We start from the raw sequence: 137,005 nt of genomic DNA, 5'->3' as shown, positions 1-137,005 counted from the left end.
CAGCCTGGTTTTACAAGAGCTAGTTCTGGGACAGGCACCAAAGCTACAGAGAAACCCTGTCTCGAAAAAAAACAAAAAAAATTATAAATTCTAGGGAGGTGACAAGAATGTTTTCTCACTCAAACATACCACACTATCATTATCTTAAAAAATGAACTGGACTTGGTGGCAAGTGCCTTTAATACCAGCACGAAGGAGGCAGAGACAGGCATGTAAGTGGGGTGAAGAGACAGCTCAGAAGTTAAGAGGACCAGAGTTCAATTCTTAAATTTCTAGCAGGAGGCCTCAACAATCACTTATAACTTCAGGAAACCCAACACTTTTTTCTGGCCTCCAATGGCACCTGCACATTCGAACACACAACCACACACAAACACATAATTAAAAGTAAATCCAAGCAGTGGTGGTGCACGCCTTTAATGCCAGTACTCAGAGGCCAGCCTGGTCGACAGAACTTAGTTCTAGGATAGCCAAGACTACTCAAAGAAACCCTGTCTGCAGCATGATTAATTTAAAAGAGAGAGAGAGAGTGCTAATAGGGTTCACCCTGAAGATTAGAAAAGCAAAACAGAGCCAGGTGGTGGTGGCACACGCCTTTAATCCCAGCATTTGGAGGCAGAGGCAGGCATATTTCTGTGAGTTCAAGGCTAGCCTGGCCTACAAGAGCTAGTTCCAAGGCAGGCTCTAAAACTACAGCAAAACCCTGTCTCCAAAACCATTAAAAAAAAAAAAAGCTAAACAGCCAGCCACTGGCATTCATCTCTACCTCAGTCTGAAAATGGCAATCCTGCCTCCAGGAATCTCAGAATGAGATTGTGTGTGAGAGCTGTCTCCTCCCATTTTAAATTCCTCTCTGGAGCTGGGATTAAAGACAGGACTATACATATACCTGAACTCACAGAGATGATTGCCTCTGCCTTCTGAATGCTTGGACTAAAGTCATGTGGCACCTGGATAATTTTTTTAAATGCTTACAAAAAAGAAAACATAGGGAGATAGGTCAATGGTTAAGGATGCTTGTTGGTCTTTCAGAGAACTGAGTTTGGTTCCCATGACCCATGTCAGGTGGCACACAAGAGCTTATTAACTCCAGCCAGGGGATCCCACACCCTCGTCTAGCCTCCATGAGTTATCTGCACACATGTGCAGGCAAGTACACAAATACATCGCCAAATGAATCTTTTTGTAGGCCGGACAGTGGGGGGGGGGGCGCACGCCTTTAATCCCAGCACTCAGGAGGCAGAGGCAAGGCGGATCTCTGTGAGTTCAAGACCAGCCTGGTCTACAAGAGCTAGTTCCAGGACAGGCCAAAACCACAGAGAAACCCTGCCTCGGGGGAAAAAAAAAAAAAAAACACCAAAATTTTGTCGGGCAGTGGTGGCGCACACCTCTAATCCCAATACTAGGGAGGCAGAGGCAGGCGGATCTCTGTGAGTTCAAGGCCAGCCTGATCTACAAGAGCTAGTTCCAGGACAGGCTCCAAAAGCTGCAGAAAAACCCTGTCTCGAAAAAAAAAATTGTAAAAACAAAAAAGCAGCCAGCTGCGTGGTTGGTAGCACAGGTCTTTGATCCCAGTACTTGGGAGGCTGAGACAGGTGGATCTCTGTGAGTTCAAGGCCAGCCTGGTCTACAAAGCAAGTTCCAGGGACAGGCTGCAAAGCTACAGAGAAACCCTTGTCTCAAAAGAAACAAAAAAAGAATAAAAGCAACTTTATTTAGAATAATGTAACAAGAGCAGTAGGCAATGTACTAAAAGAAGTACCTATCTCTTTCAATCATCCAGATTTAATTTACATCTTTTAGTCCTGCACCTTGCTGAAAAGAAAACTCAGATCAGTGTCCTATCAGCTCATAGTTGACATTTTTGCTGATGAAACCCCTCAGCTATCTTTTAACATGTCTATCTGCTCCATACATATCCTAGAAACTTTTTTTGGTTAGTTGGTTCGTTTCTTGTTTTTGTTTTATAGAGACAGGGTCTCACTATGTGACTCTGGTTGTCCTGGAACTCACTATGTAGACTAGGGTAGATTCGAACTCATAGAAATCTGCCTGCCTCTGCAGGATTAAAGGCATGTGCCACTAAGACCAGCTCAACTTTTTTTTTTTTTTAATATGTATGGGTGTTTTGTCTGCATGTATCTCTTCTACTTACATGTGTGCTTGGTACCCTCAGAAGACAGAGAGGGCTTCAGATCCCCTGAAACTGGAGTTACAAGAGGTCATATACTACCATGTGGGTGTTGATAATCGAACCTGGACCCTCTGGAACAACAGCTAATGCTCTTAAACCCCTTAGCTATTAAGTTAGCTTCTCAAAGACTATAGTTCCAAGGGCAGGTTCCAAAGCTACAGAGAAATCCTGTCTCGAAACACCCCCCCCAAAAAAAAACCAACCCTGTTTCAGCTCACAGCACCCACATGGTGGATCACAATCTGTAACTCCAGCTCTAGTGCCTCTGCAGTGCACACACACATGGTGACAGACATACTTCCACTCACACACATAAAAGTAAATGAGTCTTTAAAGAGTTAAACTGAAAGCCTTACTTAGCTATTGGGCCCTTTTTAAAAAAAAAATAAATAAATAAAGATAGCCAGGTAGTGGTGGCACACATCTTTAATCCCAGCACTTGGGAAGCAGAGATAGGTAGATCTCTGTGAGTTGGAGGCCAGCTTGGTCTACAGAGCGAGTTCTAGGACAGGCTCCAAAGCTACATGGAGAAACCCTGTCTCGGAAAAAAAGAGAAAGTCAAGTGTATGAATAAGTGAATAGATACTTCCTTGCCTTCTGGTATGACAAGTTATTCCAGACAATGCTGCAGTGTGTCCTATTCTAGACTTGGAAACAGCTTTTTCAGCAGGATACTCTGAACCCTCCAGTATTCTCCCTCATGTGGCAAACATCCCTCTATAAGCCGTACTATCGCTTCACTCTGAGGAAAAACAGAGTCATTTTAAAGCCAGATGTGGTAGTTCACTTGTGCACTCAGGAGGCTTAAGGACTGCCACTAGGTTGAAGGCCAACCTGAGACACAAAGTAAATTCCAAGCCATTCTATACAGAGTGAAACCCACTCTCAAAAGAAAAAAAATTATAATAAATAAAAAAGCATTTTCAATATAAATCTCAAAAACCTGTCATATTATATGCCACCTGCAAATGCTGCAATACTATCAAGGAAACAATATTACACAGCTGCTTAAGCAAATGCCTACTGTTTTATTCTAGTAAGAACATTCTGTACACATAAACATTTTATAAATATCAATTATTAATGACTAACCTTTTCAAAGTGATGAATTGCTAGCCAAATCTCCCCTTGTGCATTGAAAACACAGCCGAGATTACTCCAAGCTACTGCAAAGTTTGGTTGCGTCTCAATTGCTTTCAAATAACATGCCTTAGGAGGGTTTAATGAAAGAAGACGAGAAGGGAAGGAGATAAGGGGAAAGGGGGAAATTTGTAAAGGGGAAAAAAAAAGATTGGGGAGGGGGAAGAAGGTGATATCATTATTTCTTCCCTGACCAGCCAAAAGTGACCCTGCAGCATAGGCTCGCTTGCGCCAAAACTAATGCGCTGCCACAGCTGGCTGCTCCTGCGCCTGCGCCACCAGAACCCAAGTGCAAACCACCATGTTCAGTTCTGCCAACCAAAGAGTAATCCTCATAATAGGACTCATCTGGGAGGTTGGGTGCTGCTAAACACTAACGCTATACTCCTCTTATCTGAACACCTATGGGCTCTAGAGACTGATGATACTTGACAGGGCACCATGAAATCTAGGCTTCCCCAACCCACATTTCCCAAAATGTGTTCTGTGAAATGCTAAGACATATCACAGAAAAAAGCAACACCAAAAAAGGCACCCAATTTTATAATCAAATAACAGGAAAATAGAAAACAGGTTTCTTAAACTGGATATGGGGGGCACAGGCCTGTAATCTGAGCACTCGGAAGATGGAGGCAGGAGATCATAAACTTGAGATCATCCTCAGCTACAAAGTGAGTTGGAGGGTGGGGGAGGAGACAAAGCAAACAACAAAAAGTTTCCTAGATAACTTCCCAAAGCCTTCAACCTCTAATCAAGCATTAGGAAACCAAAAGAGTTGACGGAAATGCTTCTCACAACATAATGTTCTCCTTCCTTAAGATTAAAATTAAGCTACTGAGCCATACAAAAATGTTTCTGCCAAGTCAGTCATCATTCAGACTTCAAGTTTCAGAATCTGCAGACTCACAGCACATGCCTCTCTTCTGAGGAGGAAGAAAATAAAACCTCACATGACAGGAATGCACCTAGGTTGAGGTCCCTGTAATGCAAGCGCAAACATCGCTGGCGCCACCTAACAGCATCGCACTGCGCAAACGCTGCGAACTGCTGCGCTCCATGGAACACCCCTAGACGCAGCAAACGGCCAACCAGATCCATTAATCTACTAGACAGGCCCGTAGAGAATATTTGCTTAATGAGATTAGTTGGACTCGAGGTATGTTAAAACCCAATTTTATCCAAAAAGGCTACAGAATAGGACTGAGAGAGCCAGTCAATCAGATTACTCATCTAGTCAACCGTTCACAGGGGCTCATTCGCACGCAATGCGCATTAACGCTGCGCAGCCTTTGCGCTACTGCAGGGTCACAGCGCATCATCAGAAGAGCAGAATGCTGCAATCCAAACAAAGAAGAAAAAGGAAAAAAAATGAACAACAAGAAGAGTTAGAAGCTTTTACTAGTAAATTATCTAATAATTTTATTATCTTAATTAAGTTTTACTTATTTTTGACAGAATTGTGGCTATAGTATAAAACATTCTTTTACATAACTTGTAAATAAAATTATTTTAAGCTGTTTCTGAAGCCACAAGACAGAAGATTCAGGCATGGAGGCAAATTGTTTTGCTGTGGCAGTTACAAACCCGTTACCATATTTCTCATCATGTGACTTTTCGGTGCGTTCCTTGCTGGAAGAGGAGGAGGAGGAGGTTGTGTGTCTGCCCTAGATCCAGGCCTCGAGCTCCCTTCAGCGAGGCACCTTACGCATGGAATAGGAGGTTTCACCCACCTGAAACCTTCTAAATACAATATCAATGGTGAAAAACCAAAAACAAGAGAGAAAATAAAAACAAGATCATTAGTAAAAGTTCAACAAAGCAATTGAAATTCTTTGGATGTCTATTACATATGGGAATGAGGACAGTCTCAAGTCTGTAACATGGGAAACATGCAGAAGGGAGAGGGTTAATCAGGGCTATTGCATACAGCAGGGATTTTTGCTGGAAGAAAGGCTCTTCATTTTCTACAAAGACAACTTAATTTTGCTGCCATCTACTAGGAATGTATGCTGGCTTGAATTTTCAAATGCACTGATTACAAAAGAAACACATTGCATTTCACTCAAGAGTATTTTCTGGTTTACTAAGTTCTCACAAAAAAAAAAAACAAAAAACAAAAACAAAAATAAAAACCAAAAAAAAAAAAAAACCAGAATGACATTTTTCAAACTAGGTGTCTCCAGAGCTCTGAAATAAAGAAGTCAGCAACCTAAGGCAGGCGCAACGTCTCAGCCTAAATCGATGTCTAAAGCTGCAGTGAAGTGCAATTCATGTTAGCTGTCCGCTTGGTGGAGTGACAATTGATAGGAGCATATCAGATATTTGTTCTAGAAATTACCAATTGCTTTATCAGCTAAGATTGAAATCAACATAGTTAATCAGCTGGAAACCTACATAAGGTTAATCCATAGTGTTGGTAGAATTTTTGCACTTAAAACTAGTGCTTTTAACATTAAGTGGTGCTGCAAAGCCTTCTCCCTCCCTGGATGAACAAACAGACAGCTACGCTGCGCATACACTCCACGCATTAGCATGCGCGTGGGGCTCAGAGCAACAGGTGGGAGTTTCAGAAGCATTCTGGTTTCTCCCCACTCCTCACCCCTGCAGCGCGATTGCGTAAGGTGGCTTGTAACAAGACAACTGCATTTATAAATTTAATTGTAAATTATACCAAAAGCTTTAATTAACCCAACCTAGAGTTCAAATTCATTATTTGGAAACACAGAATGCTAAAAGCCACCTTTCCACTTTGGCAAGTTTTCTTTCGATCAGTCCATTTCCAAACAAACCAGCTTTGTCCTCATTTTTTTTTAAGGAGGTGGGTGGGGAGGGATAAAAGAAGGAAGTGAGGAAGAAAAAGAAGGTAGACAACTAGGATTGGGGAAAAAGGAGGAATTTGGGGAGGAAGTGGAGACAAGAGGAGCAGGAGTTCCAATTATTAATTTGCAATATTTTAACAGCCTTTCTTCCACTGTAAAAAGGGTGAGGAAGATGAAGGGAGGAAGGTTAAATAAGAATTTTAAATGCCAGTATTACAGGGTAACATTGGATGAAATTCTTCTCCACTTACAAGCCACAAAGGACTTAGAAGAGCAGCGTTTTCAATGGCACCTGCATTATATAGGCGTCTTGAGCCAAAAATCACTAGCAGGCAAGCCTCAGATTTGAAGGAATGTTATTGATTCCCACATAGGTCATGATGGAGCCCATTGTTATAAAGATGATCTAGCTCAGCAGAAGGCTCCACAATGCTCATGTTCTTGCTTTACCCCCAGATTTAGAACAGATATGCCAAAGCCTGGTCCTGCTCTAGTCTGAGGCAAGTCATGCTGACGTTTTCCTCAGTTTCATAGGACTATTTTATGAAGATAGCTTAATGAAGAGTTGAAGACTTGGCAAAAGGTACAGGTTTTCAAAACTAATGCTTAAGTATGTTCTAGCAAACACCTACCTTGGCTTCTTCCAAGCGACCCAGGGCTTTGAGCAGGTTCCCCAGGTCACTACGAACACAGTACAAATCCTATAAACCCAGAGATAGTAGTATTAATTATATTGTTTTCTCAAAAAAAAAAAAAACAAAATCCCAACATCACTTCTACACATCTAGCGCTGCCATTTTCTTGTCAGTTTAATGCAGCACTTAAACTTAAGCACAGGCTCCCAACTCCTCCTATTCTAATTCCCAGAAAATACAAAAGGAGCCCGAGGGGGACAAATCCAACCAGAACTTATAAGATATTTACATAATTTATTGCTCTTCCTAAGTCTGAATACTATCTTTGACTGCAAAAATATGTGTTTTGCTATCAGCTGCTGCTCCAGTTCTGGCTGGGAGATCTGTGACACTATTGTCTAACATTCTTTCAAATGCATTTGGCCTCATCAGTTTCAAACACAAGACTACAAGACCTTTCTAGAGCCTCTCTCCTCTCCAAATGTCACCCGTAGGAAAAAATGATTGAATATTTATTCAACTGTTTTATTCAAGGTTATGATGAATCATTCCTGTATCAAGGACCAGAAATTTTCCACAGCAGGAAAAACAGCACTGCACTTAGCAAGTGATTACATGTCAACAAACCTACCCTTTGGCTCTCAGGCTTATTTAGAAACCTTGATTTCATTTCATGCCTAGGCAGAAGGATTACCATCCAACCATAGCCTCAGTCCTGCACCTGCCACTACATTACTCATTAGTATTAAGTACCATCAGAGCTGAGTGGGCGAGTAATGAAAAGCGGCTGACTCTGCGTTTTATTAGCAGCTCAACTGTGCTGCTAGTCCGACTCACCAGTCCATTCAGCAGGAGGACATGCTCAACAGACAGTAAGAATCTATCAGTCGCCGGGCAGTGGTGGCGCACGCCTTTAATCCCAGCACTTGGGAGGCAGAGGCAGGCGGATCTTTGTGAGTTCGAGACCAGCCTGGTCTACAAGAGCTAGTTCCAGGACAGGCTCCAAAACCACAGAGAAACCCTGTCTCGAAAAAAAAAACTTAAAAAAAAAAATCTATCAGTCCTCTTTTCCATCTTCCTCTCGGAGAGGCAGCTTTGCTTCTGCCTCTCTCCCCACTTCTCTGCTTCTCCCCTTCTGTCTCTTTCTCCTCTTCTCTCTCTCTCTCTCTCTCTCCCTCTCTCCCTCCCTCTCCCTTTCTGTCCCCCCCCTTCACCCTTCCTCCTCCATAACCCCCTGAATAAACATTCAACCTCACCCTGCAAAAAAAAAAAAGAATCTATCAGTCAATAACAAGCAGAGATAATGGCAATATGAGTCACGTTTATCATCCCAAACTGTTATGTGGGTGAAAGAACCTTAAATTAAATCCTACAAAGTAAAATTTTATTAAATATTCCAAAGAATTACCATGTATATTGGTTTCCAGAATTAGTAGTTAGTTTTACTGATAAACTGACTCTGTATTGTTTACTGGCATTCACTGGATGAACTGAAAGGTCTGCCAATAAGGTAATGACTGGCTAAACTGGGACAATTCCACGATCTACTTGAGTTAGTGCTGTCCCTCAATCAGTGACTGATGCTTTGGAAAAGTATGGTTATCTTCTAGTGGCCTTAAGCACAGGCTGATAGTAATCCTCAAAGCCTCTCATGTAGCAGGCACAGTAACACACACCTGTAATCCTAGCACCTGGGAAACTGAGGCAGGAAGATGGTCCTAAATTCAGGTGCCCAACCCCACCCCAGTTATATCATAGGGAGTTCTAGACCAACCTTTACTACAGAATCAAGACTCTGATGATGAATGAATGAATGAATGAATGAATGAATGGATAAATAGTGCATGAATAAATAAAAAAGCAAAACAGAAAAACAATTCACAGGTACCAATAATCTTATTACCGACTAATCGCCTTCTGTAATTAGTCTAAGTACTTTGGAATACTATTTGTATTTTGAGAAATAATGAATTCTATAATCTTGCTATCTACTTTGTATAGGTTTCCTCCTCTGAACCTTAACAAGGTAGCCCTCTGTCTGATGGGCTATGTCTGAAAAACCTAATCTGCTTACCCAAGCTCCCTCTACCATTTTTTAGTGGGTGGTATGTATCTTTAGACCTTCACCAATTTCAATGGCTGTTCTAAGCCACAAATCAGAAACACAATAACTGACTAAAAGCTGCATTTTTAAAGATATGTTTTTATTATTTTTAATTTCAAATATGGGGTGTGCACATCAGTGCAGGTACCTTCAGAGCCTAGAGGCTTATTGCATTCTCCTGGAGCTGGAGTTACAGGTGGCTGTGAACTGCCTGACATTGGTACTGGAATTTGAAATTGGGTCCTCTGGAAGACCTGAGCCATCTCTCCTGCCCCACCTATATATTTTTACCCACCATTACATAATTTTACCAGCTAGTTTCCATGAACTCTTAGATGCATGACTATATTTAGTTATATCATCTAGATTCATCATTATCTTATAGACTGGCAATGTAGGTCAGTTGGTAGAAAAAAATTAGCCAGTATGTCAAAAGCCCTAGGTTTGATCTCCAGAAAATGATAATATAAATACCTTCAAGATTACAGTGAAATAATTAGTCCACTTTAGCAAAAGGCAAAACATATCCTATTAAGTGGACTAGTAGAGTGGCTGAAAGTAGAGCTCCACTTGCCCGGGATACAACAAGGCCTTGCGTACCTAGTACCACAAACACAAACGCAACAACTTTCAGCTGGCATGGTGGCACATGTCAAGTGGCATGGTGGCAAGTGCTCCCACTTGGGAGGTGGGAGCAAGATAATCAAGAATTCAAGGTCATTCTCAGCTACTCAGTCAGTTCAAGGTCAGCCTAGACTAAGTGAGACTCAGTCTCAAAAATGCCAAAATAGGGCTGGAGAAATGGTTAAGAGCTACTTAACCATTAACATGCTACTCTTCTAGAGGACTTGAGTTCAATTCCTAGTACTGTAAGCTGTCTATAACTTCAGCTCCAGGGGATCTGACACCTCCTCCGGGCCTCCATGTGCACAGATACAACAACACAGATACATAACAACAACATTTAAAACACCAAAATAATAAAATAAACAAAATCATGAGATCCAAATCTACACACACATGAATACACATAAGATTACTTAAATGTCGCCGGGCGATGGTGGCGCACGCCTTTAATCCCAGCACTCGGGAGGCAGAGGCAGGTGGATCTCTGTGAGTTCGAGACCAGCCTGGTCTACAAGAGCTAGTTCCAGGACAGGCTCCAAAGCCACAGAGAAACCCTGTCTTGAAAAACCAAAAAAAAAAAAATTACTTAAATGTCTACAAAGTATAAGAACACTACAATTCTACAAAAGTCCATTCAAAACCTTGTGTCAAATTCTGCTTCATGTCAAATCAAAATGGTATCTAAGAGAATTACTTTGTTTAAACCTTACTCCTCTGTTCATCCCTAATTAATACTTATGGAAACATTAACTTAATAATAGACCTAAAACCAAGAAAAATAAATTAGACATACACACTCAAAGGACAGATTTTAAGCTGGGCCTTCATAGATGAATAGAGACTTAATAAAGGAATAGGGCATCAAAAACAAGGAAAACACAGTACGATTAAAGGAACAAAAAGGTGTTCCTATGTAACCATCCCTCCTCTCCTAGTCTAACAACTGCTTCCTGACTTTCCTCTTAATGTTCCACCTCTGGACCCCCTTGACATCACTCTACATATGCACACATTGAGGAAAATCAGGCCAAGAAAAACCTACAGTGGTTCTCAACTGCCTCTCAAACTAACTTCAAACTCCACAGCCTCTATTCTTCTGAAATCTTCCAATTGACTCTGCCCTGCTCCACTCACTCCTCACTACTACTTGACTCACCACTTCAGTCTGGGAAGTCTACTTGCTGTTTACCTTCCTACAGAATGCTGAGGACCTAAGCACCCTCTCAAGAGAGTCTTCTGATTAATACTCTCCAACAATAATCACCCGAGGAGCTTACATCTTTTTCCTTTATGGATCAGGTCTGTCTCATGATAACCCCTCCAGAACACATTCCCCATCTCCTCACCCAGCACTGGACACAACAATAAGCACTTGAATATTTAAATGTGACCCTTGCCAGACAACCTTAACAAAAAGCAGAGTGGAGAGAAGTAGATAGAAACGGAAGGTTTTCTCATACTTCAGCTATCTGGGACTCTCAAAACAACAAAATCAACATGACAGTAACACATGATGGGATGTCAGCCACTCTCAGCACTGTGTTATCATCTACCATTCAAGCAGAAAACAACTTCTCAACAATTTCGCACTCAGGCTCACAGCTATCACACAAAGGAGTACTGTATGCATAATTTGTAAAGGGATTGCCAAGTATGGGTAATTCTAACAAGCAACATGAGAAAGAACACCAGAAGAAATAGCACCTTAAAATATGACAAGCTAAGCCGGGCGGTGGTGGCGCACGCCTTTAATCCCAGCACTCGGGAGGCAGAGGCAGGCGGATCTCTGTGAGTTCGAGACCAGCCTGGTCTACAAGAGCTAGTTCCAGGACAGGCTCCAAAACCACAGAGAAACCCTGTCTCGAAAAACCAAAAAAAAAAAAATGACAAGCTAAAGTTTCAGCAAATGTATTAAGCCATATAACATTACAGAAGGCAGCTCCAAATAGAAAAATATAAAGCAGCTCTATCTCAAAGCTCCTGGCAGGGCAGTGGTGATGCACGCCTTTTATCCCAGCACTCAGGAGGTAGAGGCAGGTGGATCTCTGAGTTTGAAGCCAGCCTGGTCTACAAGAGCGAGTTCCAGGACAGAGAAACCCTATCTTGAAAAACCAAAAGAAGAAAAAGAGAAAGTAGCACCTCCTCCTACAAAAAAGAGAGCCAGGTGGGAACACACCAATGTCATTAAGAAGTAAATTCATTGTTTTAGTGCTATCTTGCTTTGAAAGTACATGATGCTAAGTTTCCTGTTAATAGGTTAGACATTTAACAATACAAACTATGCACAGTATATATTTAGATAGTAGCACAGCTTTGTCTATCATTTTAATTTTCCTTTCACAATATAATGCTGTGATATACTGTCTGCAGAGGTAACGCCCTACTACACATACAAACAACTAAAAACCTGAGCCAGGGCTGGGGATCTAGCTTAGGTGAAGAGTGCTTATCTACCATGCACAATGTCTGGTTTCTATCTACAGTACTACATAAACTGGGCATAGTGGGACATCCTATAATATAATCTCAGCACTGGGAAAGTGGGGCAGGAAAATCAGAAGTTGAAGGTCATCCTCAGCTACTTAATGAGTTAGAGGCCAGCCTAGGCTACACAAGACCCAATGTCAAAATAAATTAACAAAATTAACCAAGATTACAAGTATGCTAGAGAGACAAACTAAATTTACAAGTCAGCAAGTAAAGGATAAACCTAGCCCTAATTACTGAAGGAAAAGAATGTACTATCCTGGCCCTTAGAAGAATCAAGTTCAAGCCTTGCAGGTAGACCTTTCAAGGTTAGCCGCCTAAAACTGTTAGTAACTAGATAGGACTGCAATAAAAATTACAAATGCACTCTAATTTCTTTTTTTCTTCTTTTTTTTTTTTGGTTTTTTAGACAGGGTTTCTCTGTGTAACAGCCCTAGCGTGGAACTCACTCTGCAGACCAGGCTGGCCTCGAATTTGAACTCACAAAGATCCACCTGCCTCTACCTCCTGAGTGCAGAGATTAAAGCCATGCACTACCACCGCCTGGCTTCACTTTAATTTCAAATATGCATTGAGTACCTCTGAAAGAATATGTAAGAAATTACTTTCATGGGGCTAGAGAGATGGCTCAGTGGTTAAGAGCAATGACTGCTCTTCCAGAGGACCCGGGTTCAATCCCCAGCACCCACATGGCAGGTCACAACTATCTAAAGATCCAGTTGCAGGGGATCTGACACCTTCACACCAATGCACATAAAATAAAAGTTAAATAAACCCTAAGAAATTACTTTCATTATCTGCAAGCCTATGTAATTTCTCGCTAGATTAAAAATAGAATGAATAAAAATCATTTATTATAATGAACTCACAAATTAAAAGCAACATGTAGCTAAGCTAAGGTAGTCATTCCAATGAGCAACTGGCCCAGATCCAAACTCTATACATCGAAATGAACAGTTAAAACAGCCATTACATATAGTGGGTTTTTTAATCTTTTTTAAAAACTAAAAGAAAAATTTAAACTTTCAAAATTAACTTTAAAATTGTTTAAACCGGGGGCTGGAGAGATGGCTCAGCGGTTAAGAGCATTGCATGCTCTTCCAAAGGACCCGAGTTCGATTCCCAGCAACCACATGGTGGCTCACAACCATCTGTAATGAGGTCTGGTGTCCTCTTCTAGCAGGCATATATGCAAACAGAATATTGTATCCATAATAAATAAATAAATATAAAAAAAAAATTGTTTAAACCGGGTGGTGTTAGCACACGCCTTTAATCCGAGCACAGAGGCTATGGATCTCTGTGAGTTCAAGGCCAGCCTGGTCCACAGGAATTCCAGGACAGCCAGGACTGTTACATAGAAAAACCCTGTCTCTGGGGGGAAAAAACTGTTTAAAAGATATTATGATGGAAAATAGTTAGAAAGCTTTGGCAAACTACTAAAATAAGCTTCAATTTGCTTATTTTATAAAACTGGAGTTAAGAGCCAGGCAGATAATGCAAAATGATTTCCAGGCTGTGCACAAGGGCAGCCTTTGGCCACAGAAGGTCCTTTTCAGATTTCATTTCTTGTTCATGTCAACATTTGCTTCAATAATTCAACTTTAAGCCGGGCGGTGGTGGCACACGTCTTGAATCCCAGCACTTAGGAGGCAGAGGCAGGCGGATCTCTGTGAGTTCGAGGCCAGCCTGGTCTACAAGAGCTAGTTCCAGGACAGGCTCCAAAGCTACAGAGAAACCCTGTCTCGAAAAAAAAAAAAAATTCAACTTTAAGTTTCAACATCCAGTTCGCCATTGCTAGCTACGTGATCTCAAGAAAATTACATAACCCTGAGTCTGTTGGGGTTTTTATATTGGTAAAACTGGAAACACTGTCCTCTTCGTGAAAAGGATCATGGTAAAGATTCAGAAAGACTTATCTGAAGCAGCAGTGTCTGAGCCTATAGAAGACTTTCGATAATGGCAACAGTAGGAGTTAATCATTAAGCGCTTCCCCAGGGTGGTTGCAAAGTCAATGTTGATGGAGCTCAAGTATATGCTGATGCTGCCAAGACCCACCCCATCCCTAACACTTATCTCTTAAAAGTTTATAGCCACTTTCCCTTAATTACATTAACAGTTTCCAGGGCATGTGTTACATCCCTGTATTTTACTTAAAATTTTTTTGTTCTGCATTTTGAAAGTTCCCAGACTGTAATACAGTATAAACTTAATGTCTGTCAACCAGGATACACTTGCTCCCTGAAAACATATGCAACTCAAATCAACAAAGAATTAAAGAACTAATGCAAAGTCTAGTCTGAACATGCAATTGCCTTAATTCTACTACTTCTAACTTGATCGAGGGAGGGGCTATATTGAGATCATTCTGTACTCTAGTTTTCATGTCACTAATATACTAGCAACAACTTTTAAAAACCATTTTATACTACAAATTAAGATCTTTAACCCATCATTCCTTGAAAATCAAGAATTGTTATAAATACCCATCAGAATTTTCCCAAAGTTCACTAAAATAGCACAAAAAAAAACATGTGTCTTGTGCTTTATTAGTATTACCAAAAGAATTGATGGGAGTTTTTTGGTAAGGATAATTTTATGCTATTTAAATAACTTTTTAAATAGGGCAGACCTTTATGCAGACCAAGTAAAACCAATTTCATCATTTCAAGTGCATAAACATATTAAACATCTCAACTATTGATTTTCTTTCATAAAAAAAACCTATTGTCTAAAGTATCAAACGATGTTTGCTTGTTTGCTGGATTGCTGTAAAAGGAAAACAACTGATAAACTTTTACTTACAGGATTGTACTGAAGAGCAGAGACGTAAGCTTGTACTGCTCCTTCCATGTCACCTGCTGCTACCAATGCTGCTGCCAGGTTAATATAACCATCAATGAAATCAGGCTTGAGCCGCAAGGCATGTCGATAATGCTCAATTGCTTCCTGCAACTGCCCTCTTTCCTTGTACACATTCCCCAAATTCGAATAGGCTTCTGCTAGGAGGGGATTCTGTTTAATTGCCAAGGTGCTAAAGTGAGCAGATCTGGAAAAGTAGAAAGCGTTGACACATGAGGATATGCACGTTAGAAAAAAAGGAGGCATGGCTCATATGCAACCGTTAACAGTTCCTGAAACCCTGTGCTATGGAACATTAGCTTTTAACCAGCAAAGTTTGAAAACTAAAACTTTGCTAAGATGAGAATATCCAGATTTCAAAAAGGAAAGTTGGTTCTTATATAAGAAAATTCTTATTAGACTCTTATTACCAAACTGCCACATTGTATAATGTGATCATTAAGATCAAGAATAAAATCTATGTACATGAATCTCATTTTCCATTTGTTGTTAATATGACACACATCTTCAATGCCTAAGTGTGCCAAAATGACAATTTACTAAAAGATCTAAAGCACAAATTCTTCTTTTCATTAATTCAACTGATTAGCTAAAAGCAACAATTTAGTGAGGGTATTTCTAACTTGAACTACATATGCCCCTCCTTACCAGTATATCAAGCTGACAGGTCTAGATGCCCAAATTTATACCAAGACTAATTATCTGAAAAGAATTAATAAAGCAGCAGCCCCAAATAATGATAAAATCTAGAAGAAAAATCTAGCCATACTGATAATGTGCTCACCCCCACAAAACGGGGGAGAAAAACTAGGAGCTAGGCAAGTCAAAAGGGAGCAAAAGAGCACCTGTGTGTTGGTGGCTCAGATGAAACCCAGCAATGGAAAGCTCTGAAATGCAAATATTTAGTAATCACTTTTTAAGTTCAGCACCCAGAGGCAGGTTACCCCGACATCTCCTACCTGTCCAGCCTTCGACACTGGAAGTGTATAGATGAAAGTAATAAAAGGACACCAGTATTGTCAGGCTCTTGTCTCCAGAGCTGCATGCAGTGTCTCTCAGCTGCCTCAAAATCTCCTGCCTGATATTCTCGATGTGCCAACTCAGCTAACCCTTGGAAGGAAAGCATACGTTTCGTTGGTTCTGGAGAATCATCAAAACATTTGAGGGAGGGAGGGGGGAAAACAAAAAGTTAGAAATGCAAACCAAAAAAAAAATGTAAAACTATGGTAAATTAAACTTAAAGATGAAAATGCTTGAAACTATGTAAAGCACTAGAGTGTTCTGCATATTATTAAAGCCCCATCTACAGAATCCATCTCTTCAAATTCACCCATTCCTAAAGCTTCCTTTTCTAAACCACAGTAAGTTACAGCCAAATGAGGCCCTTAATTTTGTAGTTTTAAACTATAAATCATAGGCATAGTCACTAAACTAAGTTAACACAAAACATTAAACATGAAACCTGCAAAAGTTACAAAGATTTGTGAGAATAACCTAGTGCTAACAATACTTCATTAAACTACATTTCACACTGGGTTTGTAAGGGCTGGGGTATTCTTAACACTTTCTCAGTGGATGGGACACCAGGTGTCTCCAGAACTCTTTATATTTACGTTTTTGAGTTTTACAGCTTTATCTTTTTAGGAGCACCGATAAAAACAAGCCTAAGGAAAACAACTCAAAGTGCTGCTTTCACTTTTAAAGCAGCTGATATACAAGAGTATCTGTCCAGGGCTAAAGCATAGAACAGGTTCACCACACATTTTAACTAAACAAAGACCCAAAGGTTGCTCCTCTACTGAGGACCACTCTGGAGAAGACCAAATTAGCTAAACCCCACCTCCCACCCCACCCCACCCCACCCCCGCTGCCTTAGCGCTAACATTTTGTGCTCTTTTCCTTGCTCTCACGGAAGGACTGGGACATTGAAAACAACCCTGTACAATATCCAGGCAACCAACCATTTCAATAGTTTAAAAATGCTATAATATAAAATACTGAGTAAAATATAATAAATGACAAAATTATTTTGTTCTATGAAACTTGGTTTGGATACATAATGAAACGCTGAAGCCCAGGGACAGTTCTAGGGCTCAGCTGTAAGCAGTTCTCTTCTTCGTGACACAGTAGGAATTCAACCAGAACGAACACCCTACCCTCTAGTCTAGATGGTTAGAATGGGAAACCACAGACCGAGTACATCATCTTACCAAGGTCATGGGGACAGGCTCAAATTTAAGGCAGGCTCCCCATATCAGAGCTGACGAGTGCTCTGGATACTCTAGAAAGTAATTTCCTGACAGAAGGCAGCTGACCACAAAAACAAAGACCGGGAAGATTTGTGTCCAAATCCGAGGTCGGAGTTTTAAGATAAACTAGAAAATTAGATTTGAGACAAGAATGCTGCACTTGCTAGCTCCTAAATTTAGCACAGTATTTGTCGGCACTTTTCCAAGCCGCTTATCTGCTCTTTTAAAACTGGAAATGGCCATTTCCTCAAAAATAGTTAACAGTCAGAAAAGGGCAAGCTCTTACAAAAAATCTAACACGGAATCTTCAATCTTTGAAAACCACTGTGAGAAAATGGGAAGGCGGGGATCGGACTAATTATTAATCCTACTCCCGTCAATTATGGATGAGATATTACTGAAGATTCATCTATTTATTGCAGTGCCCAAAGCCAGCAACTAAAACCTTGACATACCGCAACTACGAAACAACAACAGTATATATACTCTCGGAAACCTTAGAACCGCAGCCCAGTTCCTCACTCCATCCCTCCCCAAATAGCCTCAATCTGGAAAGGCAGTTGAAGGACACTCCTACAATTTGGTTGTTTTCTTATTTTTCAGTAGCGAAGGCTCGGGAATGAATTGTCGGAAAAAAGGGGGGGGGGGGGGGCAACCTCTTTTCACTTGTGCAGCTACACTCCAGGTGCTTTACAAACTCTTCAAGCAAGGATGGAAACTTTAAAAAAAAAAAAAACAAAACACCCTATGAATAAAGAGATAACTGGGCCAAAGAATGGGGATGAAAACCCAGAGGTGGCGGCGGAAGAATACATTCAGAAAGTAACACAAAGAGAGAATTGGGCGGGCAGGGTGGTCAACGCCAAGCAAGGCACCGAGGTGGTTTCTTCTCCAAGGATAGGAAACGACCGTGGGGCTGGCACACTTGCGGAGGAAGGGTGTGGTTGCCACCAGCGGGGAGGGCCGACGGGGTGGGAAACTCGGGACGGGGGCAGCTGGTGCAACTGGGCGATGGCTAAGAGAACCCCTGGAATTTTCCAACCTAAACCGGGACCGCTCAACCCAAGAACACCAGAAGGCGCTGGCCCGCAGGCGTGCGGGCTCAAGGTCCCCTCTTCTTGAGGTTACTTGGAAGCCCGTCGATGAGCTTTCGCTAGTCTTTGCCTACGCCTGATGCAAAGTGAGGTTAGAATTACATCAAAATAGCACCACGCCCCGACTAGCAGAGGGCGACTAAAAGTGGCCAAGGGAAAAAGGCTGGCGGGGGAAGAGGTGGGAGTGCGTGCGTGCACGAGGGGTTTACAACGAGCTGCAATTGAGGGAGAAAGGAGTTGCGATGGAGACAGAAAGAGTAGGGATTCCAATGCAGCCCATTCCAAGACAGTCTAGGCGCGCACGTGGACTGGAAGCGTCCCGAGAGAGAAGGCTAGAACACTGGTGGGAAAAAACAAGGAAAAAGCCCAAAAGCAAGCAAAATGCAAGCAAGCAACGAGGAAATGTTTACGGAACGGACGACAGCACCAAACCCGATCAGATGGCAGTAGAACTCAAGAGAGTTCAGCAGTGCCACTGATGGGGATGGTTAGTGGGAAGGGAGTGATGAGCAATACAAGACGGCGCCAGACCCCAAAGGGACGTCTGCCAAAGTAGAATGGGACACTGGTACCTGTGCTGTCGGCCACGTTGCCCACGGAAGACGCCATCTGGAGCTTCTTGAAATAGAGCAAGGGGGTAATTGACTTCTACTGCCGCCACTACTGGCAAAAATGTTTCTAGAGGTAGCAGGAAAAGGGCAGCAGCCGTATCAGTGTTTTGGAAGGCTTAAGGGGCGGCAGCAGATACTGGACTCGAATCTTAGCAACTCTTGCTAGACATCTACCTCTCACTGTCTTGAAATGGCGGCGACTGCTCCTCGACCGAAACAACACGGGCCGGAACTACTTTCCGCTATAATCAAGTGCCCCGCGGAGGTAGCGCGTAACAAGACTACCGACGAAATGACTGTAATCAAAATCACTTGCTCTTACGTAACCTTCCGCCCAAGGTCCATTGCGACAAACACGACTATAGAGAGCGCATGCGACAACCCTGTCAAGGCAACTCCGGGTTAAGGGCACCCTGTGGGACAAGAGGCTGCAAGTTTTTAAGAGTGAGGCGGAAAGGCAAAAAAATGCACGTCGATTACATTTTTTCTTTTGCAAGCGCTAAACTAGGAGTCTAGTGTACCTGGTCATTGATGGCAGGAATGCCAGAGACGTCTAGAAAAGTTTAATCAACTCCATTCGTAAGAAAATGGGTAGTTTACGTGGCCAGTTTGTCAGTTCTAGACAAATAAACAAATAAATGCGAAAAATTGTATTTCCGAGTCGGAACTGTTGAAAACGATGGGGGAGCCGGTTCCGATTTGAATGCTTCTTGATTCGGACTCCACCCATGAATTTAAGTACTTTGATGAGAAGGAATGATACTTTCCCTGGACTGAGTGAATCCAAAGGTGTCCGATATGAACCATATAGCCCGAAAATTCAAAATCGTTGTGGTATTCGGGAGAGTAATAGTCTACAGTAACAGGGTAAATGCTCACTTACTCAGGGACCTGCTGCGAGTTTGCATGCCAAAAGCAACCATAGAGATGTTAAAGATGATTCGTTTTCGTCAAAATTCCTGATTCTGAGTTGTGACTTTGTTTAGCCAAACAGCTCTGCCAATCATTACGGTCCGCGAATACCTTTGAGTTTAAGGCAATTCAACAATGCTAAATGCGTTCATTTGCCGTCTGCCTAAACTACACATCTACATTGACTCGCGAATTGCCTTCCTTTGACAAAAGAGCTCTTAGGAGCCTCCTGCGGTTCCAAGTGCCGCATACGGACATTTTGTCATATTGTTATTAATTTATGTTTCGTGCCTTGTTCCTAGAAAATTTTAAGATAACTTGTCACATCAGCAAGCAATTATTACAAGCCATTAGCGGCTATAGATAGATCTTTTAGTCTTTAAAAAAAAAAAAACTCTGATCTAAAAAAAAAGCAGTGAGCTTGTGTAAAAATGTTTGCTGGCTAGTCCCTTGGCGACTTAAATTAATAAATAAATAAATAAATAAATCCTCAAATGCTGCTTCAATTTCTTGAAATCACTGACCAAACTGTGAACTTTGGATATGAGTGCACAGAAAGTTGATAATATTATTAATTTCTTTCGTCCCAAAGAATCATAGCATGTAATGCTAAAGTTCACCACACAAACTCTCCTGGGCACCGGCCTTATCTTTTCATTTGATTTACCTGGCAAGCCTCTCCCCCGGCAAGTGCGCCGCCTTCGGTGAAAGCGCTCAGCTTTTCTGCTTTAAGAACAGGCGGCTCAGAGGCATTCTAGCAGCAGATGTTTAGGCCTTCCTGATTAGTGCAAGTTAGTTCAGTAAGTAAAGCTCGCTAAATGCCCCAGTTGGACAGCTATTTGACTCATAGAAAGCTGGTCCCTGTTTCCCTCATCTGAGAGAGAGGTCTCAGGCTGTTATTAGACACTTTGCTGCTATGGGGAAAAAATGTTTTGTGCGGCTCATGTGGCTCAGCAAGGAAAACCCTTTCAAAGACTCTGCCCAGGAGCCGGCCCAGAATAGCGCCTGGGTGGCTTGGTTCCGAAAATTTAGCAGTCAAGCATACCTTCTCCAGCCAATAAAGTAACATTTACTAAAATCTCTATATTCGATGCACTGTTTGAAACAAAATGGAAAAGACAAAAATCTTTGCCCTCAAGGAACTTCAAGTCTGGTTAGCTAAACCCCAAAAGTCACTTAACAGTAATACTGAGGATTGTTTTAATGACGTACATTTGACTCTGCTGTCGGGAAAAGGGAACCTACACCTCAGACTAGAGGGCATTGCGGTGAAGGTGGTGTTTTTGTACTCTGACTTTCCCTTTTTTTTCTTTTCTTCCTTTTATATGCAGAAATTCTAAATTTGGAATCATTTTGTAAATATACCAGCTGCTTCAATTCTAATTCCAGGCACCGCCACACCAACACCAATGATGGTGAATTACTTTCCTAGCCCTTGTAACAGCCCCAGAAATCTACTGGCTTAAAATCCACTTTTTGCAGGAGGAGGGAGCCGAGAGAAGCACTGCCATTTGCAATCACTGGAAGAGTGTTCCAAAGGTTAATGAAGCTGAATAAAATACATTGATGAAACACCCCAGGCTCTCCGGATGTCTGGGGGATACTATTCTAGAGCCCCTTGAATTCTGCAACCAGTCACAGTGAAGAAAACTGGTCTTGAAACCTTCCAGAAAGAAAAAAAAAACTCCCAAAATCTTCTTTGTTGTTTTGTTCTGTTTGTTTTTCGAGACAGGGTTTCTCTGTAGCTATGAAGCCTGTCCTGGAACTAGCTCTTGTAGACCAGGCTGGCCTCGAACTCACAGAGATCTGCCTGCCTCTGCCTCCCAAGTGCTGGGATTAAAGGTGCGCCACCACCGTCCGGCTATTTTTGGTTTTTTTTTGTATTTTTAATGTATTATTGTTTTTTTAATGTATTATTGTTGTTGCATGTATGGTGTGTGAGGGCGTGTATGCCACAGTGTGCGGCAATGGTATTGAACTCAGGCCATCGGGCTTGCATCTTCACCATCTTCACCAGCTGAACCGTTTCCCTGGTCTCCCCTAGTTTTTTTAAACTGGAATAAAATTAAAGAAAAACAAACTGGTTTTATGGTAGTGTGGCCTTCATTAGTGAGTGAACTTGGGAAGGGAGGATTTCTGATTTGGTACCTGCTGTGTTGAAAACTGTGACCAGCTGGAAAAACAACAGGAATGGAGGGAAAACAGCACAACTGTTAACAATGAATGCCTAAGAGACACATTATGAAAGGCAACAATCTGCAAAACAAAAGCTGAAAGGCCTGGGAAGGCACCCTCCTGAGCCCCACCTAGGGAAGGAGTTTTCCTTGGGGCCAGGAGTCTTTAGAGTCTTGAGAGAAATAAGAACACCGGGGCTCAGAAGGCCAGTTAGGTTCACGTACTTCTTCAAGGATCACTTGGTTTCCTTCTTAACCTAAAAATTCTATGGAAATGCACATCAAAATGAAGGCAAAGCCGAGCCTGATCTTGGTCGTTCAGGCCTGGAATCCCAGCACTTGAGAAGGGCTCCGTGCAGGGCTATATGAATGTGTTCCAAGTTAGGCAGAACTACAGTGTGGAACGCCTTCTCAATGAAAAGCAACAACAACAAAAAAGAACAAAACAAAAGCCGTGGCGCACGCCTTTAATCCCAGCACTCGGGAGGCAGAGGCAGGTGGATCTCTGTGAGTTCGAGACCAGCCTGGTCTACAGAGCTAGTTCCAGGACAGGCTCCAAAGCCACAGGGAAACCCTGTCTCGAAAAACCAAAAAAAAAAAAAAAAAGAACAAAACAAAAATAAAGTGGGAGGCCAAAACCTTGGTTTATCCTTCCAAACCAAGTCTACCATGTAGTGTGGTCTGAAAAGAGGTTTGCAGTCTACAGCCTAAAACCATTTGCAAAGGGTGGGAGCGAGAAACTAAATAAATCAATCCACAGAAGAGCTCGGGATTTCAGAATAGAGACTTGCTTCTTCTCCTTTGACTATGTGCCTGTAGCACTATTTTCTGTGCTTGTTTTTCTGTGCTTGTAGATAAGAGGCTATTGTCTGCTCAGTTCTCTTCCTATTCTTCTCAAGTGGGAGCAAACTCTTCCCCAGAGAAGAGAATCGTGCTTTACTTATTGGCACCAACAAGACTCACTGCAGAGCCCTGGAATGAGTCACGCTGTCCCACTAGTTTGCCCATTGCTACCTCCAACGCAGAATAAAAAAAAAAAAACTCCCAAGGAGCTCTGAGGGCTCTCCAGCCCTGTCTGTGTCTGAGAGGACAAGCTGTCCTCTTCCTGTGACATTCGGTGCCTAGCAGTCATGTGGCACTGAGAAGCCCTCCAGAGGAGCCAAACAACACTTGTAGAGAACAAGGGTGGTAGTGGGGACAAATCAATCTAGAAGACAGAGGAGACAATAGCACAGGTGCTAGATGGTGCTTTTGTTGCTGTTCTTTCTGGGTGGCTCTGATGACCACTATTTTTTAAGCGTGAGCTTTTGTGTCCGTGCTAAGCACTTCACAGTAGAATTGAAGACTCAAATGGCGGATTTGGCTTTTATGAATAACCAGATGTCGAAGGACAATGGTTGGTCTAATTGAACATTCAACAAGGGGCTCTGGAAATAGAGCTTTTTGTTATTCAAGGTGTCCTTTGTCTGAAGATGCGATTTCCTCTGTTAGATTGACCAATCCAGTATCATCGGTCCTGTGCCATTCACATTCTGTCAGTACATCCTAATGGACATATTTCCAAGGCTGTCTTACCAAACAAAGTGGAGAATTTTTTGGCATTACTGAGAGATTATGAAAAGTGCACCTTGGGGGCTGGAGAGATGGCTCAGTGGTTAAGAGCATTGCCTGCTCTTCCAAAGGTCCTGAGGTCAATTCCCAGCAACCACATGGTGGCTCACAACCATCTGTAATGAGATCTGGTGCCCTCTTCTGGCCTGCAGGCATACACACAGATAGACTATTGTATACATAACAAATCAATAAATATTTAAAAAAAAAGAAAAGTGCACCTTGCCCTTTGTAATCAAGAAAAAGAGGTTAAAGCACAAGTTAACAGACTACTTTTTTTTTCTTTCTTTTTTTCTTGGTTTTTGAGACAGGGTTTCTCTGTGGCTTTGGAGCCTGTCCTGGAACTAGCCCTTGTAGACCAGGCTGGCCTCGAACTCACAGAGATCTGCCTGCCTCTGCCTCCTGACTGCTGGGATTAAAGGCGTGCATCACCACCGCCCAGCAAGTTAACAGACTTTCAGTGCTATAGAAATCTTTTGCTGAGCTCTGTGAGTTCGAGACTAGCCTGGTCTACAAGAGCTAGTTCCAGGACAGGCTCCAAAGCAACAGAGAAACCCTGTCTTGAAAAACCAAAAAAAAAAAAAAAAGAAAGAAAGCTTTTGCTAGCTGGGCAGTGGTGGTGCACATCTTTAATCACAGCCCTTGGGAGGCAGAGGCAGGCATATCTGAGTCCAGCCTGGTTTACAGAGGTCCAGGATAGTCAGGGCTACACAGAGAACCTCTATCTTGCAAAACCAAAAAAGAGGGCTGGGGAGATGGCTCAGAGGTTAAGAGCACTGGCTGCTCTTCCAGAGGTCCTGGGTTCAATTCCTAACAGGCACACCGTGGCTCACAATCATCATATAATGAGATATGGTCTCCTCTTCTGGCCTGCATGGATAAATTTAGGCAGAAAACTATCTATGTAATAAATAAGTCTTTTTTTTTTTTAAAAAAAAAAGAGCCGGGTGGCAGTGGCGCATGCCTTTAATCCCAGCAGAGGCAGGTGGATCTCTGTGAGTTCCACAAGGCTGCATAGAGAAACCCTGTCTCAAAAAAAAACAATCCTGGAACTTGTCTTAAACTCACAGAGCTCTTCCACAGTACTGAGATTAAAGGTATCTGCCACCACACCCAGGCCACAGCCTGTTTTGTTTTTTTCCTTTTTTTTTTTTTTTTTTTTTTTTTTTGAGATGGGGTTTCTCTGTGTAATAGTCCTGGCTGGGAATAAAGGCGTATGCCACCACTGCCCAGTTGAGCCTTCTTTTTTTTGTTTGTTTGTTTGTTTGTTTGCTTTTTCGAGACAGGGTTTCTCTGTAGCTTTTGGTTCCTGTCCTGGAACTAGATCTTTTAGACCAGGCTGGCCTCGAACTCACAGAGATCCGCCTGCCTCTGCCTCCCGAGTGCTGGGATTAAAGCCGTGCGCCACCATCGCCCGGCTTTGAGCCTTCTTCTTATACTGGCCAGATTTTAAAATGTAAAGCTACTTTTAAAAATACACAAAACAGTTGAGCAGTGGTGGTGCACACCTTTAATCCCAGCACTCAGGAGGCAGAGGTAGATGGATCTCTGTGAGTTCGAGGCCAGCCTGGTTAACAAGAGCAGGTAGGCCTGGGTTACACAAGGAGACAGGTTCAAAAACGATGGGGGCGGGGAGGGACTGGACTGAAAAGATGGCTCAGTGATTAAGAGCATGTGCTGCTTTTCCAGAGGCCCAGAATTCAATTGCCAGCACCCATACCAAGTGGCTCTGTGTAGCGCCTGCTCCAGGGCAGTCAACTCCTCTGGCCTTCATGGATAACTGCACACACATGCAGATGCAGGCTCACACACACACACATACACACACACACACATACACACACACACACACACACACACACACACAGAGAGAGAGAAGTTTACATAGATTAAAAAGTGAAAAACTTGTTTTTGATTCTTTTTAAACTAGTAATTTGGGATCTTTTCTTCCTGTGACTCAATCATCAGGAGGACAGTCCCCCCACCCCCACCTCCCACCCCCACCCCCACCCCCACAGTTATTTTCAAAAGCGCAGCCTTGCAATTTAGCGCTTTGGGAGGCCTGGCTCAGAAATTGTTCTAGTTCCCCCAGCTTTAAAAGCAAATGTTTCCTTTTCAGATGAATAAGTAACTCTGACAACTTCTCCCTCCTCCCTGTCCAATCACTCCCACCCCCTCACTCCCAAATCCCAACAAAAAAGACTGTGAAGAGGCTGGCTTCCATGAAATGGGATTTAAAAAAAAATTACAAAGAAAAAAAAAAGCAGCCCAGCACTCTGAGTTCTGCCTTATTCTCCAGCAAGCCTCAGGACGGGAACAAACAGCTGCTGCAGCTGCACAGCCATTGCTGATTTCCCCAAAAGCTGTTTAGTATTCCTAGCAATTAATTTGGATAGCCCTTAAGTGAAGAGTCTGAACCACACTCAGGTGGTCCTATTTATTGGCAACAAAAGGAATTTTCTACCAGAAGCCTACTTCTCCTTTCATTGTTGTCTGTTATAATACTTTAATTGTATATCTGACAATACGGCCTCTTTTATGTTATGCTTGGAAATTAGCCCACTTACAAAATTAAGATTGAATAGCCAAATGTGAATTCTAGCTTTAAAAGCGACTGTGGGTTTTAGTTTTCAGATATTTATGATTTCCGCACCTTAGCTAGGAGAAAAAGGTTTGGATTGTATATCACTCGCAGTTAGTCTCTGGTTATTTAAACGGAAAGGTACGGGTCAATCTTTGGTGTATTTGTAACTTCTAATTTTTAGAACGGCTCAGGAATTCCGACGCTTTTTCTTTTGGTTTGTTTGCCTAAAAAAAAAACAGCCCACAAGCTGCTAGGGTCTCTTGGGAAAGGACCTTGCCATCTTTCAAAAAAAAAAAAAAGTAAAAAGTAAAAAAACTGAAAAAATATTATCCTAACCATTTTTTAAGGTTTAGTTTTATCTTATTTTTGATTTTTCAAGACAGGGATTCTCTGTGTAACAGATCTGGTTGTCCTGGAACTAGATCTGTAGACCAGGCTGGCCTCGAACTCAGAGCTCCAAGTGCTGGGATTAAAGGTGTGTGCCGCCACCACCAGCTTTAGTTTTATTTTTAATTGTGTGTATCTGTGTGCATGTGACTGTGTCAGCTCCCCTTAGAGCCGAGGATACAGGTGCTTATGAGCCACTATGTGGATGCTAAGAATCAAACCCAGGTGTAACTCCTGATCTCCTAGCGGGGCCTCCAACTGCAACTCCTGATATCCCAGCTGTGTCTCCAACTGTAATGCCTGCGCCTGCATTACTCTCAGTACAGTTCGCAAACCACTGTACTGTAGCCGCCACTGTATCATACACGAGCCGGGCAAGGCCTGGAGATTGAAAGAACACACAAGAGACCTGGGTCATTGGAAAGGAGATCAGCGGAATGCCGTTAATTTAAACTTACGGAAAAAAAAAAAACCTTAAATACCTAGCTGCTGCACAATGGAATCCCCCCCCCCAGGCAGGTGGAAAATTACCAGCCCAAGGTGGAGTCAACAATGCACTATAGATAATCACCAGGCAGGGCAGAGGGAGCACAGGAACAAACAGGAAATGCTGGCTGGCCAGAAACTGTCCTCAAAATGAACCCTGGGGAGCAGGGGTAGATCCATGGGCCCTACACCCAGGTCCTCCAAACTCCAGTCCTCTCTAGAGCAGTTTGTACTCTTTCCACTGCTGAGGCATCTTTCTCTGCACCCAAAACAAAACTTTTTTTTAAGACAGATTCCTGGAACTCACTTTGTAGACCAGGCTGTCCTTGAACTCAGAAACACCCAGCCAGCTTCTGCCTCTCTAGTGCTGGGATTAAAGGGGTGTACCACCACTCCTGGTTTAACCATTTTTAATACATGGACTCACAAATTACCCCTGACATTTGCAAGCACTGTGGTACAGGCTCTTGTCCCGTCTCTCCATCCCTATCCCCAAACACACAGACACACACACACACACACACACACACACACACACACACACACACACACTGGAGGTCTGGTCTGGGCCCCTTTTCAGGTTGTTGGTCTCTTTATCCAAAGAACTGAAAATAAGGGTTCACCCAGACTTACAGAAAAAACAAAATAGCTTCATTCAGAGCAAACCTATAGTGTAGATTCTAGAGGGCCACTAGGTTCCAGCACCCTCTCCACTACTGCTTAGGTTCTTAGCTGGGGTCATCCTTGTGGATTCCTGGGAATTTCTCTATGACAGGTTTCTTTCTTTTTTTGTTTTTTTTGTTTTGTTTTTTTTTTTTTGTTTTTTTTTTTTTTTTTGGTTTTTCGAGACAGGGTTTCTCTGCAGCTTTGGAGCCTGTCCTGGAACTAGCTCTGTAGACCAGGCTGGTCTTGAACTCACAGAGATCCGCCTGCCTCTGCCTCCCGAGTGCCGGGATTAAAGGCGTGCGCCACCAACGCCCGGCTTTGTTTTTTGTTTTTCGAGACAGGGTTTCTCTGTGGTTTTGGAGCCTGTCCTGGTATGACAGGTTTCTTGCCAGCCTCAAAATGGCTCCGTCAATCAAGATATCTCTTTCCCTGCTCTCTGTCTCTGTCCTTCCCCATCTTGGTTAAACTGCATTGCCACATTTCCCAAATACTCTTTCAGTCCAGTTATGAGTAACGTTTTTGGGAAGTAACTTCTGTGGTAAACCAAAGGTGTTATGAACACACAGAGTTTAAGCATAAATTCCTACATTTTATTAATAAATAGTAACTAGAATTTAAAAAGACAGCAACAAATCCTCTCCAAGACAGGTGGGGTGCCAACCAATAATCTCAGTAGTCAAGAGGTGGAAACAAGAAGATCTCCAAAATGTTAAGGCCAGCCTATATAGTGACACTCTGTCAAATAATAACCGCATCTCTCTTCATAGCCCTTTGGAATGACCCTTCTACTTTCTGGGTTCTTATTATTATTTTGATTTATTAGATACCATGTGTGTGCACACGTGCTTGTATGTGTGGGTGAGAGAGACAGAAAAAGAGAGAGCTTCTAGTCCTTCTGCCTCCTGAGTTAATAGGCATGTCACTACGTTAGACTTTCTGGTTTTATGTGGTGCTGGGATTGAAGAGGACTCCATGCATGTTGGACATACACTCTTTTATTTTTCAAGACAGGGTTTCTCTATGCCTTTGGAGCCTGTCCTGGCACTAGCTCTTGTAGACCAGGCTGGCCTCAAACTCACAGAGATCCGCCTGCCTCTGCCTCCCAAGTGCTGGGATTAAAGGTGTGTGCCACCATGCCAGCCTAGATATATACTCTTAACAACTGAGCTATCCTCAGCCCCAGTATTTATATATTTATATCTTTACAGCCTCATCCTATGAATTACCCAAGTTGGGGCTGGGAAGATGGCTAACAGTTAAGAGTTTTGATTGCTCTTCCAGAGGACCTGGGGTTTGATCCCCAGCACCCACAAATGCAGCACACAACCATCTATAATTCCAGTTCCAGGGAATCTGATACCTTCTTCTGACCTCAGCAGGTACCAGGCGTGAAAGCAGTGCACAAACACACATGCAGGCAAGATACCCCATATCAGATCCCTTGAAATTCAAGTTACAGGTGGTTGTGAGCCACCATGTGGGTACTGGGAATTGAACTTGGGCCTTCTGGAAAAGCAGCCCCCACATATGGAACTTTAGGTGATATAGCACTGAAAAAGACAAAAATAGCTTGACTCGACAATATTCAGGGCATTGAGGTCTTAACTCAAGAATTTAAAAGAGAGAAACAGAAAGCAAGTTCAGAAAATGCAATTACCTGACACCTGAAGGCCTTTGATTATTTGTAGACCGGCGATATTAGTGATAGAGACCCCATTCCCAAAGATACTAACAGCTACTTCGGGGTGAAGAGCTGGACCATAAAATAGCATCTATGGGAAAAAAAACAGGCCAGGCCTGTTTGCATGCTGAAAATAGGTGAAAGGGTGTGGAGCCAGAAGAACACATGCAGTGTATCAAAATAGCTCTGGAATCCAGCCTGCGCCTCCATCAGCCTTGCTCCCTGTAGTCTTAACCAACTACAACTGTTCTCTCTCTCTCTCTCTGGGCACTACCTGACTGCTCTTCCACACTTGATCTTAGGCTACCTAAAAGGCAAGCCAGGATGAAGTCAATACCCTGCATAAAAGCCGTTGGTGGTCATATATCATCCAGTTTCCCCGCACAGGGCCCTCCATATGCCAGTGCTGCCTACTAATCCAGCCTCATCTGCTGCCACAGCTCCTTGTGCTCACACTTGGCATCGCTCATGCAGATTGCACTTCCCCAAAAAGATCTTGCTACTTCACATATCTAGCCGTGCCTTTTCCCTAGCTTCTCCTCAAGTCAGAATGCCCATCCCCTCCATCCTAGACTGCTTAACATTTTTTTTTTGATCTTTCAAGATAGGGGTTTTCTGGAGCTTTGAAGCCTGCCCCGGAACTTGCTCTTATAGGCTAGACTGGCCTTGAACTCACAGGTGTGAGCCACTATACTTTCTCTCTCTCTCTCTTGGTTTTCTTTTAAGTTTTATTATTTTGTGTGTGTGGGTGATTTATTTATTTATTTATTTATTTATTTAGGTTTTTCAAGACAGGATTTCTCTGTGTAGCCCTGGTTGTCCTGGAACTCACTCTGTACACCAGGCTGGCCTCAGATTCACAGAGATCTGCCTGCCTCTGCCTCCCAAGTGCTGGGATTAAAGGCATGTGCCACCACTGTCCGGCAATTTATTTTTATTTTATGTGTATTGGTGTTTTGTCTGCATGTATGTCTGTGTGAGGGTGTCAAATCTGGGAGTTATAGAGAGTTGTGAGCTGCCATGTGGGTGCTAGGAATTGAACCCTGGATACAAATAGCAGTGAGTGCTCTTAACCACTGAGCCATCTCTCCAGCCCCGTGTATGGGTGCTTTGCTTGCATGTATCCATGTGCATGTGATGCCCCGGAATGCAAGAAAAAGGGCATCAGATCCCATGGAGCCAGAGTTGCAGACAGTTGTGAGCCACCACGTGGGTGCTAGGAACTGAACCTGGGTCCTCTGCAAGAGAATAAGTGTTCTTTTTTGTTTGGTTGGGTTTTGTATTGTATTTTTTTTTCAAGACAAAGTTTCTCTGTGCAACCCTGGCCATTCTGGAACTCACTCTGTAGATCAGGCTAGGCTTGGACTCAGAGATTCACCTGTTTCTGCCTCCTGAGTGCTGGGATTAAAGGTGTGAGCCACCACTGCCTGGCTAAGATGCAAACTTTCTGAGTGGCTAAGCCCATATGAGAGATAGAGGGCAATTTTCTCCATTCTATCAAAAAGACAGTCATCCTGTTCCCTTAGGAAAAAAGAGAGAAAATCTTTTCGTACCTGGAGATGGGACTGAAAAAATCATTGTTCTTTATTGATTTTTAAAAAAAAAAAACAAACACACCTTTCCAAAGACTTTTGAGTTTCATGCACACTTTTAGAGCCTGGAGAAGTCCCCATGGTGTGGGTGCAGTCCTTCTAGAGTGAACACCTAAGGAAACAGTGCTGAGCGTGTCTGGCATCTAAGAATCTAGTACTCACTACAGTCATTCAGAGAGTTTTACTCTTTTTTTCTTAATTACCTGTTTTACTTATTTATTTGGTTTTTGTTTTGTTTTTCGAGACAGGGTTTCTCTGTGGGTTTGGAGCCTGTCTTGGAACTAGCTCTTGTAGACCAGGCTGGCCTCGAACTCACAGAGATCTGCCTGCCTCTGCCTCTTGAGAGCTGGGATTAAAGGTGTGCACCACCACAGACCGGTTTATTACCTGTCTTATAGAGGTTTTTTTTTTATCTGTTTTGTTTCGAGACAGGATCTCAATGTGTATCCCTGGGTAGCCTAGAACTAGCTATGTCAACCAGGCTGGCCTGGAATTTAGAGATCTACCTGCTTCTGCCTCCTAGGTGTTGGGACTAATGATGATTGCCACCACATATGGCCAGTTTTTATGGTCGTGTTAATCATTTTTCTTGTTGCTTGGGGGAAAAATTGCTGACAAAAGCAACAGTTTGAACTTAAGGAAGGAAGAGTCTAGTTGGCTCGTGGTTTGAAGATACAGTCCATAGTGCTACGCAGGATATGCTGGTGAGAACATGCTAGGGCTGCAGCAGCAGCAGGAGCAGCTGTCACACTTCATAGTCAGGAAGCCGAGACAGACTAGTGCAGGTGCTTTGGCTTCTGGTTTCCTCTCCTTTCGTTCATTGTGTGCATTTTTCTGCATGTTTGTTGAAAAGTTTTTGTAGCCAGGCGGTGGTGGCGCACGCCTTTAATCCCAGCACTGGGGAGGCTGAGGCAGGCGGATCTCTGTGAGTTCGAGGCCAGCCAGCCTGGTCTACAAGAGCTAGTTCCAAGACAGGCTCTAAAACTACAGCGAAACCCTGTCAAAAAAGTTTTTGTGGCCCAATAAAACTAACCACTGATGCAATAATCCAAAACGAACCAAATAAAACCAAATTAGAAAAAAAAAACCAGATTTAATGAATGTCAGTGCTCCCAGGTGGCCTTCCAGGCTCACGGAGAAGAGATGGGGGGAGAAGACATGGGGAGGAAAGACTGGAAAATCTCGTGCTCTGTCTCTGGGGAGTCATTTAAATAGCCTGTGGGAGTGGTCTTCAGCATCTCTGGGGAGGGGGTCATCATTTGGCAGGCTTCCTCAGAGGTGGAGTCTGACTGAGGCAACTCCCAGGGGAGGGGCCTGGGATGGAACTTTCCACCCAGACATTTTAGACTCTGGATATAGGGATACCAGGGGCTGGGGTGGAGCTTTAACCCAAACATTTGTGTGGGGCATGCATGTGGAGGGGGGTGAATGTGGCAGGCTGGAGGCCCATGTCAGATGCCCTTTTCAATTGCTCTCCCCTTATTTATTTATCCATTTATTTGTTTTGTGAACCTGGGGCCTACTAATTCAGATAGACTGAATGGACAGCAAGCCCTGGGAATCCTCCTGTTTCCCTCGCCCCAGGCCTGAGATTATAGGAGCTCAAGATGGAGCTGAGTCATGCCCTCGTGCCTAGTAAGCATTTTGTTGACAGCTTCCCGGCACTCTTATATTTATGGGCTGTTCTAGTTTGCTTTCTATTGCTGTGCTAACCCTGAGTTGGTGAGGAAAGACTTTATTTTAGCCTATGATTACAGTTCATCATCAAGGAAAAACAGGGCAAGAACTCAAAGCAGGAAGCTGGGGGCAGGAACCGAAGCAGACACCATGGAGGAGTGCTGGCAACTGGCTTGCTCTCCATGTTCAGCCTGCTTTCTTACACACCTGAGGACCACTTGCCTCAGGGTGGTACCATCCACAGTAGGTTGGGCCCCGCCATACCAATCATTAGGCAAGAAAATGCCCCACAGACACACCCACAGGCCAATCTGATGGGGGCAATTCCTCAATTGAATGTATCTCTTCTCATGTATCTCGACTTTGTGTCAAATTGACAAGGAAATGAACCAGATATGTAAGAATGTATTTAGCATATCCCTCTTCATATACGTGTGCATATATGTGCACGTGTGTGTGGGGGTGCATGTGCTGATATGTGCATATGTGTATGGAGGCCTGAGATGGACAGCAGGTATCTTCTTCCTCCACTACTCTCCACCTCACGCTTTAAGGCAGGGTCTCTCACTTGAATCCAGGGTGCCCTAATTTAGCACGTCAAGCTAGGCACCTTGCATCCCACCAGGCCATCTCTCCATACCTTCCACCCTGTTTTTGAGACAAGGTCTCAAGGTACAGTAGACTGGCCTTGAATTCCTATCCCCCTACCTTCATCTCCCCAGTGCAGGGATTACAGGTGTGCATCCCACACCCCATTTATGTGCTATTGGGGATCGAGCCTAGGCCTTTGTGTATGTTAGGTTAACTGAGTTTCATCACCAGCTCTTTTTTTTTGTTTTGTTTTGTTTTTGAGACAGGGTTTCTCCGTGTAACAGTCCTAGCTGTCCTGGAACTAGCTCTGTAGACCAGGCTGCCTCGAACTCACAGAGGTTCGCCTGCCTCTGCCTCCCAAGTGTTGGCATTAAAGGCGTGAGCCACCACCGCCCAGCCACCAGCTCTTTTTATCCTTTCTTCTTTTCTGTTTTGTTTTTCAAGATAGGGTTTCTCTGTGTAGCCCTGGCTGTCCTGGAACTTATTCTGTAAGACCAAGCTGGCCTTGAACTCAGAACTAGAGACCCACCTGACTGCCACCCTAGTGCTTGTATTAAAGGTGTGCACCACCACCACCCGGCTCCTTTTGTCCTTTCCACTATTCGGTCTGGGACCTGAGCCCATCGGATGGGTGCTACCCACATTCACAAGGCGTCCTTTTTCTCAGTTAAATCTCTCTGGAGACAAATTCAAGGCAGGTCAAGAGATGTGTCTCCAAGGTGATTCTATTTTTAAAAGATTTTTTTCTTTCTTTCTTTTTTTTATAAATATTTATTTATTTATTTATTTATTATGTATACAATATTCTGTCTGTGTGTATGCCTGCAGGCCAGAAGAGGGCACCAGACCTCATTACAGATGGTTGTGAGCCACCATGTGGTTGCTGGGAATTGAACTCAGGACCTTTGGAAGAGCAGGCAATGCTCTTAACCGCTGAGCCATCTCTCCAGCCCTAAAAGATTTTTTTCTATTAATTGTGCGTGTCTGCGCGCACACAGATGCGTGTGTCTGTGGGTATGTGCATGTGTGAATGCAGTTGCCCAGGAGTCCAGCAGAGGAACTTGGCTCTCCTGGAGCTGGAGTAACAGGAGGTTGTAAGGTGCCTGATATGGGTACTGGGAACCCAAATTGGGTCCTCTGTAAGAGCAGTCTGTGCTCTTAGCTGCTAAGCTACCTCTCCACCCACTCCTTGAGGGATCTAAAAACAGTCATTGACAATAAAGGTCCTTTACAGGCTGTCCCTTTAGATCTGGACAAATCATTTGAAACAGGACTAGAGATGCTGTTCCTATGGTCTATGAAAATGAAACAGTGAGCCGGGCGGTGGTGGCACACACCTTTAATCCCAGCACTTGAGAGGCAGAGGCAGGCGGATTTCTGTGAGTTTGAGGCCAGCCTGGTCTACAGAGCTAGTTCCAGGACAGTCTCCAAAGCTACACAGAAACCCTGTCTCAAAAAACCAAAAAAAAAAAAAAGAAAAGAAAAGAAAAAAAAGAAAGAAAGAAAAGAAAAAGAAAAAAGAAAAAAATGAAAGTCATTGAAAAAATGAAATATACCTATGGAAAGTGAAAGATAACATTCTCTAGTTTATGCATGTAGGCAACTAGGTCTTCTTCCAGGGGCACAGAGAATGGCAGGCAAGTTTTCTTCCCAAACACAGGACTCTTTTTTTTCTGTCTTCCCATCTCATGTGTTGTGTTAGCCTTGCCCTACCCTATATTCTTAACCACTCTCTCGCTCTCTGAAATGCTAACATTCAGATATCCTGCCACCTACTAGACATCTGCATTCTTTCTCCAGACACTGGAAAGGGTACATGCCTCAAATGGAACTCTCTCCACACACACACACACACACACACACACACACACACACACACCTATTCTGTGTGGAACTTTTTCCCATCCTCCTCATCCTCCTTTCTCTGTCTGTCTGTCTGTCTGTCTGTCTCTCTTTCTCTCTTTTTGGTTTTTCTTTTTTTTTTTTTTGGTTTTTCAAGACAGGGTTTCTCTGTGGTTTTGGAGCCTGTCCTGGAACTAGCTCTTGTAGACCAGGCTGGCCTCGAACTCACAGAGATCCATCTACCTCTGCCTCCTGAGTGCTGGGATTAAAGGCGTGCATCTCCACCGCCCAGCTTCTTTTTGGTTTTTCGAGACAGGGTTTCTCTGTAGCCCTAGCTGTTCTGGAACTAGCTCTTGCAGACCAGGCTGGCCTCGAACTCACAGAGATTTGCCTGCCTCTGCCTCCCGAGTGTTGGGATTAAAGGTGTGTGCCACCATCGCTCGGCTTCCCCTCTCTCATCTTCTTTCAGACAGGGAATTTCCAATGTTTTCAAGGCTGCCTTCTTGAAGCAACAGAAGCAGTTTCTTTCCTGCTATCCTCTGTGTGGGTGAAGGTGTACCGTTCATTCTGCCACTTCTGTGATGCTGGGGGAGCAATCTTCCTGGAAGCTGAGCCTACAATATGGTTCTTCTCCACATTCTGCATTCTGGGAGCCCACTGAACACTTTTTTAAAAATGTCTTTTCTACTTAGTTAGCCTTATTTTTGCTGCTGTCCACAAGCAGCTGTGGCGAATGTAGATCTCATTACGAACCAGGAATGTGGACTCATTGTCTCCTGTCCAGAGACACAAGGGACCAGTCGGTCCTGGGGCCCTGTTACTTTTGTCTTCCAGGCATTTGATTCTTATCCTCCCTCTTTATGCCAGTTACCATTTCCCTGACATTTTTTTTTCAGTACTAGGAATTCAATGTAGGTCTTTGGACATGCTAAGAAAGATCTGTAACACTAAGCTACATATAGAGATCTTTCGTTATTTTATTTGTGCTGTGTGTATGCATGTGCTTGAATGTGCGTATGTGTGAGAGTGCATCTGCTACGGTGCACATGTGTAAGCACTTCTCATCAGGCAGTGGTGGCACACCCCTTGAATCCCAGTACTTCAGAGGCAGAGGTAGAGGCAGGCAGATCTCAGATCAAGACCAGCTTGGTCTAGAGAGCAAGTTCCAAGACAGCCAGAGCTTCTTTTTTTGTTGCTTTTTTTTCAAGACCAGGTTTCTCTGTAGCTTTGGTGTCTGTCCTGGAACTAGCTCTTGTAGATCAGGCTGGCCTCGAACTCACAGAGATCCATCTGCCTCTGCCTCCTGAGTGCTAGGATTAAAGACTTGCCACCACTAACTCCAGGCTGAGAAACCCTTTATTGAAAAACCAAAAAAAAAAACCAGAGGCAGAGGCAGGCAGATCTCTGTGAGTTGAAAGCCAGCCTGGTCTACAGAGCGAATTCCAAGACAGGCTCCAAAGCTACAGAGAAACCTTGTCTCGAAAATTGAAAACAAAAGAGTTGGTTCTCTTCATCCTCCACGTGAGCATCCCAGGGGATGAACTCAAATCATCAGGTAGATCAGCAACACTTCTATTGCTGTGACAAAGCAGCATGACCAAGGCAATTTACAGAAGGAAGGCTTTATTTGGGGTTTACGATTTCAGAAGGCTAGGAGCCTGACCACCGTGACCAGTGACCACCGTGGCAGGGAGCACACAGCAGGGAGGCTGGCATGGCCCTGAGCGGCAGCTGAGAGCTCACCTCCTCATTCACAAACAGGAAGCAGAGAGCACACTGGAAATAACTCATTTCTTTTGAAACTTCAAAGCCCCTACTCCCAGAACTGGAATTATAGATGGTTGTGAGCCATCATGTGGGTGCTAGGAATCAAAACCAGTTCCTCTGGAAAAACAGCCTGTGCTCTTAATCTCTGAGCCATCTCACCTGGCCTCTAGGATTACAGATTCCTTTGCTAAGGTCTGTGTCTGGCTTTTACCTGCATTCTTTGGATCCTAGTTCAGGTCATCAGACTCATGTGCCACTTACTCACTGACTCATCTCCCCAGCTCAGGGACTTACAGTCTTTCTTACAGGCCGCCCCCCCCCCCCCGCCCCGGGACTTCCATACTGCTTTCTCCAGAGGCCAGGTCTTCTGCAGTGAAGTATGAGGGCATCCATTGCTCCACACCCTCACCCACACTCTAGTTTTCTCTCCTCCCGTTTGCTTTTTGCTTTGTTTGCTATGTAACTCTGGCCTGATTTGAACTCGTGGCGATTCTACTGTCTCAGCCTCCTCTTTCTTCCTTCCTTCTTTTCTTTTCTTTTTTAAGATTTACTTGTTAATTATGTATACAGGGTTCTGTCTGCATGTGTCCCTGCAGGCCAGAGAGGACATTAAATCTCTTTATAGATTGTTGTGAGCCACCATGTGGTTGCTGGGAATTGAACTTAGGACCTCTGGAAGAGCAGCCAGTGCCCTTAACCTCTGAGCCATCTCTCAGCCCCTGAATGTTTCTTTTTTAAATTACGTTTTAAAATTTACTTTGTGGCCCGGCAGTGGTGGCACACGTCTTTAATTCTGGCACTGGGGAGGCAGAGGCAGACAGATCTCTGTGAGTTTGAGGTCAGCCTGGTCTACAAGAACGAGTTCCAGGGCAGACAAGGCTACACAGAGAAACCCTGTCTCCAAAACAAAAAAGCAAATTCTGTCTGTCTGTCTGTCTGTCTGTCACACACACACACACACACACACACACACACACACGCATATGTAGGTCAGAGGACAGGGTCTGTTCTCTCCTTCCTTCTGGGTCCTCTGCAAGAATAACAAGGGCTCTTAACTCCTAAACCATATATCTCCAGCCCCTCTGGATTTTTGTGAGTTTTTGTTTGTTTTACAGTTTTGGGGCCTAAATCTTGATCCTTGTGCTTGCTAGGCATCTGCTCTACTACTGAGCTACACCCCAACCCTTGTTTCTGATTTTTTTTGTTATTTGTTTATTTTGAGATCGGCATCTTAACTGTGGTGCTCAATTTGGCCTCAAACGCCAAGGCTCAAGTGATGATCCTACTGTAGTTGCACTCTCTCTCTCTCTTTTGTTTTTCGAGACAGGGTTTTTCTGTGTAACAGTCCTAGCTGTCCTGGAGCTAGCTCTTGTAGACCAGGCTGGCCTCGAACTCACAGTTTGTCTGTCTCTGCCTCCTGAGTGCTGGGATTAAAGGCATGTGCCACCACTGTCCGGCTCTGCCTTAGTCTCTCGAACAGCTGGACTTCAGGCATATGCCACACACCCAGCTCAGTGATGTTAAGCGTCTTTTCATGTGCTTGTTGATTGTCTGTCTTCTTTGGAGAAATGTCTAATTAGTCCTTTACATATTTTTTTTGTTTGTTTGTTTTTTTTTTTTGGTTTTTCGAGACAGGGTTTCTCTGTAGCTTTGGAGACTGTCCTGGAACTAGCTCTGTAGACCAGGCTGGCCTCGAACTCACAGAGATCCGCCTGCCTCTGCCTCCCGAGTGCTGGGATTAAAGGCGTGCGCCACCACCGCCCGGCCTTTTTTGGTTTTTTCGAGACAAGGTTTCTCTGTGGTTTTGGAGCCTGTCCTGGAACTAGCTCTGTAGACCAGGCTGGTCTCGAACTCACAGAGATCCGCCTGTCTCTGCCTCCCGAGTGCTGGGATTTTAATACATATATTTTTAGTACAGCTTTAGATTTACAAAAATAACAAAAGCAGATGTTATACAGACTTCAGTATACCCAAATAGTACAGTATGGGGCAAAGGAAGACTTTATAGAAGAGAAACTTTCCTCCATTAAAAAAGCAAACATTTATTTATTGAAGCTGGAGCTATGACTTGGAACCCACATGTTGGCTCACAACCATCTGTAACTCCAGTTCCAGGGGATCTGACACCCTCTTCTGGTATCTGTGAGCACTGCATGCACATAGTACATAGACATGTAGACAGAACAACCATACACATAAAAATAAATCTTTTTTTAAGTTACACACACACACACACACACAGAAGCATGTCAGCTATTGTGGCTCACACTCATAACCCCAGCACTTAAGAGGCTTAGAATGGAGAACTGTTTCAAATTCAAGATCTATCTGGGTTAAATAGTGAGTTCCAGGCCAACCTTGGATATGGAATAAGACCCTAGATCAAAAACAAAACAAAACAAAAGAAACAAGACCACTGTCCCTGGGGACAGGCATATTGCTGCACTCTTTTAATCCTAACACTTAGGAAGCATAGACAGGTGAATCTCTGTGAGTTTGAGGCCAGCGTAGAGTATATAGACGGTTCCAGGCCAGATAGGCCTATAAAGTGAGAACCTGGCTCAAAACAAAGAAAAAGAGCCTATTGTGGTGCTCTTAAATGCTGAGTCATCTCTCCAGCCTCAATAAATATGGTATGTTTCTTGTTTTGTTTTGGTTTTGGTTTTTTGAGACAGGGTTTCTCTGTGTAGCTTTGGAGCCTGTCCTGGAACTTGCTCTGTAGACCAGGCTGGCCTCGAACTCACAGAGATCCAACTGCCTCTGCCTCCAGTGCTGGGATTAAAGGCGTGCACCACCATCGCCCGGCGCAGAGCACTGTTCTAAGGGGAGTCATGGTGCACAGCCCATACCCAAGGATTAGAGAGTAATGTCCAGCTCTCTGAGGTCAGTGTCCAGTCTCCACAGTTACTTGGAATGCCTCAGAGCTGGAGACTGCTTCTCTCATTTTTTAAAAAATATTTATTTATGGGGGCTGGAGAGATGGCTCAGTGGTTAAGAGCATTGCCTGCTCTTCCAAAGGTCCTGAGTTCAATTCCCGGCAACCACATGGTGGCTCACAACCATCTGTAATGAGGTCTGGTGCCCTCTTCTGGCCTGCAGGCATACGTACAGACAAAATATTGTATACATAATAAATAAATATTTTGATGGCAGTTGGTTACTAGGAGTGTTCATGTGAGTATGTCTTACGTACATACTTGTGTCTCATATGAGATGTAGGAAACTGGCAGCGGGTTTTTTTTTCTAAATTTATTTATTATGTATACATATTCTGTCTGTGTGTATGTCTGCAGGCCAGAAGAGGGCACCAGACCCCATTGCAGATGGTTTGAGCCACCATGTGGTTGCTGGGAATTGAACTCAGGACCTTTGGAAGAGCAGGCAATGCTCTTAACCTCTGAGCCATTTCTCCGGCCCTCTCATTTGTTTATCTATTTCTTCAATCGCTATTTCTATTAATTAGGACTCAGGTGTATATTTTCTATCCATTGTTTACTCTCATCAAGCAACCAGTAATCCCTGACCCTGGGAAATCCTTCGCCGGACCTCCATTGAGCTTTCCTCCTTGTCGAGGCCCTGACAGCTCAAGTATCCCTAAGTACTCACTGGAACTGAGAGCAGATAAACTGAGCAGGTGACACACACTGCCTCCGGTGCTTATCAGGAGAATGAAGTCCTGGCTTGGATGGAGCAAAGACTTTGAAAGATGTGTCAGGGGTCATTCAGAGAAACAGAAATAGCAGAAGACACATAACACACATGATCTATTCCAAGAAATGAGTTCACACAGCTGTAGGGGCTAGCAGGACAAGTTCACACAGGGCAGGGCGTGAGAAGGGCAAGCTAGAGTTCACAGGAGCAGGGTAATGAGGCCATTTATAGGGAAAATTTCTGTCTCTGTCTGTCTGTCTGTCTCTCTCTTTTTGTTAGTAGGAGCAAAGGGTTTATTTGGCTTATATTTCCAGATCATAGTCTGGGAGAATATCTCTTATAAGGGAAACCTCAGCTGGGGATAGTGGCTCAAATTTGTAATCCTAGTATTTAGGAGGCTTGCTATTAGTTTGAGGCTAACCTGAGCTACCATGTTGATACCCTGTCTCAAGAAAGGAAGGGAAGGAGGGAGAAAGGCCTCTACTTTTCAGATTGAATCAGACACACCCATGGTCCCAGATAATCTTCTTTACTTAAAATGAACTAGGTTAGGGACTTCAAAAAACACCTGAAAGCTACCTTCATGTTTGGAGGTATAGCTCAGTGACAGAGGGCAGTACTGCAATGTTAACAACCAGCAACTTCAGTGATGGATAGTGAGACCTTGTATTAAAAAACCTAAACAAGCAAAGGAACTTCATAGCAATGCCTAGATTCAATTGAGTGACCAGCCTCAACAAGCTGAAACCAAAAAGTATAATGAAGGGAGAAGGGAGTGGGGGATGTAAAGAAAGTGTGTAGGCAGAAGAGAAAAAGAAAAAAGGAAGAAAGGAAGGAGGAAGGAAGGGAAGATGAGGGACCTAGGTTGGGCGAGCAGCAGGGTGAGGACTAGTAAGTACAAGAATAGCTGAGCCTGAACATTGCACAGCACACACAAAGCATTCTGTTCAAGGATTTGGATAGCCCCACTAGACAAGATGCTGATCACACTACAGAGAGAGAGAGAGAGAGAGAGAGAGAGAGAGAGAGAGAGAGAGAGAGAGGGCGTGTTCTCCAAGTGGAGACACTTGCCTTCTGCTGCCGGGAAGTGCAAGTTAAAAGTGAATGGCTTGTGACAATGCCTAAGAGGTTACTGGAGGGGCTGAAGAGATGGTTCATCCGTTGAGAGCACTTGCTGCTTTTGTAGAGGAAACAGGGCTCGGTTTCTAGCACCCATGTATTCGCTCACATCTATCCATAGCTGCATTTCCAGAAGATCTGATGCCTTCTTTTGACCCCTGCCAGCACCCAGCTCCAAAATGCATGATACATAGACATACATACAAGCAGGCAAAACTACTCATCCATACAAAATTAAAATTTAAAACTTTTAAGGACCCTGGACAGTGGTGGCGCATGCCTTTAATCCCAGCACTCGAAGAGAGTTCCAGGACAGGCTCCAAAGCTACACAGAAAAACCCTGTCTCGGAAAACCAAAGGAAAATAAATTGAGAGGAGTCCAAAGGGCAATGAAAAGTGAATTCATGTCAGTGCTGGGAAAATGGGTCCACAGGAACTTTTACTTTTACTTTTTTTTTCTCTTGCAAAGGACCCAAGTTTGGAGTCCAGCATCCACATTAGGCAATTTTTCACTAGCTGTAACTCTGGCTCCAGAGGATCCAACACCCTCTTCTGGATTCCGCAGGCATCTGTACTCATACGGCCCCCCAAATGGACACAGTTAAAAGTAAAGTAATGGTGCTAAATTCTACATTAAATGGATTTTAGCTGGGGGTGGTGGTGTACGTCTTTAATCCCAGCACTCAGGAGGCAGAGGCAGGAGGATCTCTGTGAGTTTGAGGCTGGCCAGCCTGGTCTACAGAGCAACTTTCAGGACTGTCAAGGCTACACAGACAAACCCTGTCTCAAAATAAACAAATAAAAAGTGAAAAATAAAATTAAAAAAGAAAGAAGGTGGTTTGTTAGTATGACCTCTAGGTTCCCCTAGGGCATATGACCTCCTCAGTCATGGTAAGCCTGGAATTTTAAAAAATGATTTACATGTTTATGTGTGTCCTCCTGAATTTACGTGCACCATATGCATGTAGGTGCTCTTGGATGACAGAGAGGGTATCAGATCTCCTGAGATGGAACCAGAAGCAATTGTAAGCTACCTGATGTGGGTGTTGAAGATGTGTAAGCCACATCCTCTGTGGGGCGGTATACAAGTGCTCTTAACTGCTGAGACATCATTCCAGCCCCTAAGCCCCAGATTTGTAACATTTTTCTTCTCTATTGGAGAGTTGGAGGGAGGACAGGGAAGGGAGATATACTGTGACTGAATTATAATCTCAAAAATAAAATTTGAAAAATTTTAATATATTTATTGTGTGTGTGCTGGTCTTGAACTTGGTTTATAAGAGTAAAATATTAGCCAAAAGATGGTGGCACACACCTTTAATCCCAGCACTCAGGAGGCAGAGGCAGGTGCATCTCTAAGTTTGAGGACAGCCTGCTCTACAGAGTGAGTTCCAGGACATCTCAGATTACACTAAAAAAAAGCCTCTCTTGCCGGGTGGTGGTGGCGCACACCTTTAATCCCAGCACTTGGGAGGCAGAGGCAGGCGGATCTCTGTGAGTTCGAGACCAGCCTGGTCTACAAGAGCTAGTTCCAGGACAGGCTCCAAAACCACAGAGAAACCCTGTCTCAAAAAACCAAAAAAAAAAAATTTTTCAATTTGCTTTATTTTCACATTGCATGGCTGTTTTTTGTGTACATATGTGTATGCACTGTGTGGATGCTTGGTGTCCTCGGTGGTCAGAAGAGGGTAATGGATCCTCTGGAACTGAAGTTATAAATGTTTGTGAAACACCATGTGGGTGCTGGGAATTGAACATGAGTCATTTGCAAAAGCAACAAGTGTTCTTAACCACTGAGCAATCTCTCTAGCACCACCTCATTATTTCTTGCCTCTCGATAACATTAGTCATTAAATGTGTGCAAATCTACCTCCTCAAATCTCCCAAATGCATCCCATCCTCTCGAACTCCACTGCCAGCACTTCAGTGATGTCCTTGTCAGTTTTCATCTGGACTCACCCTAGGGGCACGTTTTTCTTTCCTCAAGCCTGATTTCTTTGCTGCATCACCAATTCAATATATACTCTAAAGCCAGAGTTAATCTCTCTAAGCCTAATGGCAGCCTACATCTGTTTACAATTCTGGATAATCCAGCAAGACAAGACAAATTCCAGACTCCTTACCATGGCCTCTGGGGACTTGTGGCGTGCTGTGCTTGCTCTGAATTCCTTCCCACCCCTCTTTGCCCTTGCTCATTCAAACATTCAACACTTTAGCTACAATGGGCCACTTGCACTATGCGTACATTCCATACTGGGTCCTGGCTCTGAGTTTTGTACATGTATTATCTGTCTGGCTTTATGTGTGCTGAGGTTAAACCAATTGCTTCTGACTTGATGAACAAGCTTAACCAGTAAAACTACATGCCCATCCCTGGAAAGTCAACTTGACAGAAGCAAAACCTATGGGAAAAAAAGCTATATTCTTGGAAGTCATTACTGTATTATCTAAAATTGGAAGCTCAGCATGATGGCTCATACCTGTAATGCTAAGCACTTTCAAAGGAGGATGAGGCAGGGCTCCCATGATTTTGAGGCTAGCTAGAGTTACAGTGAGTTTCATATATATATAGTTTTTTTTGAAACAAGGTTTCTCTGTAGCTTTGGTGCCTATCCTGGAACTAGCGCTTGTAGACCAGGTTGGCCTCAAACTCACAGAGATCCGCCTGCCTCTGCCTCCCAAGTGCTGGGGAGTTTCTTATATTTATTATCATGTGTGCATGACGTGAACATGTGGAGGTTAGCGGACAAGTTTATGGAGTTAGTTATAGGGATTGAATTAAGGTCATCAAGCTTGCAAGGCAAGTGCCTTTACCCACTGAGATGCTCACTAGCCTTTAAGTAACTAGTAATAGTGACCACTGGGAGACAGGAGAGATGGCTTAGCAGTCAAGAGCACTAGCTTCTTGTGCAGAGGACCGGTGTTCACCTCCCAACACCAACATGGCGGCTCACAAAGCATCAGTAACTCCAGTTCCAGAGATCAGAAGCCCTCTTCTGACTTCCATGGGTACTGCACTCATGCAGTATATTCAGGAACAACATCCATGTGTAACTTTTGAAGGGGGGCGGATGACTGTATAGCCTTGGTTAGCCTGAAGCTTGCAATAAAGATCAGGCTGAACTTGAACTCACAGATCACAGAGATCTACCTGCCTCTGCCCCACAAGTAAGTACCTGGTGGAGGGTTTTTTTTTAGAACAGGTATGTGGCACAGGCTATCTTTAAACTCAAAGTAGTCCTCCTGACTTAGCCTTAAGAGTGTTGGGATTAGACAGGTGGTGGTGGCAGTGCTCACCTTTAAAATCCCAGCATTCTGGAGGCAGAGGCAGACAGATTTCTGTGAGTTCAAGGCCAGCCTGGTCTACAAAGTAAGTTCCAGGATAGGCTCCAAAGCTACAGAGACCCCTATCTCAAAAAAAAGTGTGTTGGGATTACACATGTGCACTACAACAACATCTGGGTCACTTGGGAAGCTTTTAGTATTAGTTTCTGGGCAGATGAGATGTCTCACCAGGTAAAGGTGCTTGCTGCCAAAGCCTGATGACCTGAGTCTAACCCCCACAACTTACTTTGTGGAGGGAGGGAACCAACTCTCAAATTCCTTCCTTTGACCTCCACAAGTGTGCCACTGAATGCATGTACACCCACACACAAGATCAGTAACTGAAAAGTTTCCAAGATCACATGCCAGACACACTAAATAACCATAGCGGGTTTTTTTTTGTTTTTTTTCTTTTAAGATTTACCTTTATGTGTACTGATGTTTTACCTACATGTATGTCTGTGTACAATATGCACACAGTACCAGCAGAGAGCATAAGAGGACATTAGATCTCGTGGAACTTGAGTTATAGATGGTTTTGAGCTGCCATGTGGGTGCTTGGAACCAAACCTGCACCCTCTCAGCCACTGGTCTTAACTATTGAGCCATTTCTCCAGTCCTACTATGTTTGGTTTAACATATGTCTAACACCTTCTTTTAGGAGGCTGACATTAATTTTGCTTCCTAAATGTGACCTGTACTTAGTCACATGCTTCTAAAGAACTGAGTATTCTAGGCTGGGGTTATAGCTTAGTCAGTGACAGAGCATTAAGCTAGCACATGCAAGGTCCTAGGTTCAATTCTTAGTAAGTACTCTGTGTGTGTGTGTGTTTGTGTGTGTGTGTGTGAAGCAATGAGATACATACTTCAGCTCTGATAGTCACTAAAATGTATAACTCCAGTGTAATAATATGGACAGCATCAGACAAATCTACAAAATACTTGGTATGTACTCTTCCAAAATAAACTAGTCATGAAAGACACAATATTAGGCTGGGCAGTGGTGGCGTATACCTTTAATCCCAGCACTCAGTGTAATGGTCTGCTCTGTCCCTTTAAGAGACAAGCCATGCTCACTCCCTCCCCCATCAGCCAAGGCAAACTGATCTTCAGCTTCCAGACTGAGTCCTTCCTTTTCAGTCTCCCTCTCAAAGAGGCAGCTTCTGTCTTTCCCTTCTCCTCACTTCTCTCCTTCCCCCCTTCAGTTTCCCCCTCTCTCTGTCCCTCTCTCTGCTCTTCTCCCTTTTTTCCCTTTCCCCTCCATAACCCACTAAATAAATATCCAACCTCACTCTGCATGGCATGCCTATCCATGTCTCTGTCTCTCGCCAGCCATGTAGCTCCCTGCCTGAGACGAGCTGCCTTTGGAGACCTGCGGTGTGGTCTCATGGCATGCTCATCTGTTTGTCTCTCCTCGTGGGACTGGTTGCCCCATTGAGGTCTCTCACCCACCATGTAGCTCCCTGCCTGGGACTCATGAACCACTGCAGCCACTCCGGGAACTGGGGAAACTGTGCTATCCCTGCCTGGAATTGGCTGCTCTCGGGATCTGCTACCCACTGCCTGCAGCCACTTCGGGGATCTGCAGCATTTTTACCTAATCTATTACACTCGGAAGGCAGAGGCAGATGGATCTCTGTGAATTCAAGGCCAGCCTGGTCTACAAGAGGTAGTTCCAAGACAGGCACCAAGACTATACAGAAAAACCCTGTCTCAAAAAAATGTTTCCCCCACCCAACCCCAGACAAAGTTTCACCAAAATGTGTGTAGCCCAGGCTGTCCTCCTGCCTCCACCTCCTTCAGCAAATTCTGCTGGCATGCACCACCACAACCATAAATCTTTACTGTGAACCAAACATTATCCTAAGCACTGAACAATGCATTTTTATTTTTTCTTTCTTCCTTTTCTTTCCTTCTTTTTCTCTCTTCCTTCTTTTTCTTTCCTTCCTCCCTCTCTCTTTCAACCCCCTCCCTCCTTTCTTTTCTTTTGAGACAGGGTCTCCCTTGCTGCCTGAGCTGACTTCAATGCCTAGACTCAATCACTTATGACTCAGCCTTCCAAGAAGCTAGAACTACAGACACTAGTCAAAGTGCCTTGGGTGTTCATGTTTACAATGATCTTATCATCTTACACTTACAGATGATAAACTAAAGCCCAGGGGATTTGCCAGAAGGGCAGAGTGTGAACAGAGGATCTTCCCTCCAGGGTTGTGGCCTCCAGCACGGAAAGCTCCAGGGCTTTTAAAACTTGTTCACTTTTTTTTAAAGACAGGCTTACTCCTGCCTGTCCTGGAACTCCATTTTAGATTAGGCTGTCCTGTAACTCACAGAGATCTGCTAGCCTCTGCCTCCCCCAAAACTCCTACTAAAATAAAGGATGCAAGGAGTACTAAGAGAAAAGGTGCACACCATTACACCAGGATCTATTCTCTATGTTTCAGTGTTTTGCTTGCATGTATATGTGTGCACTGTTTATTTGAAAGATTTATGGCAATACAACTCTGGCAGGTCCCCTGATGGGTGGGAGACCTGGGGGGGGCAGACAGTATGCCATGCAGAGAGAGCTTGGGTATAATATATTTAGTGGGTATCAGGAAGGGCATAATGGTAAGGGGTTATGGGGGGGGAGAGAGAAGAGGGAAAGAAAGAAAGGAAAGAGAAAGGGGAAAGGGAGAGGCAGAGACTGTCTCTTCAGAAGAAAGACAAAGGAAAGAAGAGAAGGCAGGAGATCGGCTTGGTTCAGGGGGAATGGGGGGATTGGGAGTGGGTGAAGCTTGTCTCTTAAAGGGACAGGGTACCCAAGTGACAGGGAAGGTCAGTAGAATTACAACACTGTTCATATATGATGCCCGTGGAGGCAAGAGGGTGTCACTGGAACTAGAATTAGACAGCTGGAAGCTGCCCTATGGGTGCTGGGAACCAAACTTAAGTACTCTAACAGGAAACAGGAACAGCAAGTGCTTCCTTCCTTCCCTTCCTTTTTCTTTCTTTCTGTTTTTGTTTTTGTTTTTGAAGGCAGGGTTTCTCTGTAGCTTTGGAGCCGGTCCTGGAACTAGCTCTGTAGACCAGGCTGGCCTCGAACTCACAGAAATCCACCTGCCTTTGCCTTCCAAGTGATGGGATTAAAGGTGTGTGCTACACTTAACCAGTAATTTTTTTTTTTTTATTTTCGAGACAGGGTTTCTCCGTAGATTTTTGGTTCCTGTCCTGGAACTAGCTCTTCTAGACCAGGCTGGCCTCGAACTCACAGAGATCCACCTGCCTCTGCCTTCCAAGTGCTGGGATTAAAGGTGTGCGCCACCACCACCAGGCTAACCAGTATTTTTTTTAAGACAGGGTTTCTCTGTAGCTTTGGAACATGTACTGGAACTAGTTCTTGTAGACCAGACTGGCCTCGAACTCAGATCCAACTGCCTCTGCCTCCTGAGTGCTGGGATCGAAGGCATATGCCACCACTGTGTAATGGTAAAAATAAAATGCCACAGGTCCCTGAGTGGCGGCAATGAGCAGTGGGCACAAGATCACAGTGGGCCACAAAGGCAACCATCCCAGGCAGGGAGTACCCGAGTGGTGCGTGGGCCATGAGGGCCAGTGGGCCCTAGACAGGGAGCCATGTGGCAGGTGATAGACCAAGATAGAGGAGCCAGTCCCATGAGGAGCTGGAGCTGCAGCTGCGGCAGGTGAGAGACAGGCATGCCATGCAGAGTGAGGTTGGATATTTATTTAATGGATATGGAAGGGAAAGAGGAGAAGGGGAGAAGGGGAAAGAGCAGAGAGAGGCAGAGAGAGAGAATGGGGGGAGCCACGGCAGCAGCTGCCTCTTTGGGAAAGATACAGAAAGGAAGAGACTCACAGGCTGGAAGCAGAAGGAAGTCTGCTTGCCTCAGTGGATGGGGGAGTGAGCAGGGCTTGCCTCTTAAAGGAACAGGATAGACCAATACATTCCCATCTCTTTTTTTTATAATAAAAGGCAGGAGATTAGGCTCAACAGGTTAAAGGAATTGGGACAGCGGATTCTCAAGACTGCTTCCTGCTTATTTGTGGATGTCGTCTTGGGGGGGGGGGGCTGAGAAAGCTGGGTGTTGGCTACATCCTGGGGTAGCTGGTCTCTTTGCTCCTGTTCAGTGTTTGTGGTATGGAATTGTCTGGTGTCTCTTACACCGTTTATGGCATTGACAGAATAAAGTTAAGTTTAGGAAAAAAAATTCAGGGAATTGAGAGGGGTGTATCTGACCTGTTTAAGGTGGATCCTTCAATTAGGCTTCCTGGAACTTACAAGAATTTTTTGGGTTTGTGAAAACGTAAGTTTTAAAAAGTAGCACAGTGATTGTGACAGATGTTTTTGCACAATGAAAAGTATTTTTAAGACTATGGAAGGCAGCGTAAAAGAGATTTGATAACTTGTACTTGTTGAAATTTGTTTGGTGAGGTTGTCCTTTTAAACTGACAAAACCTCTCAGCTGTGAAAATACATCAGAGATCTTTGAGAAGGATAAAATTTTACTTAGTTATTGATTAAAAAACAATAGAGCACTTACTTGTTGGCACCTAGAGCTACTCCTCAGGGTCCTCCATGGTCGCTGAAGGTCGTATTTGACTTTTGCTATTTAGGGCAGGGTCTGCTAGGCTCCAGAAGATCCTGTGGGTTAGAAATCTGTAGGAAGACAAGCTTACCTTGACCCGAGCAGCTAGGCCGTGATTCCAGTGATTCTGTCCACTGCCTGGTGATCTTCAGTTTAGATGAAAGGCAGTTTGTCCCAGTGATCAGTGCTTGGCAGTTGAAGCAAATTGTGGATGGATGTTGTTTTGTGCCCATCTGTCTTCTGTATTCTTTGGAGGAAATAGAGTGCTGCTGCTAGGAGCCAACCTGTCTCTTTTTGTTATGAAAAGTTTTTAATAATTAAGCATTTAAATGCCATAGCAGTTGAGGGCTGTTTACTGGGTATAGATGAGTTATAACTACAGTACAGAATCTGCCTGGAGAGTTGGGGACCAAATAGGGAATACCTCAGCAAAGATGGTGGGACTTGGTCACCTGACCTGGCTCTCAGTTAAGATGGCAGTGAAGTCATCTGACCTCAGTGAAGATGTAGTAAGGCCACCTGACCTCAGTCAAAATAGCAGTATGGAGAAGCCACGTTTTTTTGAGCCGTGGGAGATTTAAACACAATAACAAGAGAGACCTAGAGGCATGATTTGCCCTGTTGCCGAGCTGCTATGCCACGAGCTGCTGTGGGGAGCAAAGAATGGAAAACAGCTGTCTCATGGATCCAACCAATCTGGTTGGCAGGGGTGGCAGGGGCAGTTTGAGGAGAAGTGGAGCTGGCGGGACACCAGTGGAGCATAATTTGAGGGTTTATAGCATAGCTGAAAATGTGAAAACCCATAGAAAACACCACAGGGCCTATAGAAGAGTGTCCTCTCTCTATAGGCGGGGTGTGAAATAATGGCGAACACCACAGAGCCTGTAGGAGAGTGTCCTTTCTCTACAGGCAGGGTGTTAAAGCAGGACCAGCTCTGGTCAGGGCAACTCAGAAGCCAGAGAGGCTAGAGGCAGCTCCGAGTGGTTTCTCATGGTAGGGACCACTTACGAGTGGTCCAAAAGAAAATAAAAGAAAAAAAAGAAAGAAAAATCCAAGGAACCCTGAGCCCCCAAATCGAATGCACTGCATTTTTGTGCAGTGCTAGTGTGATAGGACCAACCCTGGGTTGTCTGGTCATGTTTTTAGCTATGGAAAGCAACCAGAGATAAATGTCAACGAAGGGCTCAACCATAGCTGTGAAGGCTGTGGTTGGGAACTGCAAAGGGAAAACTTACCATTGAAGTTGCTGGTGTGCATAGAGGTCGGCATTGAGGCAGATAGGATGCAGACCTGTTGTAAAGAAACCTAGTTCCAAAGTCCAGTGTTTCACTTGTCCTCAGCCAGCCTGCCCATGGGCAGGAGGGAACATGGAGAGCCTGGCTGAGTCACAAGTACCAATGTAATAGTAAAAATAAAATGTTGCAGGTCCTTTTGAGTGGCGGTAATGGGCAGTGGGCATGAGACCACAGTGGGCCACAAAGACAACCGTCCCAGGCAGGGAGCCCCTGAGTGGTGCATAGACCATGAGGGCCAGTGGGTCCTAGGCAGGGAGTCAGCCGTGTGGCGGGTGAGAGACGGAGACAGCAGCCAGTCTCACAAGGAGCTGGAACCCCAACTGCAGAGGATAAGAGATAGACAGATAGGTATGCCATGCAGAGTGAGGTTGGATATTTATTTAGTGGGTTATAGAAGGGAAATGGGAGAAGGGGAAAGAGCAGAGAGAGACAGAAAGAGGTGGGGGATGGGGAGAAGAGGAGTCACGGCAGCAGCTACCCCTTTTGAAGAGAGACAGACTATTACACACTGCCTGGCATAACTTGTAATTTTTAAAGACTTATTTATTTATGTATTTTATGCATATGAGTGCTATATTTACATCTAATCATTTGTATGCCAGAAGAAGGCATCAGATACCATTTTAGATGGTTGTAAGCTACCATATGGGTGCTGGGAATGAACTGATGACCTCTGGAAGAACAGTCAGTGCTCTTAAGCACTGAGCCACATCTCTAGCTCTTCCTTCCTTTTTTGTATTTTGCTTTTTGACACAAGGTCTCTACATAGTCCCGGCTGACCTGAAACTCACTATGGAGACCAGGCTGGCCTTGAACTCAGAGTCCTCTGGCCTCTGCCTCCCCAGTGCTGAGTATGCCATCACCCTTGACTTAAAATAAACCTTAAAAAAGATTTCATGTTAGCTGGACGGTAGTGGCACATGCCTTTAATCCCAGCACTCAGGAGCAGAGGCAGGCAGTTCTATGTGAGTTCGAGGCTCTACAAGAGCTAGTTCCAGGATGGGCTCTAAAGCTACAGAGCAATCCTCTCTCGGAAAAAAAAAAGATTTCATGTTGAGAATAGAATAACTCTAAGTCAGACATTATGGTATTCACCTGTCATCACAACACTTGGAAGGTGAAAGCAGGAAGAAGGAATTCAAGGCTTGAGCTACATGACCTCATGTCTCAAAGAAAACAAAATATGGAAAAACAAGAGCAGAGTAACTTCAAGCACAAAAGTGTATGAACTTCTGCTTATCCTGAAGAGCTGTAATAGTTGACATTTACTTGCTATCATGCTAACAAAATATACAAAGCTACATAGTTTTCAAAGAAAACAAGTTTATTTAGTTCCTAATTTTGGAAGAAAGCTCAAGCTTGGGTAACTCTATGAACTCAGCCTCTGGTAAGGATCTCCTTGGCTGTGTCAGATTAGAGAAGATGGCATCATGGTGACAGCTCATGTGAGGGGTAGAGATAATGTCATAAGGTAAGAAATCTAAGAGTGGGGAGGAGTTAGTCTCACTCTTTTATAATAATTCACCTTCTCAAGAACTGCCTGGTGGCTGAAGAGATGGCTTAGAGGTTAAGAGCACTGACTGTGGGGGCTGGAGAGGTGGCTCAGCAGTTAAGAGCACTGACTCTTGGCATAAGAACAGACAGGAGGACCAATGGAACCAAACAGAAGACCCGAATATCAATCCATACATCTTCGAACACCTGATCTTTGATAAAGAAGCAAAAATATCAAATGGAAAAAAGAAAGCATATTTAACAAGTGGTGCTGGCATAACTGGATATCAACATGTAGAAGAATGAAAATAGACCCATATCTATCACCATGCACAAAACTCAAGTCCAAATGGATCAAAGACCTCAACATAAAGCCAGCCATGCTGAACCTCTCAGAAGAGAAAGTGGGAAGTACACTTGAATGCATTGGCACAGGAGACCGCTTCCTAAATTTAACCCCAGTAGCACAGACACTGAGACAATTAAAAAATGGGACTCCTGAAACTGAAAAGCTTCTGTAAAGAAAAGGACACAGTCAACAAGACAAAACGACAGCCTACAGAATGGGAAAAGATCTTCATCAACCTCACATCAGACAGAGGTCTGATTTCCAAAACATACAAAGAACTCAAGAAATGGGAAACCAAAAGATCACATAATCCAATAAAAAAAATGGAGTACAGACCTAAACAGAAAACTCTCAACAGAGGAATCTAAAATGACTGAAAGACACTTAAGGAAATGTTCAACATCCTTAGTCATCAGAGAAATGCAAATCAAATCAATTCTGAGATTCCATCTTATACCTGTAAAAATGACAAAGATAAAAAACACTGACGACAACTTATGCTGGAGAGGTTGTAGGGAAAAGGGAACACTTCTGCATTGCTGGTGGGAATGCAAGCTGGTACCAGCCTCTTTGGATGTCAGTGTGGCAACTTCTCAGAAAATTAGGAAACAACTTTCCTCAAGACCCAGTAATACCATTTTGGGGTATACATCCAAAGGATGCTCAATCATGCCACAAGGACATGTGCTCAACTATGTTCATAGCAGCTTTGTTTGTCATAGCCAGAACCTGGAAACAACCCAAATGCCCCTCGACTGAAGAATGGATAAGGAAAATGTGGTACATTTCTACAATGGAGTACTACACAGCAGAAAAAAAAATGACAGCTTGAATTTTTTTTTTTTTTTGGTTTTTCGAGACAGGGTTTCTCTGTAGCTTTGGTGCCCGTCCCGGAACTAGCTCTTGTAGACCAGGCTGGCCTCAAACTCCCAGAGATCTGCCTGCCTCTGCCTCCCAAGTGCTGGGATTAAAGGTGTGCGCCACCACCGCCCGGCCTGACACGTTTTGCAGAAACGTGGATAAAGCTAGAAAACATCATTTTGAGTGAGGTCACCCAGACACAGAAAGACAACTATCACATGTAATCACTCATAGGTGGTTTTTAAACATAAAGCAAAGAAAGCCAGCCTACAAACCACAATCCCAGAGAACTTAGACAACAATGAGGACACTAAGAGAGACATACACAGATCTAATCTACATGGGAAGTAGAAAGTATAAAAAGACAAGATCTCCTGAGTAAATTGGGAGCATGGGGACCTTGGGAGGAGGATTGAAGGAGGGAGGAGAGAGGCAGGGAGGGGAGCAGAGAAAAATGTAGAGCTTAATAAATATCAATTAAAAAAAAAGAGCACTGACTCTTCTTCTAGAGGTCCTGAGTTCAATTCCCAGCAACCATATGGTGGCTCACAGCCATCTATAATTAAATCTGGTGCCCTCTTCTGGGATGCAGGTACACATGCATGCAGAATATTGTATACGTAATAAATGAATAATCTTTTAAAAAAAGAGCACTGAGTGCTCTTCCAGAGGTCCTGAGTTCAATTCCCATGAACCACATGGTGGCTCACAACCATTTGTAATAAGATCTGGTGCCCTCTTCTGGTGTGCAGGCAGACATGCAGTCAGAACACTATATATAAAATAAATAACTAAATCATTAAAAAATAAATAAATAAAAGAGCCGGGTGGTGGCGGTGCGCATACCTTTAATCCTAGTACTTGGGAGGCAGAGGCTGGCAGAACTCTGTGAGTTTAAGGCCAGCCTGGTCTACAGAGTTAGTTCCAGGATAGGAGTGTTACACAGAAGAAACCCTGTCTCAAAACAAAAAAACCCAAACTGCGTGGAGTTTCAGGGCAGGGCCCCTAATGAACTAGTAAGTCTTGTCACAATACCCATGCCACACTGAGATTCAAGCTTACAAGTGAGCTCTTTGGGAGCACATTCAACTCACATCCAATCCCAGCAGCCGTATACTTTTTTTTTTTTTTTTTTTGGTTTTCGAGATTGTTTTTTTTTTTTTTTTTTTTTTTTTTTTGTAGCTTTGGAGCCTGTCTATGACTGTCCTGGAACTAGTTCTTGTATACCAGGCTGGCCTTGAACTCACAGAGATCCACCCACTTCTGCCTCCTGAGTGCTGGGATTAAAGGCATGAGGCACCTTTGCGTGGAAACAGCCATATACTTTACTGACAAAATCACCTATGAAACTCTAACTCAGCCAGAAAACTGAAGAAAGGGAACCCGAGGGAACTGCTCAAGGTCCCCACCAGTAAAGCTATTCAGTACAAGACTGCAACATCCTAAACCCCACATTACAATTCTAAGGCCCTTGTTTCTGAAATGTGGATTTTTGCTAAAATGTTTTCTTCCTTCTGGTCCAGAAAGCTCTTTAGCCGCAATCTGGAGTCCCAGCTGGCATTTCACTTAGAAGGCTGGAGGAGGTGGAAAGAATAGAAAGTTTTCTTCGAGCAAGGAAAATGTGTTGGCCTAAATCATGTTATAAATCGGCAAGCTCAGCCTGAAAATGGCTTATGATCCTTAATCTCAAACTATAGGCCTATTTAACTGCAGATGTGTGAGTTTCTGTTACCATGACCACCTAATACTTGTTTTTTATGGTCACCTAGAACATCTGTTCTTTTGGTTTGTTTTTGTTTTCTGAGACAGGCAGATCTCGTTGAGTTCAAGGCCAGCCTAGTCTAATTTCAGGTCAGCCAGGGCTACACAAAGAATCCCTGTCTCAGAAAAAGCAAACAATAACAAAACTTTGACATTACGAACAAGAAACAAAAGGCTCAATCTGTAATATATGCATCTTACAATTTCAAATTAAGATTTTTAATGATCTATTTAATTTTATGTACATTGGCATGAGGATTTCAGATCTCCTGGAACTGGAGTTACAATGGTGAGCTGCCATGTGGGTGCTGGGAGTTGTGAACTCAGGTCCTCTGGAACAGCAGTCAGTGTTCTCAACTGCTGAGCCATCTCTCCAAGCCCTCAAATTATGGTTCTACAGTACTAGAGAGATGACTCAGTGGTCAACTGTACAGACTACTGTTCTGAAGTCTCAGTTCAATTTCTTCCTCCCACATCAGGCAGCTTACAGTTTATACCTGTTAACTTCAGTTCCAGGTACATCTAACACCCCCCTGTCCACACATAGACACACACACACACACACACACACACACACACACACACATATATATATATATATATATATATATATATAATTTAAAAAATAAACTCAAAAGTGGGGCTAGAGAGATGGCTCAGCAGTTAAGAGCACTGGCTGCTCTTCCAGAGGTCCTGAGTTCAATTCCCAGTAACTACAAATGGTGGCTCACAACCATCCACAAAGAGATCTAGGGCCCTCTTCTGGCATGGAGGTATATAGGCAGGAGGAACATTATATGCATAATAAGTAAATAAATCTTTTAAAAAGAATATTAATTTAAAAAGCTTTTGCTTGTTTTTGGTTTTGCAAGACAGGGTTTCTCTGTGTAACAGCCCTGGCTGTCCTGGAACTCAATGCATGCTGAACTCAAACTCATAGAGATCACCTTCCTCTGCCTCCAGAATGCTGGGATTAAAAAAGTACACCACCATTGCCTGGCTTTCACAACACTTTTGAAAACATATTTGGGGGGGGGTTTAGCAGGTAAAGGTGCTTGAAGTCAAGCCTGACAACTTGAACTGGACCCCTGGGATCCATGTGATAGAAGGAGGGACTCCTACAAGTTGTCCTTTCAGAACACACACATAAACATGTGCGCGCACACACACACACACACAAATACAAAATTATTTAAACATTTTTTTGAGACAGGGTATTGCTAATGTACCTCAGAGTGGCCTCAAAACTGGTATCACAAAACTGGAGAGATAGTTCAATAAATTAAAAGAATTTATTGCTCTTGCAGAGAACCTTGGATTGGTTTCCATCACTCACATGGTGGCTCACAACCTTATCCCTACCTCCATAGGTGATCTGATGCCCTCTTCTGGACTCTGCAGGCATCAATCAGGTACACTTACATGCATGGAAATAAAATACTTACATAAAATAAAAGTGGTACGCCAGGCGATGGTGGCGCACGCCTTTAATCCCAGCACTCGGGAGGCAGAGGCAGGCGGATCTCTGTGAGTTCGAGACCAGCCTGGTCTACAGAGCTAGTTCCAGGACAGGCTCCAAAGTCGCAGAGAAACCCTGTCTCGAAAAACAAAAAACAAACAAACAAACAAAAAGTGGTGCACTCCTTTAATCTCAGCACTCAGGAGAGGCTCTCTGTGAGTTCAAGGCCAGCCTGGATTACCTAGTAAAGTCAGGTCTGCCACAGCTAAACAGTGAGACCTCATCTCAAAAAAGGCAGAACCAAAGATCATACTGTAATCCTCCTGCCTCAAGACAGATTTCTAAGTGCTGGATTACGGTAAGTACCACCATAAAAGTTTTTCACCGAACTATCTCTTATAACCAGGTCCTCACATTATGGGCTTGTTTTGTGTGTGTGTTTTAAATATTTATTTATGTGTTCTGCCTGCATGTATGTCTGCATACCAGAAGAGGACACCAGACCTCATTATGGATGGTTGTGAGCTATTATGTGGTGGGAATTGAACTTAGAACCTCTTGAACTGCAACCTCTTTTAATCTCTGAGCCATCTCTCCAGCCCTGTTTTATTTATTTATTTTTGACAAGGTCTCACTCTGTAGCCCTGGCTGGCCTTGAACTCAGAACCACTTGCCTCTAACTCCTGGGTGCTAGGATCAAAGATGTGCACCATTTAGCCTAACACACAATGTATTTTCCACTTCTACACCTTTAACAACTGTGTTGCTAAGAACCGCTGGAGAAAAAAATGTACAAACAAATTGGTACCATTTAAAATGAATACTGAGCTGACACTGGTGGCAAACATCTGAAATCCCAGCACTCAACAAGTTGGGGCAGGAGGGCCAATCAAAGTTCGAGACCAGTTTTGGCTACTTAGTGAGTTTAGAGCAGCCTAGAAGTAGCAACCCTATCTCTTCCAAAACCAAAAGACACTAAAATAAAAAGAAATAGGTGGTGCAGGGTTTTAATCCCAGCATTCAGTAGGCAGAGGCAGGAGGATCTCTGTGAGTTCAAGGTCAGCCTGGTCTAGGGCTGTTACTCAGAGAAACTCTGTCTCTAAAAACAAAAATCAATCAAACAAAAAAGAACAGGGCTGGAGAGATGGCACTGGCAGTAAAGTATCTACCTCCCAATCATGAGGACCTGAGTTTGGATCCCCATAACCCATGCTTATCTCACTGGTGTTCTCTTTCTTGAGCATGTGTGAGCACGCACGTGGAGGTCAGACAACAACTAAGGGAGTAGTTTTCTCCAACCTTGTGGGTATCAGGGATTGGATTTAGTCTTCAGGCTTGGCAGCAATCACTTTTACCCTCTGACCTTCTGGCAGACCCCAGAACCCATGTAAAAAGCCAGTCACAGGGGTGCACACCTTTAACTGTGGTGAAGGTAGGGAATAGGGTAAACACAAGAAGATCACTGAAGTCTTCTGGAAAGCTAGTCTAGAGAAATCAATGAGCCTCTAATTCACTGAGACACCTTGTCTCAAAGAAGAATAATGGTTGAGTGTGATTAGGTAAAGACATCTGACATCAACCTCTGGCCTCCATACGAATTTGTACCTACAAGTACGTATAACATACCATACATTAAATCAAAAAAAAACTTGAACAGAAAGGTTTAGAGTCAAGAGTAAACCTTGCCCATTTCATCTCAGTTCAAGCTATCAGCAGTTCAAAGGGCATATTGCTCAGTAATTTTCCTACTCTGTAAGTACATGAGCATAGACTAATAACCACCTTCGCTCCTCAAATGAAATCAAACCTGCATACTACTGTATAAATTATTTTCTCAAGGGTATCTTTTCATACTAGCACATAACAGATTTTCCTTATTAACAGAAGTGCATTTTTTTCATTGAATAGACATATTATCATTCAATTCTCTTTGCTACTGATGGAAATTCTATTTTAAAAAAATTTGTTAGACTACTGCTAGGTAACCAAATCAGTGCCTTTTTGAGCCATCATCACAGAAACTTCCTCCTACAGTAGATGGGAAACACATAGACAACACAGCCAGACAACATACACACACACACACACACACACACACAGGTTGGGGAGGATATATATATATATATATATTGGAACTCACAGCCCTAAATGGGATGGGATGCCTCCATCAAATTCTTCCCCTTGGAGCTCAGAGGACCCTGAGGAAGAAGAGTTGGAAAGAGTCTAAGAGCCAGATGGGATGGAGGACCCCAGGAGAACAAGGTTTTCTAAAACAACTGAGCAAAGTTCATATTAACTCATGGAGACTAAAGCAGAAATTATAGGGCCTACAATGTGTCAGCACCAGGTCCTCTGTGTACATATGATAGCTTTCAGATTTTTTTTTGTTTTTTGTTTTTTTTTTTGGTTTTTCGAGACAGGGTTTCTCTGTAGCTTTGGAGCCTGTCCTGGAACTAGCTCTTGTAGACCATGCTGGCCTCAAACTCACAGAGATCTGCCTGCCTCTGCCTCCTGAGTGCTGAGATTAAAGGTGTGAGCCACCACTGCCTGGCTAGCTTAGTATTTCTTAAAATTATTTTTCAAGACAGTGTTTCTCTGTGTAGCTTTGGGGCCTGTCCTGGAACTCACTCTGAAGACCAGGCTAGCCTTAAACTCACAGGGATCCACCTGCCTCCACCACTGCCTGGCTAGTAACTCAAAACTGAAGTCAGAAACACAGGTTCCATTCTCTTTTCTTCCTATTATCCAGTCATTAAGTCTCACTTCATCCCTGCTACCAGTGACTCAGTTATGGCTTATGTTGCAATCATCTACCATCTGGCACCCTTCCTCTCTATCCAAAATCATACAGCTACCAAAATAATTGTTCTAAAATAACCATCTGATCCTGAAATTGAAAATCTTATCTACAGCTATGTTCTTCCTCTGTATCCCAACTCAACTGGAACTACCTATAGTTGGAATATGTTGTTTAATGTCCAAGCATTCCCTCTGCTTATAGTGTTTTCCCACTCGTGGTCCCTATAGCTAATGGCTAAATTCCTACCTACTTATCAACTGTTGTTTTCTCCTAAGTTAGAGTCTTATAGCCCAGGCTGACCCAACTCCAAAGCATCCTTTGCCTCAGCCTCCAAAGCGATGGGATTATAGGTATAACCATCACGCCTGCCTTCATGATCTAGCTTTTCAGTTTTCCCTGTGGAGCATTCCTATACTTTCTTGGCAAGCAGAGTTCAGTCTTCTCATTGTAAATATACTCTTTTTTGGTTTTTCAAGACAGGGTTTCTTTGTGTAACATTTCTGGCTGTCCTGGAACTCGCTTTGTAGACCAGGCTGGCCCTGACCTCACAAAAATCCATCTGCCTGAAGGATCACTTCTTAAAAAAATTTAACTTTGAGCTGGAGAGATGGCTCAGAGGTTAAGAGCATTGCCTGCTCTTCCAAAGGTCCTGAGTTCAATTCCCGGCAACCACATGGTGGCTCACAACTATCTGTAAAGAGGTCTGGTGCCCTCTTCTGGCCTGCAGACATGCACACAGACAGAATATTGTATACAAAATAAATAAATAAATATAAAAAAAATTAACTTTATATTATGTGCATTGGTGTCAAATCCCTTGGAACTGGAGTTACAGACATTTGTGAGCTGCCATGTGGGTGCTGAGAATTGAACCCGTGTCCTCTGGAAGAGCAGGTAGTGCTCTCAAACACTGAGCCACCTCACTAGCCCTTGGATCATTTCTTTAAAAAAAAATTTACTTATTTTTTTATTATGTATACAGTGTTCTGTCTGCATGTATGTCTTCACAACAGAAGAGGGCACCAGATCTCCTCTGAGTCATCTCTCTAGCCTGAATATCACCTTTTAATACACTGGTATTTACTCTAAATCTTATGATCCTTGCAATTGGAAACTACCTGTTCTCTATTAGTTTTTAATTTTATTTTTCTTTTTCAGGTCAGGGTTTCTCTGTGTAGCCCTGGAATTTGTTCTACAGACTAGATTGGCCTTGAATTCAGAATTTGCCTGGGATCAAAGGCATGCACCACCACACCCAACTATGTCTCACACCGCTTAATAGAAATAAATAGGTAGTGGTGGTGCGTGCCTTTAATCCCAGCACTCAGGAGGCAGAGGCAAATGGATTGTGAGTTTGAGACTAGTCTGGTCTACAGAGTGAGTTCCAGGACAGGCTCCAAAGCTACACAGAAAGACTGTCTTGGAAAAAAAAAACCAAAGAGACAGGGCTGGAGAGATGGCTCAGTGGGTTAAGAGCCCTGGCTGCTCTTCCAGAGGATTTGGGTTCAATTCCCAGCACCCACACGGCAGTTCATAGCTGACTATAGCTCTAGTTCCAGGGGATCTGACACCCTCACACAGACAGACATGCAGGCAGGCAAAACACCAATGCACACAAAATAAAAAATAAATAAATCATTAAAAAAAAACAAAAAGAGAAGAAAAAAAGAAAAAGGAAGAAAGAAACGTGTAATAAATATAAAAAGAGGCCATGAATTTGAAAGAGTGGGGGTTATGTTACAGGTTCGTGGGAGGAAGTGGAGAGAAGAAATTATGTAACTACAGATTAATAAAGATAAATTTTTTTTTTTTGGTTTTTCGAGACAGGGTTTCTCTGTAGCTTTGGTGCTGGTCCCGGAACTAGCTCTTGTAGACCAGGCTGGCCTCGAACTCACATAGATCCGTCTGCCTCTGCCTCCCGAGTGCTGGGATTAAAGGCGTGTGCCACCACCGCCCGGTGATAAAAATAAATTTAAGCCTACTGGTGGTGGCACACTCCTTTAATCCCAGCACTAGAAAAGCAGAAACAGGAGGATCTCTGAGTTTGAGGCCACCCTGGTATAAAAAGTGAGTTCAAGGACAACCAGGGCTGTTGGGGAGGTTCTGTCTGGAACGTCCTTCCAATAAACGTAAAACAAATTTAAAAATGAATACCATGCACCTATCTAATCTCCCAAATCGAAACTCTAGAAACCCTTTCCAGTCTTCCTTTTCTATCCCAAGTGCCAATATATTATGAAGACATGTTGATCACACTTCTCTGAAAATGTCTCAATGCCAACCCTCTTTTCTCCATTCCAATGCCACCTCCACCCTACTATGGGCCACTCCCCTTAGCCTGAACTACATTTTCTCTCCCCTCCAAACCATTCTTCACACTACTGTCAGCAAATTTTAAAAATTTTATTATAAAAATTATACACACTAAAAAATTCAAATGCTACAGATATAAAAGCAGAAAACTCACTCAGTATACATAAACCAAATAAACCACCTCTTCTCCATTCCCATCTGCAGAGGTTCATTGTTAACAATTTAACATATACTCTTTCACATCTCCTTTGCACATACAAGTATATACAAACATATCATATACATTTAGTTTTTGACTCTTACACAAGTGGGATCATAAAAGTCTGTAGTTTGACTCAATTTCTGTCTTCGTTCAATATTCAGAAATTTTCTGAAACAAATCTAATGTACTTCTCTAGACTTCATTTCCTTAAGTAAAAAAATTCACTCACTGGTATCAAATGAAAATCTCTCTCTCTCTCCCTCTTTTGGTTTTTCAAGACAGGGTTTCTCTGTGTAGCCATGGCTGTCCCGGAACTCACTCTGTAGACCAGGCTGGCCTTGAACTCAGAGATCCACCTGCCTCTGCCTCCCAAGTGCTAGGATTAAAGGCAAGCGCCACCATTGCCCGGCTCAAATGCAAAGCTCTTGAAGATATGATTCCTGTCCGTCTTTCTTTCAGTGTCATGTCTAGTCATTCCAGCATCCTATCTGAAACAAGGCAGGTACAAACAAGTCATATCTAGACTTTGAACTTTTCCTTTCATGTTAACACCCTGCCTGGACTTTCTGAGCTGGTACACTCCTACCAATGACTTCTTCAACAACCAGCTTTCAGGTGGTCTCTGGAAGACTTCTCTGCTTTTCCACACATGATCTTTTCCATTTTCTTTATATTTTACAGCTAAGCATCTAATTGTATTTGTCTTACAGTTCTAATGATTTATAAATATGTTTTGAATTCCACTCTCTCTCCCCCAACTTGATGACGAGTTCTTATTTTACCTTTGCACTGCAATGATTTAGAAAAGTACTTAGCATGGAACAGATACCCAGTAACATATCTGTTGGGATTCCATGATTTTAAGAACATTTACTGATTAGCTACTTTTGCATAGAACCATATCCTAAGCATAAAAGAAACAAAAGATAGTCTTTGCCCTATGACACTTACCATTTTTCTATATTTTTTCCTGGGGCAGGGAAGAGCACACTCATACAATCCCTATCATTTTGGATATACAGGCTGTATCAAAGATTTAAAGCTATGTCTCTGTAATCTATTTAGGAACAAGGCTTTGTATATCCAAGTAAGTAATACATGAACAAACAGCTTGTTCAATATATTTGTATTTTAAGTGTGGCACAGAGCCAGACCATCAGTAACTAATTCTATTTCAGCAGAGGTTTTTTTTTTTAACCTATTCCAGCCTGCAAATTAGAAAGTGAAATGGTGCCATGTTTATACACCAAGAACAATAAATGGCATAAAAGAGTGTAATGGAGAAGAGTGAGTCTGCTGAGTGTAATGGAGAAGAGTGAGTCTGCTCTCTCTTCTTTGTAGTGGCACGAGGAAAGAACCTGTTACTTCAGAATCTGGAGAGATGATTACTATTTACCTATTACTAAAGCTAAGGTAGTAATCTGATCACATCATTTGTCAATATATACATATAAATAAGCTAGGGGAAAGGCAATCAATCTAGGCTGATTTAAGAGGTTTAAGGGAAGCCTCATTCATCAGAGTCCAAGTCACTGTCTCCAGCAATGGAGTGGAAATCCTCACTGTCCTCCTCGTCCTCAGACAGGTGGACCTGGCTTAGCACGCTGGGCCCAGAGCGCTGCTCTTCCTCATCTTCTTCCTCCTCTGATACCTCATACCCACCGATGCTGCTGAAGCTTGTATCCTGGGTGTTCGACTTGGGATCAGGTTCTTCATAGCTCCCATAACTGAGAAGAGAAACAACATCTCTCAAGCTTGGACACCACCCACTAGCCGACTGGTGCTTTGTACTGCCAAGGGATTAGCTCATCTCACCCTCCTCAAGACACTAAAATAATGGTTTCTTGACTGTTTCACATGCCCCTAAGAAAAAAATGATCCGGTTGAAAAACACCAACTTCTTGACTTTATACATAAGAACCTGAAATAAACTGCCTGACACTGACCAACTAACACACAGTACCAGTTACAAGATCACAAATGCGGTCAAGTCCTACTGTTTTATCTGGTACTTAGTTTCACTCATCTATGCATCCAAATTTGGGTAGCAGTCTTGTCTGCTGTCACTTAGTCTTGCGTTAACTTCCCTGGCCTGCACTACTGAAATAAGTCTTCATGGCCCTAGTATTGAACTCCTTCAATTAATTCTTCAGGCTTCTGTTAGAATGTTCTATTTTCTGTTTGTTTATTCTAACTTTATTTCTAAAAAAATTACAAAAGCATAGTCACTGTTAAAGAAATTAGAATAGCCGGGCGATGGTGGCCCACACTTTTAATCCCAGCACTCGGGAGGCAGAGGCAGGCAGATCTCTGTGAGTTCGAGACCAGCCTGGTCTACAGAGCTAGTTCCAGGACAGGCTCCAAAGCCACAGAGAAACCCTGTCTCGAAAAAACAAAACACAAAACAAAACAAAAAAAAAGAAATTAGAATATACAATAGGGAGAAAAGGGAGGGGAATCAGCAATATCTCACCACGTAGAGAATTTTTTTGGCAGAGATATTTTTATATACGTCCTATTTTTCTATGTATTTAGGAGACTTAAGTATTTAAAAATAATATGCTAGAGGCTGGGTGGTGGCGGCACGTGTCTTTAATCCCAGTACTGGGAGGATCTCAGAGAGTTCAAAGGCCAGCCTGGTCTACAGAAAAAGTTCAAGGCTTGAAAGCTATAGAGAAGCCCTGTCTCAGAGAAAGAAAGAAAGAAAGATAGATAGAGAGAGAGAGAGAGAGAGAGAGAGAGATTCTTATAGTAAAATTTCCTAGATGTGAAATTTTAGAACCAAAGGGGGTGCAAATTTCTTTTTACTTATAGTGAAAAAATTGTGATAGTTCTCTCCTGCCAACCCTTAGCTATTTACATATTACCAGCCATTTGAGAGTATCTTTTTCCTCAGACCCTTTCCCAAAATAATCCCCACCAATCTAACAAGAAGCTACATCACATTGTTTATTATACTTATTTGATTATTAGAAAAGTTATAAAATATAGATATTGGCCATTTGAATTTGTGAATTTCTTAGCTCGCTTCTTTTATCCTTTGTTCTTTAGGGCACAGAGCAATCGTTCTAAAACACAAAGCAGATCAGACACTGTTTTCACTCAATGCCTGCCCACATTTGGGTCCTTCACAATTTGGTTCTTATCTACCTCTTTAAAAAAATAATAATTTTGCCGGGTGTTGGTGGCGCACACCTTTAATCCCAGCACTCGGGAGGCAGAGGCAGGCGGATCTCTGTGAGTTCGAGACCAGCCTGGTCTACAGAGCTAGTTCCAGGACAGGCTCCAAAGCCGCAGAGAAACCCTGTCTCGAAAAACCAAAAAAAAAAAATAATAATAGTAATTAATAATAATTTTTATTTATTTTTAAGTACCTCTTTGAATCATTTCTATTACATGGATTAATCAAAGCTCTGGCCTACTAGTATTCTTTAAAAAGCACCTCATGATTAGGTTTTCACATTGCCATTCCAAGTCTCTGGAAGATCTTATACTTCTTACCCTATAAAACTACTACTCATATTTGGCTTAGTTTCCTTCTCCAATCAGCTGCCCTCCCCATTCCTCTAAATGTCCCAGAAAAACCCTGTGGTTGCCTTTTATGTTACACTGCTACTGCCTATTAACCTGTTTCAAAATTCTTGATAGGCAGAACTTCATACAGGTTGAAATCCCAAAGCTTATTTGTGTTTTTACTTATGATAGATAAAATTTTATCTATTTGCTAGCAAGATGGATCACATGTGCAGTAAATCCAACATGTTTAAAGTCAAAATCATTTTCCCATCCTTTCTGTTTTTCTTTCCTCAATGAAATTTTCATTATTTATCAAACAAACAACTCCCAAATTCAACTGAATACTGCAATTTTCTGTCCCATACTGCCCTTAAGTCAATTAACATACAAATTTCATGTTACTTTCTTTTCTTTTTTTTGAAACAGTGTCTCATGTAACCCTGGCCTAGCTTTGAACTCACCCTGTAGCAGCATATTACCTTTAATCCCTGACCTTTCTACCTCCACCTTGAAAATGTGCACAGGTGAGCATCACCACACCCAGCAGTTTTGTTTGTTTTTGGATAGAGCCTCAATACATAGCCCAGGTTTGTGGGTTTTTGTTTTTGACACAGGGTTTTAATGGTCTGGACCTCCCTTTACATACTAGCCTGGTCTTAAATTCAGAGATCCACCTGCCCCTTTTTAGACCTGCACCACCACAGCTGACTAACCATGAATTTAGGATCTTCCTTACCTCATGCTCTAACTACTGAGATTACAGAAGTGTGCCAACATAGTCTACAACTTCCTTTTACTGAAAGTATGGACCCCTAACAGAACAAAATCCAAATGCCTTGGCATTCCATTTATGGTCCTCTACAATATAGGCTCATGCTATTTCAAAAGTCTTAATTTCCCAACCAACACCATTTACTATTTTTTTTTTTAAAATATCTATTTATTTAGTATACAGTATTCTGTCTGCTTGTATGTCTGCAGGCCAGAAGAGGGCACCAGATATCATTACAGATGGTTGTGAGCCACCATGTGGTTGCTGGGAATTGAACTCAGGACCTCTGGAAGAGCAGGCAATGCTCTTAACCACTGAGCCATCTCTCCAGCCCCCACCATTTACTCTTGAACACACTTCATGTTATATTTCTATGCCTCTGACATATTATTTCATCTGTCAGAGTTCTATCTCCCTTGCCGTCACTATACACTATATATGCTTAGCAGACTCCTATCCATCCTTTAATACATAGTTCAAATTCTTCTATGTGAAATTGACCCTGATTACTTAAAAGTTTTTTAGTGATACCTCAGCATTCTGTTCTTATGAACTTTTTTCCCCCCCGAGACAGGGTTTCTCCGTGTAGCCTTGGAGCCTGTCCTAGAACTAGCTCTTGTAGACCAGGCTACCTTGAACTCACAGAGATCTGCCTGCCTCTGCCTCCTGAGTGCTGGGATTAAAGGCATGTGCCACTACCACCCAGCTTGTTCTTAGGAATTTATGACATTGAATCTCTAATGATTTTTTAAATCATTACAGATGATGATTCCATTAGAAGAGCTCTTTAAGGGCAGGCTATATCTTATTCATCTATGTATTCCCAGGGCCTAAGTAGAGGTGCTCAGGGAATGTTTGACAGAAGACAGCTATCTGATGTTAGGCTCTTTCTCATCATAGCTGGGAAATGATGCCAGAGCCCAGTAGCATATTGCTGTCATTACCTGATGTTGCTATCCTCCAAACCACGGGAAGCTTCTCCACCATCTCCCTCATAGGACATCATGCTTTCTTCATTTTCCATGCCCATCCTTGTAGTCTCTTGAAGCACATGGGGCTGTTTGGGTCTTAAAGTGCCAGATTCCACATCAGAGTCACTTCCACTTTCACTTAGCTGAATAGCTGTAAAAAGACAGATTGCGGTTCATTAAGAGACAAGCTTGATGAACTAGAGGTATGGCTCAGTGCCAGAGTGTTTGCCTCAAATGTATTAGATAGTATGCATTGAGCCACAGCACCAGAACAATAAAACAAGAGTAAGAAAAATTCTTGTCAGAATTAGCATCTTTAGACTAGTATTCAAAAACTAGTCTATACAGATTTTGTGCCTATAGTCCTCACCTCTTAGGCCTTTCTTGTTTTTTTTTTTTTTTTTGAGACAGGGTTTCTCTGTAGCTTTGGAACCTGTCCTGGAACTCGCTCTGTAGACCAGGCTGGCCTTGAACTCACAGGGATCCACCTGTCTCTGCCTCCTGAGTGCTCGGATTAAAAGCATGTGCCACTAGTGACTAGCTTCTCAGGCCTTTCTTTAACTACCAAATGTCAATAGTAGCAAGATATATAGTTTAGAAACTGAGTCCAAGCGATTTATGTCTTCTATCTCAGTCTAATCTACCTGTTTTCTATTCCCTTCAATACCTTTACCTTACCATTACAATTCCAATTATTATTATTTTTGGGGGTGGTTTTCAAGACAGGATTTCTCTGTGTAGCTTTGGAGCCTGTCCTTGAACTCGCTCTGCAGAGCAGGCTGGCCTCAAACTCACATAGATCTGCCTGCCTCTGCCTCTCGAATGCTGGGATTAAAGGCATGTACCATTATTGCCTGGCAAAATTATTTCTCTTAATTTTCCTTTCCTTTTCCCAAACACAACCCTTCAAAGCTGCTAGTTGGGCACTGCCTTTTCTACTGTTACCTTTATGCACCTGTGTCTGTTCATCTTCATTTCTCCTTAGGCTAATGGACATGATCATCCTGAGTGTATGTTCAGTACTCTCATGTCTACTAATGTAACTCCAATAAAAGAGACAGATTTTTTAAACTAGCACACAATAAGTAGCAAGTAGGTTCCTGTTCAGTCCTGAGGGCAAAACAGTGAGCTATATAGAAACTGAAGCAAAGGAGCAAAATCTCACCAGAAAAAGGGTTATCTCCTTCTTCATCACTCCCAGCATCTTCCTCATCATCTTCTCCTTCAGACATAAGCAAATCCTCATACAGAACACTGGCCTGAGGCTGTTGTACAGTTCCTTCCTCTTCATCTGCAAGATCACCATCTCCTTCTTCACCTTCCTAAACAAGTCCAAGTGGCAGCCATTATCGACTAAGTAAGAGACCAGAATACCTTCTTTCCCCTGCATCCCATTTGCTGCCTCACAAGAAGTTAAATAATTATAGTAGATGGATTTGTCTACCTCATTCTACAGTTTAAAGTCAGACTGAGACTCACTATGGAGAAACTCTATGATATCACCTTAGGATTTGGCTTGCCCTGTACGACTGGGGCTCCTGTCATATAAATGTATAATGTAACCATAAGCTTTCTGTAAGCATACTCACTGGGGCTGGAGTCTTAAGTTTCCCATCCTCTTCCTCCTCCTCATACCCTTCAATAGCTACACCAGATTCTTCCTTGCCCAGCCTACCTCGGCCCTGGCAAATCTGAGTAAGTAACACAAATAACACATCATTGAGGGATGTGCTTATAGGAGTTAATCAAGGGTTCTTTACCTAGGACAAATGCTCTGTCCTAATATCAGAGCCAACCCTACTGCTAGTGGAGGCTGTTTATATTGCTCAAGGCATGTGCATTTTCCCCAATCATTTTTTGAAAATAATGGACAGGGCAAGAAAAACCAAAGAATAGGAAAGTTTTTGGTTCACTCTTAACTGTCAATAGAGGCAATGTTTCCTTTCTAACTCAAGCTTTTCAGATAGAAAATCCTTCTGGGTTTTGCACTCTTTCATGGAACCTTGAGAACCAGCTTCAGACTGAAAGTACGTTTTTATATCTCAGGCAAAAGCCAATTAAAAATTATACATAATTTTAATTTAATTTATAACTTAAAAACGCACAAACAGGAAGCCACTTGCTGTGAATGCTGTCTCTGAATGCAGCTGGTCTTTTTAGTCAGTTACCTATTAGGCTGCTCTGATGCCTCACCTACTTTCCCTCAAGTTCTACTATGCTTAATTCTACCAACTATGCCCCAGAAATCAAATTTCAAAGCCTTGTTTTCAGGGCCAAAGGGTCTAGTCATCCTTCATGTGTGCATGCTATCAGTCCATCCCTCCACATCCACCCAGCAGGCAGATCACCAATCTCACAAAGAGAAAGAATATCCTACCTGTGTTAGCTGCTTTTCTGAAGTAGCACCAGGAATATCCAAGACAGACATATTGCTCTCATCTTGATATACAGAGGTATCTCGAGAAACACTGAGTGATGTGCTGTTATCATACAAATCAGGAGGCTGTGGCATAAAACATACAACTTAGCTTCTACCAAGGGAACAACTAGAAGAAATACAAAGAATTCTCCTTCATAACATTCACTGAAGAAAAAGGACATGCAAGACAACCCAATTAAAGAGGAAACACAACCTGGTACAGCTTTGTAGACAGTTTTAGAACCCTAGGAATAACATCAACTCTAGCAGACTTACGGTATCTAGTGTATGTGTTCAGAAACTAAAGCAGAAATGCATAAAGCCTAGGGACAAGTGTATATATTAACAGCCTCTCTGGTCAGTAACCTACTTTCTTCTTCTAAGCCTTGCCTTGCTGTTTTTAAGTTCAGGAATTCATATTAGTGACAGTTTTACTGACTTAGAGGCATATAATAAACTGGATGAAGGAATTTAAATTTCAACAAGAGCATGGGATGGTTTGACAGTTCATGAGTTTTTTAGACATTGCTTCAAAACTAAATGGTATGTTAAAAACAAAACAAAACATGGGCATTGGAGTAAACAGCCCTGGGATTGAGTCTTGGTTCTACCACTGTTAATCATGTAAAATATGGATAATAATATCTACCTTACAGGGATGTCATGAGAATTAAGAGCTATGTACCAATACCTGGTATTCAATAAATGATATACCCCTCCCTTTTATTGTCTCCCCAAAAAACGGGGATTTTGCAAATAGATTCTAGACAACGATAGGAGGGACTAGATAAAATACTCATGAAGTGAATAGAATAAGAAAAGTAATAATCATCAATTTCACTTGTAAAGTATATTTATAGACATAAACACACATACACAGATATGAAGAAATTCAAAATATTGAAGTTGTAACAGATGGAATTGATAAATGAAACCTCTTTGCATATTCCAGTTTTCTTTTAAAAAAAGACTTTATTCATTTTTAAAAATTATGTGTATGAATATATGTTTGAGTGTAGGTTTTTGCATGTGAGTGCAGTGCCTATGGAGGCCAGAAGGAGGTGTCAGAACTTCTGGAGGTGGAATTAAAACAGCAAGTCACACAACGTGGGTGCTAGGAACCAAACTCAGGTCCTCTGAAAGAGTAGTAAGCACTCTTAACTGCCAAGCCATCTCTCCAGCCTCATCTTCTAATTTTCCCCAATCATCATGTTACTCTGGTCAATACAAAACCTGCTCATAGGCAAGGAATAGGGGTATAAGCCTATAGAGCACTAGGAAAGTTAGGTCAGGAAGATCACAAACTTGAGGCCAGTCTGGATCATACAGCTAGACCCTGTCTCAAAGAAATAAATGTACGCCCACATGTGCTGTTCTGGAAGCAAGCAAGCAAACAACATTTGACTGAGAAGGTTTGAGTTTCCAAAATAGAGGCAAAATAGATTTCAAAACATTAGTGCACAGATAAACCAGTATGCAACAGAAGGGAAAAACAGGAAAGTTTTGCAAAATTTTAAAGTGTAGTATGTAAATAAAGAGGACTGCCAGGCATCATTGGTGGCACACGCCTTTAATCCCTTGGGAGGCAGAGGCGCGTGCGCGGGGGGGGGGGGGGGGGGGGGGGGGGGATATCTCTGTGAGTTCAAGGCCAGCCTGGTCTACAGAGCGGGAGTTCCTGGACAGGCTCCAAAGCTACACTGCCACAAGATACAAATAAATAAATAAATTTAAAAAATAAAGAGGATTTTGAGAAACTGCAAATGAATAATTCTAAAGTACTGAGCTCAATGCAAGCTCGGTAGAAATATCCAGATGCAAATACATTATTGACGCCACCGTCTGGAAGTTAAAAATAACATGATTACTTCCATGCTTCTATACTATCACAATTGTATTATGACAGATTAATCTTACACAGACACTTTTTTTTATTTTTTCCTTTGGTTTTTCGACACAAGGTTTGCCTATGTAGCTTTGAAGCCTGTCTTGGAACTCGCTCTGTAGACCAGGCTGGCCTCGAACTCACAGAGATCTGCCTGCCTCTTCCTCCCAAGTGCTGGAAATAAAGGTGTATGTTACCACAGCCTGGCCAGACACTTTCTAATAATCTTTTGATTTTATATAGTAATGAGTAAGGGTGGTCACACATGAGGCTTTTCTTAGTTAATAGGCAATGACTAGGCTATCTTAAAATGTATACACATAAATGAAGGGAATGATGAGAGTATGAACTGAAAAGAACGGAGCAGTACTATCCATCTCATACTCTCCCTCCATAGCAAACTCACTAAGTATACCAAAACAGCTATTGGTCAGGAAGGACAAGGCTTTGATTCACCAATGGTCTAAGCTTATGACTCTCCGAGACCTGAGAAAATCACATGATATTTAGTGGTTATTCTTCTGGAAAATGATGGCTAATACCCAAGATTTAACTTAAAAGAAAGTACCTTGTGGAAACTGTGAGTCTATTAGCAAACAAGGCCTTCCTGGGCAACATCACTCACCCAAGCCCCCTTGACCCAATCTGCCCATACAACTCCAAGAGCCTTTCCTTGTTCTGGACCTTGAAGAAGTATCTGAGGGTTCTTTATACCTGGCCCCTCAGTAACCTAGGTTTTGGAATGAAAGAGAGAGTAAAAGATAGATAGAGAAAGTGTACGAATGAGACACAGAGACAGCAAAAATCCAACAGAGATCATCTATGCTGCATTTAAATTTAGAGTGAAACCTGATAGAATGAAAAATAATCCTATGAGAATTGGAAGAAATTCTGCATTAGAGTATTTGGTCAAATTTGAAAGAGCCTCTGGGAACGTTATAAAACAACAATAACAATAAATAAAAACCCTTTCATACAAAGAAGGAAACAAATATTTACTGAATTCCTATCATGTGCCATGCAAACTAATCATTTAATGTTGAAAAGCACATCTTAGAGAGAAATGGGAATAGAAATGTTAATTTCCCAATACCACAAAACTAGACAGAAGCAGAGTTAAGACTCATACCCAGGCCTGTTTTATATCAAATCTTATGTCCTTTTCCATTCTAACAGTGTCTCCAATAAAGAAACCAAGAATCTGTTAATACTGCATTTAAAGTCTGTTCTTCAAATATGCCAACTTTCTCAGACTGTAATACAGAGGAAATACTCAAAAGGTTTATTCAGACTAAAAGAACTAAAAATTTCTTATTTACCCTGCTTTCTAGTCTTCTAACATATAAACTTAAAATATAAATATAAAAGTCTCCATTTAGTAGGAAAGGAATTAACCCCAGAAATTGAGAGATGTGAGTTACACTGATATACCTCTAAGGTAACAGGTATTCAGATATCTAGAAGGTATAAGAACAATGTGGCCCTCATCTGTAACTGAGCAATCTATATTCTAGGGATGTTTTAGAACCCCAAAATTTACTGACAAGAGAACTAGAAGATGCCTTTGGCTATAGTAGTCAGGATTCTGGCATTCTCATACACTGTCTATAAACAACCACCCCACTCATTCATCCCATAGTTGCCTCTTCTGGATTTAACAAGGCCACGAAGATACATGGCCCTCACTCACCTTAGCCTTTGAGAAGACAAGAAAGCACACGAAAGGCATATGAAGAGGAAGGACAGAGAAGAATGGTATCTCAGTAAACACATCTGTTAATATGCTCCCAATTTCCCAAATCATAAGAAAACTCTAATAAATTCCTAATCCTTTGGCTCACCTGAGGTGTGTAAGGTCCTGGAGTCATTGGGTCCAGGCTTTCTAATTCTGCTTCCTCCAGAGCTGCTTCTTTAGCTGTACAAATATCTTTCTCAAGTTGAGTCAAATGTTCATCATACTGAGAAACAAATAAAATTAATGAATTTATCCAACATTTAGGTACTGGGTAGGCAAAAATAAACAAAACACATACACAATTCCTGTTTTCACAGTGTTTCTATTCTAACAACAGAACACAGCTGATAACCTAAAAAAAGCAGAAAAAGAAATGATGGAATGAGAATAGAAGACAGAATATGGCATTTGAAAGAAAACAGGGTAGTTAGGAAAGCTTCAAACTCAAGGACACAATAGAAAGGTTTCAGGGAGCTAGATTTTCTCTTAACCACCTACCTCTGTTAATGTCTGGTAACAAACATTCACAATCTCCTGAGCAGTCTTAGTATACTGACTCTCAGACCCTATGAAAGAAGTAAAATGTAACTTTAAAAATTTTGTATTAATACATATTTAATAATACTGATTTAATACATATTGCTGTTTATTCATTTATTTAAAACACCACTAAAATTTGTTTATGTTTTTCAAGGCAGGGTTTCTTTGTGTAACCTTAGCTGTCCAGGAAGGAGCTCTGTATACCAAGTTGGCCTTTAACTCACTGAGATCTGCCTGCCTCTGCTTTCTGAGTGCTGGGATTGAAGGTGTGCACTACCACCACCCAGCTAAAATTTATGTTGTTATTTTATGTGGGAGTTTTGCTTATGTGTATTTCTGTACATTATATGCATGCCTGGTACCCAAAGAGGCTGTCAGACTGGAGTCACATATGGTTTGGGGCTGCTATGTATGTGCTGGGAAGTTAAACTAGGGCGTCTGGAAGAGTAGCCAGTGCTGTTAATCACTGAACAATCTCTCCGGCCTCATACATTGAAATTTAAAAACAAGAATTTTACACTTTGCTATCCAATAGAATATAATTATTTAAGATCCAGAAAAACCTATGTTTAATCTTTAACTTGGACCTTTCTTCTACTTTCTTTTTTCATTTTCTTTTTTTCTTTTGGCTTTTAGAGATATGGTTTCTCTTTGTAACAGTCTAGGCTGTCCTGGAACTCACTTTGAAGACCAGGCTGGCCTCGAACTCACAAGGATCCGCCTGCCTCTGCCTCCCAAGTGCTGGGATTGAAGGCATGCGCCACCACTGCCCGGTGAGCATTTGGTCTTATAGAGGATCCCTGTACATTTTTCATCACTCACACGGATTCACAACCATCTGTAACTCCAATTCCAGAAGATCCAACACCTTCTTTTAACCTCCTTGGGTACCAGGCATGTATATGGTGCAGAGAAATATATTTGATCAAAACATTCATATACGCTGGGCAATGGTGGGACCGGCGCCCGGCAATTTTTTATTTTAAAAAGAACATTTTGCGGGGTGGTGGTGGCGCACACCTTTAATCCCAGCACTCGGGAGGCAGAGGCAGGTGAATATGAGTTTGACACCAGCCTGGCCTACAAGAGCTAGTTCCAGGACAGGCTCCAAAACTACAGAGAGACCCTGTCTCGAAAAACCAAACACCCCCCCCCCAAAAAAAAACATTTTTAGCATGTGAACGAAGACACAGATCTTGCTCTAAAACAGAGTCACCAAGAAAGAGATGGTAGGGGCTGGAGAGATGGTTCAGCAGTTAAGAGCACTGACTGCTCTTCCAGAGGTCCTGAGTTCAATTCCCAGCAACCACATGATGGCTCACAATCACCTGTTATAAGATCTGGTGCCCTCTTCTGGCCTGTAAGCATACAGGCAGACAGGATACTGTACACACATAATAAATAAATCTTAAGAAAAGATTTTTCTTAAAAAGACTGGCGAGGGAGGGGGAGAGGAGTGGGGGGAGGGGGAGAGGAGTGGGGGAAGGGGGGAAATGGGAGGCTGGGAGGAGGCGGAAATTTTTTTTTCAATAAAAAAAATAAGCCGGGCGGTGGTGGCGCACGCCTTTAATCCCAGCACTCAGGAGGCAGAGGCCGGTGGATCTCTGTGAGTTGAGACCAGCCTGGACTACAAGAGCTAGTTCCAGGACAGGAACCAAAAAGCTACGGAGAAACCCTGTCTTGGAAAACCAAAATAAATAAATAAATAAATAAAATAAAATAAAATAAAAATAAAAAAGAGATGGTAGTTAAAGTTTATAAGTAAGAATATTCAGCAAAGAAGACTGAAAAGGAGGAGGACAGTTGTCATCACAATACAGTTTCAAGAAGTGACTCTAACTCTTAGATAGCTCAGTGGTTAAAAGTACTGCCTGCTTGTCTAAAGGTCCTGAGTTCAATTCCTAGCAACCACACAGTGGCTTAACAACCATTTGTAATAAGATCTGGTGCTTTCTTCTGGCCTGCAGGCATGCATGTAGGCAGAATACCGTATACACAATAAACAAACAAACAAACAAAGAAGAGCACTGGCTGCTTTCCTAGAGGTCCCAAGTTCAATTTCCAGTACCCACATGGTGGCTCACAACCATCTATAAAGAGATCCGATGCCCTCTTCTGGCATAAATGCATACATGCAGACGGAGCACTCAGACACAAAATAAATCTTTAAAATAAATTATTTATTTAAAGATTAATAAATAAATCTTTAAAAAAGCCATATTGGTGAGCTGGAGAGATGGCTCAGAGGTTAAAAGCACTGACTGCTGGCTGCTCTTCCAGAGGTACTGAGTTCAATCACTAGGAACTCACAACCACCTATAATGAGATCTGCTCTCTTCTGGTGAATAGGCACACATACAGACATAAAACTGTATACATAATAAATAAATCTAAAAAAAAGAGGCCATAATGGGATAAAAAGGGGGGTGCAGTGGCATACAACTGTATAATCCCAGCACTGGAAAAGTTGAGGAAGAGAGCCAAGTTTGAGGCTAACATGAGTAAAACCATCTCAAAAACAAAACAAAAAGCTCTAAGTGAAATATTAATGGGAAAGATGGAAGAGATATATTTAAAGAAATCTAGTTATCATTAAATAGAATGAAAAATTAAAATTCTATGGAAATAGTCTTATACATATAATGTGGTATTGTATATGAAGGATCTCTCTCTCTTTTTCTTTTTTTGAGACAGGGTTTCTCTGTAGTTTTGGAGCCTGTCTTGGAACTAGCTCTTGTAGATTAGGCTGGCCTTGAAGTCACAGAGATCCACCTACCTTTGTCTCCTGAATACTAGGACTAAAGGAGTACACTACCACTGCCTGACTTTCTTTTTTTAAAATTTTATTTATTTATATTTTATATATGAGTGCTAAGCCAGAAGAGGGTATCAGATTCCACTATCGATGGTTGTGAGCCACCATGTGGGTGCTGGGAATTGAACTCAGGACCTCTAGAAAGCAGTCAGCGCTCTTAACCACTGAGCCACCTCTCCAGACCCATGAAGGGCTTAAAATTAAATGAAAAATTAAAATAAGAATGAACCTGTGGACTCAGTTACTGGGAAACACAAGCAGAAGGACCACTCAAGAGTTGCAGGCTAGTCTAGGCAACACAGTAGTAAGAGCCTCCTCTCGTCTAAAAAAATAGTTTTAATATATAAGTCCTAAAATAAAAATCACTGCAAACTTCATGTCAGATAGCCAAACATATCCCATTCATAACCCATAATATTGTCTTTTTGCTTTTGAGGGAGAGTCACTATAAATCTTGGCTGGCCTGGAACTCTCTATGTAGAACTCAAAGATACCTGTGATCCGACTGCCTCTGCTCCCTGAGTGCTAGAAATAAAGGTGTGAGTCACAATTGGTCCACAAGTTTCCTTAATGAGGCAGTTCAACTCTAATGTCTCATTTAAAAGACAGACAGACACATACACTCCTCTACCTATCTGGTTCATAAGTATGAGGTATCTATTCTACTTTTTTTTTTTTGGTTTTTCGAGACAGGGTTTCTCTGTGGTTTTGGAGCCTGTCCTGGAACTAGCTCTTGTAGACCAGGCTGGTCTCGAACTCACAGAGATCCGCCTGCCTCTGCCTCCCAAGTGCTGGGATTAAAGGCGTGCGCCACCACCACCCGGCTTATTTTTTTTTAATATTTATTTATTTATTATGTATACAATGTTCTGTCTGTATGCCTGCAGGCCAGAAGAGGGCGCCAGACCTCATTACAGATGGTTGTGAGCCACCATGTGGTTGCTGGGAATTGAACTCAGGACCTTTGGAAGAGCAGGCAATGCTCTTAACCACTGAGCCATCTCTCCAGCCCCCCGGCTTATTTTTTTTATTGAAAAAAAAAATTTCCGCCTCCTCCCAGCCTCCCATTTCCCCCCTTCCCCCACTCCTCTCTTTCTTACTTTGTATATAATCTGCCCAACTTTTTCATTCTTATTGCTTCTTTTGGCTCTGTTTTGCCTTTTGGAGACAAGGTCTTTATTCAGAGCCCTGGCTATCCTTCAACTCACAGAGATCTGCCTGCCACTGTCCCATTTGCTAGGATTAAAGGTATGTGCAACCATGTCAGGCCTTCTTGCTGCTTTTTAACTGCTCAGGCTGTTAGGTTTTTAGTTTTAGTTTTTGCTTTTTTTAAAAGATTTATTTATTATATATAATGCTCTGCCTGTACATGCCTTCGGGCCAGAAGAGGGCGCCAGATTTCATTACAGATGGTTGTCAACCACCATGTGGGTGCTGGGAATTGAATTCAGGACGTCTGGAAGAGCAGCCAGTGCTCTTAACCATTGAGTAATCGCTCCAGGTCCCAGGTGGTTAGGTTTTGTTTGTTTTTCAACATGGCTATTGTTAGTTTCTTTACTGGTCTCCTAATAATGAAGTGGAGGAGGTGAATAACTTCCTAAATGATATTTACTAAAATTATATCCCTCTCCCCTTCTACTGGTTTAGTGTGACTTACTGGGCCATTCACAATTTGGGTCTTACCTCCTTTATCTCGTTTTATATTTTTAAAGGTTTATTTATTTTTATTTATTTATACAGTATTCTGTCTGCAGCAGATCTCATTACCACTTGTGATAATACTTGTGAGCCACCATGTGGTTGCTGGGTATTGAACTCAAGACTTCTGGAAGAACAACCAGTGCTCTTAACCTTTGAGCCCTGTCTCATTTTATAATCAAACCTAGCCACTACCCTATATTCATTTTTTAAATATTTATTTATTTATTATGTATACAAGTGTATGCCTGAAGGCCAGAAGAGGGCACCAGACACCTCATTACAGATGGCTGTGAGCCACCATGTGGTTGCTGGGAATTGAACTCAGGACCTTTGGAAGAGCAGGCAATGCTCTTACCCTCTGAGCCATCTCTCCAGCCCCTATATTCATTTTTTTTGTTTTTTTTTTGAGACAGGGTTTCTCAGTAGCTTTGGAGGCTGTCCTGGAACTAGCTCTTGTAGACCAGGCTGGCCTTGAACTCACAGAGAACTGCCTGCCTCTGCCTCCCAAGTGGATTAAAGGCATGCACCATCACCACCCGGCTACTACCCTATATTCAAAACAAACTTGTTTGTACTTCCCCATCCAAAGTACTTCCGTGTATTTTTTGCATTTGGTCCTATCTCATCCTTCTCTTCTTGATTATCTGTTCAGCATAGTAATGTTTAGTAATTAACTATAATAGTCAACATGTCTTTTTCTTTTCCTTTTTTTTTCTTTTTTGGTTTTTTGAGACAGGGTTTCCCTGTAGCTTTGGAGCCTGTCCTGGAAGTCATCAACATTTCTCAACTCAGTTCAAGCTAGGAGGTAGTGATGCACACCTTTAATCCCACCTAGCACTTGTGTGTTCCAAGATAGCCAGAGCTAAACAATGAAATCCTGTCTCGAAAAATCACCCCTCCCCCCCAAAAAAAGCCTCAGTTCAAAAATAAGTTCCCATTGCTGGAATAATAACTCAAGTGGTTCAGAGCATTTGCTGCTCTTGCAGACTTGAGTTCAGTTCCCAGCAACCATGCTGGGCAATTCACAACCAATTATAACTCCAGCTCCACAAGATCTCATACTCTCCCCTGGCCTTCACAGGCATCTGCACTCACATGTGTAAACCCACACATACATATAATTAAAAATACGTCTTAAAAATGGTTTATTGAAATTTTTTTGACTGAGTATAGTGGCATGTGTCTTTAATACTAGCAGAGGCAGAACAGTCTCTGTGGGCTCTACATAGTGAGATCCAGGCTAGCCAGGGCTACGTAGTTGAGACTCTGTCTCAAAAGAAAATTACTGAACCATACGTGGGGTTCTACACAAACTTGAGGGGGGGGAGCAGAAAGATGAATCCAAGGTCATCTTCAGGTATATATCAAGTTCAAGACCAGCCTAGGATATATGAGACCATAAAACAACAAAAACTGGGCCTGAGAGATGGCTCAGAGATTAAGAGCACTGGCTGCTCTTCCAGAGGTCCTGAGTTCAATTCCCAGCAACCACATGATGGCTCACAACCATCTATAGTGAGATCTGGTGCCCTCTTCTGGTATATAGGTAGAATACTGTACATAAAAATATAAATAAATCTATCTTAAAACACACACACACACACACACACAACAAAAACTCTTTTACTAGTTCATGAAGCCTTTCCTAACCCATAGATTAAAGTATTTTTTCTCTCTAATGTACTTTGTATATCCTTTCATTATAGCTTTGTCAAGCTGCAATTTGTTTGTTTATATCAACTGGAGAACGAACGAAGTGCTAGAGCAGAGACGATCCTTCCTATCCAGATGAAGCAGCTAGCAAAGACTCTATCACACATTATTCCATCAATTCAGGTGCTAAATTCCACACACCAAAGTTTGCTGTGGCCTATAGCCAGCTATACATTTCAGCTTCAGCTCCATGTAGGGTTGGAATGTAACTTTTCAAATCTTATAGAAACATAGTTATGACTCAAAGGACAAGGAATATCCATTTGATTTTTATTCATACCTCATTTTTTCTATGCTTTACACAATTTCTAAACTAAGGACAAATGGCTTTCTGTGATTAGAAGTTTAATAGTGATTCTTACAAAACACACACTAAAATATATACTTACTCAAAAAAAATGAACTGGGCAGTGGTGGCTCATGCCAGCATTCGGGAGGCAGAGGCAGGGAGATCTCTGAGTTCAAGGTCAGCCTGGTCTACAGAGCAAGTTCTAAGGATACACAGAGAAACACTGACTTGAACCATTCCCCAAAACCCCAAACCAACCAACCAACCAACCAACCAACAAAATAAACAAACAAACCAACAACTGAGCAGAGTAAATGGTTCAGTGTCAAGTCTGACAACCTAGGTTCAATCCCTGGAACCCATATGGCAGAAGCAGAGAACTAAATCTCCAAGTTGTCCTCTAACTTCCAAAAGCATAGAACACCACCCCCCCTTACAACATACATATAACTGTAAAAACAAAATTTTAAAAAGTAAACTCAGTTACTTGATTTAGCTATCACTGTTCAAAGCTGCTTAAGCAGCTTTTTTTTTCAAGACAGGGTTTCTCTGTGTAACATCCTTGGCTGTCCTAGAACTTGTTCTATAGACCAGGCTGGCCTCAAACTCACAGAGATCCACCTGCCTCTGCCTCCCAAGTGCTGGGATTAAAAGCATGCGCCACCACCTCCCAGAGTCCTTAAAATTAATTAACACAAATTAATGTTAGATAGAAAAGACTGTTTAATGAGGAAAAAAACAAATACTCACCATTGTACTTAACACTGTTGGCCAGAATAAGGTTTACATCATCTAGGAAGCTCTCTCGACTTTGGTATTTGTGCTTGGAGATATTCTATGACAAAAACAATCAGGCATTCAGCTGTATATACAAAAACATTGACTATAAAAAGCCACTGCTTATAAAAAATCATTCACCTTACGTATAGTCTCCAAATCCATCGGACTGACAATGACTTTATAATAATCTGGAACAAACTTCTTATTAACTGGGTGATGAAATGGCCAAGACTAGTAAAAAGAAGGCATGGGCAGTTAAATGAAAACCACTATTTATATCAGAGAGCCCCAATTTCCACTGAGTTACAAATATTTCTGATGAAAACTATAGACTCTTTCCACAAAAATACACAAGCTCACGGGAAATTCTCTGTAATTTAAGGGTCTTATTAAGGATTCTTACACCCTGATTTTTATTTACTTATTTATTTATTTAGTTAGTTTTTCAAGACAGGGTTTCTCTGTAGCTTTGGAGCCTATCCTGAAACTAGCTCTTGTAGACCAAGCTGACCTCGAACTCAGATCTGCCTGCCTCTGCCTCCCAAGTGCTGGGATTAAAGGTGTGCGCCGCCACCACCCAGCCACCCTGATTTTTAAAGAAGACTCCCTCTTCTAAACCTACAACTAAATTATTTTTGCATTAAAGACTAAGTTCTGCAAAAATAAAATTCCTTATTCCATAGTTCCATCTCAAAATTTTATAACACTGCACACATAGAACATTATGATTTTTTTTTTTTGATTTTTCGAGACAGGGTTTCTCCGTAGCTTTTGGAGCCTGTCCTGAAAATAGCTCTTGTAGACCAGGCTGGCCTTGAACTCACAGAGATCCGCCTGCTTCTGCCTCCTGAGTGCTGGGATTAAAGGCATGCGCCACCACTGCCCGGCTGAACATTATGATTATATGCAACAGAAAATTTAACTCAGAATTTTGGGGGCATCAACATAATAAAATGGTCTGTAGAACTAATATTATAGATGATAGCTTTGGCATAAAAAGTTGGAACAAAAAGGGAAAAAGAAAGCTAACATTGAGTAATTACTGATGTATTTTTTTAAAATATTTTTTTATTATGTATGCAATACTCTGTGTGTATGCCTGAAGGCCAGAAGAGGGCACCATACCTCATTACAGATGGTTATGAGCCACCACGTGGTTGCTGGGCATTGAACTCAGGACCTTTAGGAGGGGTAAGCAGTGCTCTTAACGGCTGAGCCATCTCTCCAGCCCTATTGAAGTGTTTTTTATGGACAGCAAAATGGCTCGGTGGATAGAGGTGTTTACCAATAAGCCCAATGATCTGAGTTTAATTCCAGGATTCACAGGATAGAAAGAATTTCCAATTCTCTGAGTTCTTTATTTCCTTTTTTTCCCCTCATGATAGGGTTTCTCTGGCTGGTGGAACTCATTCTGTAGACCAGGCTGGCCTCAAACTAACAGAAATATGCCTGCCTCTGACTCCTAAGTGCTTTGCTTTGTTTTTTTTAAAGATAGGATCCTACTGTGTAGACTTGGCTGGCCTTGAATTCTTGCTTTCTGCCACCCAAGTGCTAGGATGAAAAGCTGTGCCACCACACCTAGCCAAGTTGTTTTGGGCATACACAAACTATGGCTTATACCTTCTTCCCCCACATGCACAAATAAATAAATTTAATTCAAAATGTTGTTATTTGTATAGGAGCATTTCTTTTTTTTAATTTACTTATTTATTAAAGATTTCTGTCTCTTCCCCGCCACCGCCTCCCATTTCCCTCCCCCTCCTTATAGGAGCATTTCTAAATCAAGAACCTACTATTAGTTGAAAGCTCTTCTCTCTCAGGCTATTCGAGAGCAAATACTAAGTGCTAACAAATACAAAGTGCTAACAATAGAAAGTAAGAACCTCTTAATATTCAAAGATACTTGGCATCTTTGCTTTCAACAATGAATTCATACAGAAAAAGGTTAGTATTTAAAATTACATCCCAGTTCCTATGGGCATAAGTACTACACAGAATTTCTTTTGTTTTGTTTTGTTTTTCAAGACAGGGATTCTATATAGCTTTGGAGCCTGTCCTGGAACACACTTTGTAGACCAGGCTTCTGCCTCCTATGTGCTGGGATTAAAGGCGTGTACCACCACTGCCTAGCTACAATTTCTTAATACACACATGCTTACCTCTATACACTTCTTTCCATCCCCTAGTACTATCCTCACAATATTTGGCATAAAAAGTACTTACATCTGGAACTGCCATCATTTTCTGAGTGACAATGTTATCCAGAATAAAAGAAAACGCTACTTGGTCATCATCATCAAGTAAGGGGTTGATAGCTTTCTCTAAACGTGCCAACTTATCTTCTTTCTGAAATAAAGCAAAGCAAAATGAAGGCAGTTTTCCTGAAGTGTGATCACCACAGAAAAGCTAATCTAAAGTTCAGTTAGCTGCTTATGACTTTAGTTCTCCAAAATTTACCTCTGAATTATCTACTATTCAGTTTTAGGACAATCTAGATAAATGATACTTTAGATAAAGGAACAATACAAAGGGACTTGTCAGAAAATCCCTTAAGTGTTCTTTTTGTTTGTTTGTTTGTTTGAAACAGGGTTTCTCTATATAATATAGCTCTGGCTGTACTGGAACTCATTCTGTTGACCAGGCTGGCCTTGAACTCAAAGAGATCCACCTGCCTCTGCTCCAGAGTACTGGGAATAGAGGCGTGTACTGCCACACCAGGCTCCCTTAAGCATTCTAATCTCATTCTTTTTTTCCTATACTTCATTATTTATTTATTCATTTATTTTTATTCATTTTACATATCAACCACAATTCCCCCTCCCAACCCTCTTCCTGTACCCCACAGCTCCTCCCTAATCCCCCCTTATCCACTCCTCTGAAAGGGTAAGGCCTCCCATGGGGATTCAATAAAGTCTGGCATAGCATCATATTCTTATATAGCACCAAGAATAGAAAGCTCAAGACATCACTAGTTTAGTTACAACAACAAAAACATCTTTGGCAAATTAGGCTTTAATAACGTTATCTTTTCTATAAAATGAATGTTGAGACTACAGAACATCAATACAATCAGTTAATTACTCTTTTTATTTGTTTTTCTTTTTTTAAAAAATATTTATTTATTATGTATACAATATTTAATCTGTGTGTGTTTGCAGACCAGAAGAGGACAGCAGACCTCGTTACAGATGGTTGTGAGCCACCATGTGGTTGCTGGGAATTGAACTCATGACCTTTGGAAGAGCAGGCAATGCTCTTAACCACTGAGCCATCTCTCCAGCCCCCTTTATTTGTTTTTCTAATAAGGCATGTATCCTTCGTATCCCAGGTGGGCTTCACATCCCGTATACAACCCAGCTTGATTAGCGACTTGTACAAAGGAAACTATTTTTTTCTCCGAAACAGGGTTTCTCTGTATAACAGCCCTAGCTGTCCTGGAACTAACTCTGTAGCCAAGGCAGGCCTCGAACTCAGAGATATCCACCTGCCTCTGCCTCCCAAGTGGTGGGATTAAAGGCACATGCCACCACCACCTGGCTGTACAAAGAAAACTTAATCCAACAAATTCATTTCAGTCTATGCACTATGAAAATCTCTGTGTTCTCACCGCCTGTATCCTCAATCCTTAGTCTTGTTAGTCCCCTTTTTTTGAGACAGGGTCTAAGTCACAGGCTAACCTTGAACTTGATATATTGCCACAAATTATCTCGAATTTCTGATTTCTTACCTCTACATCCCTTGTGTACCAATATTGGATCTCTACATTGGTTATAGGACTTTAGCCTTCTAATAGATACAAAGAGGAATGTAATTGGTAGGTGTTTTTGTTTTAATTTTGAAACAGAGTCTCAACATATATCCTAGGCTGACCTGTAACTTTTGGTCATCTTGCCTCTGAAACCCAAGTGCTGCCATTAAAGGTATGTATTACTAGGCTCAATTAATTGTGGCTTAAACATGTAATTTATGTCAATTAAGTTGAGAAAATTCTCCATGTTTATTAGTCATGTTCTCTTGTGAAATATCTATGTTGAGTATCAACTTCATTATTATCTGTGCTTTTATAAACTTCTAAGTTACCATAATCTTCTTTGGTAAAAATAGCGGTATATAGGGCTGGAGAGATGGTTCAGTGGTTAAGAACACTGACTGGTCTTCCAGAGGACCCAGGTTCAATTCCTAGCAACCACATTGAAGCTCCCAAATGTCTGTAACTCTGGTTCTAGGGGACCCGATATCCTCACAGATACACAAGTAGGTAATACACCAATGAACATTTAAAAAAGGAAAGAGTAGGGGTTTACAGAAGGACTGAGGCTGTTACTCAGTGTTTGAGTGCTTACTTAAAAAGGCAAAACCCTGAGTTCAGTTTCTAGTACAAAAAGGAAAGGGGGGGAAAAAAGCCCAAAATATTGAAAATTATTTTTTAAAAATTAAACTGTTCCAGGGATGGAGAGATGGCTCAGCAGTTAAGAGCACTGACAATTCTTCCAAAGGACCTGGGTTCAATTCCTAGCATCCACATGGCAGCTAACAGCTGTCTGTAACTCTAAGACCTGACAAACATGCAGGCAAAACACCAATGCACATAAAATAAAAATAAATTAATTATTGAAAAAATTTAACTGTCTCTAGGCCTAGTGGCTCAGACAGACCTAATCCTAGAACTCAGGAGGCTGAGGGTGAAGGAGCACCATGAATTTAAGGCCAACCTATTAGACACAGTAAGTTCCAAGCCAGCCTAAGCTAGATAAGGCACTATCTCAAAAAGATTTTTTTTTCAATATGCCTCCCTGGTACAGCAATGAGTTGTAATGTGAGCTATAGGAGATATATCTCCTGGAAAGCCATTTTCTGCCATCCTTTCTAAAGTTACACAGGTTCGGGATCTTAATCCCAGCATGATTCCAGAGCAAGCAATTTTCCTCTTTGGAGTTGGCTTTCCCATCTACAGGAGATAGCGTCTATATAATTTCTAAATCCCTATCTGTCAGATGTATCAAAGATCTGTCATTCCCTCAGATATGGTTCTTTCTGTTAAATATATAGTTCTTAAACTGTACTACTCTCCACCTTCATACACCACAGCATTTGGTTTTTTTATAATCTACTTTGATTTTTGAGTCAAATTCTCATGTAGCTCAAGTTGCACTAGAACTCAGTATGTAGCTGTGGATGACTTTCTTTAAGCTCCTAATTTTCCTGTCTCTACTCTCAAGTGCTAGGATGTATGTCACTATGCCGACCACTTTCTCTTATAGTTAGTTCTTACCTCTTTGAGTTTTTCATCACAGAGATCCAGCATGGATTGAGAAATCTGAGTCAGTGAGTGTTTTGGCCCTATAGAGAACAAGAAATAGCCATTATAAGTGGGAAGCCCAAAGTTGCCACATTTCCAACACTTTAACACATTTACTAGAGAACCTAAAAGGTCCCAGGTGCCAGCCTAGTAACTGAGTTAGGTAGATATACCAGTTATTTCCTTTTTATTTTTTAAAGACAGAGTCCCTTGTATCCCAGGCTGGTCTAGAACTCATTTCAGATCCTCCTGTCTTCACCTCCTTGGGATTACAGGTGTGTGCTACCACACCAGGTACAGACACCACCAGTTCTTACTTCATTTTTCAGTGCCTAATATATAATGGATAAACTATGAATAAATTTTAACTGTTTTTTAAAATTTATTTTTATTTTATGTGCATTGGTATTTTACCTGAATTGCCATGTGGGTGTTGGGAATTCAACCCAGGTTCTCTGAAAGAACAGCCAGTGCTCTTAGCCACTGAGCCATCTCTCCAGGCCCAAATTTTAATTGCATTTTTTTGTGTCCTCACATGCTTGTATTATAACTGTTTTTTTTTTTTTGAGATAGGGTCTCACTATGTAGCTCTGGCTGGCTCAGAAAGGAACTCTATATGTAGATAAGGGTAGCCTCAAACTCAGATCCACCTGCCTCTGTCTCTCTAGTGCTGGGAGTAAAGGCATGAGCCAGCTTTTTTGGGTCTTTTAAAACCTTGAAAATTACTCTATGGATGGAGAATGTGTTTGAAAATGGTAATGTTCACTGGAACATTTAAAATTTTTCTATTTAGGAAACAGATTCTTCAGCACACAGACTGTTAATTCAGTTTCGCAGAAATCATTACCAAGAACTTCAGGCAATTCATTTTTTTTCAGTGACAAGGTTTCTCTTTAACTTTGGCACCTTTCCTGGAACTCACTCTGTAAACCAGGCTGGCCTCGAACTCACAGAGATCCGCCTGCTTCTGCCTCCTGAGTGCTGGGATTAAAGGTGTGCGCCACCACCCAGCTGAAAATTCTTCAACTAACTGATCTCTCTTGTATAGTCACTGCTTAAAGCTGTTCCATTTAAGCTCACTTTTGGAATAATTAAAACATTTTTAAGCTGGGAGTCATGGACACACACCTGTAATCACAGAATTTGACATGCTTCAACCAGAGAACAAGTAGATCCTGGGGTAGCCTAGACTATATAAAGAGATCATCTCAAACCAGAAAAGAACCCCCTGCCAAAATCCCAAAATATTTCCATATAACTAATATTTCTTTTTTGTTTGTTTTTCAGGACAGGATTTCTCTGTGTAGCTCTGGCTGTCCTGGAACTCACAATCAACCAGGCTGGCCTCAAACTCAGAGATCCTCCTATCTCTGCCTTCCAAGTGCTGGGATTAAAGGCGTGTACTATCACCACCCACCTTAACTAGTATTTTTTTTTCTTTTTCCTGCACGCCAGAGAATATCAAATCTCATTATAGATGGTTGTGGGCCACCGTGTGGTTGCTAGGAATTGAACTCAGGATCTATAAAAGAGCAGTCAGTGCTCTTAACATAAATGTTCGCAGACGTACTGTTTATTAGTTTAAAAGTGGGTAAGTTGAAAATTTTTATTAACTTATTAAAAAACAAAATTTGGTATTATCCATATATTAGGTTACAATAAGAAAATAAGCCAGGTATGGCAGTATATATCTGTAATCCCAGAAATTGGGAGATTGAAGCACTTGGATACCAAGTTTGAGGCTAGTCTGAGCTATATAGCAAGTTCAAGATTAGCCTGGGTATTTAGAGAGCCTGTCTCAAAAAGGGAGGAATGGTGGTATCAAGGAATAAACTATAGCTAAAGTATTGAGAGCATGGGAGGAAAAGAAGGAAGGTCTTCTTATTTGGATTACTTAATCCAAATGAAGAATTTAATGCCAATGTTACTACCACACTATCATCAGCACTGACATGTGAGGAAGTCAGAAGAATGAGTCACAGAGGTGACTGGAGAGATGGTTCAGCAGTTAAGAACACTGGTTGCTCTTCTAGAGAACCCGGGTTCAATTCTCTAGCATCCACATGGCAGCTCACAACTGTCTTTAACTCCTATTGCAGTGGATCTTATAGCCTCACACAGAATCACGTGCAGGCAAAACACCAATGGACATAAATTAATTTTAAAGTGTGAAGCATAGAAAGGAAGGATTATAGGGCTGCGAGAAACTTTCTTTTCTTGCCACTACTGGAGACTGAACTAAGGACTGCATGCATGCTTTACTGCTGAGCTGTATCCCCCAGTGGGGCTTTGTTTTAATTCTCTTTGTATTTCCTTCTGTTTTTCCATTTTGTGTGTGTGTGTGTGTGCGCGCGCGCGCATGTGTGTGTGTCTGTCTGCCTGTGTGTGTCTGTGTATAAATAAGCCATGGCAGGTGAGTTGTCCTGATAATTTCCTTTTTCTTTTTTTTTAAATATTTATTATTTATTATGTATACAATAGCCTATCTGTGTGTATGCTGAAGGCCAGAAGAGGGCACCAGACCTTATTACAGACGGTTGTGAGCCACCATGTGGTTGCTGGGAATTGAATTCAGGACCTTTGGAAGAGCAGGCAATGCTCTTAACCTCTGAGCCATCTCTCCAGCCCCTGTCCTGACAATTTTCAAGAGTCAGTTCTTGATGAGCGGCAAGGGTGCACACCTTTAATCCCAGCACTCGGGAGGCAGACGCGGGCAGATCTCTATGAGTTCAAGGCCAGCCTGGTCTACAGGGCAAGTTCCAGGACAGCCAGGGCTACACAGAGAAATCTTATCTCAAAAAACTAAAAAAATATTCTTGCTTCTTCAATATGCAGAAAGTTGAATTTACATACCCATCACAAAAAGAAAATTAGACTGAAATGAAAAAAAAATGAATTAATGCAAACTGATTTCTTTCTCCTATTTTTTGCTTTTTTTAAAATGACAAATTGGGTATCTAGACCCTGTAACAAAAATGCAGACTGAGTTAAAACACACAAAATAAATACTTTTCTGCCTCACTATTCACCCCAACTGCTTCAACACAGACTTCAAATTCACCTGATGTGGGAGTGATTTCTTATTAATAAAGAAACTGCCTAGACCCATTTGATAGGCCAGCCCTTAGGTAGGCGGAGTAAACAGAAGGGAATGCTGGGAGAAAGAAGCTGAGTCAGGGAGTCGCCATGATTCTCCCACTCCAGACAGACGCAGGTTAAGATCATTCCTGGTAAGCCAGCTCTTGGGCTACACAGATTAATAGAAATGGGTTAGATCAATATGTAAAAGCTAGCCAATAAGAAACTGAAACTAATGGGTCAGGCAGTGTTTAAAAGAATACAGTTTCCGTGTAATTATTTCGGGTAAAGCTAGCCATGCGGGCGGCCGCGTGCCAGGGACGCAGCCCTGCCGCTCGTAACACAACATTCACCAGAGAATATATTAAAAATTAATAGTGGGAAGCTGGGTGTGGTAGAACATGGCTTTAATACTGGCATTTGGGAGGCAGAGGCCAAAGTATTTCTGTGATTGAGGCCAGTCTGGTCTACATAGTGAGACCATGTCTTAAAAAAAAAGGATTATATAATGCAACTAAAAAGAAGTAATACTTACTATATGACTGAAATGTACACTGCCTGATGTTCATACCCAAAAATGCACATTAGTCTTTTCATTCATGCTAATCTAATGAATTTAGAATCAGCAAGAGATAAGAATCTGAAAGGTGACCTTTGCAGTCAAAGAACAAGGGACTATTACCATTATAGGTTGCACTATTTTTCACAATTAGTTCCAAATGCTCTCTGAATTCTTCCCGAGATGGATAGAGGCGTTTGCGCACATTTTCACGGAGTGTCTGTAGATCCATTGGCCGAGTGATGATTTTATAGTAGTCCTTTACAACCTTTGCATTAACTGGCGTATGGAAAGGGTATGTCTGTGGAAACAAGAGCCAGCACCATTTGTGAGCAAAGAACACTGACAGAGCCAATTACAACTTACTGGTTTACTAACTCTCAAATGAATTTTTCAGATGTAGTAAATCTGTTTTTGCATTAAGTTATTTACTTTCTTTCTTTCTTTTTTTTTTTGAGACAGAGTTTCTTTGTGTAGCCTTGGCTATCCTAACTCTGTTGACCAGGCAGGCCTCAAACTCACACATAGTCCTCCACAAGAGCAGTATGTATTTTTAACCACTAAGCTGTCTTTCTAGCTCCATATATGCTAGACACTTATGGAATGCAAAATTCTTATAAGACATATAAGTGGTGGCGCACGTCTTTAATCCCAGCATTCAAGAGGCTGAGGCAGATGGATCTCTGTGAGTTCAAGGCCAGCCTGGTCTACAAGAGCTAGTTCCGGACAGTCTCCTACAGAGAGACCCTGTCTGGAAAAAACAAAACAAAACAAAAGACATACAAGTTTGAAGCTGGAGAGATGGTTCAGTGGTTATAATAGTATATTATGCTCTTCCAGAGGACCTGAGTTTGGTTCTCAATTCCTATGTCTGGTGACTCACAACCTCTGTAAATTTGGTTCCAGGTTATTCAATGCCTCAGACCTCTAAGGGAACTTGCATATGCATACATAGACATACATGTATACACATAATTTTAAAAAATTATTCTTGCTACTTTAATACTCAGAAAGTTGAATTCACATACCCATCACAAAAAGAAACATTGCATTGAAACCAGAAAAAAACTAGCTTTATATCCTCTTATAACTCATGTGTCCTTTTGCCTACATTCTGTCCTTCATTACCTAATACTGCATTAAACGATTTAAAAATAGACAAACACCCAAAGAATTAGGGGTTTCAGATATACAGGTATATGCACTAGGGCCATCGACCTGAAGTAACAGAAAAAACAAAAGGTCTTGGTTTTCCTATTCTATACAGATCTAATGTCATGAACTCACATTTGGAAGATCTCTCATATCATTGATGATAGACTCCAAGATAGATGACAGTGTTACCATAGGGTCTGTCCGGCGCCGATGGATGGATTTATGAGGTCTCTAAAACAAAACAAAAACAAGAAACCAGAATGCTTTAGATAAACAAAAAAAACCCAAATATATTTCAAATATACTTATACATTTTAGAAAACTTCAATAAAGCGAGACTTGGAGGGCTTCAGCCTTAATCCCAACAATTAGGAAGCTAAGATAGGAGGAGTGCTAAAAATTCAAAGCCAGCCTAGAGTATATAGTAAATTCTAGACCAACTTGGACTACAGAGAAATTCAATCTTAAAAAAGCAAAGTTTGGAGCAGGGACAAGCTGAAGAGATGGCTCAGTGTTTAAGGACCTTTGCTGCTTTTGCCGAGGATCTAGGTTCAGATTCTAGCACCCACATAGTGACTTACAACTAAAACCATAGTGCATTCTCTTCTGGGCTCTGCTGGCACCAGGCATATACATAGTGCACTTATATACATGTAGGAAAAAAAACTTGCACATCAAAGAGGGGCAGGACAATGAGGTGGCTCAGTGGGTAATGGCACTTGCCATACAAGATAGTGACCATAACTTGATCTCCAGGCTCCATGTAAGAGAGAACTAACTTCTCAAGTTTTCTAACTTCCATGTTTGCATCATAGTGCATACACAGATGAATACATACATAATAAACAAACAAAAATAAATAAATTTTAAATCTGAATAAATAAATAAATACTGAAAGTTAGGTGATAAAAGAAGTCCAGATGTAAAAAACTCTAAACAGGTTACAGTGTGCTTTACAATGTGCACAGGCTTAGAAAAAAATGAAGGAAGGAAGGAAGGAAGGAAGGAAGGAAGGAAGACAGTATAGACAGTCACAGAAAGAAAGAACTAGTTTAAAAATAATAAAGACTTTAAAGAGAGAAGAAAAAGTAATACAATAGGAAAAAGTGAGATAACAATGAGAAGTATACATGCTGTCTGCATCCTAATAGAACACTGTGTAGATTTTGAATTTTTGATTACTGGTAAGCAAGACAGCTGCTAAAAGACATCAAATTCAAAGAGGGACTAATAAAATAAGCCAGCCTACAAATTTTAAGAATGTCTTAACTTTAGAATGGAACTCAAAAAATGCATGCTTTAGAGAAGAGGTTTTGCTTTTATTTCCACAGGAAATGAGAATCTGTGGATTCATTCAGGGTTAATATGGATCAGGTTTGTGTGAAAAGCTTTTGTCAACAAGTTCTGTATCCCAATTAGTCTCAGAAGTGAGATGTGTTTTAAGTTCGAACTCCCTTCCCCAAAGGCATAGGACTCTACTGACAGTGATAGGTGAGCTACCCCATGTTTGTTCTTTCCTTCCTGGCTGTGTTTATGAGACCAGAGCTAAGGTGACACAGCTACCCCACTCAGCACCTTGCAGTCATACTAGCTGGTTTGGCATACTGTTAAACAAAGAAGGCAACATGTTCTACATGTGATCTCCAGGAAAGTTTGTGTCAGTTTGTGAAATTATTGTTAAATATCTTCTTTGCATTTTTACATTTTCCTTCTTTCTAAATGAGACTGTTGTAAATAGAGCTATGGGCAGTATCCTAAGATTGTAAGCAATGTGGAAAACATAGAACTGCTCAGACACTGCATGACATTAGAGCATCTAATAATTTACATCGCTACTTGGAGTTTCACTAATTTGAGGGACAAGAACAATAATTAATGTAGGAGTACATTTCTCAGGGACACAAATTTTTATCTAAGCATAGCTATCAGCTAAGCTGTACTAAACTTAGAAACTACCATGTTCAGCTTGCTGTAAACCTCATGCTTGGAGCCACAAGTCTGAAGTCCTGATGGCTATGCTGTAGCTAGGATCTGTGCTCTAGTCCTAGAAGCTATGAGTCTTACCATACAGCTCCTCCATCTCCAAAGCAGCAGTAAGTCATACATATTTCTCATTTCTCTAACTTCCCACACCTGAAGGAAATGCCTGATGCTGATAATTTATATGACTATAATGGGCCTGTCTGAATATAAGGAATAATGTCCCTCTTTTAACTTCAAATGTGCCATTTAATATGAGCAAGATCAAATGGTCAGCAGACCATATTTATATAATTGTGTGTCTGTGTATGTAGCAATAATATTTAAAGAAAAATAGACCATAGCCATGAATTTAAGAGACAGCGGCATGGCGTGAACACAGGAAGAGTTGGGGAAAGGGGAGAAATTGTGTAAATCGTATGAAATTTTTTAAAAAAATAAATGTGTTTGTAAAGATCAAAAAAAAATTTAAATCTGGATAGTTGGAAGGCAGAGGCAGGCAGATCTTTGAGTTCAAGACCAGCCTGATCTACAGAATGAGTTCCAAAAAAACCCTGGGTTACACAGAGAAACCCTGTCTCAAAAACCCAAAATAATAAATAAATTTTATTAAGTCATTTAATGAACAATGCACATAATTCTCAAAGAACAGACATAAGGAATATCTGACACAGAGTCATGTCCCAGAAAGTTGGGGGAATCCATCTGATATGAAGACAATGCAGATACTCACATTCAAATAGTCACAGTGAACAGTGGTTCCAACCCGACGTTTTTTTTTGGGAGGAAGTTGTTGTTTAGGAAACTTCAGGACCAGAGATTTTCTGCGAACCTCATCGGCACTGCAATCAGTAACATTGTGTTATTTATAGTTCCCCGAAATAGGATAAAGAGATGTTTTAATAAAAGGAGCCCAGACACCTCAGAGAAATGGTCAATTCTAAGTCTGAGACAAGGAAAGCTTTCAACATCTTGTACCAGAAAGCAAATGATTTCTCAAAGTTTTACAGGATCATTTCAAAACCACAGACCTGAAGGGCCTGAGAGATGGCTCCAGCAGTTAAGAGTGTTAGTGGCTCTTTCAAAGAACCTGAGTTTAATTCCTAGCACCTATTTGGCAGCTCTCATAACGATCTGTTAATTCTAATTACAGGGGATCCAACTCTCTTTTCTAGTCTCTGTGAACACCAGGCATTTGTCTGCATGTATGCACAAACATACATGCAGGCAAAATATTCATAAAATGAAAATATTTTAAAAACCACCATAAGATCTGGCTTAAATGAGTCAAATTGGGAGAAAATGCATTAAAATTTATATGGGAAGAATTTCAGAATTCACAAACAAAACAAAAAGAAAACACCAGAAAAAAACAGTTTGTAATCTTTCTTATGATATACAATAATCCATTATGTAATTAAATCGTTAACATGGCTGGACATGATGGGGCACACTTTTAATTCCATTATTAAGAAGGCAGAGGCAAGCCGGGCGGTGGTGGCGCGTGCCTTTAATCCCAGCACTCGGGAGGCAGAGGCAGGCGGATCTCTGTGAGTTCGAGGCCAGCCTAGTCTACAAAGGGAGTTCCAGGACAGGCTCCAAAGCTACAGAGAAACCCTGTCTCGAAAAACCAAAAAAAAAAGAACCAATTAAATAATTTGGCAATGATCATTAATAGCTCTAAAAGGAGTGAAACTGTTGTGCTTGTTGATGTGGTAAATACATAATATCAACTAGATAGTCTATTAAACGTCTAGTCAAAAATATTTAATGTGAGCCAGGCAGTGATGGCGCATGCTTTTAATCCCAGCACTCGGGAGGCAGAGGCAAGGCAGATCTCTGGGAGTTCGAAGCCATCCTGGTCTACAAGAGCTAGTTCCGGGACAGGCACCTGTTGAAGGAGCTGCGGGTTGCATTCCTGCCGCCCTGCTCCCTCCGCCCCAAATAACAACACACAAACTGTATTCATTTAAACACTGCCTGGCCCATTTCTATTAATGTGTGTAGCACCAAGGTGTGCTTACCGGGAAGATTCTAGCTTATGTCCATCCTGGGTCGGAGCTTCATCATATCTGCCCGGGAGAGGGGAGCATGGCGTCTGAGCTCACTTCCTCTTCCTCCCAGCATTCTGTTCTGTTTACTCCACCCACCTATGTTCTAACCTATCAGGGCCAAGCAGTTTCTTTACTAATTAACCAATGACCTTCCTCCATCAGGCACCAAAGCTACAGAGAAACCCTGTCTCAAAAAAAAAAATTTAATGTGAATCTAATCAGTAGAAAACAAAGTGGGTTATTCCTCCCTTGGAGTCCCTCATAATCTTGAGCATTTTCATTTTTTAAAATAAATCTTTGTTGGCCGGGCGGTGGTGGCGCATGCCTTTAATCCCAGCACTCGGGAGGCAGAGGCAGGCGGATCACTGTGAGTTCGAGACCAGCCTGGTCTACAAGAGCTAGTTCCAGGACAGGCTCGAAAAACCACAGAGAAACCCTGTCTCAAAAAACAAAAACAAAAAATAAATAAATAAATAAATCTTTGTTCTACTTAAAATAAAATCTAAAAAGTAGGGTATTTTGTGAAACAATTATTCTTTATACTTCTAAAAAAATTAATGTCATAAAAAGTACAAAAATAAGTAAGACAGTTTTAGATTTCGACAGACTCAAAATACACTTATGTTTAAACTGGGATTGTATCCATAATTAGAAAATGAGCCAAAGGACAATGAGATGACTTGGGTAATTTGAATAAAAATTCCTGAGCATTGCAAATTACTAAATTAGTGCTATTTCTTAGTTATGATAATAGTACCATGTCTTACAACCCAATTCTTAGAAGATGTGTGTTTGCAGTGAACTGTCATGATACCTGAAATTTACTTCTCAATGATTCAGATTACAAACATTTGAGGTATACAAAGAAAGATTAGGCAAATATGGCAAAAGGTGAACAGGTGCGTTTAGAATACTTTAATTGTGAACTTTCAATTATTCAATAGGTTTATAACTTGTTTAGCTGTTTTTGTTTTTTTGTTTGTTTGTTTTTTTGAGACAGGGTTTTTCTGTGTAGCCCTGGCTATGCTGGAACTCGCTTTGTAGAGCCAGTCTGGCGTGGAACTTAGAGATTCACCTATTTCTCTGCCTCAAAGTGCTGGGATTAAAGCTGTGCATCACCACCACCACCATCAGTTTATAATTTTTTTTTCGGTTTTTGGAGACAGGGTTTCTCTGTGGCTTTGGAGCCTGTCCTGGAACTAGCTCTGTAGACCAGGCTTGTCTCGAACTCACAGAGATCCACCTGCCTCTGCCTCCTGAGTGCTGGGATTAAAGGCATGCGCCACCACCGCCCGGCCAGTTTATAATTTTTAAAATGGGAATTTTTTTTTTCCGAGACAGGGTTACTCTGTGTAACAGTCCTGGCTGTCCTGGAACTCTGCAGTCACTCTATAGACTAGTCTGGCCTCAAACTCACTGAGCTCCCCCTGCCTCTGCCTCCCAAATGCTGGGATTAAAGGCATGCACCACCACCATCCAGCTTAAAATGGAAAAAATTTTAACATCTCCATTTTTATCTATTAAATTCTCTAACGGCAAGATTGGGCATAAGCACAGTCTGCTCTTTATAGTCTCTCATTTTATATTAACTACCCACATGCCAGGTGTGGCACTCCAAACATGTAATCTTAGCTACATGGGAGGCTGAGAAAGAAAAATTGTAAGCTTGAGGCCAACCTGGGTAATTTAACAAAACTTTCAAAAATTTGTGCAAAGTTTTGAGGACATATGGCTCAGAGACAGAACACTTGCCCACTGTGCCTATCAGTACCACACACACACACACACAAACCAACAAAACAAGCAAAACAAAACAGAAGAAAAACACTACTGTGGTAAGGGTATTTACGTAAATACTAATACTTAGCCAGGCTTGGCAGTGCATGCCTTTAATCCCAGCACTTAGGAGGCAGAGACAGGTGAATCTCAGAAATTGAGGCCAGCTTCGTCTATAGAGTTAGTTCCAGAACGGCTAGGGCTATGTAGAGACTCTGTATAAAAATTAACTCCCTTGGCCCTCCACAAATAATTAAGACTCAAAGCACAGCATGTAAAAAGGAAGGCAGTAAGCTCTAATGATCAGTGCAGTTTTGATTACTGGCAAAAATTACTAATTATAATCCAAAATTTCTGCAACACTTAGTTCCACTTCAGAGAACAATCACATCACATTTACCTCTGCCAACCATCATCATCAACCTTCAACCGATCTCTGCTATAGCACTCCCTCCCTGCTATCCCTTACCTCTCAATTAGCTGTTTCCCCAAAACGATCTTGGTCCCTTCAACCTTGATAAGTTCTTCATTATCATTATGAATGACTGTCTTTTCTAGCTCTTCCTCTTGTTCCTCTGTCATGGCAACAGGATTAGAAGGTGGAGCATTTGTTTGATAATAAAGGGGGCAGAATTTGTTTGTCCTCATGTGCCCAATGGCACCACATGCTCCACATTTCAGCTGCAACAGAAAAAATAAAAACAAAAAACCCACAACATGTTAGAGGTAAACAGGTTGAACCATGTCAAAAGTAGAAAGGAATGTATATGGAACTGGGAAGAAACAATGGTAGACATCATTTTATAGAAAACTGGTTTGGAAAGGTTAAGGTCACAGAGCTATTAAGTAGCAAAACAAACCCAGATATGCTGTATCCAAGTTCACAGTTGCTTCCATTGAAGCAGTTATCTTATGGTGTACATTACATAGTAGTACATGGAATCTTTAACCTAAGCAATGCAAAACAACCTGGACAGGGTTCTCTGTAGCTTTGGAGCTTGTCCTGGAACTTGTAGACCAGGTTGGTCTCAAACTCAGAGATCCACCTGCCTCTGCCTCCTGAGTGCTGGGATTAAAAGTGTGTGTCACCACTGCCTGGCTAGTCTTTTTCTAATTTCTTTTTAAGACTTTTTGGGTTATGTGTATCGGTGTGTATAGGTATCTGTGCAACTGCAAGCAATTACAATGAAGAGATTGTTTCGAGTCTCAGAAGCAACTCTGAACTTTTAAAGCGTGTTGAGGCTTGAAAAGCTATGGGGACTTTCAAAGTTGAAGTACATGTATTTTGCACTATGATGCAGCTCCTAGCCTATGAGTGGCAGGGGCTGGAATGCGGTGGTTGTATGAGAACGTTCCCTATAGGCTCATGTACTTGAATACTTGGTCTCCACTTGGTAGAACTCTTTGGGGGAGGATTAGGAAGTGCAGCCGTGTTGGAGGAGGTGTGCACTAGTCATGGGTCTTGAGTTGTCAAAAGACCTGTGCAGTCCCACTGCCTTCTGCTTGCGGATCAAGATGTGAGCTCTCAGCTGTTCCTCCCACCACACCTTTGCTTGCTACCATGGACTCTAATCCTCTGCAACTGTAGGGTCAGTTAGGCACTTTCTCTTATAAACTGTCTTGATTACGGTGTCTTGGCATGGCAACAGAAAAGTAACTAAAACATGCTCCCTTACATGTGGCATCACGGGGTGCTGATGGATGTAAGGAGTGGAACATTGACTGAAGTAGGACTCCCGCTATGCAGCTAGGAGGAAGTCACCATCCGTGCTGGGGGATAAATTAGTCATGTGGCTGTTTTACACACCCACAGCCTTGTCCCTAACCCTTCATCCATGCTCCCATAAGTAAGCCCAGTAAATCCACCGACTGCCCCAGCTAGACTTGGATGGAATGGTAACTTTGGACTATAACTTGTGTGTATCTTTCAAGAACACTTCATGCTGCCCAAATCGTCATCTCTGTATCTTCGAGGGGAAGGTATTACAGAACACCAGGTTCTACCAGATTAATTAATAAGTGAATACATGACTAAAAGCAAAAGGTCTGGATATAAGATCACGTGATCTGTTGGTAGAATGTGCTGGATGCCAGTTTGAGCAGCTTTCCATTGAAGCTGTTCCACTAGAAAGCTGTTCTCTCAGGAGAAATTCCTGCCTTCAAACCCCTGTCTATAAGAGCACAGCTATCACAGCTTCTTTCCAGAGAGGCAGACTGCTGCTTGGAGATTATAGCACAGATGTTTGTCTCCTAGGAATACTTGTGCCCTTCTATTCTTCCAGCAATGGTCAGAAGAGAAAATCCAACCTTGCGAAAGTTTCTTTGTTCATATATATCTTGTCTAATATGTAGTAGATATCAAATAAATATTTATGAAGTGAATTACTAGACAATAAAAGATAAGAAGTAAATAGATAAATATATAAATGCTTTAATGAAAAAGAAAAGACCTTTTGGGTATGTGTATCAGTGTGTATACAGGTATATGTGCAACTGTGTGTACAAGCACCTACCAGAAGGGAGGTGTTAGATCCCTTGAAGCTGGAGCTACAAGTGCTTTTGAATCATCCAATATACAGTGTTAAGATCTAAACCCCAGGCCTCTGATACAGTAAACACTCTTAACCACTGAGCCACCTGTCCAACTCCTCCTTTAAAAAGCTACCATTTAAAAAAAAAGCATTATAAGGTTAGGGAAGTAGCTCAGCAGTAAACTTATCAGGTCCTGGGTTTGATGCCCAATAACAAAGGTAAATGAATATAAATAAAATGTACCAAACCTACCCAAGTCCTAGAAAAAAGTGAGATATATAGAGAGAGATAAAGAGAGAGAGAGAGAGAGAAAATGTGAGTGAGTTTTCTTTCTGAGGGCCTCATGTAGCCCAGGGGAGCCTGAATTCACTAAGTAGATTTGTTCCAGATCCTCCTGCTTCAGCTTCCCTGGTACTGGAACTGCAGGTGTTGTTACAAATAATATAACCTAGTGTTCTACAATATTGCTTCCATTTCCAATAACTAAAGATGACAAAAACGGAGGGAAAAGTAATGCTACCTTCCTTTGCTTTGTTAGTGGTGATCATATCATTAAACATTTTTTCTTTTTCTTTTCAAAGCAGGGTCTCTATGTGTTTCAAGCTCACAATCCCGAGGCAGCCTATCAAGTACTAGAATTACATTGTGTCCGACAACACCTGGCTATTGTATACTTACTTTTTTTTTAAATTTTTTTTTTAGATTTATTTATTTATTATGTATACAACATTCCTTCCATGTATGCCAGCAGGCCAGAAGAGGGCACCAGATCTCATTATAGATGGCTGTGAGCCACCATGTGGTTGCTGGGAATTGAACTCAGGACCTCTGGAGGAGCAGTCAGTGCTCTTAACCTCTGAGCCATCTCTCCAGCCCTGTATACTTACTTTTAGGTCAGGGCGCTCCTTCATTTTTTTGGGCTTTTTCTCAGGAGGGCCCTTTAGCTTCTCCTTTTCCTGGTTTCGTTTAAGTCTTCTCAATTGCTCTTGAATCCTCCGCCGTTCTTTTCGCATCTCTTCTCTATGTTGCTCATCAAAAAGGGCAAATTTTCGACTGAATAACAAGAAAAAAATACAACAGGACCGACCATAAGCAACCTAAATCAAGATGATTACCCTGAAAGCTACCATCTCAAAATATAAGTAATTCATCCAGGAGGAAATGAAATAAACTGCCTGCCATCTTCATGTTCCTTGATAGTCTTCCACATGTATAAAATAACATCTCTCAGTCTAAGTCCTAAATGACCATTAAGATTTTGCTTGTGATTTTTGAGACAATGTTTTACAGCCCAGACTATCTAGAACCCACGTTCCTTCTGCTGAATCCTCCCAAGTACTGGTTTTACAGGAAATGATTTTTGCAAAGGCAAATCACCATACTCCAAACATAGCAAACTAGTTATTTTCCCAGTGATTTAGCTCTGTTTAAATCCAAAGATCTAAAGGCAAGAAGGTTCTAAACAACAGCAGATTTCCAGGGATAACAATATATATTCCTATCACTACAACTCACACATATACGTTGTTTCCATTATTTTTCCTGCCACACTCAAAAGTGGCACATCAAACTCACATGAATTCCTCATCTTTTGTGGTACGTATGCGCACATAAGCATCAATAACAGCTGGTTTTCGGACTGTCTCACAACGAACATACTCCTTCCCCTCTTCATCTCGAAATGTTCTATAAATCTTGAGACAGCGGCCAGTGGCAGAAGAGTTAAGGCTAGTCACTGAAGCTGTGTCATCATCTCTGTGATTATTTCCTGTGGCTGCTGAGCCTGCTGCTGCAAGATAGAGAACAATTTCCAAACATTCCCTCTAAAATCCAAATTGCTACTTTTTTGGAGTTGGAGACATTCAACATACCACAAAACCCTAGTTTTATTAAAAGCAGAGAGTTGTTAACAAGAACACCCTGATTTGCCAGTTCCTGACTTCTTTTAACCACTGCCAATTTCCATTTTCATAAATACAAACATTCTAGAAATACCTCAAGCCGGGTGGTGGTGGCGCACGCCTTTAATCCCAGCACTCGGGAGGCAGAGGCAGGCGGATCTCTGTGAATTCGAGACCAGCCTGGTATACAGAGCTAGTTCCAGGACAGGCTCCAAAACCACAGAGAAACCCTGTCTCAAAAAACCAAAAAAAAAAAAAAAAGAAATACCTCAAAATATTATTTTTGCTATTGAAGACCGAGAAGCAATAATTATACTTTTATTCCTCTGAATAGCAGAGTGACAGAAAATTCTTAGCAGCAAACAGTTGATGAAAACATCTAAGCAAGGACTCAGGAGGAATAAATAAGCCCTGCGCATGCTTCTCAAATTTTAATATGAATAGGAAACATCTGGGGATCTTGTAAAAATGTAGACAGGTGGCGCATGCCTTTAATCCCAGCACTCGGGAGGCAGAGGCAGGCGGATCTTTGTGAGTTCGAGACCAGCCTGGTCTACAAGAGCTAGTTCCAGGACAGGCTCCAAAGCTACAGAGAAACCCTGTCTCGAAAAAAAAATGTAGACTAAACTCAGTAGGTATGGAGAGATGATTCAAGATGATTCGGCCTTTGGCGCATGCCTTTAATCCCAGTACACTGGAGGCAGAGGTAGACAAATCTCTGTGAATTCAAGGCCAGCCTGGTCTACAGAGCAAGTTCCAGGACAGCTAGAGCTACAGAGACATAGTCTCAAAAACAAGCAAGCAAACAAACAAACAAACAAATAAAACAAACACAAAAAGCCATGTATCTTTACAAAGAGCCAGAAAAACAAAATTATACAAAACTTTATAGAGATGGGCAAACAAAGGTAAGACTAGTATGAATGAAAATGGTCACTTTAATCTCCATCCTCAGACTTCATCCTCTCAGTAACAACATCCACTGCCTGCTTGATATCTGTTACCAGAGGAATCATGGGGACCTTGCTATCCATTATCCTCAGTCTGCAATTATTTGATGATTTTTAGCACTTTTTGGATCTAAGCTTCCTTTAAGAATCTTCTGAAAGCCATGAATCTTCTCAGAAAATTGCCTATCCACATAGGATTTTAAATATAAATTCAGAAACTTCAAAGACAACCTGGCAAATTCATCTAGAAACTCTCCATTTTATTTATTTATTTACTTACTTGCATATGTATGTATGCATGGTTTGTTTTGAAGACAGGGTCTCACTATGTAGCCCAGGTAGGCCTTCAAATCAAAAGCCTCCGCCTCACTCTCCAAGTGTTGGGATTACATGTATGTGCCACCACACCAAGCCAGATACTTCCTATATTTTTTAAAACTGTTACTCTGGAGGATGAGTTCCCAGAAAGCTGATAGCACTGGTAGCCCTGGCATGGCCAGGTACCTGGACTCAGAAAAAGGAAGCAGTCGGCTGGCAGCATCTCTTCAAAATTTTTTCCTCACAGACTGGAGTCCAGTTTGAAGAAATCTCTCTATCTCATCTACAGGTTTCTCTATACTCATTTTTTACTTTGTCTCCGGCTTGGACTCAAGCTCCATTTTTGATCCCTTTCTTTACTTGTCTGAGAAACTCCCTCACCCAGTAGCATCCGTTGTAGTTCCTTCCGCTCCTGCTCCTCCCGTTCACGAGACAGCTGAGAGCTCGTTTTCTTGTTTTGCAGCATGTTCTCAATGTTCTTTCCCATTTCTTCAAAGTCACTGTCTTCAGCTGAGCTGCTGTCTGTGTCAGTTGATAAGACTTCAGTTGATGACAAAACCCTACCAAGAGAAGAAAAAAGTTAAAGAGCAGGGGAAATATAAGTGTAGAAAGAAGTAGGATTGGAGAAATAGAAAATTGAGAAATCAACCTTAAAAAGATACACTCAGAATCCATAAAGCCATGAAACCCATAACAGAAAAACTACATCTTCCTAGACAATTCAGATTTGCAAAATTGCAGTAATTCTTTCAGAATAACTGGGAAAAAAAAGCTAAGAAGGTAGCACACACAGGATTTTTTTGTTTATTTTTCAAAACAGCGTTTCTCTGCAGCTTTGGGGCAGGATTTCATCTATCTATCCATCCATCCATCCATCCATCCATCCATCTATCGGCTTTTCAAGATAGGGCATCTCTGTGTAACAGTCCTAGCTGTCCTGGAACTAGCTCTTGTAGACCAGGCTGGCCTTGAACTCACAGAGATCCACCTACCTCTGCTTCCCCCGAGTGCTGGGATTAAAGGCGTGTACCACCACACAGGCCAGTTTTTAAAAATTTTCTTAAAAGAGACTGCTCTCTCCATCCCCCATTCCAGATATACGCTGAATTGTTTATCTTTCTTGCCTCAGCCTTTCAAGTCCTGCTCAGAGCTCTCTAGTACACTACAACATTTAGATTCACGGATCTTTTCCTATCACATTGCTATTATTTCATAACTAAGTCATTAGAGGGAAAAAAATAAAACCATTATCACACTTAAAACTTCCAGGCCTAAGCAAAGTAGGCTACAAGAACTGCCACTGAACCGAGATCAAGCTTAGCATTTAATGACATCCAAAGCTTTTGCTAAATTACTTTGAAAACAGCAGGTTCAATAGGCATGATGGCACATGCTTATAGTCCCAGCACCTAGGAGGCAAAGACTAGAGAACTGCCAAAGGCTTGAAACCAACATGGGCTACATGGCAAGATCCTGTCTCAAAAAATAGCTTTAAAAAAGTGTGTGGTGGTACATCCTTTTAATCCCAGCACTCAGGAGGCAAAAATGTAGGTTCAGGCCAACTGGGTCTCCATAGTGAGTTCCAGGTCAGCTAGAATTACATAGTGAAACCTTGTCTTTAAAAAAACAGGAACAAGCCGGGCGATGGTGGCGCACGCCTTTAATCCCAGCACTCGGGAGGCAGAGGTAGGCGGATCTCTGTGAGTTCGAGACCAGCCTGGTCTACAGAGCTAGTTCCAGGACAGGCTCCAAAGCCACAGAGAAACCCTGTCTCGAAAAACCAAAAAAAAAAACCAAAAAAAAAAAAACAGGAACAGATACTCTGGCAGTATTATTATAGATAGTGCCTGGTATTTCAAATACCCAACCACCTAGTTAAATTTTTTTTCAGATGATATCATCTTCATTATACAATGATATCTCGTAGAGCATGGTAGAGGATACCTGTGGCCCAGAATCTGTTTCCTAAAACAGATACAGGAAGATCATCAAAAGTTCAAGGCCTGGGTATCCTACATAGCAAGTTCCAGATAGCAGGGCTACATAATAAGACCTCATCCCAAAATTGAAAAATAGTATCTGGGAGCTGGAGAGTTTAGTGATAAAGTATGTGTCTTGCATGTACAAGGCCATTAGTTCAAAACAAAACATGTCCAGGATACTACTCCTTTCCAGCTTAAACTTTCCACAGTACTGAACATACTTGTTCTGTAGGTCAAAGATACGCTGACATTCCTCTTTGTAACGCTCTTGATGCTCAGCTACAGAAAACCTTGATCCACGGGCAAATTTACTCATAGGCCCCTCTCCAGAGCGAGCCTGTTCTGTTGACATTGTACGGACCACATCAATAACTTCCCAGCGGGACAACTTTTTAATCTATGAGAGAAACACAAAACTATATATATGCATATATAACTCATTTAGCAACGTAAAAGGACAAACTAGGGCCATTATTAGAAACACAGATAAAAAAAAATTAAAAGAAATTTAGAAAAGTTTAGGTAAAGTATTTAGGACCTATCATGATCTATATCATATTAAAAACCCAGTTAGTTCTTTACACCTTCCTACCTTTCTATCTGTATACAAAGCCTCTTACTCAGAGTTTTCTTCTTCTATACCCACCTCTTCCTCAGGCACACCAAATTTACGAAGAAGTTGTTTGGCATTTTTCAGAGACAGGCGACGAAGGTCTGCATCTGTTCCTGTGACTGTCTTTTTCACTGGCTGAGGCTCCTTATCATCCTGTCTCAAACAAAAACAAGTGAGAATCTGAGCTGAATTCCTAACAGTAAGCATCTGTGCCATTCTGGCAAATGAACCATTTCCATGTCCTCTACTCTATTTATATCTACTGTAAACCTCATTCCTTCCTCTTTTGATTTCTAGAAATCTAAAGACTCTCACCTTCTGCTGAGTTGGTTTGTTTGGAATCTTCACATAGGAGAATCCTTCACCACAGCCTGTGGGATCTGCTACTCCAGTCACCTCCAGGAGACATTTACCCTTCATGGCAGCAATGAAAGCTCTTGTAGTATTCCAAGGAGCAGTACGAACCTAAGATAAAGAAAAGGATTCTCAGCCGGGCGGTGGTGGCGCAAGCCTTTAATCCCAGCACTCGGGAGGCAGAGGCAGGCGGATCTCTGAGAGTTCGAGACCAGCCTGGTCTACAAGAGCTAGTTCCAGGACAGGCTCCAAAACCACAGAGAAACCCTGTCTCGAAAAAAACAAAAAACAAAAAACAAAAAAAGAAAAAAGAAAAAGATTCTCAGGGTTATAGGAAACATTGTTCCACATCTAACCACTACCTAAAAGGGTAGAATAATTTCTCTGAACATTTTCATGGTTTCTCTCTCTCTCTCTCTCTCTCTCTCTCCCTCTCTCTCTTAGGTATACAATATTCTGTCTGTGTGTATGCCTGCAGGACAGAAGAGGGCACCAGACCCCATTACAGATGGTTGTGAGGCACCATGTGGTTGCTGGGAAATGAACTCAGGACCTTTAGGAAGAGAGGCAATGCTCTTAACCTCTGAGCCCTCTCTCCAGCCCCTCATGGTTTCTTAAATTATCCAAATATTAAGTTAAATATGGTGGCAATCCAATGTTCGGCTCTCTTCTATGATACTTAAATCACAATGTTTAGAGATTCAGTACAATCAGGATAAGGAATGTATTTATCAGTGGTGTTCTTCAGTCCATTATCCCTGGGATTTCAGTAGGTAGGGTGGTACCCACATTCATGATGATCAAGGTTAGAAGGACAACTCATTTTGTTGTCCAGTTTTTTGAATGGCTTTCTTATTCTGATATTTTTACAGTAGGGTCTCTAGTCCAGGTTGGTTTGGAACTCGCTATGTATCAGAGCATAATCTTGAACATCTGATCCTCCTGTTACCAAAGTGATGGGATTACAGATGTGTGCCATCTCACTAGCCAAAACCTTTTTTTAAAAAAATATTTATTTATTATGTGTACAATATTCTGTCTGTGTGTATGTCTGCAGGCCAGAAGAGGGCACCAGACCTCATTACAGATGGTTGTGAGCCACCATGTGGTTGCCGGGAATTGAACTCAGGACCTTTGGAAGAACAGGCAATGCTCTTAACCTCTGAGCCATCTCTCCAGCCCCCCCACAAAACCTTCTTTTTAAAAGAGATAATGAGAAGCACTGATTTAAAAAAAATGAGTGTTATAGGCCATAAAGAAGGCTAAGTGATTAAAAGCATTTGCCATACAATCTTAAGGACTGGAAGTTGGATCCAAGCATTTACATAACAAGCCCTAGCCACAAATGTTTATAACCCCAGCTCTAAGGGATGTGATTCCCCTCTTCTAGACTCTGTAAACAAGCACACACACATTCACAAATAAATAAATCTTCAAAATTTTTCTTTAAGAAAAACTACAGAGCTGGGAGGAGTTTTATTATTATTAAAAAAAAAGAGAAGCTGGCCAGGCAGTGGTGGCATACACCTTTAATCTCAGCACTCAGAGGCAGCTGGATTTCTGTGAGTTCAAGGCCAACCTGGTTTACATAGTGAGTTCCAGGATAGCCAGGACAACACAGAGACTTGCTGCTCTTTCAGAGGACCTGGGTTCAGGTCCCAATGGCCATGTCAGGTAGCTTACAAACAAGCACCTGTAACTCCACCTACAGATAGATTCACAGGCACCCACCTACCTTCACTTACTTATGTCCACATGCACATACACACAGACACACATACAACACATACATACAATTAAAGATAAAAAATACAAGTGATGCTGGGCATGGTGGTATGTGTGCGTACTCTCAATAGTTGAGAGAAGGTAGGAATATTTAGAGTTTCCAGACCAGACTGGGTTACAGAGCAAGATTCTGTCACAAAAAAAAAGTTTGTAAAACCTACTTCATCATCAATCTTCATCTGGAAATCTTCTTCATTTTCTTCTTCAGGAGCAAAAAATGACTTCTCTCCATAGCCAGCATCCTGAAAGAGGACAATTCTATGTATAAAAAAAGTCAACTAAAAAAAACACAGGTTTATTTTTTCTGAAAATAGTTTTACTGAATATGGAGACAGAGGCAGGCGGATCTCTGTGAGTTCGAGACCAGCCTGGTCTACAAGAGCTAGTTCCAGGACAGGCTCCAAAGCCACAGAGAAACCCTGTCTCGAAAAACCAAAAAGAAAAAAAAATATCAGACCATATCAGCATAGAAAATGGATTCTGTAGTTTTAAATGCATGTATTACTGTTGTGCATTCTTGAGCTACTAGAAGATATGCCAAATTCCAAGGAATTTGCTGCCCTAGGGATATAGTTCATTAGCAGAATGCTTGTCTAGCATGTGCAAAGGCCCTGTGTTCACACAAAATGCTTTTTTCTAGAATTATTTTTTAAAAAAATAATTCAATTTTATTTTATGTGCATTGATGTTTTGCCTGTATGTCCGTGTGAGGGTGTCAGATCCCCTGGAACTGGAGTGACAGTTGTGAACTGCCATGTGGGTACTGGTAATTGAACACAGGTCCTCTGGAAGAGGAGCCAGTGCTCATAAGCATTCAGGTATCTCTCTAGCCCTCACACAAAAACTTTTCAAGGAACTCATGTGGATGTGTGAATAGCTAGGGCCCATTTATAAAGCAAACTAAACTAAAGAGAGATTCTAAATATAGACCTTCTCAGCTGGACTTTTTCTGTTCTAGCCTTTGTAGTATTTTAAATGAAAGTGGGCAATAAAGGTTTCACAGGAAGTGGCATTATTGAGAGATGTGGCCTTTTTGGAAGAAGTTTGTCACTGGAGGTGAGCTTTGAGGTTTCAAATGGTTAAGCCAGCCCCAGTGTCACTCTTTCTTCCTACAGCCTGTATGTAGAACTTTTGGCTACCTCTTCAGCACCATGTCTACCTGCATCCTGCCATGCTTCCTGCCAGAGTGACAATGGATTAAACCTCTGAACTGTAAACCAGTTTTCCTTTATAAGAGTTGCTGTTGTTGCCGGGCGGTGGTGGTGCATGCCTTTAATCCCAGCACTCGGGAGACAGAGGCAGGCGGATCTCTTTGAGTTCTAGGCCAGCCTGGTCTACAAGAGCTAGTGCCAGGACAGGCTCCAAAGCTACAGAGAAACTCTGTCTTGAAAAACTAAAAAAAAAAAAAGAGTTGCTGTTGTCATGCTGTCTCTTTAAAGCAATAGAAACCCTAACTAATAGGGCGGTAAGATGGCTCAGTGGTTAAAAGACCTTCCTGCTCTTCCAGAGGACCCTGGTTCAATTTCTAGCGTCCACATGGCAGTTCACAGCTGTCTGTAACTCCAGCTCCAAGGGATCTAACACCCTCACACAGATATACATGCAGTCAAAACACCAATGCATATAAAAAAAATTTTAAAAAGAAACCTTTACTAAGACAGTCTTATATACTATACATCTCTAAACCATACTTCCTGCTATTATCTCTGCCTATCTGGGAATCCAAAAAGACCCTTTCCTATTTGTTTCACAGAAGAGTCACCACCCAAATTAGTGATCTATTATTTTTAAAGAAGGACAATAGGACTTAACACCCTCACTGAGACTTACATTGACATTAGCTTTCCCTAGAATCCATACACACAGAAAGTACCTCATGCAGTTTAAATTGCTGAATAACTGCTAATAATCTAGTAACTATCATCTCTAGAGTATTCACTTCTATCTCTCTGAAAAGAAATGTAGACATAAGCAGTGCCTAACAAGAAGAGGCTCACCTTTAGTCTCTGCTCTGCAGCTATCATGCTATAATAAGCGCAGCACTGTTCTGGTGATACCATAGCTCTGATCTCCTCTTCCGTTGGTAAACGAAAATCAGACTTCAACACCCACCAGTTTGAATCCATTCCTGGAAAAGATACAGAAAAACTGTTCTGAATTCTAAAGTAACAGCAGAGCAAATTGACACAGAACCAAGTAATGTCTAGACATGACTAGTCAATAAAACCCCGCTGCCGGGCTGGAGAGATGGCTCAGTGGTTAAGAGCATTGCCTGCTCTTCCAAAGGTCCTGAGTTCAATTCCCAGCAACCACATGGTGGCTCACAACCATCTGTAATGAGATCTGGTGCCCTCTTCTGGCCTGCAGGCATACACGCAGACAGAATATGTATACATAATAAATAAATTTAGAAAAAAAAAACCCGCTGCCAGTTTCCTACATCTCATATGAGACACAAGTATGTACATAAGACATACTCACATGAACACTCCTAGTAACCAACTGCCATCAAATTAGCAAAAAAGCATCAAAACCTCCCTCTAGTTACAAGATTTGTACCTTCTTTTGACAGCCACTAATTTCTATTCTATTACCTATGATTTAACTGAAAGTCGTATTTCTTTGGGATTATGAGAGTATCACAGAGAAGACAAGTAGTCACAACTGATGACCTGTACGTTTGAAGTCGGCACAGAGCTTTAGCCTCTTCCGGATGCTGCTTTCTGAATGTGAAGGAAAGGCTTTCTTTATATCTTCCATCCTGATCCGCCGTGGCCTATCTTTACTCTTCCAAAAGAGCCGGTAAATAAAAACCTGTCCAGTAAGTCAAATACATTCTTATTACATAAAGAAAGGATAAAAATCCTCACCAGGTTCCCTTCCCCAACTAAGCCCAGATATGTTTTCATCTTTCTATTACCACATGCATCTTACCCAACTCCCACCTTACCTGCAGAAAGTCTCGGATGTGTGTATTCGCCCTTTTGGAGTTAGGACCAGGCACTTCAAACAAGGGACACTGCTGGCCCACCACAAAAATGTCCACTAATTCTCGAATATAGTAACCCTGCCTTGTTCGAATGATCAAGAAGTCACTCTCTGGCATCTTATGAAGATAAATTGGAGCACGAAAAAGATTGTTCTCAAATGCCTAATGAAAATAAAGCACAAAAGTTATTTACAAAGAAACCCTAGAAAATTTAGCCAACTACTGAAAAAACTAAAACTTACTATTTATATTCATTAGATCTAAAGTCTATACAATAAAAAAAGCAAATGATATGGAATATCAAACAAGATTATTATTATTTTGGTTTTTTGAGACAGGGCTTCTCTGTGTAGCCTTAATTGTCTTGGAACTCTCTCTGTAGACCGGACTGGTCCTCAACTCAAAGATTTGCCTGTATCTGCCTCCTGAGTACTGGGATTTAAAAGCCTTTGCCACCTGGCTGAGATTATTTTTTCTACCCACTGTCCTTTAGAACTTAACAGACAAAAAAGAAAGAAAAACTTTAAAAACAGAGCCAGGAATGGCAGTGAATGCTTGTAATTACAGCATTCAGGAGGCTGAAGCATGAGGATCAGGACAAGTTCGAGGCCAGCCTGAGCAATGGCATGAGATTGACATTCAAAACGAATTGAGTTAGAGCAAAGCATAGTACCATATTCCTTTAATGCCAGCCTTAATTAGAAAAAGTAGGAAGATTAAGAATTTAAGGTCAGCCTTGATTACATAGTGAATTTGAAGTTAGTTTGGTTGCATGAGAAACTCCTCCCCACAAAAAGAAAAAAAAAGTGGGGCTGGAAGATGGTTCAGCAGGCAAAGTGCTTGTTGTAGAAGCATGAGAACCTGAGTTTGGCTCCCCAGTACTCACATAAAAATCAAAGCACAGAGTTATAGGCCTATAATCCTAGTGGTGATAGGGTGAAAATAGTAGAGACAAGATTCTAGGAGCCTGCTAGCCAACCAGTCTAGGTAAAACTATGAATTCCAGGATCTATGAGAGATGCTATCTCAAAAAATAAGGCAGTGAGTAATACAGAAAGAACCAATATTGACCTCTGTCTCTGACTTCCACACTTGCATATAATCACACACACATTGGAGGAAAAAGTGTTATAACACATACCTACAATCCTAGTACTTGGAAAGTAGAGACAAGAGGATCAGGAGTTCAAGGCCATCCTTGGCCACTTAGCAAGTTTGAAGGCGACACAGGCTATGAGAGAGACTTGACTCAAAAAAAAAAAGAAATGAAAGTATGTGGTTTAGATAAAGAAGAAACAGCCTTTTCCAGTCACTGTATGAAGACACACAAGTCAAAGTTTCTAAGCTTAAGTTTCCTCAGCTACAAAATGTAGGATACCTAAAATACCTATACTTCATAGGACTGTTATGAAGAGCTTTATAAATTAATATAGTAGGGCTGGAGAGATGGCTCAGAGGTTAAGGGCATTGTCTGCTCTTCCAAAGGTCCTGAGTTCAATTCTCAGCAACCACATAGTGGCTCACAACCATCTGTAATGGGGTCTGGTGCCCTCTTCTGGCCTGTAGGCATACACACAAACAGAATATTGTATACATAATAAATAAATAAATATTTAAAAAAATTAATATAGTATACACTTCTACCCTACAGTCTCATACACAAGAGGTGAGGACAAACAATTTAGGGGGGCGAGGTCTTACAGAAGACCAGGGATGTCTCAAAAACAAGGCAATTCTCCTATATCACTTAGATTGTTGAGTACTAGGATTACAGGTATTCTACCATCAGGCCTGGCTTCAGAATATTTTTGAATATGTTAGCTAATTATTGAAAAATAAAACAAAAATGATGGAGCAAAGTATTCGAAGAGGGCAAAATAAACAGAACCACAAGAGTAGTTGGACAGAAATATTTGAGGTGGAAGTAGAAGCCAGATAGAGATCAACTATTATAAGCTTTGAATCAGTAAAGTATTCCCTACCACCACCAAAAAAAAAAAAGAGAGCTGGTGAGATGGCTAAGCAGTTAAAGGTACTTGCTGTTCTATTATGAGATCTGAAGTTCTAATTTTTTTCTTTTTTCTTTTTCGATACATGGTTTCTCTGTAGCTTTGGAGCCTGTCCTGGAACTAGCTCTTGTAGACCAGGCTGGCCTCGAACTCAGAGATCCATCCGCCTGTCTCTGCCTCCCGAGTGCTGGGATTAAAGGTGTATGCCACCACTGCCCAGCCTGAAGTTCTAATTTTAGCACCACATCTGACAGCTAAGATATACATATAACTTTATACACACATCATCAAACACACCCTCTTTTGCCTCCACAGGTGAACTCACATGTGCGAACACACAAATAATAAAAATAAATTGTTTAAATATCCTAATAATGGGGGCTGGAGATGGCTCAGTGGTTAACAGCACTTGCTGCTCTTCCAGGGGACCCGAGTTCAATTCCCAGCACCAATACGGTAGCTCATAAATGTCTGTAACTCTAGTTCCAGGGGATCTGACACTCTTACACAGATACAACGACACTGCACAGAAAAAATAAAAATAATTTTTTTTAAGTCTTGATAACGGGGGGCTGGAGAGATGGCTCAGAGGTTAAGAGCATTGCCTGCTCTTCCAAAGGCCCTGAGTTCAATTCCCAGCAACCACACGGTGGCTCACAACCATCTGTAATGAGGTCTGGTGCCCTCTTCTGGCCTGCAGGCATACACGCAGACAGAATATTGTATACATAATAAATAAATAAATATTTAAAAAAAAATCCTGATAACGATAATGTCAGACGGTTGAGGGACCATGCTTTCATTCCTAGCACTCAAGAGGATCTCTGAGTTCCAGACCAGCCTGGTCTAGAGTGAGTTACAAGACAGCCAGGGCTATACAGTAAAACCCTATCTTGAAAAAAAAATTAAAGAAATAAAAATCCTATTAATAAAAAAGGAAGACTTTCATCACATTGATGGAGAAATTAAATTCTTTTGTTGGGGAGGAGTAGAGACACATGGTTTCTCTGCGTAACGGCCCTGGTTGTCCTGGAACTCACTCTGTAGACCAAGCTGGTCTTGAACTCAGAGATCCTCCTGCCTCTGTGTTCTGTGTGCTAGGATTAAAGACATGTGCCACCACCACCACCCAGTTGAGAAATTAAATCTTTTTTTTTTAATTGAGACAAAGTTTCTCTGTGCTAGCTGTCCTAGAACTTGCTTTGTAGACCAGGAAGGCCTTGAACTCACAGAGATCTGCCTGCCTCTGCCTCCCGAGTGCTGGAATTAAAGGCTTGTGCCACCACTGCCTGGCTGAGTAATTAAGTTCTAAGTGTTCACTATAGGAAGAATTACAGAAGATAGTAAATTTTTTAAAAATTTAGTTAAATTTTTAATGTAGTGTATGCGTAAATAGGTCGACACATGTGTTATGAAGTAAATATGAAGTAAAAGACAACTTGCATGTAAATTCTGGTGTGTCATAGTGCTTTATCACAGCAATAGAAATCCTCAGACAGAAAAATTGGTACCAGGACCATCAATATTGCTGTGATATATCTGACTGTGTTTTTGGAGGATCTTAAAAGGAGTCTGGAATGTTGGAATGAAAAAGCCATTGAGTGCTCAGAGTTTAATCATCTGTTCTATGAAAACTTCTAAGATAATGCTGAGAACAGTGCAGTTGATGGAAATATGGCTTATGAAGTTTTAGATGGAAGTTTGAGAGTCCCTCAAAGACTACTAGGACCACAAAAGTGAAATATCCTACTCTGACCTCTGCATGTACATTTATCCACACACTCATGTGAATGTGATCTCAATATCTCTCTCTCTCTCTCACACACACACACACACACACACACACACACAGAGTCACACAAACATGGACTACAAAAAGTTGGGCATGATGGTACACAACTACAATTCCAACACTTGGGAAGTGGTGGAACAGGAGATCAAGGCCAGTTTGTACTACATATAAATCCTATATCAAAGAAAAAAAAACCAAAACCTAGAGCCATTGAGATGTCTTGGTAGGTAAGAATGTTAGCCATCAAACTTAAACCTGACTCCTGCAATTGCCCTTCAACCTCCCTAACACAAACACACACACACACACACACACACACACAGTATAAAAAAGAAACTATAAAAGTAATCACAAAAAATGGAAGAAGATGGGATGGCTGAAAACCACCACCAAGAAACCTCAAAGAAAGCCAACAATAATCAGAATCTGGTGAAGAGGGCTAAGGATATGGCTCAGTTTACCAGACTGAACTCAGACTTGCATACACAAGGCCCTGGCACTACCTCTAGCACTATCTGCCCCACAAACTTAGAAGAAAACGATTCTTTTAAAAAACTTTGCAGGTATAGAAAAGTTAGCAAGAGTGACAGTGGAATAAATAAAGATACAATAATAAAGGAATGCTTAAGATTGCTATGGACGCTGTGTCACACACCTGCAATCCTAGCACTTGGAAGACAGAACCAGGAGGGTTGCTACAATTCAAGGCCAAACTTGTCTATGTACCAAATTCCAAGTCACTTCTAGACTACAGATTAAGTCCCTATCTAAAAAAGAAAGAGAGAAAAAAGGAAAAAATCAGCTCAAGAAATGAGAGAGAATAAAAAGATAGGCAGTTCTGGAGATGAGTCCCAAACCATTTGTGGACCTTCATAATTCTTTTTAAAAAGCTACTGCCAGCTGGGCGGTGGTGGCAGCACACGCCTTTAATCCCAACACTCAGGAGGCTAAGGCAGGCAGATCTCTGAGAGTTGAGGCCAGCCTGGTCTACAAGAGCTAGTTCCAGGACAGGCTCCAAAGCTACAGAGAAAACCTGTCTTGAAAAAAAAAGAAAAGAATCTAAAAGCTACTGCCAGAGGGAACTCACTAAAACCTTCAGAAGAAAGCATACACACACACAAAAACAAAACATAGCATTTCCTTCTGGCGAGACTGTAACATTCAAGTACGGTTCAGTATTCACGATGGCCACGATTAATTATCATCAAAATGCACCACTATTTTGCAAACTAGACACAAAGTTAGGGCCTTGAACATATTAGGTAAGTGCTCTACCACTAAGCTTATATTTCTAGTCCCTCAAATATACTAATTTTATACAAAAATTTAAAACACTCATAACCTACATTAATTCTAGATATACTTCCCAGTGTTTTCGGTTTACTTTATAGTCCAGGCTAGCCTTAAACTTGTGAGCCTCTGGCTTGTGCTTTCCTAGTACAGGGATTGCAAGCTGGCACCACCCACACCCAGCTACCAGGGGGTATTTTTATATTTTTACTTTATTTCAAAATTTAAAAAATTTTAAAATGATTTATTTAACTTTATTTTATGTGCATTGGTGTGAAGGTGTCAGATCCTGTAGAACTGCATTTTCAAACAGTTGTAAGCTGCCATGTGGGTGTTAGGAATTGAACCCAGGTCCTACGGAAGAGCATCAGTGTTCTTAACTGCCGAGCCTTCTTTCTCTCCGGCCCTATTTCAATTTTTTTTTTGAGACCAGGTATCACTATGTATCTCTGGCTGTCCCAGAACTCACTATGTAGACCATGATGACCACAAACTCACAGAGATCCATCACCCTTCTGTTGGAATTAAATGTATGCATCACCACCACCACTAATGGCCACTGTGTATTTTCAAAAAGCTGTGTTTTATCAGTTCATATTTGCAATCTCAGCACTCATAAGGCTAAGGATTGCCCCAAAGTTTGAGACCAGTCTAGGCTATACAGTAAGTTTCAGGTCAGTCTCTGCTATAGATTAAGATCCTAGCTCAAAAAATACACACACACAACTCATAAAACAAAAGCATAAATCAAACAACAAAAAATGCTCACTGTTCTAAGTTCAGCCTAAAAAAAATCTAAAAAAGAATTATTTTTTAAAAAGTTTGTCTCAAATTTTAAATTAAACTAATCTTTTTGTTTTGCTGGTTTATCAGACTCAAACTTACAACATAGTCAAGGATGTCTTTGAACTCCTGATCTTCCTGCCCTCCATGTCCAGTGTATTATACTAATCTTTTATGTTTAATTATTTAATATTTATTTATAAAAATGTACGTGTTTTGCCCTCATCTATGTCTGTGCACCAGATGCATGAAGTGCACAAGGAGGTTAAAAGAGGGTTCAGATACCCGGGAAGTAGAGTTACAGATGTTTGAGCTGCCATGTAGGTGTCAGAGAATCAAACTAAGTCCTGTGGAAGAGCAGCCAGTGTTCTTAGATGCTGAACCATCTTTCTAGATTTTGCCTTTTTTGAGATAGGGTCTTACTACATAGCCCTGGCTGACCTGGAACTCAGTATGTAGACCAGGCTTCCCAAAAGCTGAGAATAATGGTATGCACCACCACACCCACCAAACCCAATTGATTATTCTACCTTATACCTATACACAAACAGTACCTCAATCAACCAAAATTGTCTCTTTCTGGACAAACTTGCTCTTCGTCTGCCAATTTCCTTAGGAGAGAATATAAGACAGGAAATAATTCTTCACCTGCAGTAATTGTCCAGGATGAAGAGAACCCAGGAAAGGAGATGTATGGCAATAAACAGTTTCTCCATATTTGCAATCTGGGGCGCCAGGATCTTTTCCAGGTTTCTAGGAGAAACATAGCAAACTAAGTTAGACTCACAGAATAATACCAATAAATGCACATGTAATCTTCCATAAGCATAGCATTTGCCAATAGCAAGAGACACCACTCCTTTTTTCCCAAGAAATGTATATGACATAAAGATTTTCACAGATTACCAATACATACCAAATTATAGTTGTATTAATAACAAACATTTCAGGAACTGGAGAGATGGCTTCATGGTTAAGAGCACTTGCTGTTTAACCCAGGCGGTGGTGGCACCAGGAGGCAGAGGAAGGCAGATCTCTGTGAGTTCCAGGCCAGCCTGGTCTACACTGTGAGTTCTAGGACAGGTTCCAAAGCTACACAGAGAAACCTTGTCTTGAAAAACCAAAAAAAGCACTTTTTGCTCTTACAGAGGACCCAAGTTTGGTTCTTAGCACTCATGGTAACCATCCAAATTTCCAATTCCAAAGATTCCAACGTGCTTTTCTGGCACCCTCAGCCACTAGATACACATATGGTGCACATACATACATGCAGTAAAACACTCATACACATAAATGTAAATAAATTTTTTAACACACACATACACACTTCTTTGACCACAGACTCACCCGTTTATAGTAGTTTTTTATCTTGGTTGCCATGCCAACTTGCATCATTAACGGTCCATTTTCCTCACTGTATTCTGCAAGAATAAGGTCTCCATCTTTGCCTGTGAGGTCCTGAGGGGTGCGCATAAAAAACATCTCTCCACCACCAGAGGCTTGCCTCTCCTGCTCTCTCATCTGTCCAGAATAAAGACAATATAGCCTATTTGCAACAAGAAGATAAACTATACACATTGATATCATTCAATCTGAGACAATACCAAAACATTCTTTACCATGTCATTTTTTTCTATTTTATTGTGAAAACTTTCAAACATATCACTAAAATTGAAAGAATAGTACGCTCAACATTCTTAATCTCACTACTTAAACATTTTCACTATTTATCTGCAAATTTTCTATAGATTTTAGTAAACCAATTTTGAAAGCTGCAATATTTTAGCCTTAAGTATATTCATATTTATTTTCTAAGAATAAAGATATCTTCCTGAATAACCAAAATAAAATTGTATCACACCTGAGAAAATAAACAATTCTCTAATATAATCTAATATCCAGTATAGTCTCCCAATCTGTACTCCAATTATCTTACAGAACATTTTTTTCTAATCAAGATTCAATTATACCTTTGCCTTCTTTTTGATGTGCTTCAGCAAGGGCTGGACTGAGTGTGGACCTGGCTGCGATAGTGCCCCAAAGGAGTACTTTTTTAGAGGTGGTCGATGGAACTGCCGGAGTTTGATGGGTCCCATATGGGTGGGAAAGAAGGGTTGCCGTAATTCTACTGCTGGAATTGAATGCTAAACAGGAAACAGGAGAGTTAGAGATAAACACTAACTCCTTCCTAGGCAAGATTTACCCACATCCTCCATCAAAACAAAGCAGCTATTTGTACCTGGATAATATTCCCTCCGAAAGTACCTCGAAGACCCTGTTGTTTGGGATAGTAATATTCATCATTGGAGAGATTCCATGGATCTTTCACTTCTGGCTGAGACATGTTCTAATGATAGATCAAATAAGCTTCGGTCAGACAACTCTTTCCTATTATCTTTCTTTGTTCTTCTAAATACCAAGTTCTTTTCTTTCCACAAACCTGCTGTGGTTCTTCCTTGATGACTCCTGTTTTTCCTAAGAGAATTCGACTCTTCTTCAGAGATGATTCTTTCTTATTCTCCTTGGAAGGAGAATTAGAAGTAGCTTCTTCCTTCTCATCAGGGATCTCTGAGAATGTAACCAAAAAACTTTGGAATTGCTATCCCTAAATGCTCATTTTCTTTCTTTCCTCCTCTTCCCTTTCTCCTTTTTTTCAACCCTCCCACCTCTTCCCCACCGCTCTATGTAGTACTAAGGATTGAAACTAAGGTTTAACACAAGTTAGGCAAAGACTACCACTGAACTACATCTCCAGCCCTCTAGACCTCCTTTTGCATTATTTTTAAATAGGATCTCACTAAGTTGACAAACCTGCTCTGGAACATATTCTGTTGCCTATAAAATCCTTGAACTTACAGTCTTCTTTCCTTGGCCTCTCAAGTAGTTGGAACACATGCCACCAGGTTCAACAAAAATTCCTATTTCCCATGGATATTATGAGTTTCTAAGTGGATCTCTCACTCTATTTCCAGGTTATTGTTATTCACTCAACTACATGCGTGATTTTTTTTTTCTTTGAGACAGGGTTTCTCTGTGTAGCCCTTGCTGCTGCAAGGCAAACAAGTCATGGGCAGTGCTCTGGTTTAAAGGATATATTTTTTTGGGGGGGGTTTTCGAGACAGGGTTTCTCTGTAGCTTTTGGTGCCTGTCCTGGAACTAGCTCTTGTAGACCAGGCTGGCCTCTAACGCCATAGATCCTTTGAAACTCACTTTGTAGACCAGGCTGGCCTCAAACTCATAGATCTACCTGCCTCTGCCTCCCATGCTGGGATTAACAGCATGTACCACCAAGCCCAGTTTACATATCTGATCTTTTTTTTTTTTTTTTGGTTTTTCGAGACAGGGTTTCTCTGTGGTTTTGGAGCCTGTCCTGGAACTAGCTCTTGTAGACCAGGCTGGTCTCGAACTCACAGAGATTCACCTGCCTCTGCCTCCCAAGTGCTGGGATTAAAGGCGTGCGCCACCACCGCCCGGCATTAGATGTCATTATAGATGGTTGTGAGCCAACATGTGGTTTCTGGGAATTGAACTTGGGATCTCTGGAAGAGCAGTCAATACGCTTAACCTCTGAGCCATCTTGAAACCCCTATAACGTTTTTAAAAAAATCATTACCTAAAAGATTTTAGTTTGGAGGGGAGGGAAAGGGAGGAAAAGGAGGGGAAACTGCAGTCATGATAAAATATATGAATACATTTAATTAATAAAAAAAAGTTTCTAGTTTTTGGCCTCTCTAACCTTTTTGGTATCCTTTTGCCTTTTGACATTAATAGCAAGATGTCAAAGATAAACAACACTGGCTTCTGCCATCAACATACCCAAAATCAAGTTCTCATCATTGGGATCAAGTGTCAAAACAGGAGGCTCCAAAATCCGGGGCATGGCTTGGGCATCCCAAATGATATTGTCCTCCCAACGTCCATATACCAGATCTTCATTATCAATGGGGAAAATGGAATACCAAGGTTTATCATCATCTAGTGTGGCTGCAAAACCTGGCCAAAACAAGGAGAAAACAGTAACAAACAAAACATTAATATTCCTTTTAGTCACGATTCTAGCAAATAGAAAAAGAACAAATATTAGTGTAGGTACTCATACAGCTATTCAAAAGGAACCTACTAGATATCATGTACATCTCACTTTGACAGAAACTACTGCTGACAAAATGTTCACTGCAATATTGTTCATAATAGTTAAAACTTAAGCAGCCCACTTACTAAGGGACTAACTAAATAATTATGGTGAAGGGCTGGAGATGGCTCAATGGTCAAGAGCAGTGGCTCCTCAGAGGAGCCAGGTTCAATTTCCAGCCCCACATGGTAGCTTACCACTGTACCTCCAGTTTGAGGAGATCTGATACCCCCACACAGACATAACTGCAGTAAATGCACATAAAAAAATAAACAAATTAAATAAAAAATTATAATGAGCTTGGAGGTGGTAGCACACATCTTTAATCCCAGCACTCTAGAGGCAGAGGCAGGCAGATTTCTATAAGTTCTGGGTCAGGGGGACTGGAGAGATGGCTCAGAGGTTAAGAGCACTGGCTGCTCTTCCAGAGGTCCTGAGTTCAATTCCCAGCAACCACATGGTGGCTCACAACCATCTGTAATGGGGTCTGGTGCCCTCTTCTGTCCTGCAGGCATACACACAGACAGAATATTGTATACATAATAAATAAATATTTAAAAAAAAACTTTTGGGTCAGTGTGGTCTACAGAGTGAATTCCAGGAAAGCCACAGCTACATAGTGAAACCCCTTATCAGTAAACTATATATACATATTGGCATATAGGTATATATAAATATTGGTATTTAACTATGTTAACAAAGCAATTTTTGGTAAGTAAGAAAAATGGACTTCTAAGAACATTATGTATAAAATAAGAACATTATAAGCTTGGGAAGATGAGAGAAAGATAGTGAGCTTGGGGGCTGGAGAGATGGCTCAGGGGTTAAGAGCATTGGAATTGCCTGCTCTTCCAAAGGTCCTGAGTCCAATTCCCAGAAACCACATGGTGGCTCACAACCATCTGTAATGAGGTCTGGTGCCCTCTTCTGGCCTTCAGGCATACACGCCAACAGAATATTGTATACATGATAAATAAATAAATATTAAAAAAAGATAGTGAGCTTGAGGCCTGATTGACTACACACCGAGATCTTGCATCAAAAATATTATGTAACTGAGTTGGGTATGGTGGTACTCTCCTTTAATCTCAGCACTTGGGAGGCAGGGATAAGTGGAGGCCAGCCAGGGCTACACAGTAAGACTCTGTCCCAAAAAACCAAAACTTCAAAAGAAAAACTATGCAACTAATAACATATTTACCTAGAATTGAAGAGAAAAATCTTTCCATAAGATTTTTAAAATTAAGGCATTTTTTTGCCAGGTAGTGGTGGATCATGCCTTTAATCCCAGCATTTATGGGGCAGAGGCAGATGGATTTCTAAGTTCAAGTCCAGCCTGGTCTTCAGAGCTAGTTGCCAGTGCCAAGATAGCAAATGCTACACAGAGAAACTCTGTCTTGAAAAAGCCAAAAAAATTTAAGACATTTTTGAGTTGGGAGTGGTGGTACATATGTATAATCTAGCACTCAAGAGGTAGGGTCTGAGAATACTGAATTCTAGGCCAGCATGAGCTATATACTGTAAGACTTTAAGAAAAAATCTATGGTGGCGTGGCCTGAATTGTGAAATGAATCCAAGGTAACTAAGAAAATGTGGAAAATACAGAATGGCTTAAAGAGAAATAAAAAAACTAGAAATAACCACTGCAAAATCTTTAGTATATTTTCTTTTAGTAAGATTTTTGTTTATACAGTTGTTTTTCATTTTTACAAATGGAATACTTAAATATGCTGTTCTGCATCTTTTTTTCTTTCCATATTAAATGCTTCCTGGCATTAACTTCTAATCACAGTACTCAAGGTGCTAAGGCAAAAGGATTAATTCAAATTCAAGGCAAGCCTGGACTACACACATGACAAGTAGTAGGCCAGCCAGGGCCATAACATGAAATTCTGCCTTGCCGGGCGGTAGTGGCACATGCCTTTAATCCCAGCACTCGGGAGGCAGGGGCATGTGGATCTCTGTGAGTTTGAGGCCAGCCTGGTCTACAAGACCTAGTTCCAGGACAGTTAGGACTGTTACGCAGAGAAACCTTGTCTCGAAAAACCAATAGGTAAATAAATAAACGAATGAACAAACAAACAAACAAACAAATAATAAATGAAACCCTGCCTCAAAGAGTCAATTAGTCAAGGCAAATTTTTAATATGTCCCCATCCTCATGGTTGGTTAAAGGGTTACCAAGATCACCAAGAACAATTTTAGAGATCGCCAAGGACTTATTTAAAGATTCTTTGAAGTCTAACTGATGGCTCTGACATAGATAAGATAAAAATGTTTAAAACCATTTTTTTATTTAAAGATTCAATAAATAGTGAATAGTTTCTGTGAGTTTAAACATTTATATGAACAACTTTGAAAACTTACACATAAAATTATGCTAAGAAATCAACAAGGCATGGTGGCATACACCTTTAATCCCAATACTTGGGAGGCAATGGCAGGCATATCTTTATAAATGTAGGCCAGTCTGTTCTACACATAAAAAGTTCCAGACCGGGGGCTGGAGAGATGGCTCAGTGGTTAAGAGCACTGCCTGCTCTTCCAAGGGTCCTGAGTTCAGTTCCCGGCAACCACATGGTGGCTCACAACCATATGTAGGGAGGTCTGGTTCCCTCTTCTGGCCTGCAGACATGCACACAGACAGAATATTGTATACATAATAGATAAATAAATATTTTAAAAAAAAGTTCCAGATCAACCAGGACTACAAAATGAGAACCTGTCTCAATAAACAAAAAAGCAAGAGAAAAACCACAGTATAGCATGGGTGTAGTGGTTTACACATGTAATCCCAGCACTTGTGAGACTGAAGCAGGAAGATTGAAGCAAATCTGAGGCTAAGCGGGTGGTTGTGGTGCACGCCTTTAATCCCAGCACTTGGGAGGCAGAGGCAGGCAGATCTCTGTGAGTTCAAGACCAGCCTAGTCTACAAGAGCTAGTTCCAGGACAGGTTCCAAAGCTACAGAGAAACCCTGTCTCGAAAATAACACACAAAAAAAAAACCTGAGGCCAGCCTGAAATATAAGATATTCTCCAATGAGAACGCCACCACCATAGTACTTAGAAGACAAGAGTCCGGTAGATCTCTTTGAGTTTGAGGCCAGCCTGGTCTACAGAGCGAATTCCAGGACAGGCTCCAAAGCTACAGAGAAACCCTTTCTCGAAAAACAAAAACCAAAAAGAGGAACGAAAACAGTACGTATGACATTGAACTCAAATCAGGCATGGCAGCAAACACTTATAATAGTAGTACTTAGGAAGTTTCAATTAGGAAAATAGTGAGTTCCAGATTAACTTCTGGTACAGAGCAAGACCTTATCTCAACATTAACTAATTAAACTCAACCAGATACATGCAGCAAACAAAAGAAAACACATCAAAAAGTTAATAATGATAATCTCTACAATATCAGAATTTCTTTTTGACAGTTTTCATGGTTGAGAAAAATTATAAAATGATAAAGTGTCTTTATAAACAAACATGAGAAAAAAAACAATCAGGGATTAGATTTAAAGCATTTCACTATCCCTCAACAGCCTATAAGATCATAACTAGGATTAGTTAAAATGACTGAGATGAAGAACTGTGTGCTAGATACTGCTGGCATAGAAGCGCACCTTGCTGAACATTGTAGGCCATAGCATTTCTAGTCATACTGGAAGGAAGCCAGCCTGCCAAACTTGCACGCTGAGGTTTTGTTCCTTTGTGTTTGACATCTTCGCCATCCCAGATGATATCATCTTCCCAATGCAGTTGTGTCACCATTAGGAAGTTTTCATCTGCCAGAAGATCAATGCTATTGCTTTCCTCAAGTTTCCTTAATTTCTGTACAAGTAGAAAAAATAAATCAGTCACTGGTCAAAGTTCCCAATCCAAATCTTAAATGATTCATGAGATATCACAAGAGGTGCTTTGCCAGACTTAGTGTCAGATAACTGCAATCCTAGTACTTGGGAGACAGAAAGGAGAATTCAAAGTTTGAGGTCAGTCTGGTATACATAATAAGACCCTGTCTCAAAAAACCAAGGATTGAGAATGTAGTTCAGTGGTGGAGTACCTGCCTGGCATGTGCAAGACCCTGGGATCAATCACTAGCACAGAAAAAAGTGATGCTCTACTTATGCAAATTACCTGATAAGAAAAAAAGAATCTGTCTCTTCTCCAACTTCTACTTTGGAACTGTACCCATTTCAAAACAGAATCCATAGAATAAAGTTTAGTTACATGATGATATACCCTATTATGCAAATCACCTACTAAATAAAGATTTTACCCAAGAACTTCCAAGTTGAGAAGTTAATGAAAATTATAGAACTTGCCGGGTGATGGTGGCGCATGCCTTTAATCCCAGCACTCTTTGGAGGCAGAGGCAGGTGGATCTCTGTGAGTTCAAGGCCAGCCTGGTCTGTAAGAGCTAGTTCCAGGACAGGCTCTAAAACTACAGCAAAACACTGTCTCGAAAAACCAAAAAAAAAAAAAATATATATATATATATATATATTATATATATATATATATATATATTATATATATATATATATATATATATATATATATATATATATATATATATAACTCTAAGCACACTGATTCTTCTCTTATATACCAGAGTTGCTTACCGTCATCATTTTGCATTTTACTGTGGGTTCATGTTCAGTCTTCCTCATTTTGAAGCCATAGTCAAACCCACTGCCATCTTCAGAGACACCTAGCATATCGTACCACAGCCGAGCAGGTCCATAACGCCATTCTGCCACTCTTGGTTTGGTATCCATCACTTTATCTGTGTCTCCAGCTGACTGGGAAAACTTGGATTCTATAGGAGCCATCATTGTGATCTACAACAGAGTCAAAGATGTAGAGGTGGGGCTTTCCTATTCCAGATGACCCACAACTACAGAAAATTAACAATTATAAGGTGACTTAGAGGAACCACAAGGATTCCTGAATAGGAATTTTTACCTGGAATGAGAATATAAAAAAATAGAGGTATTTCATGGCAAACTCTGTCTACAAGTCATAGCTTTATATTTAGCAAAGTATCATCATCTACCCTGCCCTGCCCCACCAAATATTTTTCTGTTACAATAGGAAAGGTGAGACCACTACATTTAACTCATAATTTTTTTTTGATTTTTCAAGACAGTGTAGCCCTGGCTGTCCTGAAACTCACTCTGTAGACCAGGCTGGCCTCAAACTCAGAGATCCGCCTGCCTCTACCTCCCAAGTGCAACTCATAATTATTATTGATAATTAGCGAAGAACTCCCTTCTTTTGGTTTTTCGAGACAAGGTTTCTCTATGTAGTCCTGACTGGCCTGAAACTTGCCTTGTTGACCTGAACTCAGAGATCCACCTGCCTCTGCCTCTCAAGTGCTGGTATTAAAGGCATATGCCACCAAGCTTGACTAGTAATGCTTTATCAATTAATTATTAATTAATCAATTAATGCTAAAGTGTTAGTTCCAACTTTGACACAAGCTAGAGAGCTTTCTGCATGCCCCCATGTCTACTTTGCCTACTTCATCATCAGAGAGACAATGCTCTGGAGGTGGAGGTGGAGCATAGTCATAGCTCCACAGAGATTTCTGGTTGACTTCTAGTTCTACTGAGCACTCCTCCTCCTCCTGGATCTGCTCTTCCTGTATAAGCTCACGGTGCTTCTTTTTCCTCTTTCTCTGAGCACTTCTCCAAACAGATGGGACATTCTTCCCTGGTCCAAAAAGACGTAAAAAGCGTAACACCTAGAACACAGAATATACCATTATGCCAGAGATTTGGTGTCTGGAAAACTCAAGTGATCTATTCAATTGCAGGGGAGAAAACGAGGAGTCCTAAGTTCAGACCATAAAAGTATTGTCCCTTAGTAAGACAATTTCTTTTTTTTTCCCCTTCTTTTTCATGCATTACTGGGCTTTGAGCCCAAGGACTTACACTATCAATGAGCTACATTCCCAGTCCTTAGCTTTGTTTTATTTTTGTTTTCTGAGACACAGTCTCACTATGTAGTCTTGACCTGGAACTCTCTATGCAGAACAGGCTGGCCTCAAACTTGAGATCCACTTGCCCTGGCCTATGTTTAAAGGCATGCACCACCATGTCTGGCTAATCCTTAGCTTTTTTTTTTTTAGAGACAGGGTTTCTCTGTAGCTTTGGAGTCTGTCCAGGAACTAGCTCTTGTAGACCAGGCTGGCCTCGAACTCACAGAGATCCACCTGCCTCTGCCTCCCAGATGCTGGGATTAAAGGCGTGCGCCATCATCACCCAGTTTAGTCATGTATTTATGTATGTGCATGTGTACATGTGCAGGAAAACATGCCATAATACATGTGTGAAGTCAAAGAACAAGTCTCAAGAGTTGGTTCTCTTCAATTTACAGGATTCAAAAGAGTAAACCCAGATGCCCAGGCATGCATGCAAGTGCCTCTATCCAATGAGCCACCTTACTAGCCACTAATAGAATTATTTACTGTTTTTTTGAGACATTCCAGGCCACATTTCCTATGAATACATACAACTTCAAAATATGGTTTAATACAGTATAAAAAGTTCCTATACAAATAATTATCTATCATTGAATAAGTATGTCATTAAATCTCATGCACTATAAATTCAGTATTATAACAAAAGAACTTAGAATATGGAAGAAGTCAGTTTTCCTAATGGATAGTCTCCATACAAAGTACCTTTCCAGGCCTAAATTCTGGAAAAAGTTCTGTGACACTTGGCAACAACTTGGTGGCATCATGCTGCATAATCCCAGCCAATGGAAGAGTCAGCTTTCCATCCTTAGATTCTGCCTGTGCTGCTTCCTGAGGTCCCATCTCAGATTCTGAGTCAGAGGAACTACTGAAGTCCACTTTCTCTGAGGCCAAAGAGGAAGGGGCAATGATGGAGGGCAAGATGATGCCTTCTCCATCTTCAGACACTGCAACAAGGAAGAGAGACCCCTTTGGAATGTAACTGTGAACACATTTCCTCAAATTCAGCCAACAACCCCTTCTAAGCTAATATGCATGGCTCTGTGGCAGGGGATATAGTCCCAAGCACCCAGATTACTAGTATGCAGCCCCCAAAAAACTCATCCAATTTATTATTTCCCACCATCCCCAACTCACCTTGGACCTGGTACCCTAGGGTTATGATGAGAGAAAACAAACACTATTACTACATTTACTACTTTCCATAAATGACCAAACTGTGCCCAATATTGTGATTAGTATCAAAATTATATTAATACTTCACATTAATCAGGCCCTGTTATGTTTATTTCAGTGATCTATAAGATGGAGAATTGTTAAGCTCACAGAGTAACAAAAAAATAAATTCCATACACAAAGTTAGATAACATTTACCTTGCAAACTAAAAGAAACCGTCAGAGCACCAACTGGAGGAATTTATATTAATATAGCCTCAAAATATAGAAGATTAGGGCCAGGCATGGTGGCATACTCCTTAGATCCCAGCACTCAGGAAGCAGAGGCAAGTAAATCTCTGTGAATTCAAGGCTGACCTGTTTTACATGGAGTTATAGGCCAGTCAGGGATAAACAGTAAGTCCCTGTTCCAAAAATCAAGGTGCTGTTTCTCTCTTGTTTTCTGACCTAAGATAGCATTATTACTGTTATAAGGGATAAGAATAGTGAGCTGACAACTCAAGAACTTATTAGTCTTTGAAATCTAAGTAATGCTACATTCCAGAAGACTGTGTGATTTGAGACAGGGTTCTGTTATATTGTCCTAGCTAGCCTCAAACTAGCAGTCATCCTACTCCCTTCAGAGTACTGGGAATATAGGTGTACACTACCATGCCCAGATTAAAAGTTTTTAAAACCATAATTTCCAAATACAAGCATATAAATTAGTTGCATCAGAAAGTCTTGGGAAGCTGGGTGATTGTGGCACATGCCTTTAATCTTAGCACTCAGGTGGCAGAGGTAGGCAGATCTCTGTGAGTTCAAGGCCAGTCTGGTCTACAGAGTGAGTTCTGGGACAGCCAGGGCTGTTACATAGAAAACATTTTGAAAAACATAAACAAAACAAAACAAACAAAAAAAGTCTTGGGGAACAAAAACTGTTGATAGCTCACACATGTCATCCCAGCAATAAGAAAGCAGAAACAGAAGGATTGCTACAGATTTGAAGGCCACCTGGCCTATCATACAGAGTTCCAGGGAGGGTCTTTATAGTAAGACCCTGTCTCAAAAAAAAAAAAATTCTTCGGAAACTCTTAACAAAAATTCCTGGGCTCAGCCAGGCGGTGGTGGCGCACGCCTTTAATCCCAGCACTCGGGAGGCAGAGGCAGGCGGATCTCTGCGAGTTCGAGGCCAGCCTGGTCTAGAAGAGCTAGCTCCAGGACAGGAACCAAAAAGCTACGGAGAAACCCTGTCTCAAAAAATCCAAAAAAAAAAAAAATTCTTGGGCTCTATCCCAGATCTTCTGAATCAAATACTCCAGAATAATCAAGTACGTAAATGTGATGGGCAGCCTAATTTGAGAAGCACTGCATTAAATTATTATTTCTTGACTGTGTGTTATTGAACATTTAAAAGGAAAATTTCTACTCAATATCAGTATTTGACACTATATGACTTTTTTTTTTCGAGAAGTGCCATCCTTTTCTAAAATATTTTTTTTTCTTTTCTAAAATATTTTTTAAAAATAGGGGCTGGAGAGATGGCTCAGAGGTTAAGAGCATTGCCTGCTCTTCCAAAGGTCCTGAGTTCAATTCCCAGCAACCACATGGTGGCTCACAACCATCTGTAATGGGGTCTGGTGCCCTCTTCTGGACTGCAGGCATACACACAGACAGAATGTTGTATACATAATAAATAAATAAATATTTAAAAAAAATAAAAAAAATAAATAAAAATACCCTTAAGCATGTCAAAAAAAGCCTGCTTTGATGAATAGAAACTCAGTCCTAAAAAGAAAATAAACATTGGGGGAGGGGGAGGGAAATGGGAGGCGGTGGCGGGGAAGAGACAGAAATCTTTAATAAAAAAAAAAAGTTAAAAAAAAAAGAAAATAAACAGTTTTTACTTACCACCAGTAATACCATCTTGGTCCTTCTCTTTCTTCAGTGGTCCTGGCGGTGGAGGTGGGGGAGGCATCAACTTACAATCAATATCTTCACAATCAGCATCATAGTCATCTTCATCATAATCTGATGAAATAAAAGTAATCTCAATATGAAAAGCTCTATACAATACCTTTGAGCGTCCTTCAAATCTCAAAAATGTAAAGCACCATAGAAATACTATGCATCATTTAAGAACACACAGAAAATCTTGTGTGTGTGTGTTTGTGCGTTCGTGTGTGTGTAAGACTCCTTTAATCTCAGCACTTGGAAGGCAGAAATAGGTAGCTGAGTTTGAGGCCAGTCAGGCTATATAATCTATCTCAAATAGTCAACAAAATATAAAAATAATACATAGAATATGTAGCTTTCTGCCTTCAAAAAGATATGGTATAGGGGGCTGGAGAGATGGCTCAGTGGTTAAGAGCATTGCCTGCTCTTCCAAAGGTCCTGAGTTCAATTCCCAGCAACCACATGGTGGCTCACAACCATCTGTAAAGAGGTCTGGTGCCCTCTTCCGGTCTGCAGACATGCACACAGTCAGAATATTGTATACATAATAAATAAATAAATATTTTAAAAAAAAGATATGGTATAGTCAAATGGAGTATGAGCACGTTCAGGAATTGTGTGAATCCTTTTGATCCACTGCTCCTTTTCCTAATCATACTGGGTTTTGTTTCCACCTTCTTCAATCTCCTAATTGAATATTCTTTCCCAGTTTCTAAAATTAAAAAATAAAACAAAAAGCCGGGCGGTGGTGGCGCACGCCTTTAATCCCAGCACTCAGGAGGCAGAGGCAGGAGGATCTCTGTGAGTTCGAGGCCAGCCTGGTCTAGAAGAGCTAGTTCCAGGACAGGAACCAAAAGCTACAGAGAAACCCTGTCTCGAAAAATCTAAAAAAAAAAAACAAAAACAAAGAAAAAAAAGGGTTTCCCTTAGAGTTCCCAAGCCTCTGATACACTTTTCCTATATATATTTTGGCAGTAGTTCATTCTTTTCAGTGCTTGTAAACTATTGGTAGTACTCAATAGTTGGTCCTGAACATATTTTGTTTTGGTTTTTCCAGACAGGGTTTCTCTGTGTAGTCCTGGAATTTATTCCACGAAGGTTGGTAGCCTTGACCTCAGAGATCTGTCTGCCTCTGCTTCCCAAGTGCTGGGATTAGAGGTGTGCCACCACACCTGGTTAAAAATTTGTTATGTGCTTTATGAATATGGGCGATTTGTCTGCATGTACATCTGCACACCAGAAGAAATCATGGGACCCCATTATAGATGGTTGTAAACTGCCATGTGGTTGCTGGGAACTGAACGCAGGACCTCTGGAAGAGCTAGTCCTCTCAACCTCTGAGTCACCTCTCCAGCCCCATATTTTGTTTTCAATGTTTTGATACAAGGTCTCATACAACCTAAGTATTGGGATTACAGGCGTATACTACCTCAATGGCCCAAATATTCTTTGGTTCTACATATTTTCCTTTTCAACAGTCATCCTTATTAGCCAGTATGGTAGAACATGACTCTGATGCCAACACTTGGGAATGAAAGGCTTTATGATTAGGTTGCTCAGAATTGGACTCAGAACTTCTGGAAGGGTAGCCCATGCTCTTAACCTCTGAGCCATCTCTCCAGGCCCTACAATTACTGTTCTTGCAGAAAACCAAGGCAGCTCACAATCTTCCATAACTCTAGTTCCAGGGGATCTGACATGTTCTGACCTCCAAGGGAACCAGGCACACATCTGGTGTCATATACACATGCAGGCATAACACCCACACCCACAAAAATAAAAACACATTTAAAAAATATAATAAAGGGTAGCCGGGTGGTGGTGGCGCACGCCTTTAATCCCAGCACTCGGGAGGCAGAGGCAGGCGGATCTCTGTGAGTTCGAGACCAGCCTGGTCTACAAGAGCTAGTTCCAGGACAGGCTCCAAAACCACAGAGAAACCCTGTCTCGAAAAACCAAAAAAAAATATAATAAAGATATGACTCTTTTAAGGGGGGACTCTTTTAAAGCAGGGGGGGATTAGAGAGATGACTCAGTGGCTAAGAGCACTGGTTAATCTTTCCAGACAGCCTGAATTTGATTTCTAGCACCGACATGGTGGATCACACCATCCGTAACTTCAGTTTCAGCACATCCAGTTGGCATCTATGGACAATGCATAAACACACACACAAGGACAAAACATTACTATACATAAAATTAAATAAATCTAAACAAAGAGCCTCCTAGTCAACAAGTCAACCCATTAGAAAAAGAAGTTTTCTGCACAAGCTTGGCCACCTGAGTGAATTCAATCACTATGACCCATGTAGAAATGGAAGGAAGGGGGCTGGAGAGATGGCTCAGCGGTTAAGAACACTGACTGTTCTTCCAGAGGACCCGGGTTCAATTCCCAGCATCCACATGGCAGCTAACAACTGTCTGGAACTCGAAAATCTCACACCCTCACACATACATGCAGACAAAACACCAAGGTAAATAATTAAAAAAAAAAGAAATGGAAGGAAATAACCAATTACATGAAGTTGTTCTCTGACCTCTACACATGTGCTGTGATGCACACACAAAATAATAATCACCCTTATTAATCCTTGTGAGTTTTTTTATTGAGACCAGATCTCTCTATGTATCTCTGGCTGTGCTGAAACTTTCTATGTAGACAAGGCTAGTCTCAAATTCAGAAATCTACCTACCTCCTCTGCCTCCCACCCTACTAATTTAAATCCAAATATACATGTTTTGCCCTTTAATCTCAACACTAGAGAGGGAGAGGTGGGTGAGTTTGAGGACAGTGTGGTCGACAGAGCTAGTTCCAGGACAGACAAGGCTACACATAGAAACCCTGTCTTAAAAAAAAAACAACATACAATAGAGAAATAGTAAAATCTCTTCCAAGTCAAGCAACATAAAACATGCCTGTAATCCCAGAACTTGGGAGACAGAGGCAGGAATAACAGCAGTTCAAAACTAATCTCAGCTACTTATTAATTTTGAGGCCTACATGGGACCCTGGCTAAAAATAAAAAAATAAAAGTAGAATGTGATGGTACAAGACTAATTTTAACAGATTCAACACAATGCCCATCAAAATCCCAGCAAAATTTCTTCAAAGACCTCGAAAGAACGGTACTTCTCATACTTCATGTGGAAAAGCAAAAAACCCAGGATAGACAAAACAATCCTGTACAATAAAAGAACTTTTAGAGGCATCACAATCCCTGACTTCAAACTCTATTACAGAGCTACAAGTACTGAAAACAGTCTGGTATGGGCATAAGAACAGACAGGAGGACCAATGGAACCAAATAGAAGACCCGGATATCAATCCATACATCTTCGAACACCTGATCTTTGATAAAGAAGCAAAAAATATCAAATGGAAAAAAGAAAGCATATTTAACAAGTGGTGCTGCCATAACTGGATATCAACATGTAGAAGAATGAAAATAGACTCATATCTATCACCATGCACAAAACTCAAGTCCAAATGGATCAAAGACCTCAACATAAAGGCAGCCACACTGAACCTTATAGAAGAGAAAGTGGGAAGTACACTTGAACACATTGGCACAGGGAACCACTTCCTAAATAGAACCCCAGCAGCACAGACACTAAGAGAAACAATAAATGGGAACTCCTGAAACTGAAAAGCTTCTGTAAAGCAAAGGACACAGTCAACAAGACAAAATGACAGCCTACAGAATGGGAAAAGATCTTCACTAGCCCCACATCAGACAGAAGTCTTATCTCCAAAATATACAAAAAACTCAAGAAGTTGGACATCAGAAGATCACATAATCCAATAAAAAAATGGAGTACAGGGCTGGAGAGATGGCTCAGTGGTTAAGAGCATTGCCTGTTCTTCTAAAGCTTCTGAGTTCAATTCCGGGCAACCACATGGTGGCTCACAACCATCTGTAATGAGGTCTGGTGCCCTCTTCTGGCCTGCAGACATATACACAGACAGAATATTGTATACGTAATAAATAATATTTAAAAAAAAATGGAGTACAGACCTAAACAGAGAACTCTCAACAGAGAAATCTAAAATGGCTGAAAGACACTTAAGGAAATGTTCAACATCCTTAGTCATCAGAGAAATGCAAATCAAAACAACTATGAGATTCCATCTTACACCTATAAGAATGGCAAAGATAAAAAACACTGATGACAACTTATGCTGGAGAGGTTGTGGGCTAAAGGGAACACTTCTGCATTGCTGGTGGGAATGCAGGCTGGTACAGGCCCCTCTGGATGTCAGCGTAGAGATTTCTCAGAAAATTAGGAAACAACTTTCCTCAAGACCCAGTAATACCACTTTTGGGTATATATCCAAAGGATGCTCATTCATGCCACAAGGACATGTGCTCAACTATGTTTATAGCAGCTTTGTTTGTCATAGCCAGAACCTGAAAACAACCTATATGCCCCTCAATCAAAGAATGGATAAGGAAAATGTGGTACATTTACACAATGGAGTACTACACAGCAGAAAAAAATAACGACAGCTTGAGTTTTGCAGGAAAATGGATGGAACTAGAAAACATAATTTTGAGTGAGATAACCCAGACCCAGAAAGACAATTATCACATGTACTCACTCATAGGTGGTTTTTAAACATAAAGCAAAGAAAACCAGCCTACAAACCACAATCCCAGAGAACTTAGACAACAATGCGGACACTAAGAGAGACTTACATAGATATAATCTACATGGGAAGTAGAAAGTAGAAAAAGACAAGATCTCCAGAGTAAATTGGGAGCATGGGGACCTTGGGGGAGGGCTGAAGGAGGGAGGGCAGAGGGAGGGGAGCAGAGAAAAATGTAGAGCTCAATAAATATCAATAAAAAATGTATTTAAAAAAGACTAACTCTAGCACTCTGAAGGCAGAGGCAAAACAAACAAACCTGTTCCAATTCTGGGATTTTAATTCTAAAATATAGCTGAGGAAACCTTTAAATTATGAGGAAGAAAAAATGTATTAGGGGAATGAGTTGATCATTGACATGAGACTGTAAACTTAATCCTTCTTAATCTATAAACTCTTTAAGGACAAAGACTGGGTTTGTTTTGGTCACTAACTTTGAAGACCATCTAATAGTATCTCAAACCTACTGGCGCTTAAAAAGATCAAATGATGCCAGGCAGTGGTGGCACACACCTTTAATCCCAGCACTCAGGAGGCAGAGGCAGACAGATCTCTATGAGTTCGAGGCCAGTCTGGTCTATAGAGCAAGTTCCAGGACTGGCTCCACAGCTAAGAAACCCTGTCTCTAAAAAAAAAAGTAAAACAGCAACAAAAAAAGATCAAATATTACCCTTGTTATCAGCCAACAATTTGAGACTGAAGAGTATGAGAATAAAGGCCTGCGTTTGGTAAAAGAGAATACCTACTACTTGTACTGAATTGACAATGGGAATAGCAGACAAAACAAATGCACAGACAGTAAAGAACAATGACAAAGATGAAGCACAGACATCAGAGGCCCAAACAGATTTATCCAGGAAGCAAATTCACTACACTACTAATTCTACAACATTAAAGAATGCCAGGCATAGTGGGGAACACCTTTAATTCCAGCACAAAGGAAGAAGCAGGTGGATCTCTATGCATTCTAGACCATCCTGGTATACCTAGCGAGTTCCAGAGCAGGCAGGGCTATGCAGAGAGACCCTGTCACTAAAAAAAAAAAGAGAGAGAGAGACTCACCCGAGTGACAAAGAGGTTGCAAGCTCCCCATCGTCTGCTGATATCTTCGGCTTTCATCTTCTGCCACCTCATTGATGTCCGAGTAGTCCACAGCATCTTCTCTACTCTGAATCCAGCCTAAGGACAGAAAAGAGACAGCTCAATAAAAAGCAAGGAATTCTCACTTCCATAGATAATTCCCACAGAGATGTAAGTGGACAAAAGCTAGTCTCCTCCCCTGCCCTGCACGGTCCTCCTCACGGCCCACACTTCACCTTCATCGGTTACCAGGGTACCCTCAACTGCAGTCAGTTCTTCATTTGCCGTGAGTTCAGTGATGAGGCTGCCCAGACCCAAAGCCCCCAGGCCGGCAAGGTGTTTCTTACACTCCTGAAAAAGGGAGAGCATGCTTGTCGAAAGACAACTAAACCTGAAGGTCTGGCACAAAGGTGAATTTGCCTTGTTCATGGCAGAGTCACAAATCCATCTGAAACATGACTTCACAATGTGCTCAAAGGGACATCACATGCAAAAAATGTCCAGGAAACCTAAATTGCACAGAGATCCGATCCAAACTCCACAGGTTCCATTCATAGCCTTGGCTCTGAAGCCACTCCCGATCAACGGAGGAAGCCAGGAAAACAGAGTTCCAAGACTTCTTCACTATCTCACACGGGAACGGTTCAGATAACTGTACTAGGTTCAACTATTATATACCCCACCAGGCAAGTAGGCAGGTGGGGTATATAATAGTTGAACCTAGTACAAACCAAACACCTCGGCGTCCGTGTCAGGCACTTAGCCGTTTTCCCCTTTTCTCCTCCTCTCTCCTCGGAGTTGAGCGCGCGCTCTCGAGAGCGCTTTCGCTCTCGCCTCTCTCTCCGCTACTCCTCAAACCCAAGAGAAGGGGATGCTCTGCGCCCCGAGAACGGGCTAAAACACCCTCTCTCACCGATTCCTAAACAGTCGCCCGCCACGCCTCCGGTTCTCCCCAGCCGCACCCCCCTCCGCCTCAGGCCCACGCCTCACATCGTCCAAGACGCTTTCGCCCTCCAGCTGCCCGGCTCCATTGATGTTGCCGAAGAGGAACCCGGTTAAAGAAAATGGGCCTCCTCCGGAGGAATCTTCATCGCTGTCTGTGTCTGACATGGCAGCAGGCTGGCCGGCACCGGCTGTGGGCAGCAGCGAAGCCCAGCCTGGCCCCATGGGCCGGAAACAAGTACGTCAGTCGCGCAGTAGTGACTAGGCCGGCTCTCTGACCCTACCAGATTCTAGCGGATGTTGCGCAGAAAAAACCGGAAGGGCCGGACAGTCGCTCGAGACCGGAGGTTCAGGAAGACTACTGCACTAGCTGTTTTTGATTGGTCCACCCAGGAACAGAGGCTGGGGAAAGTGGAAAGCGATTGGCCAAAGGGAACATTCGGTCCCGCCCATTTTCAGCGCGCATTCTTGTTGCTAGGGTAAGAGAGGCAGATTTTCCTCCAATAAGAGAAACGTTTTGAGGCGGCACGACGTATGCTGGGAACAGCGAGTCAGGGACTTCTTCCGGTTTGTGCAGTTCTCCAAAGGAACGTTGTTACACGGGGAAATCCCGTCCTGAAAAACAAAATAAGCGCCCGCCATTAGTCCCAGCGCTCGGGAGGCAGAGGCTGATCTATGTGAGTTCAAGGCCAGCCTGGTCTACGGAGCGCAGCAAAATTTAAAAAAAAAAGGAAAAAGGAAAACAAAAAAGTGAACCTTAGGAGACTCGATAGC

At 41.6% G+C, this 137,005-nt stretch overlaps 2 protein-coding genes across 3 annotated transcripts; both read right to left on the bottom strand.

Moving 5' to 3' along the window:
- Nucleotides 1-4,174: 4,174 nt before the first annotated feature.
- LOC121443307 (UDP-N-acetylglucosamine--peptide N-acetylglucosaminyltransferase 110 kDa subunit-like) lies at nt 4,175-19,026 on the bottom strand. The gene is made up of 5 exons (XM_041645013.1): nt 18,784-19,026; nt 15,828-16,008; nt 14,812-15,055; nt 6,786-6,854; nt 4,175-5,074 (listed from the first exon to the last, which is right to left on the bottom strand). The coding sequence occupies exons 1-5, from the start codon at nt 18,818-18,820 to the stop codon at nt 5,057-5,059; spliced, it is 549 nt and encodes a 182-aa protein (XP_041500947.1). The 5' UTR covers nt 18,821-19,026; the 3' UTR covers nt 4,175-5,056.
- A 44,290-nt stretch (nt 19,027-63,316) lies between these two features.
- LOC121443312 (transcription initiation factor TFIID subunit 1-like) lies at nt 63,317-136,501 on the bottom strand. Of its 2 annotated transcripts, XM_041645019.1 has the most exons (39): nt 136,280-136,501; nt 135,526-135,640; nt 135,272-135,388; nt 129,517-129,636; nt 127,156-127,397; nt 125,992-126,213; nt 125,090-125,308; nt 124,088-124,295; nt 120,152-120,328; nt 118,776-118,903; nt 118,575-118,682; nt 118,306-118,479; nt 117,683-117,856; nt 116,984-117,088; nt 110,423-110,623; nt 110,145-110,286; nt 109,470-109,600; nt 107,634-107,714; nt 105,649-105,798; nt 105,367-105,486; nt 104,942-105,117; nt 103,120-103,298; nt 101,145-101,358; nt 100,457-100,622; nt 97,507-97,718; nt 93,941-94,049; nt 91,360-91,458; nt 90,196-90,373; nt 86,409-86,476; nt 83,360-83,482; nt 81,275-81,367; nt 81,107-81,191; nt 73,797-73,864; nt 73,405-73,521; nt 73,254-73,259; nt 69,640-69,765; nt 68,428-68,584; nt 67,236-67,413; nt 63,317-63,730 (listed from the first exon to the last, which is right to left on the bottom strand). In XM_041645019.1, the coding sequence occupies exons 1-39, from the start codon at nt 136,454-136,456 to the stop codon at nt 63,514-63,516; spliced, it is 5,682 nt and encodes a 1,893-aa protein (XP_041500953.1). In that variant the 5' UTR covers nt 136,457-136,501; the 3' UTR covers nt 63,317-63,513. The 2 variants fall into 2 exon arrangements, with proteins under 2 accessions (XP_041500953.1, XP_041500954.1); XM_041645020.1 differs by lacking the exon at nt 73,254-73,259.
- Between the last annotated feature and the right edge of the window lie 504 nt (nt 136,502-137,005).

This window comes from Microtus oregoni, unplaced genomic scaffold, assembly GCF_018167655.1.
Source record: "Microtus oregoni isolate MIOR12 unplaced genomic scaffold, Mior012 000104F_ref0000108, whole genome shotgun sequence".
Lineage (NCBI taxonomy): Eukaryota > Metazoa > Chordata > Mammalia > Rodentia > Cricetidae > Microtus > Microtus oregoni.
The sequence above is the reverse complement of the archived record's forward strand: the minus strand, read 5'-3'. Positions and strand labels throughout refer to the sequence as shown.

Excerpts from the sequence above, each read along its gene's own strand:
- LOC121443307 (XM_041645013.1), bottom strand. The coding sequence starts at position 18,820 with ATGGCGTCTTCCGTGGGCAACGTGGCCGACAGCACAG. Across the intron at positions 15,056-15,827 it reads CAGTGTCGAAGGCTGGACAG|ATCTGCTCACTTTAGCACCT; the intron begins GTAGGAGATGTC and ends CTACTTTTCCAG. Across the intron at positions 6,855-14,811 it reads CTGCTCTTCAGTACAATCCT|GATTTGTACTGTGTTCGTAG; the intron begins GTAAGTAAAAGT and ends CTGGGTTTATAG.
- LOC121443312 (XM_041645019.1), bottom strand. The coding sequence starts at position 136,456 with ATGGGGCCAGGCTGGGCTTCGCTGCTGCCCACAGCCGGTGCCGGCCAG. Across the intron at positions 135,389-135,525 it reads TACCCTGGTAACCGATGAAG|GCTGGATTCAGAGTAGAGAA; the intron begins GTGAAGTGTGGG and ends TTCTGTCCTTAG. Across the intron at positions 81,192-81,274 it reads ATTTGGAGACTATACGTAAG|AATATCTCCAAGCACAAATA; the intron begins GTGAATGATTTT and ends TTTTTGTCATAG.